The following is a 144179-nucleotide window of genomic DNA, read 5'->3' as shown; positions in this document are numbered from 1 at the left end:
ACCCTCTCATGAGCACCAAGCTCTTCGGTCCTGAGTCACCGAGAGTCCTTGAAGACGAGCTATCAAAGCTCTCTTCAACCGCCTACGAACACCAATCTCCCTGCTATCACAGTCTCGAGCCTCCTAGGCTTCTTATCTCTTAGCCAAGGGCAACACCTTCCCTGCTTCTCCTGATCAGATAGATCAGATAATCACTTTCCCGGACAATATCTCATATCTCCCGGGCAAGATCTCACTTCTCCGATTAAGACACTCTTCTCCAGACAGAATTCAGGCTATCCAATCATTCTCCCGTCTAAGCTTCTCTCGTCTTTGTTTCTCCTGGCCTGCCAAACATTTCTTCACCCGGCCAAATGTCTCTCGACGAAGTTAATATCCTTGCCGGGTAAACTCTTACTTCTCCCGGGCAAGACCTTTTTCCTCCCGGTCTAATTCTCGGGCTTTCCAGTCTTCCAGAAACGAAGGTAACAAAGGGGGTGATCGACCAACTGGTCGATCACCAAGGCTGATCGACCAGCTGGTCGATCAGCCCGTGGTGATCGATCGGCTGGTCGATCAGCCCATGCTGATCGACCAGTGAGTCGATCAGCCTTTTTGTCTCCCGGATCCTCTCCTTTCTGTCTCCCGATCCTCTCCTTTCTGTCTCCCGGATCTTCTCTGTTTTCTTCCGTTCTCCCGGCCGTTGTCGTCATTTCCCCGGCCTTGTTGATTCCTATCATGATAACCTTTTTCCCGGACAGATTTATGTCCATGGGATTTATTTACGGATAATTTTACATCATGTATTCTTTATCTCCCGGGACCCCCTCACCCTTGACTCATCCTTCTCGGTCGCCTTTGCTAAATCCGGACAACACTCTCTTTTACCTTGATTGATCATAGTCAATATGAACCTTACTCGACCGTGTCAGGGAGAACTATTTCCTACTTCTGTCGGTCGAAGTAACCTCAACACTATATGTCTGGCTCCATCTCCCGGCCAAACCCGAATACGTCTTATATTACCAGGGTAATCTCTCCTTGTTACTTACCTGGCCAGATCTTTCCTGGTTAAGTTTATTTCCTTCCCGGGCAAGGACTTGTCAGTGGAACCTATTTCCGGGCAACCTCTTTTCTCTTGGTCAAAATAATGTTCTCCCGGGAACCTCATCAATTAACCCAGGAGTTAGGAAATCTATCTGGTAATCAGATATCCCGGGCAAGTTGTCAATTTCCCGGGCAATCTTCACCTTAAACTTCCCTAAAACAAATTCAACAGGTAGAGCTAAACTTAAATCATGATTAGTTGATCTAATTAATCTTTGTCAAACATCAAAATAGACTCAGGTCTGACTCGAGTCAGACTCGGGTCTGACTAGGGTTAGACTGCATCAACATAGATGATTATAATATGTACAGTTTTCCCATAGTTTCAGTGTGTATTTCTTACTGTACTGACATGATTATTACTGCTAGATAGCTTATTATACATATCTGCTAGATATCCGCTGAGTTCTTTGAACTCATTCCGTTGGTTTCATTCTTTTCAGGTTGACGTCTATCTGGAGAGTCGCTGCTAGTCCCCTATCGAGATGACCTCGACCATTTTGGTTTTTGCTATGTTTTCAGTATTTGTGTCAGAACTTGTTCTATGTCGTATGGATTTTCTTATACATTTTGATTTTTAGTGTGCATGTTATATTTACTGGTTGTGGCCATGTGGGCTTTATTTACATAGTTTTTGTATTTGTGATGTATTTTTGATATGTATGGATTGTGGTCGTGTAGGCCTTCTTGTAGTCATGTAGGTAGGAAATAGTAATTGTTACAGGGGAGATGCTGTCAAATTTTCAGACAGCCATCTCCCGGGGCGTGATAAAAATATAACTAGTTTAATATTTACTATATTACCCTTGATTCAAATAAATTAAATTAAATTAATAATATTAATAATGATAATAAATTGATAATATATTAAAAAATAAATATAATTTATTTATAATTTTTCCTTATGTGTGTTATAGGGTATCTTAAATGGTCCATATTGCAGAGGTAGTGTGTTATAGGATATCTTAAATGGGTCATATTGCAAAGGGAAAGGATGTAGTGAACCAAAAAAGATTCCAACATCTTAACTTTTAATGCTATGAGTTGAGCCACTATATTTCTCATGTGCATAATATACTCACGCACACCCTTTATTCTGGTGAGCTTAGGGTGGGAACTGCATTATTAAAGTGTTAGCCATTGCCTTATCCGAAGTCACAAACTAATTATTATAATATACTCACGCACACCCTTAATTCTGGTGAGCTTTAGGGTGAGAACTGTATTATTAGGGTGTTAGCCATTGCCTTATCTGAAGTCACAAACTGATTATCAATAGTCTTAAGCAAAGCTTGGACATTGTCAAATTACTAGATCGAACCCCTTATTCCAATAGATATTATAGTCTTTATGAACATGACAGAGAGACATTAAATCGCTCTCACTTTTCATAAAGATCAATCGCATCTCGAGAGCTAGTTTTGATTATAGTAGGGGGATTGTCCTTCCTAATGGCATAGCCATGTCCATCCATGCACCCCAAATGTAGGAGAATCATTTCCTTTCAAATCTTAACTTGTCTCCTTTGAGCTCAAGAACATCACATAATTAACATGTTGATTTGCTACATTAATTTAAATAAATATGCTCGTCACAAAAAATTGAAGCTAACAAACCATATAACATGTTTCTACCAATGTAAAATCATGTAAAATATGAATCTAGTGATATAAAACTTATCTATCGGCTAAAATTATGATACAATTGGATTCATTTTAACTTTACGATAAAATTATCAAATCATGTTACCTTTTCTAATTCCGGTGGATAAATTAGAAAATATAATTTGATATTTTATCCTAATTAATTATATAAAATATAATAGAAATTCCTGGGCGATAAGATCTATTGTATTACATATGATCAATTACAATTAATGTTTATTTTCTATATGTAATTTTAAATAAACTTTATTATATAATTTTAATCAATTAAGGATGTAAACATTAATTATTTCTTAAGTTCATATTATTACATAAAACCTTAAACAATATAAATTTAATTCAGAATGTGCTCATATTATTTAATTAAACATTGCAGGTATAAAATAAATAAATAATAGAAGCACATTATATTCCATATTAAGCTTACAATAATTACTGAAGAATTAATTTCATTATGTTTAAATTATTTAATTCAATAAAATTCACATATAAAAATGTAAATAGTAAATTCTAAATACAATTAAATAAAACTAAAACATGCAAAACAGAGGTAAATATTTGCTCTGATACCAAACATTAAAATATTAAACATGTTTAGTATGATTAATAACATCTTCAAATTGAAAAGCAAATGAAATCTGTTATTTCCGGCTCTACACGTTCGATTTCATAATCATCTGTAAGGAGGTAAATTAAAAAATTACAACTGGCCACTACGATGAGGGCATTATCTTGGTTTCATCAAGATTCGACTTTTACCCAGCCCACTGCAGTAAATCTGCATCGTAATAACCAACTTAATCATGTCCTGGAAAAAATAAACTATGTTCAGCAAAAGGTGGAATCGCCACCCAGCGGGCCCACACGGTAGGTCCCACGATCATCTGTGAGAAGGTAAATCAGGAAACTACAGTTGGCCACTACGAAGAAAGCATTGTTTCGGTTTCGCCGAGATTCAACCCTTATCCACTTTAACAAGTCGGTCCCGTAATAACCAATTCAATCATGTCTTAAAAGAAAAATAAATTATCTTTTTCTGTAAAAGGTAGAATCTACCACCCAACGGCCCCACACGGTCGGTCACATGACCATATGTGAAAAGGTAAATTGAGAAACTGTAGTTGGTCATGACGGATGAGGGTATTGTCTCAGCTTCATCAAGATTTAAATCTTTATTCAATTTTACTCCATCGTAATCAACTCAATTATATACCGAGAGATATGGATCATAAAGCATGGACCACTTCAAGTATTTAATTAATTACTTACTTTACAAGAAATAACCAACATTTCAAAGTTTCAACATTGAAGTCTATTCATTCTCCTTCTAAAAAGATAACTATATATTTAAGCAAAATAACTGGTCTTTGAGGACGAAGAGGAGGAGAAAGGACTTGCTGTAAGGATATTTCCTTGCGGAGCAGAGGATTAGGTGGCGAGAAGGACCTTGAGGACGAAAGAGCTTCAACGTCATCTGGCAACGAGGAAGAACTCAAGGAGGAGATGGTTTCGCAGTCTCTTAGCAACCCGGAGCTTGAATAAGGAGGGAGAGCTTCGTGTTGCCCATGGTTGCAGCACTGCGGATCACGACGAAGCACAGGTTGCCGAAGGAGAAGGCAGTTAACTTGCAGGCATCGAGCAAAGATCATTTCGTTCGATAAGGATTCTTGCCCAAGCTTTTCAAAGCTGCAAACTTTTTCCACGCTTCGCCTCCAGATCGAAGATGGAACAATTGAAGGAAGCTACAGTCGGCAATCCATCAGTCCCGTCGAATTGTATGATGTTGCAGAATTGTTTCTGCGAGGAAGCGTCCTGCAATTAGTCCACGGAGAGATCGCAAAGCTCAAGCGCGGAAGGCACATGGGCTCTTCGATATCGAACCGCTCATTGAGCGGGTGGATCGGCTTGCTAAACGAGGAATGGAGGATCAAATCCGAGTCGCGGGGCGGCATACCCGGGCTTTGCGTGCCGATCATGGCAGCGCGGGAAGCGGGCGACCGACGATCCCATTTCTCTTCTTGCCCTCTTTAGAGGCCGTGGGCACACAGTGAGTGAGTGAGTGAGAGAGAGAGAGCGAGAGATCCCACAAGCGAATCGATCGATCGACGATTTCAGGTTACCCTGACTCTCCATTTCCAATTCGGTGTTCATCTCGAAGTTTTCATCGCATTTCTCTGTCGGTTGCCCTAAATCGCTTCATTCTTGTTCCAAGATGTCGTCTTGAATTTGGATTTCGTTTTGATTTCTCCATCTGTTGCTCTTGTTTCTTCTTGTCCACTTCGTCATCGTCGAAGGAACCTTAGCACCTCGAATCTCGAACCCTAGATGGTAAAATCTAGGTTTCGTTGGATGCTCATTTAATTCAGTCTCAAGGACATTCATTCGTGTTGAAGAAAATTTATGATCTGCTCGATTTTGTTATTCATTGTTGCTTCATCGTTTTCTGTGATTGAAGAATGATTCTAATCTCAAACTGGCTTCTTGTTTCCTATCAGATATAGAAGATGGCAGAAGGTGAAGATATCCAGCCTCTTGTCTGCGACAATGGAACTGGAATGGTCAAGGTACAATTTCATAGAAATCTGATCTCACCACATTTCATAGAAGCCTGAAACTTGCTGCTGTATTTAAATTTCTCAGGCTGGATTTGCTGGAGATGATGCTCCGAGGGCTGTGTTCCCCAGCATTGTAGGTCGGCCTCGTCATACTGGTGTGATGGTAGGGATGGGTCAGAAAGATGCATATGTAGGTGATGAAGCTCAATCAAAAAGAGGTATCTTGACATTGAAATATCCAATCGAACATGGAATTGTCAACAATTGGGATGACATGGAGAAGATTTGGCACCACACCTTCTACAATGAGCTCCGTGTGGCACCTGAAGAACATCCTATTCTTCTCACTGAAGCCCCACTGAATCCCAAGGCTAATCGCGAGAAGATGACTCAGATAATGTTTGAGACCTTCAATGCTCCGGCCATGTATGTGGCCATTCAGGCTGTTCTTTCTCTCTATGCTAGTGGTCGAACAACAGGTAGGTAAATAATCAAACATATATCGATCGATCATGCCAATGCATCAGTGTCACTAATTCTCACAATGAATGCTCGCAGGCATTGTGCTGGACTCCGGTGATGGTGTGAGCCACACCGTGCCCATCTACGAGGGCTATGCTCTTCCCCATGCCATCCTCCGCCTTGACCTTGCTGGCCGTGACCTCACCGACGCACTCATGAAGATCCTGACGGAGCGTGGTTACTCCTTCACCACCACGGCTGAGCGTGAAATCGTGCGTGACATCAAGGAGAAGCTGGCCTACATTGCCCTTGACTTCCAGCAAGAGCTGGAGACTGCCAAGACCAGCTCCTCCATAGAGAAGAACTACGAGCTGCCCGATGGCCAGGTCATTACCATCGGCTCTGAGCGCTTCCGGTGCCCGGAGGTGCTTTTCCAACCATCCATGATAGGCATGGAAGCTGCCGGCATCCATGAGACCACCTACAATTCGATCATGAAGTGTGATGTGGACATAAGGAAGGATTTGTATGGAAATATTGTGCTCAGTGGCGGGACGACCATGTTCACAGGAATCGCTGATAGGATGAGCAAGGAGATCACGGCGTTGGCACCGAGCAGCATGAAGATTAAGGTGGTGGCGCCGCCGGAGAGGAAGTACAGTGTGTGGATTGGAGGCTCCATCTTAGCTTCCCTCAGCACTTTCCAACAGGTAACTGCATGCGTTTTTCAATATTATTCCATTGTTGTTCATGAATATAATTGAGTTTGCAATCGATATCCATTGTTGTGCTTCGCAGATGTGGATTGCCAAGGCAGAGTATGATGAGTCTGGCCCATCCATTGTGCACAGGAAGTGTTTCTAGATCTTCTCGAAGCCAAATAATAAGATCATCCACAAGAAGATCGAATTCATTGAATTGAAAACATTATTTCAATTTTCGTTTCTCTCATTGAGTTTTACTTCAAGATAATCAGGTGGTCTGACTGTACTGCCAACTGATCACCATGCAGTTGTTTTGCTTCACTTACTTTAATTTTTTTATTCTTTTATTGAATCTGAATCCCAGTGGATGGATATTTAATAATTATGACGAGATAAATATGATTTTGTTGAACCGTAACCTTATTGTTTTTTAGTTTGACATCATTATCAATTTTCCTCGACCATCTTAATTACGTTGGCTATTTAGAGCATCCAATGCTCATTCGTTATAACACCTAAAGTTAATAATTAAAAAATGCTGGCCCCTGGCTGGCCCACCCCACTATCACATGAACGTGTTCAAAACATTGAACGCGTTCAGTTGTGATAACACTCCTCCACATTGCTTATTAATACTCAAGGGGTGTTATTAGCACCCTATTAACATAGCGTTGTTGATGCTCTTACCATAAGTACGATCATAGTTGAAGATGAAGTTTTTAATAATATTTTTTTAAAAAAATTCTTAAAGGATTAGTTTAGCGGGTTTTGTTATGTTGTGTGTTTTTTTATGCATGTAGCGTCTGTAATTGAGTGTGCATCTGGATGAATTGAGGCACTCTACGTACTCAATCGCAAATGGATATCGCCCACGGAAAGACGCATAGACTATTAATATTCTTAATTTAGCTTAGAATTATTTCCTACATCAATATTATACTAGACCAGGTACTTTACTAAATTATACTTTCATATTTATCAAATTAAACACGTCGTTCTTAAAAATTCCTCCATCTATATGTGCATTTGTTTGACCACAGTGTTTTTCGATCGCTAATCGTTATTTTTCTTATAGTGCAAGTCATTGAAAAACATTTAAAATATTCTTAAATCACCCAAGTATATTTAAAATTTTAAAATATAAATTATATTTTATAAGGGTTTCAAGCTACTGTGTCTCATTCAAAAAAAATTATTTTTTTCTTAAAACTCATGACGATTTAAATAGGCGGTAGGATTAATATTAAAGAGCATGATTATATTAAAAAAAATCTCTAAAATACATTCATTCTGATTTAGATTAAATCTGACAAACTTAACTCCGTTAAAACTTACTGATAACAGTAGAAATTCATATTTATAAATTTTAATTATGATTTGACTCACAAGAGTTCCAGAAATACATAGGTATCTATTGAGTAACATGATAAGTCTAAATTGATTAGCAAATTTATAATAAAATTACATAATATTGATTTTTTTTAAAAAAACATAGTGCTAGCTAAATAGAGAGGAGGTTGGAGGACATGGTTATATTCAAAAGACTCCTAAGAATGTATTGGCCCCGGTTTAAATTGATTTGGATGTGTCTAAAATCATCAATGACTTTTAGTCAAAACTCATTGATGTGATTCATTAGTGAATTTTTATTCAAACTCATTGTCTGAAATTTTTAATATGGTAGATTTAAGGGAGTCTTGTGAACACATTGATATTATTGTTGAGTAAATTTGATAAGTCTAAGTCAATCGATGAATTTTTATTAAAAATGGCTAATGGTCATTCAATATCTAAAATTTAAAAATTTTAACATAGTCAAAGTCAATGGAATATCAAGAACAAAGTAGTATTATTGTTAAGTAAATATAATATATTTAAGTCTAACAGTGAATTTGTGTCAAATTTATCCGAAGTTGTATAAATTTTAAAAATTCACAACAACCTATATCTAGGGTGTGACACCAATATTAGAAAGCATAGTTATACTTAGGAGACTGATAGAAATGTATGGATCCCGTTTTAAATTGAATATGATAAATCTAAGTCTATCAATAAATTTTGAGCAAAAATCATAAATAATCATATAATAAAATTTTCAATATAGTTAGAGTCACAAGAGTTCAAAAACACATTGGTGGATTGTTGAGTGAATATAAGTCTAAGCCCAATAATAAATTTGTGTCAAATTTATACTTAATGTTGTATAAATTTTAAAAACTCACAATAAACTATCTAGGATGTAAAACCAAAGTTGAAGGGCATAGTTAGATTCAAAAGACTCATAAAAATGCATTGGTCCTAGTTTAGATTGAATCTGATAAGTCTAAGTTTGTTAATGAATTTTGGCCAAAAGTCAGATGATTTTACAACATTCTTAGAGTCAGTATTGATTAATTGATATGCATGAAACACAATATATAAAATGGAAATAAATACTTACAATTGATGCCTTGCAATTGATGTTTGTGCTTGACATCAAAGGAACAATTACCATGAATGGTCCCTTGTATTCCACGAGTTAAATCCCTTTCACTTTGGATATTCTTCTTCTTCTCAAGAACTAATGCTCTTCTTGTTCCCAAGAACTGATCTCACATCACTCTTCATTTTATGCACTTGGACACTCTTAATAAAGAAAAGGATTCCAACTACACATAGCAGTTGTCATTTACCATTGTAACTGTAGCACTATCAATATCTCTCACTCACCTAAGTCAAGTCACAAAAATCAAATAAGAATATTCAATTTATACATAAGAAAAATTGATTCATGTGACAATAAGCATACTAAGTGATTAATAATAAGAAAGTTGTCACACCTTACATAGTCGCTCTTCAAAATAAATTAGAGACATCAATATCTTGCATTTACTCTAAATTAAATAATTACATCAATATGAATATCTTTAATCCCTCATAATGATTATTATGTCAAAAAAATATTCAATATCTCTAATTATTAAAATTATTCACAATCATACTTTTTAGTACTAAATAAAAAATATAATTGGTCGATCAATGAATAAACGTAATAGATGTAAAACAATTTTAATCTTTTTTTTTAGTTAGAATCCATTCATTTTAATTAGTTGTTTTCTTAGTTATGCTCCATAAATCGAATCAACCGTAGTTATTAGGATATATACTAAAGTAGTAAACACTGATTAAAATTTCAAGTAAACAACTATAAAAAGTCATTGAGGATAAAATTGAGATTATTTTATAATCTCAAGGGTCTCACATATTAGAGAAGCAGGAATTCATTCTCCTATTACTTTTATTGTTACTATTTCACATATAGTATGAATCACATGCTACAATACTATTCTCTTTACTAATAAAGAATGCATATTTTTCACAAATTTAACATCGTACAGATTTTGATATAGACATACTCAATGTCTAATCTTGAATTCAACTTATGAATTATAATATGACTTCCAATAGATTTTGTAAATGGTGGGGTTCATTTACTCCGATCATTATCAATTTATAAATGATCTCATCTTGATGTTACTATCAAGGCGATCTTAGCTTACAGGTATGTCTCCATTCACAACTTCATTAGCTGTCCCCTAAGTAATGATCTTACCTCTATTTATACTTAACAAATAGAGATGATTGTCTATGTAAGATGACCAATCTCAACTTGCCAACATCTCACCAAGACTTATCTAAATGTAACAATGACATATACATTGAATAGATCATGACATTCCACAATTAAACATCTTATAGTATTCGTTTATCTTTATAATGTATTACATTCTACGAAGTCCTAAAGGTTTCACGTGTTCTTGAAATGACTCTTTAGTCAATGACTTAGTAAAAGAATCAGCAAGCATAACACGTATAGGGGTATACTCAAAAATAATCTTTTTCTTAGCAATTATGTCCCTTATAAAATTATACTTCATAGATATGTGATTACCCTTGCTATTGATGGGAAATACTAGGAAACCCGTTCTGGTAAATTCTTGCAGAACAAAAAGTTTTTCTGGAAACGGATTTAAGTTGCCCTCATAGTCGATCAAACAAAGTTTGATCGACGCATTTAGATCATTGGGATCTTGTGTTTGGTTTACAGGATCCAAGATGAAAGGAACAATTTATTTAAAGCGAAAATAATAAATTTGTACCTTTTCTTTGGGTTGTCCTTGAAGAAGAGATAACCCCTCGATTTTCTGCTGTATATCCTCTCCTCTTCTCGAACGTTGTGTGGGCAACGGTCCTTCGAGAATACTCCACCAAAAACTCAACGAACCAAGCCTTCTCCTTTCCTTTTCTCTTCTCCTTCTTCTTGCCTGTGGCCGCCGACCCTAGGGGAAGGGAAGCTGGGAACTTTCGGCCACCAAGAAGCCAAGAGAAAGCAAGGAGTTGCTGGCCCAAAAGGAGGAAGAAAAGAAGCTGGACGGTGGGAGAAAGAAAGGAAGGGAAGGGAGGTGTTTCACCGCCGGCCCTAGGGGAGGAGGAGATCTAAGAATTGTGTGTTCTATTGCCTCCCCTAAACCCCTCCTTATATAGTTATTCCATCTAGGAAATTTAGGAAAAAGTCTAACAAATTTTATAAGATTTTAATTAGAACAAATCTAATAAAATCTTATATATAAGATTTGTTATCTTTTTAATAAGTTTCCATTATATTAATTTTATTCTTATTTTAACAAAATCTTTTAATTATATCTCGCTAAATTTTTAACGAGATTCCATAATTAATATTTTGTTAATTTAACAAAATTAGTTTGAATCGATTACCAACCGATTCCAGATGGCTTAATCGATCAACTGATCGATTAAGGCTCCATGTAATCGATCGGACGATTGATTAAATGTCGTAACTTTTTTCTCAGAAAGCCTCGTAATCGATCAAGAGATCGATTATGCTTCTCCGTAATCGATCAAGTGATCGATCACCATTCTCCATAATCGATCAAGAGATTGATTACCATTCTCCGTAATCGATCAAGTGATCGATTACGGTGGGTTCGAACGTCTTCAAGAATTCTTCCGAAGGTCTCCAAGAATTATTCACGAATTCTTCCGAAGATCTCTAAGAATTCTTTCTGAGGCGGATTTGAGGATTTCCAGAAGCTACAGTAGGGACCTAGAGGAGGAATTGGTTTTGGTCTCCTGATGGACTTAAGCTTCCCATGCTCTTCATCGAACACACAGCTTAAGTCCATCAATAATAACTCATTCCACTAGAGAGTTAGTATTGCACTACCGCACCAATCCCATATTACAATATGGGCTCCTTCTTACTATAAGTACATTAATCTCCCTGTGTTTAAGATATCGTATGTCTGTTAATTAAATGAGTTACTAACAACTCGAATTTAATTAACTTCTGATTCCGAGAGTAGTACCACTCAACCTTTGTTATCATGCGGAACTAAGTCCACCTGCAGGGTTTACATGATAATCCTTTATGAGCTCCTCAAGGGGATATCATCAGCCTAGATTATAGGACACAGTTTCCTTCTATAATCAACAACACACCATGTACATAATACTACTTCCCAACTCATCGGGCCTTTTGATCTATCGCACTAAATCTCACTCTTTGATGAATCAAAAAAATATATATTAAGTACATGTGTTTGTTATTATATAGGGATTAAGAGCATGTACATCTATAGTAACAGAGGTTTAGTTCGATTATATAATCAGTATAAATCGATCAATTCTCAGATGATCTTGCTTAATACACACTGAGTGTACTAGTGTAATTTTATAGTCAAGATAGACTAAGACCAAATTACACTACAACCAGTCCAATAGTTTGTCCAATCCATCTTGGTTATGAACATTGTTTATAATCTATAAGGAACTGATAACACAGTCTTCTGTGTGTGACTCCGCACACCATGTTTATCTATAATATAAATTAAATGGACACTTGCATAAAAACTAAATGCAAATATTGACCAAAAGTAATTCTCATTTCAAAATGTTTATTTATATAGATAGTTAGGATTCTTGTATACATCCCAACAGCTATGATATTTGAGATCCTTAGAAAAGTTATAGCAGCTTGATTGTCAAGTAAACTATAATGGACTATCATTATCCTTAGCAATCTTTAGATGTTTCAGGAACCTTTATAACCAGACAACTTCTTGCACAACCGTTGAATAAACCACATATTCAGCTTTCATTGTTGATAATGTTACACAAGTTTATTTCTTGTTATTCCATGAGATGGCTCCACCATTTAAAAAGAAGTCATAACTAGATGTGGATTTTCTATCATCAATGTCTCCAGCCTAATCTTTATCCGTGTAGGTTTTCAAGCTCATGTCAGATCTTTAAAAATAGAGACAATAATTCATTGTGCATTTAAGATATTTGAATATCCTCTTCATCAATTTCAGTATCTCGATCCTGAGATTGATTGAAAATTGCTAACTAAGCCAACAACATAGTTGATATCAGGATGTATACACAACATAGTATACATTAAACTACCAATGACACTGCCATATAATCTTTTCTTCATCTGGGTTATTTCCTCAGGAATCTTGGGGCACATACTTTTGTTCAAAACAGTATCTTTTGCCATAGGTGTTTGTTCAATGTTGTAATTTGACATATTGAAGTGTTGTAGGATCTTAGTAATATAAACCTCTTGGGGCAAATCCAAAAATTTTTTTGATCGATCTCTTATAATATTTACTCCTAAGATGTACTCAATTTCTTCTATATCTTTTATGTCAAATTGTGATGAAAGTCATGCTTCGAATTCTATTACAAACTTTATATCACTTCCAACTATTAGCATTCAATATATAATGACAAGATAATAAACTTTCCTTTTGTCTTTTTAAATAGACACAATGATTTCATTGATCATTTTAAAATCATAAGATAAAATAATTTTATTAAATCTTATGTTTCATTGTCTTAACACTTGATTTATACCATAAATAGACTTTTTAAGTCTACACATTTTATTCTCTTGGTCTTCAACAATGTAACCTTCTGACTGTGTCATTGCCTCGTTAAGCTCACTATTTAAGAAAGTTGTCTTTACATCTATATGATATAATTCTAAATCAAAATGTACTACTATAGCCAAAATGATATGAATTAACATAAATTTTATGACAAGATAATGTCTCTTCAAAATCAATACCATCTGTTGGGTATATCCTTTTGTAACTAAATGAGACTTTTATCGATCAATTGATCCATCCACTTTTCCCTTAATTTTGACAATCCATTTATTTTCAATGGCCTTTCAGCCTGGAGAAAGATTGATTACTTTTTAATCTTGACTTTTCATTGACTTTATTTCCTCATCCATTGCAAATTTTCACTTTTCTCTAACTGAGCATCTCAATGCTTCTTCAACAGTTTAAGGTTCTTCATCGTCAACTGGAAGAATCATTAAGGTCTCATTCTCAATGTCAAACCTTTTTCGAAGAATAATCTTATGACTACTTCTTCTTATGTTGGATTGTTAAGAAATCAACTCATTAATTAATAAATCACTCCCATTAAGTTGACTAGATTCAGACATCTCTTGTAATACCTTGTTCATTGATAAAATATTATCCTCCTCATCTATTGCAAATAGCGGAATAGTCTTATCAATATCACCTCTCATTGGGAACTCAATTTCAAGAAAGGTTGCATCTCTCGATTCTACTTCGGGGATGGTTCCATCTAGTTGCTCATTAATGAAAACATAATCTTTGGAGGTATCAAAATATTTTACAAAGATACAGTTTTTACCCATAGATCCTAATTTTTCATATTTATGAGTCTTATCATGAACACAGACAACTGACCCTAAGGTCTCAGATGACTTAAATCTGATTTTCTATCTGCCCATTATTCATATGGGATAGATGAAATAAATTTAGAAGACACTTGATTAAGTATTTAGGTTATTGTTATAATATATCTCTCCAATAAGAAATCGATAAATTCTCTTGAGTCATCATAGATCTAATCATATCTAAAAGAGTTTGATTTCTTCTTTTAGCAACTCAATTTTGCTTTGAAGTTCTTGAGAATGTTAGTTGTCTAATAATCTCTTTCTCATTATATATTGTCTTAAAATGATTAGACAAATATTCAACCCTCATGGCCAATGAGTAAGATTTTAACCTTATAATCTAAGGAGGCGCTTGGTAGGCGAGTTTAGGAGAGGGGAATGGGAATGAAATCTATTTCATTCCCATTCTTAATGCTTGGTAGACGGGAATGGAAATCAAAATAAGGATTTGATATCCCTGATTTCATAACCTACCCTTCCCCTGGTTATCGTTAAACTCATTCCCATCGCGGCGCAGCTTTTTTTCCCGTGGATAGCGGTACCCCACGCCCATCTCCTAGGACGCGATTTCTTCCCTGCGATTTCTTCCCTGCTGCGATTCTTCCTTCCTTCTTCCCCACCCGCGAGCCTCCCTTCCTCTTGGCCGCCCCCCTTTTCTTCTCCCCCGTTCATCTAAGCTCCCCCCCATCTTCCTCCTCTTCTTCTTTTCTCTGCCGGCTCCTAGGTTGCGAGAAGCTTCCACGGCTCGCTATATTGCTTTTTAGGGCTCGCTTGACCGCCACCATTTCAATCCTCTTTTTGGTTATAATCAGAAGGTCGGAAAGAGTAGATATTTGTCGAACATGTCCGACGACGGCATGGTCATGGTCTACGACAACGGCGCCGCCCTGGAGCCTAAGAAGTCCTCCACCTTCTCCGTCAAGGTGGGACTGGCCCAGATGCTGCGCGGCGGCATCATCATGGACGTCGTCACCCACGACCAGGCCCGCATCGTCGAGGAGGCCCGAGCCTGCGCCGTCATGGCGCTGGAGCGCGTCCCCGCCGACATCCGCGCCCAGGGCGGCGTCGCCCGCATGTCCGATCCCGGCCTCATCAAGGAGATCAAGCACGCCGTCACCATCCCTGTCATGGCCAAGGCACGCATCGAACACTTTGTCGAGGCGCAGATCCTGGAAGCCATCGGCGTCGACTATGTGGACGAGAGCGAGGTGCTGACCCCTGCCGATGACCAGAACCACATCAACAAGCACAACTTCCGCGTACCCTTCGTGTGTGGCTGTCGTGACCTCGGCGAGGCCCTCCACCGCATCCGCGAGGGCGCTGCCATGATACTCACCAAGGGCGAGGTTGGCACCGGCAACATCATCGAGGCCGTTCGCCACGTCCGTTCCGTCATGGGCGACATTCGCGCCCTGCGCAACATGGACGACGACGAGGTCTTCACCTTTGCCAAGCGCATCGCCGCCCCTTATGACCTTGTCATGCAGACCAAACAGTTGGGAAGGCTCCCCGTCGTCCACTTCGCTGCCGAAGGAGTGGCCACCCGGCCGACGCCACCCTTATGATGCAGCTCGGTTGTGATGGCGTGTTCGTTGGCTCTGGCATCTTCAAGAGTGGCGATCCAGCACAAAGGGCGAGAGCCATCGTGCAGGCGGTAACCCATTACAGCGACCCAGAGATCCTTGCGGAAGTGAGCTCCGGCCTTGGGGAGGCCATGGTGGGGATTAATCTCAGCGACGCCAAGGTCGGGAGATTTGTAAGTCGGTCGGAGTAGAAGACAAGCTTAAAAAATCGCTCGATTTCGTAGGTGAAGATTCTGTGAAAGTTGAGTTATTGTTCAGTTTGAATTCATCTGAAATTGAAGATTTTGTGCTCAGTTGTTTAGAATAGTATGCTTGTGATGTTGTGTTTGATGACTACAGTTTTGCTTCTCTTACTTTTGGTATTGTGGTAGTTGTTTTGATCATGTAAGACAATTGTTTAGAAGATTTTGTGAAGGTTGAGTTATTGTTCAGTTTGGATTCATCTGAAATTGAAGATTTTGTACTTAGTTGTTTAGAATAGTATGCTTGTGATGTTGTGTTTGATGAAAATTTTCAAGTGTGCGGAACATGAAGCAAGATTTTTTATCGGTTCGGTCGATTCAGATTTTATAAAGAAATCGATGGGTTCTTTATAATAAACCTTGGAATTGCTCAGTTGCTTATGTTTGTGATGTTGGGTTTGATGAATACATTTTTACTTCTTTCACTTTTGATATTGTGGTAGTTATTTTGATTATATAAGACGATTGTATTTTGGACGATGATTATTGTGGACAATTATGCCTTTTGTATGTTGGGATGAAATAAAAATATTCATCATATTGTATTTTTTTAAAAAATAAAATGGTTTTGTCTATGACTCTATATGATTACTTTTGTCTTTTACATATAAGGGTAAAATGAGAATTTTGACTGATTCTCATTCCATAATTTAAGTTAAACCAAACAACATTAATGGGAATAATACTCATTCCAGTATCTATACCAAGCACTAAAAATCCGGTAATCATTCCCATTGCCATTAACCCCTCAATCAAAATCATTACCATTCCCATTACCGAATGTATACCAAGCGCCCCCTAATTGATTCTCAACTTCGTTCATATAACATTTAAAGCAATCTAATTACTTCAAATTTATGAGAAATCAAACACACATAACTAAAACGTGTAAAGTTATCAATAAATGTAATGAAATAGGAAGCTCCATGTCTAGCCTTCACATTCATTGGATCATAAATATTTGAATGGATAAATTGCAATGGTGATTCAACTCTTATAGCCTTCACATTCATTGAACCATCTGAAACATCCTCTCTATATTGGGCACATCACCCTCAAATTGACATCTATTGTGTGCTTGCCAAAGTAAAAAAAAACATACATGACATTGCTAAGCGTCAAGCCTTATTAAGTGTGTTATTATTGTGGAACCATCGATGGAAGATCTTCAACATCAGCTTGAACATGCTCAACTCTTGCCGAATGTGCAACCAGGTTCAACCTTGTCCTAAAGAGGTTTGCTTAGTGCTTATAGTGCAGCCAAAAAAAGAGGTGGCCTATAGACTTATCCGCTCTTCGACAAAGCAGACAAGTTTTGCAAGCTTCATATAAAATCTTATCCTTGGCACGTAGTCTTTCATTTGCAAATTGTCAAATTGTGAATTGGTGCTTTGACATGAGGTATGACTTCCATACAACTGATAACCACACCTTGACATCACTTCGTGGCTTGAAAAAATCATAAGCGACAGCTTAACCTTACTGCTATGCACCACCGAATTAGGATTCCAGAGTGATCGCCCCTTGCTGGGCAGTGCTGACTTTGACTTGGATGACTACTCTAATATGGATGAGTCACTTGATGAGAGGTGAGTCTGATGCCTTAGCTTGTTAAAAAATTTAAATTTTTTGAGATAGTAAAAAATGTTGTTGTTGTTGTATGAATATGACTCAATAGTGAATTTATGTCAAATTTATTCAAAATTATATAAATTTCAAAAATTTACAGTAATTTATCTAAGGTATGAACTCAAAATTAAAATATATAGTTACACGGAGACTTGAATGCATTGGTTTTGATTTAAATTGATTTGGGTATGTTTAAGGTTTAGTGAATTTTGACCAAAATTGACTAATAAGTTCCATTAGTGAGTTTTAGTTAAAATTCATTATTGGTGTTAAAATATCTAAATTAATTAAATCAAGACTAATGCATTTATAGAAGTCTTTTGTGTTAGGACCTTGTGAGCTAAAAGGGGGGTTGAATAGTTTTACTCGATCAAACTTGAACCTTCGTCGCTGAAGAAATTCCTCTCTACACACCCTCACAACTCAACCAATACTAACACAAGAGGATTTTACTTGGTATCCGCCTCCTTAGGTGACTAATCCAAGGGTCTTCACTCGGCTCACTCTTCCACTATAACTTCTCCTTCTCGGACAAACACCGAAGGCGGAGAAACCTTCTTACAACAGATTACAAGTTGTATACAAACAACCAAACAATACAAGGAAGAAGAAGAGTAAAAGATGTTACACAAAAGTGATGAGAATGCTTCTTCTTCTTCAAGAGGTTGCTCTAAGCTTTGTAGATGAATACCAACAGGTTTCTTGATCACTAGAGCACAAGCACTTGGAGCATAAACAGTGTTGAGTTCTTCCTCCACGAGTAGCTCTTCACCATTTAAACAGGTTCAGTTTTATTGTCATCAGTCGACTGATACCATTACAGTCGACTGATTTAGTCAAATAGCTACTGAATTACTGAAATCACATCTGATTTTTATCAGAATTTAAAATCCAGTCGACTGGTTTTCCCATCGGTCGACTGGTTTTATTTCAGTCGACTAATGTGAAGATCCAGTTGAGTCATTTTACCTTCTGTTCGCTCCCAGTCGACTGAAGTATAATCACAGTTGACTGAAGTGTAAACCCAGTCGACTGAAGTATAAACTCAGTCGACTGATGTGTAAAATCAGTCAACTGAATTTTAAAACCAATTGACTGACACCAGGATTAAATGGCTGAAATGAAGTCTTACCGAGTTCTTTCCTCACTTGATCAAGAGTTTGGTCGTCGACCTTCTTGATCTTCATTTGCCTTACCCTATAAGGACTTTCTCATGCCAAGAGCTCGCCTCTTGGACTTCCTCGCTTGATCAAGAGTTTAATCGTCGACCTTCTTGATCTTCATTTGCCTTACCCTGTAAGGACTTTCTCATGCCAAGAGCTCGCCTCTTGAACTTCCCTTTTATCTCACGTCCGATCTTCTCACCCGCAAGAACTTTCCTCCATTTGTCTTACCCTTGTAAGGACTTTCCCGTGCCAAGAGCTCGCTCCTTGACCCTCTTGGACTTCCCTTTTACCTTACGTCCGATCTTCTCACCCGCAAGGACTTTCCTCCATTTGCCTTACCCTTGTAAGAACTTTCCCGTGCCAAGAGCTCGCCTCTTCGACCCTCTCGGACTTCCCTTTTGCCTTATGTTCGGTCTTCTCACTCGCAAGGACTTTCCTCCATTTGCCTTACCTTGTAAGGACTTTCGCTCACCAAGTGTTCGGTCAACCTTGATCCACTTGGACTTTCCTCTTGCCAACTTTCATATTGGACTTTCCATCTCGTGCCAAGTGTCTGGTCCTCCATGACCCACTTGGATTTCTCACCATCAAGTATTCAATCAACCTAGACTTACTTGACATCTTATCAACATATTGATCAAACATCAAAATCTAACTCGAGTCAAATCGAGCTTGGCCAACTTGGTCAACAATGACCTGAGGTTGATTGCACCAACATCTTGAGTATAAATATGCCCTTTAATCTTTATTTCACACTCTATTTAGTATCCTATAAACTTAAAAATAAAAAAAATCCAACCTTATAATTTTATTATAAAACTACTAATGACTTTAGACTTTTCATATTCATTCAACACCACCTATATATTTTTAGGCGATTCTGATAATATTTAAAAAAGAATTTAATTTAAACCTTGTATATGTTGATGCAGTTTTGTCCCGATTGTTGTTTTGATGTTGACACAGATTTAAGTTCAGTTTAATTGGATAAGAATTAAGTTCAATATATTCAGATTAATCAATGACGGATTGAGTCAGAGAGGGCTCGGTAGCTCGTTCTCTAGACCGGATTGAGTCGGAGAGGGCTCGGTAGCTCGTTCTCTGGATTAGGTCAGAGAGGGCTCGGTAGCTCGTTCTCTGGACCGGTTTGAGTCGGAGAGGGCTCGGTAGCTCGTTCTCCGGACTAGGTCAGAGAGGGCTCGGTAGCTCGTTCTCTGGATCGGATGGAGTCGGAGAGGGCTCGGTAGCTCGTTCTCCGGACTAGGTCAGAGAGAGCTCGGTAGCTCGTTCTCTATACCGGACTATGGTCGGAGAAGGCATGGTAACCTGTCTTCGGACTGGATCATTATCAGAGGAGGCTTGGGAGCTTGTTCTATGATTATGTGATCCAATGCGGTTGGCTCGGGTGAGACCCAAGTTAATCTGATCGAGTCTTGATTTAGGGTTTAAATGCTTTGCTTGGTTTAATCGATCAGTGAATTGATTAACTAAGGGGAAGTTGGTTAATCGATCTGGTGATCGATTACAGAGCTTTAATCGATCTGGTGATCGATTACAGAGCTTTCTGTGAGACCAGAGTTAGTTTGTTAATCGATCTGATGATCGATTACAGAGCATTCTGTAAGAATTCGTAAAACCCACAGAATGTACCATAATCGATTAGGAAATCGATTATGGTGAACTGTAATCGATCAGGTGATCGATTACAAGTCTAATGAGAAACCGGGTTAGCGTGTGGTAATCGATCACCTGATCGATTACCATGCCTTAATCGATCAGGTGATCGATTAAGGGCATGGGTAATCGACTGGTTGATCGATTACACTCTTTACTGAGGAGAGAATTACGACGTTTAATCGATTGTTTAATCGATTAAGATATCTCTGATCATGTTCAGGTTTCTGCTCTGATTTCTGATTGTTCTGATATGCTGTGCTAATCCTCTCTGAAGCTTGCAGATGGAATTTGAATGGAATTTGAATTCAAGTTAGGAAAAGGAAGAGTCAAGGGCTGCCTTTTAGCCATGTCAGCTTATCGAGCTTGGGTTTTGAGGTAAACGACATGGCGAGACCTGAGCTGCACGGGAGGTTGGTCAGTGAGTGAGCTGAGAGGAGCTTGGTGCTGGTAAGCTCAGGTGGCTCAGACTGATCATGGTGCAATGGACTCAGAGTCCGTTTGAACAAGCAAGTTAAAAGGAAGAGAGGAAGGAGAAGAGAAGCTCTCGGAAAACCCTAATAGCTGTGTGTGTGCTAGTGCTGGTTGAGCTCTCTTGCTTGCTTACGATCTTCCTTGAAGCTTTCTCCTGAGATGGTGCAAGGAGTAGTGCCTTGCTCTCGGGAAGCCTTGCTGGAGCTTGTGATCCATCTTTTGAGGCTATGCTGTAAGCTTGTATTGTTTTGCCTCAATCTTTAGTTCCTTCTATAATCTCTGTATTTAACTTCTATCCTTGAGATTGGTTGTGGAGAGGTCACTCCACCGAGAAGGAGACTTATCTAGCCGGTTTCATCCGGGGTTCGATCTACCGAAGATCAAGGGATCGTCCACCTTACGGACACGCCGAGTAGGGGCAAGTTATCCCCGAACCTCGTACATCTTCGTGTCTTCCTTAATTTTTGTCTTGTTAGCTATATTTTCCGCTGCGCACTAACGATTTTGTAGGCAAAAATCGATTTTTGAAAGGAGGCTATTCACTCCCCCCCTCTCTAGCCATCTCCCATCTTCAACAATATAATCATTAATAACTTTTGACTAAAATTCATTAACAAATTTAAGTTTGTCGGATTCAATTCAAATCATGATCGATATAGTATGAGGACTCTTTTGAGTATAATTATACTTTTCAATCTTAATTTCTCATCTTATTTAATCGTAGTTTTAAATAGTAATTTTAAAATCATCATTTTTTTAGATCTTAAATATGTTTCGTTGACTCAGATAGGTTGGGCAAGTCCATGCATGGAGAGTATTTTGAAAATGAGATGTGTGCCTTAATAACTGATCGTCTCAACCATTGTTGAGGCCCTAAGCAAAACAAAATTTTTTAAATATTTAATTTTTTAAATTAATATTTAATTTTTAAAAATAATTTTTTATATAAAATGTAATTTTCATTTTTATTTAAATTTTCAATTGATTTTTTTGAATTTTGATTTTTACTGTTAGTAACAAATCTATCCAAGTACCTTAAATAAATTTATACATTTTGAATATCTATAATTATATATATTTTTAAATAGATATATTCATATTCAAATAATAAAGGAGACATATTTATTTTCAAATAATAAAAGAACAATCTCTAAATATCAAATTTTATTACGAATCATACTAAACTAAATATTGATTCATAAAAATTCATGAAATAAGTATTTTTTTTCATTTAAAAAATAAAGAGAATATGAAGATGGTCCTTTTTTTATTTATGTAATAAAAAAATCATTTGATGCTTATAAACAATAGCTTATTATTTTGCATATAATAGATGAGGGGAGAAAGAAAGAGCGGAAAAAAAAAATTCACTCAAGAAGGAGAAGGAGGAGAAGAAAGTCCTTTGAGAATACAATTGACAAGAAAAGGGGAGAGTACATATCATTGACAAGAGAAGAAAAGAGTATGGAAATATTGATGAAAAAGAAGAAGATACGGATCACTTGTGAAAGAGGAAAAATGTGCGAAAACATCAACAAGAAAAGAGAAGGACTAGAGTGCAAGAGAGAAAAAAAAGCATAGGAATATCAACAAGAGAGGAGAAAGGCTAGAGATCATTAACGACTACAAGAACAAACATTTTTGAGAGATTGATATGAAAAAGAAATAATTAATTAGATTTTAAAAAAATAAAATATACAATTAAATTTTTTATAAAAAAATCTAAATGTGAACTTTTTTTAAAAAAATTGAACATAAACAAAATTTAAAATATTAAAAATATCTATCTCTTCTTTTTTTTCAATTATCCACAAAAAAAAAAAGAGAAACCCATAAAAACACAAAGTATATTATCAAAACATAGTGGGGGTAATAATTATAAAGTATGAATAAACAAAAAAATAATAATGGTCGCTTTTACCATCAGGACAGAAAGCATGGAGGAATAAACATCAATCTGCTTCAAACATCTCACTGTCCTGCATGTTAAAATGATAGTTAAGCATCAATATCACACCATGAAATCTCATATACTTTAAGTCCACGCTTAATAAATATGAATGTGTGATGTGTGAATGTGATTTAAGTAAAATATTATTTCTATAAATTATTTGAAAATTAAAAGAACTGTTTTGGTCCGTATATCGTGAATGGTTCAAACGTTGGTTTAAGACTCATCGACATACATGCTTCTGTGATGAGGCTGTGGAAAGAGAAGAAGAGGCCTGCAAAAGTACTGAAAAAGAGGATTAAAATAGCATCGGAAGTTGATCCCGATAAGTCATCTGACGCTCAAGTTAGGGTTCGCCATAAAGAAGGAGTTTAATGACTTAGGGAAGTTGGTATTTATGTGTGCGTACCTATACCCATGGACATGAGTTACCTTTTTATAGCAGTTAATTTCTGAAATAATAACAACTGTTTGTGAAATATTCTGACATACTGGTTCTGTTTGGAAAGATTCAGTCCGTTGTTATATATTCGAGAGTGCGTTTTTGTTTCCTTGGAAGAATCAATTCTGTTCTCCTTGATTTAGGTGGAACTACCATGTCTCCAAAAAAGTATCACGTGCCGAAGGTTGACCCTGGATGTAGAAAGTGTGCCAAGACTGAGCCATGAGGTCGACATATGATGCAGGGAACGTGTAGAGACTGAATCATGAGGTCGCGCATGATGCAAGGAGCGTGCCAAGATCGAAGAGAAAGGTTGACACATGCTTAAGGAGGCATACCTAGACCAGAGCAGAAGGTCGGCATATGCTTAAGGAAGCATACCGAGACCAGAGCAAGAGATCAGCATATGCTTAAAGAAGTATACCGAGGTCGGAGCGGGAGGTTGGTATATGCTTAAGGAAGCATACCAAAACCAAAGCAGGAGGTTGGTATATGTTTAAAGAAGCATATCGAGACCAGAGCGAGAGGTCGGCCTATGCTTAAGGGAGCATATCAAAACCGGAGCTCGACTTATGCTTAAGGAAGCATACCGAGACGAGAGTAGGATGTGGGTATATACTTAAGGAAGCATACCAAGACCAGAGCAGGAGATCGACATATGCTTAAGAAAGCATACCGTGACCGGAGGTCGGCATTTACTTAAAGAAGCATATCGAAATCAAAATAGGAGGTCTGCACATGCTTAAAGAAGCATACTGAGACTAAAACAGGAGATCAACATATGCTTAAGAAAGTATATCAAAACGGAACAAAAGGTCGACATATACTTAAAGAAGCGTATTGTGATCAAAACAGGAGATCGGCATATGCTTAAGGAAGCATCAGAGATTTAATAGAAGGTCGGAGATTTATGAAATAACCTCTCCACAAATAACTGATACTTATATTCATCTTATTTTCCTCGTACTTCTTCCAACATCCACATAATCAACACTCCATATAGGCCATTAATAAATAATCCTATTGGATCAAGAACCAATCTGAAATTATCTCTCCGGCGAAGCCTCGTTGAGGTGGCGCTTGACAGCGAGTGGTCGATCCTGCAGGTTGCGACGAAGACGACGAAGGCTTGTATGCAAGTTGATTCGAGCCACAGAATCCCTCTTCCTCCGCCCGCGGACTTTGACGACGACTTTGGGTTCGGTGGCGGCTCAGCTGGATCGGTTCGATGGCGGCGGCGGAGTGACGTGGTGGGACAACGACCCAAACAGAGACGCAAGAGAGCCATCTATTGATAGACCCATTCTATGCCACGTCAACAAGACTGGGTCAAAGTCAAACAATACCAAAAAAAAAGCCGACGTACCTAAAATATAAATTCCATTTAGAAAAAAAAAATCCATTTTATCACTCTATAAAATTCAGAAGAATAATAAAAAAATTTTAAATATAAAATTTAAATATGGTCCACTCGATTTAAATTTTTAATTTATTAAAAAAATTATATCATAGTTGTTATAGTAATATCGAGGAAAAAAATATTTTAACATAAAAAAATATAATTTTGCGTTGACTCCAAGTCGTCTTCAACTGCTTTTGGTCAAGATGGGAAGCTTCGCTGCGGAGTTCCTAGTTCCTACTCAACGCCTATGTCTACCCGCCCACGGTGAGCTGATCGCGCCTACCGATCCTCAGCACGCCTTCCCTTGTCCATCGCATTGAACCCGAACTGGTTGGGGGACGGAGTTCCGGCTTCCTTCTTTGCTGCTCGGGGACGCAAGGTTGGTTCAAGGGAAACGGCTGATTAGCCTTCTTTTTTTTTTTTTTTTTTGTGTATGTGTTTTCTTGCGTTTTCTGTTGCTTGTTGGGGGTTCAAGAAGATGATTTTTGGTAGAAAGAATGGATTTTTTTAGGGCTACTAGCGTGTTTAAGATGTGTTATTGGTGAATCGGACGAGGGCCCTTTCTGTGGATTTTAATTGGTTCGGCGAGCAAGGTGATTTGGGGATTCCGAACAAAATTTTAAAAATATTTTATAGTTATTTTCTTTTGCTTTTATTTTGTCATGATTATTGGGGCTTAGTTGATAGAAGCATCACTAAATTCCGGTGGTGCTCATTCATATTGGAGACAACTTGGTATAAACTTGCTAAATACTGAACAACAATCTCAGCTTGAGTTAACTGGCTCATTATATTCATTTTTCTTTATTTATTTATTCAGGACGTGTAGCTAAGCATTCAAACTGTATGTTTGCAACATGAATCATTCTGCCTATTTTTTCCTTTTTTCCTTTTAAGTTTGTCTTCAAATAGTATAAGAGTGGAAGTGCAACAAGAACCCTATGGTTCAGTGGGAAGATAAATGATTTGCAGGAAAATTTAGATTTAATTTTCAAGTACTTTTATAGTATTATGACTGCTTAAATATCTATGGTTAGTTGTTGCATGCCTACATACTTGGATGTTGAATCTGGGTCTCCTACTTGGAGAAAATGCCTATATTACTAGACAACCGAGAGGACATTACACAGCCAATCCTTTTACATGGTTTTAGAAAGAATGGGATCCAACAACTTAATAGTTTTAGCTAGGGATGGCAGGTATGGGTATGGGGTGAGTCTAGTAACCCAACCTGAATATATACCCACTAACTATGCTTTTTCTTTCATTTCACCGACAACCAATTAAAAGAAAAATAAGAAAATAAATCTGATCTTCTCCTTCTTCTCGGCTTCTCTCATCATAGCCTATAGATTTTTCTTCTGTTTTTGTTTAATTATGATTTTTTATATGATATTAATTCTAATATACTTTTGTTGGATGATAGTAGTTTGATTGTAGGATCGGAAATACGCTAGAGGGGGGGGTGAATAGCGTATTTTAACGCTTTTCGAAGTTCGATGAAATTCTGCGTGCGGAAGCGTAAGCAAAAATCTCGATTTGCAAGTATAAGAAATTGTGCAGAAAATAAACGACTCGGTTGTTTTTTACTTGGTTCACAGCGATACGCTGCTACTCCAAGGCCCACGGTCTTTGACCGTTTACTTTGGGCAATCCACTAGAATACTTGCTCCTTGCGGTGGCAAGTATGTCGAAAACCGATTACAGAAAGCTCGATTACAATAATATGATCAAAATGACAATACAATCTTTGTTTACCACTTTTCGCGCTTCCCGGAGTATGATTACGGCGTCTTGGTGCTTGTTGAAGTTGCTTGATGTAGTCTTGGCACCAACGTCGAAGATCGGATGCTAAATGGACACGAGGAAAGCGTTTGAGCGTGAAAACAATTGATGTCTCGAGAGCTGCTCGCGTCTGCCTTATATAGGCGTCCTGAGTCGACTCAGATAGGCATCTGGGTCGACTCCAGCTGACGTGGCAGATAAAGTTCTATCGGCTCCGCGGCTTATCCTTCCTGAGTCGACTCCAGCCTGGTTCTGAGTCGACTCCAGTCGCGGTGGCGGCGGAGACGATAAGGCCTTGACCTGAGTCGACTCAGATCGCCGTCTGAGTCGACTCCAGCATCGCTGGCGGCGACTTTTGTCTCGCTGACTTCCGGTTCTGTGCTGATTGGGCTGGAGTCGACTCCAGTACTCATCTGAGTCGACTCCAGACCCGAAAACTTGAATTTTCGGCCGGAGTTTCACTTTTTCAAGCTCTTCTTTCCTGCAAATTAAGTTAGCTCGAAATACATAGTAATTTACCAAACCGGTCAGCTTACCGAACCGATTTCGCGTCTTAACTTCGGATCTCCGGTGAGATCCTGGGTTAGACCGGCGCCTACTGTCCCTCGTAGGAACGCGTTCTCACCCACTCCCCTCGGGAGAATTTACCTGATGCCAACTCAGTCCTCCTGACCTGTTGGACTTTTGCTCGGCTCTGTCGTTGCCCCCCAGGACTTTGAACGCAACTGATCCTCCTGATCAGTCCATTCTTCTCTGCAACTTGGTCCTCCTGACCCAAGTCCATTTCATCCGCAACTACCCAAGTCCGGATCTTGCCTGGTGCACGTTGACTCTGCCAAGTCTTCTTGCCTAGACTTACTAGGACTTAACCTGTTGCCTAGACTTACTAGGACTTAACCTGTTTCTCTGCAATCTCATTTCAACGTAGTTAGTCAAACTTCATACTTAACTTGATCCTAGTTCCATAATCAAAACACAGGTTTGACCCGCTAGTGCTTCCTGCACTAACATCTTGGATCCGACGGAAGATCAATTATATTTGAACTAATATGAAGTTTATCAGAAGATTCTTGAGACTTTTTTCAACACAAGTTTCATAATTCCTTTTTTCAGCAGACTGATTAATACCCTTTTTTTCAAAAGATGATGATTTTTGAACATTTGATTTTATCTTAACATATTACATAGTTTTAAAAAAAATCAAGGCATATGTCAAGAAAAAAGAATACTTAGAATCAATCCTAAATGATAAAACTAACAAAAATGCAATAATCAACACTCCAAAAGACCAAAACAATAGAAAAGATTTAAGATTCCTACTATCAAAATAGATGGAAACTCAAAAGCACCAAACTAATAATTAACACATAAAGAACAACAAATAAATATAATATATGTTTCCAAAATGCCAAACTCGAAAGGCCAAAAGGGGAGGGAAGTAAGGGAAAATGTGATACCTTCACAAATCACAAGCTAAAGGAGGAGAAAAAAATTTTGATAAGAGGGCAAGAGGTTGTCGGATGAGAAGGATTGAAAAGAGGGTTTTGTAACTTTTTATTTTTGTAAAATAAATTTATTTTATTAATTAAAATTTTAAGGGTATACTAGTAATTTTATAAAAAAAAATGAGGGGGGGGGGGGGGGGGGGGGGGGGGGGGGGCCCATGACTCCCCTTGCCCCTTTGTGAGTCCGCTGCTGGGGGTACAGACATTCCTACAACATGTTAGAGCATAAATCTCCACAGCTCCCCAAAATATGTATCAAATGAATGAGATGAAGCATTTGAATCATCTAGATAATCATCTCCACATCATCTGTCATATTTGTGCAGTATTCCTTGAAGTGTTATTGGAGTATAGAATGATTATATATTTCAGAAGCTAAGAAGTAACTTAGAATTTCGTTTGATCTTACTATATAGCTTTTTTTAGTTCCATGAAAAAAAATGAAAGAATTAGTAGAGAATATATATATATATATATATATATATATAGTTAAATTTTGTGAATATTCTTTTGCAAACCCTTCTTTTCATCGATTAGGCAGGCATGAAATAGGTTTTTTTTTATGAATTTAAACAACTGCAGAGGCTGATTGAAATGATATTGAAGACCTAACATTAGTATTAAGTCAAGAGTTCTCTTTTACACTAAAATCTTGGACAAACTCTAAATGTGGATGATACAGAAAAAAATTATACTCTTTGTACTCTTCTTTAGTTTCTTGGTGATGATGCTTGCTATAATTTTAAATGAGAACCATGACTTTCTTATGCACTTACTGTTTACCAGTAGTTTCTTGTCAACATAGTTAACCATTATGATAATACCTAGTCAAAGTGGGTTGGAGAATGCTATGATGTAAGAAGACTAATAATCTTGGAAGGAGGGAAAATTCTGCATATTAACGTTTAAAGAAGATGCTTTTCACTAAATGCTTTCACTCAAAACAATCTTTTTTCAGGCTTGGATCTTGAGAAATGACTGATCGTGAGGATGATCATGCCCCTATGCTGTCGGGAAACATTGAATTGCCAAGATTTACGGCCAGGAGCGCATCAATGTCTATGCCAGCCTCCTTTGCCATTGAAGATACCTTTATATCTCATACTGGTCCTCTGCGTATCCAGAGGGCTCCTGAGAATAGTACTGTAAGTGGCCCTTTGAATAGGAATAGGAGGAATGGAGTTACCAGAATGCAAAGTAGATTAAATGCTGTTACACCTGAAGTATTTGGCGTTGATGATTCCTCTTATGGTCGTGATGTCATGAGAAATGAACATTTGCTGATGTCTGGGCCTTTGGGACTGTGCAACAATCCTGATTGCACTGAGTGCCCTGCAGCTTATAAAACCAAACAGGCATTTCCAAGAAGCTCTATATCTCAGGATAAAAAGGTTCGTTTCGCCATTTGTTCAATTCCTTTAATTCTCTTGTGGTTATTTTTGGTTGCGGAGTTTAATATGGTCACTATGATCCTTAAAATCAGCTACTTGTCTACTTTTTTACTTAGAATTTAAGTGAGCTAATGAACATTATTGTAGACAAGATGCATTTGGAAATTGATGCATGACAAGGTATCATCAAGATCAAACCTATAAGTTTGATCTCACATGTTTCTTCTCTAAATTGACCAACAAATAATTTTGATGTGTAAAAACAATCACCTTGATTTAATCTATAATTAAAATTTCTACGTAGCAATAACATGTGCCTTATGATAAGGACTCACCATTTGTTGTTTGGTATCCAAATAACATCAGCAGTAGTATAGCACCTTCAACTTGTACAAATAAAAACTACATCAGATGAGTTTACCCTGGATTGCTGGATGCAAATGAATGTGGGCACAACAGATCGGATTTACTCAAACCAATTTACAACTTGAATTCCTGTATTATCACTACTTTGGTCAAGAAAGAATTCTACCATCCCTGAATTGCATAACTGCCAACATCACCACTTTTCTCCTTCTCAATTTGATATGCCAGTTTATGGTTGCCTTCTTTGTCTCTATAACAAAAATACAAACTTATAGGAAACTGAAAAAATTACATTCTGGGTGGGATGAGACAATAGTATAGCAGTGTGGTTTGGGATCGAGGCTCTTGAGGATTAATGCATTGCCCTTGGTCTTTGCCAATCTAACTTTGAACTTATTCCTCAACTTGCCCTGTGCCTAGTCAAAGTTTGTCAACCTGACCCAATCAGTTTGGATCAGTCTAGTACAGTGCATGGATGATGATTATCCCTTCTGGCATATAATAAAAGGAAACACTCACTCGACGCCCAGGTGCCCAAGCTTCATTCTCTTGCATGTAAAAGTAACTATTGTTATAGATATAATGCTATAATAAGGTGACCTCAAATAGTTGAGACTAACTAAGACCTGATGGCATCAATTATGGTTGATGAGGGCAAAACTAAAGGTTAACTAGTTAAGGAGCAAAATTAAACTCTTAACCATTTTCTTTATGATGTGATGATTTGAGATGTAAGTTGAGTGATAATGTTAACATAGATCTTGCGTTCCAACGAAATAAAATATAACAAAAATAGGAATTTTTATAAGACAATTTTGATGCTTAAAGCTGGAAGACATTCATCTATTGATTGGTGCATGGCGGTTGATAAAACTGGAATCCCTTCAGTTGCGATGACCATATTCCTGCATATGTGCAACCTGTTAAACTTATTTCCTTCTTAGTTTCAAAAGAGAAAATTATCTATAATACAAATAATTTTTGTTCTTTTGCCCCAAAAGACAAAAGGTATTACATCTTATTACAAAATCGCCATTCAACTCAACCTTTATAAGATTAAAAAGAGGTCGTTTTAATCAGAACACTGTAGAAAATCATGATTGCTGTTTCAACAACCTTAGCCTTCCCCTACACATTTGTGCTTCGAGTGTTGCTTGTCATTTGAAGATTGTCTTGAAGTCAATCTCTCTAGTCACTAAAATCTCTTTATCAGCAGATAAGAATTTTCCATATTTGGAGGATATTCACATAAGGAGAAAGACAGAATAGACAATTATATATTTGAAGTCTGATGCATTGTAGCATCTCATTTTGTCTTAATAGAATTTTCAATATGTGCATCAGAACTTTTTTGTTTCTATGAGTGGCTTTTGTAGCAAAATTTGCTGCTTGTCAATTCTCGATAACTTTACTAATTTTGTTTCATGAATATGGATGTATTAGACATATGTGAAATCACTTAACAAAATGTTTAAATGTTCTAGATATAATTCACCTGCAATGCTCAATACTGTTTATTCATTTCAAGGACCTTTTTTACACCTCCCTCTCTGTCTTCTGTCATGCAGCTTCGTGACATTCTATATGGGGATAATCATAGCTGGGCTGAAAAATGGGTTTCACGGCTGAATTCATATTTCCCGATTATGAATCATCATAATAAATATGTTCAGCAGTGGAACCAGTTCTTTGTAATATCTTGCTTGGTTGCAATCTTCATCGACCCACTGTTTTTTTTCTTATTATCTGTAAAGGAGGTATGCTTTACCTATTTTATCGATGGGTAGTTTTTTCTGTATTATAATTTGCCATGGATAGAGTAGAAAAAATTTGTTTATGTATCATATCCTTGTATCAAACGCTACCAAGTCAGTCTCAGGTCCAGATGAAAAAAATCAACACAGAATTATGTTAACAAACTCACGAATATGACCTTAACTATAGTATTCAATGTTGGAATAGAATTCATATACTGACTCTAATTAATTGAGACTCAAAAGTTGTTTGTTGTATTAAAATATTACATCGATTATTTCAAGCAAACACCATCCAGCAGAAGTGACATTTAACCACAGGATGGGATTTTCTTTTGCAACTACCATTATTCTTTGATTTACACAACTAAACTACATCAACTTTCATGGTGTGTTTGGTTCACAGAATGGAATAAATTGATAAAGAATAGAATAGGAATATTTGTTTCTTAGTTTGGTTCATGTAATCGAGTAGATGCTTTATTTAATTTTTTATATTTCACATGTTGGAATGCTTTTTTAAGAAATAATTTTCACAATGAGATAATATTCCTGCATAAAATAAATTGGTTCATCCTACTCACACGACCTGCTCAATCTGGCCTAGCTTGACTTGGCCTGACCCAATCAATTTGGTCTGATTGATCCAGCTAAACCTGTCCGTACAACCGAATTGGCCTGATGATCAATCTGATTTGAACGACCCATTTGGCATGACCTGTTTAACTGGCCTACTCAACTTGATCAACCAAACTAGTTTGACCCACCTAGTCGATCCAATTAGTTTGGCTTGCCCAACCAGCCAAACTGTTTGACTTGATTGCATGATAGACTTACCGATCCAAGTGTCTCATCTGATTGAAACAACCCATTGAACACAACTAATCAGATCTTCTCCCCAAGCCAAACATATCCAACCCAACTCGTTTGGCTCACTTGCATGAACCTACCCATCTAACCCAACTTGCAATTTGCTGAGGGGAAAATTAGAGATTTATGAAAATTTTGTTTGTGTGTTGGAGTGGGGATGGGGGGTGTGGGGAAGACATGCACTTAGAACTATGAGGACGACCACTTCATCATATCAAACTCTTGGCTAATTTGATACCAATTTGAGAAATGAGTTGGATGAAATAATGTAATATTATCATTAAAGAGAATTATAGCATCATACATATAGGACTCAACATAAGTCCTTATAACTAAATCATCCAATATGGGAATAAATCCATAATACATATAACTAACAACTCTAGTAACTAATAACTCTAACAATGATAAAGAATTGCATTGAGCTCTTTTCCTAATGAGGAAACCTAGTAGATTTGAACTTTGGACTGACCCTTCTTAGATTAAATTTGAGTCAAACCTGCAATACAGTTGCGTGAAAGACTTCCTCTACCACAGACTCTCTTTTCTTTTTAATTATGTAAAATAAAAAAATGGATTTTCTTTATCATTAGCAAGAAACTCAATCTCTAAAACTCATATTATGTGTTTGCAGTTCCTTAGAAAATTGTGGATGCATTATTTCTCTTTCTTTATTTTCTTTTGAAAATAGTAGCCAAGAGTGTAATAGTCAAAGGGATGTGCACCACCAAGTAAAAATTTTTGATGGTGGAATAAGAAAGTACAAGAACAAGTGAAGGAAAAACGAATAGTGTATAAGGTATTATATACTTATAAGAACGAGGAAAATTTTAAAAAATATACAGCAGCCAAGAAAAGGTCAAGAAAGCAGTGAATGAAGCTAAGAATGAAACTTTTGAACATATAGAAAATTGAATACAAAAAAAAGAGAAAGAGATATTTACAAAATAACTAAAGCGAGAGAGAGGAAGACAAGAGATCTTATCTAAATAAGATGTATTAAAAATGAATGCAATAGAGTATTAGTAAATGATGAGGAAATAAAAGAGTGATGAAAGAGATATTTTTTATCAATTTTTTAATGAAGGTTTAAGTATCAACTTAACTTAAGTATCAACTTAACTTAAGTAATTTAAATAGGTCAAATGAGTATAAAAATTTAAATTTTATCATAAAATTCAAACTTCAGAAGTAGAAAAAACTTTAAATGAGATGCAAAATAGAAAATAGTTGGATATTCCGATAGAGGTATGGAAGTGCTTAGGGAAACAAAGTTATTAAATGGTTTATAAAGTTATTCAATTTGATATTGAAAACTAAAATAATATCTGAGCAGTGTAAGGTAAGTATTCTAGTTACCTTATATAAGAATAAAAGAGGCGTATAAAATTATGCAAAGTATAGGGGTATTAAACTAATGAGTCATACTATAAACTTTGAGGAAGAGTAATACAAAAAACACTAAGGAAGGAGACTACGATGATCAAAAATCAATTTAAATTTATACCTAGAAGGTTGACAACAGAAGTTATATATCTTCTTAGGCGACTAATTGAAAAGTATCAGAAATAAAAGCAAGATTTATATATAATATTCGCCGACTTAGAAAAAATTTATGATAAAGTCCCAAGAGCAATTATATGAAGAATTTTAGAAAAGAGATGTGTTAGCATGCATATATTGAATTAATTAAGAATATGCATGAGGATATAATAACAAAAGTAAAGACTTTAAGCGAATTAATTGAACCATTCCCCATAAAGATAGGATTATATCAAGGATCAATTCTAAGTCTATTTTTTTACACTAAACGAACTCACTTGACACATCCAAAATATAGTACTGTGGTGCATGTTGTTTGTAGATGATATTATTTTGGTAGATGATACATGTGAAAAAGTAAATGCTAAAAGTAAAAGGTTTTAGATTTAGTAGAGAATATATGGAATTTAAGTTTAGCAATATTAGACATAATGAGATAATTGTTAAGATAAGAGATGACGAGTTGTCTGTAATTGAGAATTTAAATATTTAGGATCATTTTTGCAAAAGAATGGAGATATTGAAAGAGATGTCTTCAGTAGAATATAAGTGGGATGGTTGAAATGAAAGAGATCATCAGGTGTTCTTTATGATAGTAAAGTACCTCTAAGACTTAAAAGAAAGTTTTATAAAACGGTGGTTAGACTTGCTATATCATATGGAGTTGAATGTTGGACTATAACTCGAGCACATAAGCAAAAGATGAGAGTTGCAGAGATGAGGATGTTAAGGTGGATATGCGGATATACAAGGATGGACAGGATAAAAAATGAAAATATTAGAGAGAAAGTCAGAGTTACATTTATTAAGGGAAAACTTCGGAAGACACGTTTAAGATGATACGGATATGTACTTAGACGATCAATAAATGTTTCAGTTAGACGATGTGAAACTATGACAAATGTGTATATCAAATATGGAAGAGGAAGACCAAAAAAGACTTAGTTAACAACAATAAAACAAGATAAAATTTATTTAAATAGAAATGATGATATAGTAAGGGATAGAGTCCAATGACGTAGAAGGATCTATATAGCCGACCCCACCTAGTGGGATAAGGCTTGGTTGTTATTGTACTTTCTTTTGAAATTTCAATGTGTAGGTCCTATATCAATTTCTTTTGATGCAGGAAGAAAAATGCATACTTTTCAACTGGTCTTTGGCAACTGGAATTGCTGTTATACGGAGTGTGACTGATTTCATTTACTTGTTACACATGCTTCTTCAGGTATGTATCTGGGTTTGTCAACATGTGATATGAACTAAAAGAGTTTTCATGAAAAACATTTTATTTTCTTGTCATCTGAATCAGTAGGATATATTAGCTTCATTACTATTGTATTGGCTGAGCAACTTGTTTAAGATGCCCATCTGAACCAGCTATTGAAGACAGTGATTGGCAATGCTTGGTTGTTAGATTGCTTTATGTTAAGATGCATATGTACTTTTTTAAGTGCATTGACTTTGCCTTTTAACTGCTGCAAAAATTACAAAAAATTGTAGTTTGATGATGTTAAGTTTTAGAAGTTCCAAATTCCTTATATTTCAAACAGATTATTGTGCAACTTATATTTTTTAAATTTCTGAAATATAGTCTGGGTCACGTGTGTGAAGTATAAACATTTTGTTACTTCTTTTTTACTTAAACCATATTTGTAATTTGTATATATGTTGATATTTTATCTGTCTGTTCTGTACAGTTTAGACTTGCATATGTTGCTCCTGAATCTAGAGTGGTCGGTGCTGGGGATCTAGTTGATCAACCTAAGAAAATTGCTCTTAATTATCTTAGTGGATACTTTTTATTGGACTTGTTTGTTGTATTGCCACTTCCCCAGGTAAGGATTGATTTCTTTCTAGTCTTACCTTTTAGTTTTCTTCCTTCCTTTTGTTTTGATTTGATGAAACTTTTTCTGAATGTGAGCATATGAAAATGCAAATATAGGAGAAGATTACTTGTTTGATACTTGACTAAGAATTAAGACCCTATGGACAGTAATAGCGATATCAGAGCAGAAGAGTAAAGGTTATAGCTCATACAACATAGGTCTGGAAACAGATAAGGCATCAATTATCTAGTTGGAGACAACTCCAGATGCAGAGACCAGGCATTCTAAAGATCATTTTCTTAGTTTCTCTTTTTTTTCTTGGGATGTTAGTCATTTGGATCTCTTCATATGTGTACGATCACCTAACTGATAAATGGAGATTGGTTTGTGGGGTATACTACATATTTGTGAGCAATTTTTAGCTGAATATCTCTTCCAGATTAACACGTCAGTCCATCTAAAAAATTGACAAAGCACTTTGAATTTTACCTTTTTTCCTAATGTTGAAAGAGAAATTCAAAATCTTTTGACTTATTAATGTATACTTATTTCTTCTGTTTCACAAATGAAGGTAATGATATTGGTAGTGATACCTGCTTATGTGGGGCCATCAGCAGCAAATTTTGCCAAAAATCTTTTACGTGTAACTGTTCTCCTCCAATATATCCCTCGGATAATCAGATTTGTTCCATTGCTTGGTGGGCAATCTGCAAGTGGTTTCATATTTGAGTCCGCATGGGCAAACTTTGTCATTAATCTTCTTATGTTTGTATTGGCTGGACATGTGGTTGGTTCATGTTGGTACCTTTTTGGCTTACAGGTAAGGTTTCGATTTATTGCAAGGATATTATTCTATTATTTTTCTGAAGCTTCTTAAATTTCTTTTTATGCAAAATATTATCATATCATCTTAAAATTTTTACTTTAGAAACTATGATCATATCATATCAAGATTCTATCAAGAACCATTCTCTTCCAGTCAGCTTCAGCTTCATATTAACATGAGGATGCTATAGTTTGCATATTAATTGGATTCTGGCCTTGTCCTTTTTTTTCTTAATTGTGTCATGGAAATGTCACAAACATAGTCTCACAATTTATAGTATATACAAAAACTACCTTGTCCCTATATAATTACAACACATAAGGTTTCTCCATTAGCATTGGCGGCATTCTTTTAGAAAAAATAACAAAATAATTTCAGTTTTCTAAATTATTAACATAACTAAGTGGCAGAAAATTTCTCTATGGAATTTGTAAAATAAATTACTCTTTCTCTGACATTATGAATTGCTTACACTTACAAATTTTTTGGTTTCTTTGTTGTTTCTATCATCCTTTGACTAATCAAAAAGTTGGTCATGGTATGTGCTTGTTTTACTAAGTTCTTTTTGAATAATTGATGAGTGATAGTCTATGAATGGAAGAGTATTTATGTAAATCATCATGCTTTCCAAGGATGCTATGAATTTATCGGCATCTTCTATCAAGCACTCATGCCAATTGTTTTGTCAGTAGTGTTTTTGATAACCTAAGGGATCAATTAAAGTATTATTAATCTTTTGCATTTAGATTTTTTTTATGAAATAATTGCTAAATTGTTTCCTTTAGTTCTTAATTTACTTGAGTTCTCTTCTAACTAGTAGTTTATAAATCTCGGCCTTAAGTTGTCATTCAAGCTGCAATCTAATATTTGAATCTTCTTTATACCCTACTGTAATTTTATTTTCAGCTAGAGTTCTTTGACAGTTTTTTTTGTTATTCCCTGCCTAGGATCAATCTAACTAAACAACTGAACATAGATAACTATATTAACAATAATATATCTGTAGTGGTGTAGTAATGAAGAGTATGAAATAAAATAATAAATAAAACACAACTCTATCTGGAGTTACCGTGTCAAATAAATAATGTGTAAACAAAACTATAGCATGCGTGTTGTTCATTTATCGAAATACACTCATGTTAATTATAAGTGAAAAATTCTACTTGTAAATTATTGGTTACAACCATGGTTTGTAAAATTGCAATCCAGATCATAGGATCGCACGATCCTACGATCCGGAAGTAGCAAATCGATCCTGAATCGATTGGGGTTGTTTTTTGTGGCTAAATTGTAGCAGGATCATTGAGATCATACAGAATTGGTGGAATCAATACGATTCTATGTTACAAACGATTCTACATACGGTTTAAAATTTACGGCACCGGAAGCATAGAGTCGGCGGTAGCAGGCAACAACAATGGAAGGGGCATGCAAGCTTGTATGAGGAGGGCAGCACCGGCCACTTGCGGAGGGGGACGCGTGAACTTGCGTATCGCTAGTTTCTTGTAGAGACAGTCTCTGACGACCCGTGGAGGATGGGGAAGAGAAGAAGGTGTCGGCTGGCAGCTAGCAACAGCAATAACAACACCAGCATGCAGGTAAGGGGAGCAGACGCGAGTGAGGGTTGAGGGGAGTAGACATAGGTGAGGGCTGAGGGGAACAGTGGCACTATGGCAGCATTAAAAACTTTAGAATTTTAATTAAACCCTTAGTTAATTGATTCAATTAATGCCTAACTTAAATAAAATAATTTAAATAAACTTCCTCAAAGCCTAATCAAATTATCTTATTAAAATATATATAAATTTATTTAAATTTTAAAATATAAATAAATTATATTTATTATTATATATATTATCAACCTATTATTATCATTAATATTATTATTAATTTGATTTAATTTATTCTAATATAAATTTTAATCAAATATCAAATTGATTTAGTCCCTATCGATCATCTTATCAAATACTAAATTAAATTTAAAGGCTTTTGGGAGGATCGTATGATTTTACGATCCAATCCCAATCGATCCGATTCTGACCCCAAATCGATCCTGCATAGAATCACGATCGTACGAACATGGTTACAACTATATATCATCGTAGTTGACCCATTACAATTATAGCCATTGAAGGGTGGTTCAATGCATTTGGAAACTCACCTATCCCAAGTATAAAAATTTCTAACATTTTTACCAATTAAATTGAATAATGACACTACTTGATATCACTAGTGACATCTTTAGTTTATGTTGTTTCTTTTGTGCCATTAGATACTTCACTTACATCTCATATTCTTTAGTGGTGCAATGATGAAGTTCAAGACATAGTTTAAAATTTTGTCATATTGGAGTTTCGATTTATAATTGGAATGATACAGTTTCAGTACCTTATCGTGCACCGTGTCGATACAATTTCAGTATTTTTTTATATAAAATATATTAATTAAAAATATTTTTATAATATTTGATTATTATAAATACTGATTATTAGATTAAATTAATATTTTAAAAATTAAGATTCAATAAAAGTCAATTTAGGATTAACTAAAATCTAGAATTAGGATTAAGTAGGTTTAAATCAAATTTAATTTAATTTATTTTAATCAGTTTAATGGGATTTTTTCCTTCATATATTTAAGGAACAAAGAATTTTTTCTCTGTACGTTTGAGATGATAAGAATAAATAAAATAAAATATGGGGAGAAAGGAGAAAGAATTAAATGGGGCAAAAAATTAACTAATAAAAAAATTAATAGTTAAAAAATAAAGAAAAATTTTAAAATTAGAAAATAAACCTAGCCCATGGTCTAGCATGGTCTTGGGGCTCGCGCGAGGTCTCCTCGCAGCCTTAATGTTGGCGTTCTGGATCTCCGTCCTATGTTCCGGATTCTATCTGCTCCGAAAAGCATACAACCCCACAGGACAAAAATTTTATCCCGCCAGGATCAATTGACAAAGTCTACAAAAGACTAAGTCAATCGATCCTTCAGGATCGCCGATTCCTAAATTACTATCTACGGTTTCTACTACTAATTCTATGTACGAAAGTTACTGCGGAAATTAAATTCATACCAGAACCTTGTAGATGACCTCGGAGCCTTCCGCTGTATTCCTAACTTCTTCCTGGACGTTGGGTGGACAACGAACCTCCAGAAATAAAGGAAGTTCAATCTCCGGATGATGCTTTGGATCGCCTTGCTTCCTTTTGCAGCAACTTCGCCTTCTCTTGTCTCCCTTCTAGGATCCGGCCACAACCTTGAGGAGAAGGTTCGGCCACTTCAAGAACAAAAGGGAAGGAGGCGGAGGAAGAAGAAAAAGAGGAAGAATAGAGGGAAGGGGCGGCGGCAACAAGAAGGAGAAAGAAGAAGAGAAGTTTCTGAAATCGTTTCGATATCTATTCTCTTCTCTTGAATGCTCTTGCCGCCCACCCCCTCCCCTCCTTTTATAGCCTCACGCCCAAGACCAAGCTCTCTTTGCCAATTCAAAATTTTTCTTTAATTTTGATTGATTCCGCGAACCAATTCTAAATTATAGAAACTTCTTAAATCCGGGCCTTTAGATTGACTTGCTTGGTTTCTAGCCGTTAGATCTTTTCGGAATTATTTAAAAAATAATTCCAAACCTTATCTATAAGTGGCCGGCCACCTTGGATGAGTTTGGTTCAATCCGTGAACCAACTTTATATTAAAGAAGAAAATAAAACCGAACCGAAGAGATCTCATCCGTCGGATGCAACTTAATCTCATCTAACGGTTACGATATAATCTTCTTTAATATAACTTAATCTCTTTGATCCAATGGCCCTGATTAACTCCCTTGGGCGTGTGGTTCATTGAACCATACCTGGTTCACCTCGTGAACCGGTTCTTCCTTCCAAAGAGAATTAAAACCGAACCGGAGAGATCTCGTCCATCGGACGCGACTTAATCTCATCCAACGGTTCTAATCTATTCTCTTTCAATCTTCTTTATTTATTTCGATCCAATGGATGCAACTTGATCTAATCCCACGGATACAAGCTGATCTCATCCATTAACTCATCCTACGGTCGAGAACTAATCTCATCCAACGGTTGAGATTAAATCTCATCCGACGGCTGAGAACTAATCTCATCCGTTTGATTGCATCCTTTTGAAGATGTCTTTAGGCTACAGTGGGGACCTCGAGGAGGTATTGGATCTGGCCTTCTGATGGGTTTCGGATCCCGTATTCAACCCCGAATACACACCTACATCCATCAACAACGATCCATTCCACTAGAGGATCATTATTGCACTACCAATCCAATCCCCAAATTACGTTATGGGTTCCTTCTTATTATTTTATGCATTGCTCCCCGTGTTTAAGATATCGTATGTCCGTCAATTATCTGAGTTCACTGACAACTCAATAATCGACATCTAAGACCTTGAATAGTACCACTCATCCTTATTGTCAGCCGGACTAAGTCCACTTGCAAGATTTGACTTGACAATCCTTATGAGCTCTCCAAGGGGACATCATCAGCCCTACTGGGACACAGATTCCTTCTATAATTAATGGCACACCGTATAAATAGTAACATCACCCAACTTACCGAGAATATTTGATCTGACGGAAAGATCTCACCCTTTGGTAAATCAAAGCAATAATTACTAAGTATAGGTGCCCATTTATTACATCGGGATTAAGAGTGCATAATTATAATAACAGAGGTCTTGTTCAATTTGCGAGTCAGTGTAAATCGAACAACCTCAATGGTCCTACTCAATACACACAAAGTGCACTAGTGTAATTCTACAGTCAAGACAGACAGTCACCGAATTACACTACAACCGTTCCCGATGGTTTGTCCAAAGCCATCTTGGTTGTGAGCCTTAGTTTATAATTCACAAGGGACCGATAATCATGGTCTTCTGTGTCTCACAGACACCAAGTTATCTACAATGTAAATTAAGAGGACTTTATTGCAAAATATACTATTGCAATCATTTGACCAAAACATGATACTTTATTTCATAAATGTTTATATACAAAAGAGCTAGTCTTTTCAGTATACTTCCTAACACTTAAGGGTCATGTTAGACATGCTGATACACTTGGTTGGAGGCACCGAAGAGGAGGAAGAGAGGAGAAGATAAAGAAGATTTGAGAGAAGAGGGAGACACCTAGCTTCAAAAACCTAGTCGGGTGCCTCTATGATTGGGAAGTCAAAGTCCAAAACCGGAGCCATCAATTGTAGAACAAATCAAGACAAATGGATGAGAGAATCACAATGGTTATTGTTGTCGTAGCTCATAGATAGAGCAAGAAATCATTGTAGTCGGCAAATGCATTTGTTGCTCGTTGCACCATCAGTTGTGAAAGAGCAATTTAGGAGAACAAGAGGAAAGAGTTGTGGAGTTTGTTGTTGTTGTTGCTCCTAAAGGGAGGAAAAAATTGTTGTGTTCATTGGCCACCTTCATCGCTTGCGGAGGAAGAAACTAGATTGGGAGCACCAAGGAGTGAATGCATTGAATAGGCGTAGTATAAATGTTTCATTGGCTATTCAGTTGTTAGTCTTGTCAATCACTTTACGCTTGTCGGTCAACTGACAGACTAGTAAGCTTCGCTATGTTGATTGATGCAAAATAAATTTTTTAAACTATGGTTTAGGTACCTATGATGTACTCTTAACTACTAGTCGTATTTATAAGCATGAACAACAACCATTTTCCTCTATCATCATTATTGTATTTGATGGCAATTTATGTTTTGCAATGTTAATGTCTTCTCTTTCATCTTCTTCATTTGACTTCTTAATTTTGGTGGGGTCTAGTTGCACCTCTTATTTTTCCTAGATAACAACACTAATTTTGTACGGTCCATTTGAAGAAATTGAAAATGAAGATATTATCAAGGTTTAAAATATCGAGCCGTGCCGGAGTTTCGGTCCCGGACCGGAACGATACAGTTTCGGTACTGTATCGTACTGTGTCGGTATAGTTTCGGTATTTTTAAAATATAAAATATATTAATTAAAATAAAAAATTTAATCTAAATATTTAAAAATAAAAAATAATTTTTTTTGATAATTTTATAGATTTTAATAAAGCCTATTTAAATTATCCTAAATTATAATTTTGAATTATAGCTAGGAGTTAATTATTAAAATCTGATTAATCCTAAAGTTTTAAAAAGAAAAAAAAATCGCGCGGACCGCGCGATCGCTGTGCGCGGCCTGCGCGGGGCGTCACCGGGCCCCGGCGGCGTCGCCGAGGCCTCGCGACGCCTCCGGAGGTGTCGCCGAGGCCGTGCGACGCCTCCAGAGGCGTCGTCGAGCCCGGGCGATGCCTCCGGACGCGTTCCCGGTCGGATTTCCTGTGCCGGCGCTGTGCCGGTGCCGCGGCGGAACGAAAAATTTAGTGCGTATTGTCCGATACGGCACGAGATGTTAATCCTTGGATATTATACTTGTACCAAATAATGGTAAGAGTGGCAATGCAAAAGAGCTAGTGCTTGTTAGTGAGGTAAACGAGTCATGTCAAATCAAACTTTTTGTTGTTTAGGCTTGTTTGATAAGGCAACCGAGCTAGGCTAACCTGAGCTTAAGATAAACCAAGATATTGAAAAATTCAAGCCAAGCTTGGCTTGGTTTCTCTTTCAAACATGAGCTTAGTTCGAGCTTGGTTCATTTTTATCAAGCTCTTAATTCGATCTTGTTTTATTATTTGAAACTTTTACATTAAGATTGTTTGGTTGGTTAATGAACTTATATTCAAAACTTGTTTATTTGTTTTGAGAGATTCTTTGTTTATTTACATTTTTAATAACATATTTGTTAATGAACATGGTTCACAACCTTTGTCGTCGACATTGTTCATGAATTCATAAACAATTTACAATCTTTATTCAATATTAACAAGTTGAACACATATGAATTCAAACTTATTATTTAGTTTAATTAGTTGTTCAAGCTTGGATCTGTTAAGTGACTTGTTTGTCAAGTCGATACTGTCAAAATAATCAACAATCACATCTAAAGTAGCATAGCTAGGGTTGTAAGCGAACCAAACATTTATGAGTATGCTTGATTGGTAAGGTTAATTAGAGGTACAAACTTGAATAACTTATTAAAGTAAATGAACAAGCTTGAATACGTACGTATTCAATTCATTAATATTTGTAAAAGAGATTGTAAACTGTTTGTGAACACTGCCCGTCAACAAAACTTATAAACTATATCCATCAACGAAGCTCTTATCAAACTTGTAATTAAACAAAAGTTTTAAAATGAACAAACAAACTTGTAATAACAAACTTATTAATCAACTAAACAAATTTAAAAATATAAAAACTTCATAAAATCAAACAAACTCAAATTAAGAGCTCGATAACATCTAAACAAACTAATCTCAAAACAAAATTAAACCAAAGTCGAGCTAAAAAAAATGCCACGCTTGAACAATCATTATAGCAGCTTGGCTTAGATTAGCTAGGTTACCTTACCAAACAATCTCAAAACTTGGCTTGTTTGCATACCTAAGCACAGTTGCTCAAACTAAAAGTGGATGACTCAAGTAGACTCATCACTCGTTTGTCAAGTTAACACAAAAGTTCTTAGTTGGTCAAATTGGTGTAGCAGGAGCATCAATACAACTATTCATCAACTAGGGTGAGGAGGTTGTAGAAAAGGTTAGAGAAAAAAAATTAGAGATGGTAATTTTGTACTTGGCTTTGTACGAACTTTTGTGGGGATGTTTGATGTAAAATGAACTATCCAATTTCATGGATGAAACAACCAAAATTAAAAATGGGGTGACATCAAAGAAACATCATTTAGTGTGAGAGTTGTCAAAACACTAAAAATAGCTAAGCTTGATGATGCAACTTCTTCCTTGAAACAGGACCATGGAAAAAAGTAGATTGAAAACAAAATAAGTAAACTTGATAATGTGTCTCATTTGAACTAAACATTAGTTTAAAATAACACCAAATAAATCAGTTGCCTAGACTACCACTAAAGTTAAAGTTAGTTTTTAGGCATTTTACATAAGGGCACAAGCAAAGTTTGATAAATACCAAATCATGCTCATAATTTCAGATTTAATAGAGGGTGCACCTTCCCATTTTGACATTCTCAAAATATCCCTGTAGTTCTCTAAATGCCTTCAAAACTTTTTAAAATATTTTGATGATTTTCTAGTGGTCAAATTCAATAAAAGCACCAATTGATTCAGTAAAATCCAATAGTTGTTAAATTGTCATTTTGACCCATCAATTTGGTTGATCTTTCCATAAGGAGATGAATGGACTCATGAGAGCACCATGAATAAAATTGTAGTTTCGTATTGTTATTTTGAACATCGGAAAAACTTTTGGACAAAACACTTTGATGGGATTTAAATCAAAAAGTAAGGACATGAATAAACTTCTAGGAGCATTATGAGCACAATGGTAGTGGCATATTACTATTTTGACCACTAGATGAACTCCTAAACGACCATGAATGCAATGGGTCTCATATTGTCATTTTGACCATTGAATATGTAATTATGATGATTTGGTCAAAACACTGATTAGTTTTCTCTACAAGAATATACTAATGGTGTTCAAAATAATAACATGAGACCACCATTGCATTCATTGTGCTTCCAAGAGTCCATTCACGCTTTACTTTTTTATTCTAACCACTTGAAAGACATGTAAGTGTGTTGCCCAAATCACTTTTTAATGGTAAAAGAAAATACAGCATGAGACAACCATTGTATCTATAGTGCTTCTAGGAGTTCATTCATAACTCAAAATCACTTTTTGATTTTGGCCATTGGAAAAAAGAGCATTTTGACATGATTTGGCCCAAAAAATTACTTTGATAACTTTTTAGTTGGTCAAAATAACAATATGGGATCATTATGGCATTCATGTGCTCTTATGAGTATTTGTGCCCCTACTTTTTTTTAAAAAAATTGATCATTGAAAATGACAATATGTGACTATTGACCTAGAAAAAGTTGGTGATAGAATTTTGAGAAAAATTATATAGAGAATTCTAGAAAAGAAAGATATTAGAAAAATGTATATTGAAATAATTAAGAATATGTATAAGGTTTTAATGGCGAGAGTGAAGACTCCAAGCGGATTAATCGAAACATTTCCTATCTTTTTATAACAATCAATTTTAAGTCTATATCTTTTTATACTAGTCATGGATAAACTCATTAGACACGTCCAAAACACATTACCATAATGCATCTTGTTTGCAGATGATATTATTTTAGTAGATGAGATACAAGAAAGAGTAAATGCTAAGCTCAAATCTTAGTAGAAAACACGGACTAAAAGGTTTTAGGCTCAATAAAGACAGAATATATGAAATTTAAGTTTAATAATATTAGATATAGTAAGACAATGGTTAAGATAAAAGGTAATAAGTTTTCTTATAACCGAGAGTTTTAAGTATCTAAGGTCGTTTTTGTAAAACAGATGAAGGGGTTAATAGAGATGTGTTATATAAGATACAAGGAGCATAGTTGAAATTATAGTCGTCAATTTGAGTTAGGCTTGCTAGGTTGGCCCGCCCCGCCAAGTAATTTAGGTAGGTTGGGTTGAAATTTTATCAACCCATTTTAAGGTGGGTTTAGATGGGTTGGCCCACCTAGGCCCGCGACCCGCGTGGGTTGGCCCGTGGCGAGCTTGGGTTGACTCGCGGATTGAGAAAGTTTATTTATTTATTTTAAAATTTAAAATTAAATTAGAAAACTCAATAAATTAGTGGGTTTGATCCATTTAAATTACAATTCAAACTTAAAAATTATAATTCAAATTTAAAAATTTCAACTTAATCAATATAAATTATAATTCAAATTTAAAATTTTTAATATTTTTTTATTTTTTAACAGGCCCGTGGGTTGGCCCGCCTAACCCACGGCCTGCCTTGAGTTGGGTTGGGTTGGAGATTTCCGAACCCGCCAAGTTGGTGGGTTGGCCCGCCCCGCCCCGCAATATGATGAGCTCGCCATGAGTTGGCCCGCTTCGCCATAGGTTGGCTCGTTTGACAGCTCTAGTTGAAATTAAGGAGGGCGTGAGGGCATCAATTGTTCTTTGTGATCGTAAGGTACCTCTAAATTTTTTTAAAAAAAATTTATAAAATGGCGGTTAAACTTGCTATATTATATAAAATTGAATTTTGGGTTATGAATCGAGCACATGTGCTTGATGAGAGTTGCAGAGATGAGAATATTAAATTGGATGTACGGACATACAAGGATGAACATAAGAAATGGAAACATTAGAAGGAAAATTAGGTTGCGTCTGATTGATGGAAAATTTCAAGATATGCATTTAAGATAGTATGGATATTTTACTTAGGCGAGCAATAAATATCTTAGTTAGGCAATATGAGATCATGACAAATATGTACATTAATCGTGGAAGCAAGACCAAAGAAGACTTGGTTAAAAACAATAAAATAGAATAAAATTTATTTAAATATAAATGAAGATATAGTAAGGTAGTAAGCTCAATCGATAGGAGGATTCATATAGCCGACTCTAGTTAATTGTATAAAAACTTGGTTGTTGTTGTCATTATTCATTGGAAATGTTATCTAGATGCTTTAGTTAAACCACTTTGATGAGTCACATGATAAAAGGAGATAAAAACTGAAATCACCATGATCTCAAGAATCGATTTGTGGCCTTGCTGATTTTGAGCACTAGAAGGATATCAGAATATTTTTAAAAGTTTGAAAAAGTGTTAGGACAAGTGTAGGATATTTTGGGGATGTCAAAAATGGAAAGCTGCGCCCTTTAGTAAATTTGACCCTATTGTGCATGGTTTGCTAATTATCAAACTTTAAGTGCATGCTTTTGGAAAATACCATTTTTTTCTCTCATAACGTCTGAAGGATTCCATTATGCATAAAGAAGCAAAGAAAATTAAACAAATACTGGTGATCTCCAACTAAGCAGACTAAAAGAACCAACTGGCTAGTGACAGTGAAAATACATGCACAAAATCTAACAAGAAGAGGGCAAATTAGACAATACCAGTGTGGTAAACAAATTTATTAGGCACTGAAGAAATCAACTAAACTTTAAAAAATGATACATCTAGAATTCGAAAGGAATATATGCTGAATTTTACAAGAATTTATAGGGGTGTGTTTGAACTGCTTGGAAAACTAGACTAATTTATTTGATAAACTGTGTACTTTTTTCTAGTTATTAGTACTCTGGAGTTTGGATTGCAAATTTTTATCACAATATTTTTGATGCTTCATTAGAGTTGATGTTTCCCATGGATGCATCAACTCTTTGAGGCAAGAGGTTATTGAGTCATCGAAAATCCTTGTTTGTCACAGAAATTCACTCAAAATTCTTCTTCTTTTTTTTTTTTTTTTGCACTAACAAGAATTGCTATGCATATTCTTTTAGATCCTGAAAGCCCATGTTTTGTGTAGTCTGTGGATTAAATATGATGTTTGGTGTGCCTTTTTGTCATGGCTCCACTATATTTGGTTTTTAAAGATTTTGATGCAAGAAATTTTGGGTGATGATCACATTTACCCATTAAGATTTTGATATATATTTACCCTTAAGATAAATTGGAACTAAAACAACTACTCAAGGTTGATTTGAGTAAGATATGATGGTTTCCTGGTAGCATTGCTCAATGACTATCTTGTACTCTTTGAGAACCTGCCAAATGACTATCCTGTAATACTTGAGAACTTGTCACCTATCATATGGCTAGATTCTCTTTTCCCTCACCGGTGATCTTTCCCATCTACTATTTTCTATGTAAATTTTGTGTTAGAATTGTCTTCATTTTCATTTGTGTTGGTTGTTTGCAGGTATTTTGTTCTCACACACTATTCCTTTACAACTATTAACCAATTTAATTTTTGAGAGACGTAATTAAAGCCTTTTGAATTAACAAAGCCTTGTGCAAGATCTATCTAGAGAAGCATTTTCTATTTTATAGGTGAAAATCAAATTTGGTACCTTGGACACTTATTTTTAGGTACCTTTTATCATGGAACTTAGAGGCATATTAGCAAATCAATTGTTAGAGAAACTTGCTACTTGTTTTTAAAAGAAAAAAAATTCCCCTTTTCATAATTTCATAGTATAATCCATTTATTTCTTTTCCTAGCAATTTTTTCAGCATCAAAGTCACTGGATGTCTATTATAACGCTAAAGAAACCAGTTAAGACTTTCTTGCGTCTTTTATATCTATAAGATTCTTTACATTTAAATATACTAACTAATTTGATCTCTATGAAGTCCTACATATTATTGGATAAAAAATAAATCATGTGGCACATTTTGTCTTTTTTCACAGCTTTATTAAGCATTATTAAAAAAAAAATCCCGAATAGAATTTGTTGGTTAAACCAAAATGATAATATCCCAATCTTTGCCCACGTGATCTCTCTACAGCTACACTAGTGTCATTTAGCTGCTTAATTAACCTGTATTTTTGCATAATTTAACACTTTCTTCTTTTTTTAAAAAATTTGCTGCATAAACTTCTGCGCTATAATTGCATTTAAACCCCTCCTGCAGACTACCACCATTTGGTGACCATTATCAGAATGAAATGTTTACATTTTTTCCTCATTGTTTTTTTCAGAGAGTCAATCAATGTCTGCAGGATGCCTGTACTTTGTCACAGTTTTCAAATTGTAGAACTTTGATAGATTGTGGTACTGATGATGCTGCTGGACGTGTTGATGGAACGTGGGTTAATCATTCCAATTCTACTTCTTGCTTTGACACTGATAACGGAAACTTTCGTTATGGGATCTACGAACAAGCTGTTTTGCTAACCACTCGACCTAGCGTTGTACAAAGATATATTTATGCTCTATTTTGGGGTTTTCAGGTAATATTACATATGTTGTACTTAAATTGAAATTCTCTGCCAGTTTCTAGTAGTTATACGGTTGTGGTAATATTACATTTCTTGTTAAACCCCTAGATTGACTATTAACTTGCGAGCTTGAAATTCTAATAATCTTGTTAAACCCAGGAGTCTAAATTCTGGTTTTCTTACTGTTCTGTTGTCTACTTGTTTTATCACCCCTCATGGACTTTTTGTGCAGTCATCGAGGACTATAAAGAAATGCAATTGGAAATTCTAATTTGGGATTAGATAGAATTCCGAGCATGGAATAAATTCTTTGTTAAGAAAGAAGTCGTAAACTACAATATTTCCTATAGAGTTTATTTTGTCTCTGTGTGTGGTGTGAGTGTAGACATACAAAACATCAAACTATATATGAGAAGCCAAGCCAGTTGCATCTTGCTGTGATGAGCCCCACTCATGCTTAAAGCTTGGTTGCTCGTGGGTGCTTAGCTCAACTTGGTGCTTTTTAGGTCAAATTGTATTTTTTCCCTACAATAGTTGAGAATATTTTTTTGTTGTCTTTTCGTATATTGGATATGAATAACTACAAGGCACTTTGTGTCTGGGTATTGATCCTCAATAGAAATGAGATGTGCCAACTGTGCTGAGCTTGGTGTCCATCCCATGCCAAGGCCATACAGCTGCAAGAGAGGACCTAGTAAGCCCTACTCGGAGGTAATATAAGTGTTGTTGAGAAGGAGCCAATGGTCTCGTGCTGAAGAGCTCATCTTAGTGGTCTCCTCTAGTCTCAACATAGTTGAGAAAAGTGTCAGTCTCAACACAGAGGAAGACACACTAGTCTTGATCTGAACAAGTAGCAAAGAAGGGACATGGGGAAGATGAGGGTGGTAGTATCATAGGTTTTTTTAGTGTCGGTGGACTAGGAAATGATAGGTTTTGCTTATGTTTACTGGTACAAATGGTTTTCAAAACCATGTATAACTAATTAATTTAAATAGTATTTACTCCTTTTATGAAGTCAAAATCTCCTTTGCCTGGGTAATAAGTAAATTTAAGCCTTGTGTTCTTGTTTCTTTTTTCTTCATGGAAAAATATTATATCAATTCTTTTCTCGAATCACCCATATAATAATGTTGAATTAACTTGTTGCCACATTAAATAAGTTGGAAATCCATAATAGAGTCCGACCAAAACGACCGAATTTATTATCTTCATGCATTAAGATAATAAATTACCTAGTAGAAAAGATTTAAAAATCATTACAAACCCTCCTTTTTCTTTTCTATTGCAGTTTTTTGCTTATTATATGATAATTATGATAATTTCTTAACTTTTCATATATAGAAACAGATAGACTATAAATGACATCTCTTATGTCAATGACACCAAAGGGATATTAAATGAATGGAATTGGGATATAGATGGAATATAATGAAATAGAACCACTTTGAGAGGTTCCCTATGAAATGAGGCATGGAACGGAGCCACTACGAAGAAGTTCCGGGAGTTACGAAGGAAGCTTCGGAATCATAACTGTGAGTGTTTCAAATCAATCTTTTGCCATAGTACGAAGAAACTGATAGAGAGATTCAAATGTTTGATAAGTCCCCATCTCTTTCTTTTCTTCTCCATGGGCGCCGAATTACTGAGCATGAAGGTAAGCTATTGATGCCATCTGTGATCCTTGATGTGGTGCTGCTTACATGAAGTGAAGGCAAGTTGCTTGTGCCAACAAAAGTGCTATTTGTTAGTGCCCACATGGTGCCAACAGCATTGCTAATGGTAGCGCATGTCTTTGCTGGTGTTGCCCAAAAGTAGAGCTCCATGGTGCACCAAGTGAAGTGGAAAAGAGGTGGGAAGAATAGGTAAAATCATAGTTGCATAGTTTAGGATTATAATCTCCCTATTTTATATTATACAAGCTAACATCTTTATGATGGTTTCCATCCTCTCTTTCTTATATCTCCTCCTTTCTTTTTGATCTTTTTGATTTCTTTCTTCCCTCCTAAGTAAACATAGCTTAAGTCCTAGATGCAAAATAAGAAACACCTACTTTTTAATAATATAGAAGTTCTCCCAAATGTAAAACCTGAGAAAAAAATGGAATTTTCAGCTTCTATGCAAAATTTAACATGCTTATTAATTTTATTCCTAATCCAAATTTATATTACCAAATACCAAGTTGTTCATAGATCCTTTCCAAATGTAGTAAGTTCTGGTTATTAGAGGATTTGTCCTTTTTCATTGTTAAAATTTATGATCTTCACTATCTTGTTTCACTGTTCCCGTTTACACTAATGATTAGTTTTTATTTGCTTAATTAACTGCTGCCATCTTTATATATGATTCATTTGGAAATTTGAATTTTTATGAGCCCTTTGTTATCTAACATGTTTAAATTTTTATTTGTTTTCCTAGCAAATAAGTACCTTAGCAGGTAATCTAGTTCCAAGTTATTTTGTGTGGGAAGTTTTGTTCACTATGGCGATCATTGGTGCGGGGCTGCTTCTTTTTGCCTTGCTTATTGGGAATATGCAAAATTTTCTCCAGTCTCTTGGTAGAAGGTAAAAAGCCACCAATACTCCTGCTATTTTAATCAGTTCCAGAGTCTCTTGAGGTTATTATTTTTAAGAGGAAAGTGTTTTCTAATTAACCTATTAATCTGCTTCTGTCTAGGGATATTTTTGGAGTAGATGATCATAATGTTTTTTGATCTTGTCCAATCATTGCAACAGTAGGTGTTTCATTATGTGTGTGTGTGTGTATAATAATGCCTTTTACATCTTCCCTATGATCTGTTGCACTATTCTCATTGATATTTCGCATCAAGATGTCTAAGTTTATGCATCCCATTTGTTCAATAATAAGGTCAGACTATTTATGGTATTAATTGCCAATGTCAAGATGTTCCTCTTTTAGTATAATAACTTTTTCAGTCTTCATGTAGCTTGTGTTGGATGATATATCACAAGATTTATTAGAAGGGAAAATTAAATTGTTCTAGTGGAAGTTTTTGAGAATGGATTGCCGCCTAGTGAATGTGCAAACGCCATGTAGAAATCTTGCCTGTTAGCTGTGGATTGTCACCTACTCTCGACAACAGCTACCCCATTTATTATTAGCTTCTTTATGTCTTTGTTAAGTTTTGGAGGGGAACTTCAATTATGTCTAGTCCTTGTGGATGATGATGTCTTGCAACTTTCACATTTCAGAGACAGTAATGAAATGGTTGAGTCATTACCAGATGGATGAATGTTTGAACAATCAACGAGATCAGTGACTAGATTAGCTCTCTTCTATTTTGGGGAAATATCTAGGAAAAGTTTTTGTGGCTGATAGTCAATTTTTTAATATTAGAGAAGCCAAAGTAATTGGTTTACAGAATCATAGATTTTAAACGAAAAACCAAGCAATATCTGTACTTTTTATACAAAAGCTTACATCTTTCCCTTTTGCTAATCAAGGAGACTAGAAATGCAACTTCGACGACGTGATGTTGAACGATGGATGAGCCATCGGCGATTACCTGAAGCATTAAGAAGGTTTGGAACTTAAATTCCTATGTTGTTACTAACTCTCAAATTTTATGCTTCTTTTTTACCAATATGTATTAACTTAGTTGTAATCTTTTGCTTAATTTCTGTAATAAAGTAGATTCCTATCTTGTCTTTATGGTTGCATGGAGTTTATCTCCTTTCACTCAAATCTCTTGCCAGCTTTAAGAATACTACTAAGGATTCCTGATATGCTTTTTCCAAATAAGATTATGGTTTATAGGAGTGACTGATCCATGCTGAGTGACCAAGTCTGATCCTTAAATTCCCTGATTGTCAGGGACTAATGGTTTGATGGTTGTTTTCTATCTGGTTCTTATTGTCTTCTTAATAAAACCAATTCCAGTCAATCCTAACAATGGTGCTCAACAAATATATAAATTAAATGGAATCAGATCCTGTGATTTGATTTGTCGATGAAGCTTTGTCTGAACTGATCCTGACCGAAAGTTCATGTGCCCACTTGTGAACTTGATCTTCGTCGACATAATGCAACCATCCAACAATGTTGTAGTGTCATCATTAACAATATGGTGTTTCTTTGATACTAAGAGCACAGATGCATTATCACTAGATTCAGAGCACTTGACAATTATGACTTTTCGTGGAATATGAGATATGAGAAAGACCTAATGACGTGTGGGTGTGTGAGAAAGAGATAGATTCCTCACGAGTTACAATTGCTTCCGCATTCCATTGAATTGTTTAAACAGGCAAACACTGATGCATCATCACTAGTTAGAGCACTTGAAAATGGCTTCTTGTGTAAGATGAGATAAAGGAAAGACCTAAAGATGTCTGTGTGTGTGGTGGTGTCCACAAAACTAGGCTACTGTGAAACTAGGATTGGTTTCCATAGTGATGCTTTCCACTTCCGGACTTGTATCGCTTTCCAACTCCCGTAGACGAGCATCATCAAAACCTAATTATCATGTTCTTAAAGCACTTCCTAGATGGCTTCTTGAAAAACATTATAACTTTAATCATGAATTTATAGATGGATCTCTTTCCTAACAACTCACACTGTAGGAACAAGTAATTAGCCATTTGTTTAATAAATAGCACTATACTCGACCATTTGAGATAACTTTGAGAAGCTTTGCTATTTTTTCCTTCGAATATTCTTTTGTCAATTAATTGCTTTTTATTCCACCAGTATTGAATCTTTGGCTTGACAGTTCTATTTCACTGAATATTTCAGGAAAGTAATACGAGCTGAACGATTTACATGGGCAGCTACTCGGGGCATTAATGAAGAAGAGTTGATAGAAAATCTGCCAGAGGACATACAAAGAGAGATACGCCGCCATTTCTTTGGGTTTCTCAGCAAAGTTAGTCAATAAAACATTACATATCTAATAGTTTGTCTCTCAAAGTATAGTTTTTCTATCTCAAAAATTTGTCAAAATTAAAGAAAAGGGTGCTATTAGAAGTAGCCTAAACGTTAGCAAAACTAAAGTTGGTTAGATTGCAACTAAAGAAAGTAGATGCTACTTTAACTTTTATCTTCATGTAGATGCCTAAAAAAATTCTTTTAAATGATTCTCTACATTTAAATCTGTAAGCTGACTTATTTTCACTTTATATTTTCATCATGAATCAAATTGCCATAACTTATTGCTCCAGAACGACCAATGATTTGATTTCAGGTTGGCATTTTCACCCTAATGGATGAACCAATGCTAGATGCCATGTACGAGAAGTTAAAGCAAAAGGTGTACATTAAAGAAAGTAACATCTTTTACAAGGGAGGACCATTTGACAAGATGGTTTTCATAGTCCGCGGTAGATTGGAAAGTATTGGAGCAGATGGAAACATAGCTCCCTTAACAGAGGGTGATGTATGTGGCGAGGAGCTCCTTACGTGGTATCTTGAGCACACTTCAGTAAATAGAGGTATGACCACTTCAAATATTTATGATGTTGCAATCAGGTATTATACTTTCGATATGATGTGGTTTAATGGGTGGCATAGAAGGGCCTTATCATGTTCTAAATTTTAACATTTTTAGTAATAAACTTTATAGATTGTGATTTCAAGTAGCCCTTTCTACCTAAACGGGACTGGCATGAAAGATCAAGAACAGAGGAACATGAGTGAGGAGGCAGCTCTAATACTATGGATATTGTTGAGGGGAAAACATTAGGTTTCATCCTCAAAGAATCTTTAGTAGTCCTCTCTACCAATGGATATTGTTGATAAATAAGAATACTATAAATAATCACTTACCTGCTATATTGCATAATACTCCAGAAGTGCGTAATAGACGCGTCTCGTGTTTAGTAGAGCACCAAATCTCAAGAAAGCTTTCCCTGGCAAATAGTTCCTGAGAATGAAAGATCCAAATCCAACAAAAAAAATATGTATTCAAAGTCATACATGGAGACATTGGTTTCCACAATTGTAATGCTTTCACGCAGTTACTTTAGCACCCCTATTCGTTTCTCGAATTGTAATATCTTCTAATGGCTGTCTGATGGATAATCCTGTTCCATTTGGAATTAGTATTGCAAAGTCTTTTCCCCCCTCTTTTATTATTTCTGTGTATAGGTTCACTGAAATCATCATGTTCTTGGATTGTGCTTTGTTGCAGAGGGAGGGAGAATCCGATTCCCAGGATCGCGGTTGTTATCAACTAGAACTGTTAGATGTCTAACTAATGTTGAAGCTTTTGCACTCCATGCTGCTGATCTAGAAGAAGTCACTACATTGTTCTTCCGGTTCTTGAAAAACCCTCGCGTACAAGGAGCTATTAGGTAATGTGCAATCTTTCTGAACTGTGCATTTGATTTTGTAACATCATTCTGCATATTTGAGTCTACAAGACATCATGGTTCAAAAATGTTTCTTGTTCCACTTGTTTCTTGGTGCTTTGAGGGTCATAAAAGCTGATTTACCAGATAAAAGTGCTAGGATGAAGAACCACATTTGGTAATCTTTGGCGAGTGATAGCGAATATAAGAATGTGTGATTCCATTCGATTCCAGTTTCAATAACTTCCATTTGTCTTCGAGAATATTAGATTTTGTGCGAGTATAGCTTCTAAGATTGCTCAATGCCTCACTATTTCAATTTCAGGTATGAATCACCCTATTGGAGAAACTTGGCTGCGACACGCATTCAAGTGGCTTGGAGATACCGGCAGAAGCGTTTGAAGCGCGCTAGCATGGCAAACAATTTGTCTGCTAATCGTACAGCTTGACGCAGCGCTGAACATGGATGACCTTCAGCTGCAAATGCTATAGCTGTCGGTTACACCCATAATTATGCAAGGCTTTTTGAAGCATGGTCTTTTACCTCCACAATTTCCCTAGGGATTTCTGTATCGATCCGGATTCAAGATAACATGAAAATCCTGATGCATCTCTCTCACATGATGCCTGCCATTGTTTTTATGAATCCAGTTGTTGTTAGACTAGTAGTTTGTTGTGCTATCTGCCTCGTGGTTGATGTATTTATGTGCCTCAATTAGGTTTAAATTTCCTGGTGGATCTAAACCAGCAGAGAAATATTGAGATGTAGCAATTCTAAGGATCACTACGAGATTAATGTGTATACATGGGACATTCATTTAAATCTCAGATCCAATAAGATGTAGCAGTTTCATCCTTCACCTCGATATCACTCAATTCTGTTTTTTGGGAAGAAAATTTGATCTGGACGAACCGAATTGAATTATCTTCATTCAAGAAAATCATAGATTTACACATTGATAATCCAACAAGTTAGAACTCTAACAACACAGACATACTTACCTATGACTTGCAGAAGAACAACACCTGAAAGCAATCCCCTGCCAATGGAGCAACTCCCTCTTCGGACTGTTATTGGGCTATATTCTTGTTTTAATGGAAACCTTCAGAATGCACACAATTTCTTTGACCAAGAACAAAAACTAATCTATCTAGATCTGGAAAAAAAAAAAAAAGGAAAACTAGAGATGTACCATGATCCCAAAATATACATGGAGAGCATGATTTCAGGAAATAAAGATTAAATGCAAATGGACCACCAAAGAAATCACTAGTTTGGAAGATGACAGTCAGCAAAAAAGAACAGGCTTAAACAAGGATAAATAGCCCTTACTGGTTTACTACATCCACATATGTTCTGTGAAAATCATAACAAAGGCAACTCTTCGAGTAAAATTCATGTGAAGCAAACACTCGTCATCATGCAATGGGTATCTCCGTGGGCACCAAAACAGCAGGTCTTATGTATTCCTCTTCATCCTTTGGTGGATGGATAGTGACAAGATCTGGAAGTGGAGTGGTTGGCCCTTGCTTCCCCTTTGGATCCCAGTCCAACATAATTTTAACCTTGATTCCAAGAACACCCTAACCATTTGGGGGAAACACGATTTGATTAGGTGGACCAAATTGCATGTTATTTGCCACTTGGATTCGATGTTGAAACTAAAAATCCTAGTAGTTTTTGTGGCGTGTAGAATAGATTATAGTGTATTTCAGATACTAACCTGTCTAAGGAGAACATGCCTCACTGCAGAGTCAATGTATTCCTTTACTGGCTGACCAGAAGAAATCATGTATCCATCCTTGAACTTCATGGATTTAGCTCGCTGGGCCCTGAGCTTTCCACTTACTATTACCTGAAAGAAAATCAGGGATCAAAATACCACATTCATTGAAAGGTCAATGGATCTCTAGAATAAATTTGTGTACCTCGCATCCCTTTGCACCACTCTCCATGACAAACCTCAAAACACCATAACAGGCCCTGAAAGAAAGCAAAGTGAATAACACATTACTTTTATGCTAAAACACTATCAATGAGATGCATCAATTTTTGAAAGAGCAGTGAAAACTATTGACTAAAAATTATTTATCAACTAGAAAAAGAGATGGATTCAACTGCCTCTGAAACCAGCATAGGCAAGGCGAAAGAACTAAATGAAGTCTCAACACTCAACAGGATTCATAAAAGATTATGTCAAAATCTTGGACAACAGCAGAAGTCATATTGCCCATGAATCATCTCTTCAGATAATACAAAAATATTATTGGACAAGAAACCAACTCGGAGCACCATGTAGGTGCCATTAGACTTCCTGTATGTTGCCTAAAATACAAGCAATGCACTACTAGCAGTCTTACTAAATTCTAACTTTCTAAGCTATCAAAGAATGTATTGCAGAATGACATAACAAGGAATACTTCAGAACTAATCATAAAAACTAATATAAGAATGATCAGTAGACATACAGGGAACAGGATCTGATTGATGTATAATTAGAGATCGAGTCATAAAAACTAATATAAGAATGATACATCATAAAATTGAAGTACCAAAAAAAACAAGAACAAATCATGTAAATCATGAGACATATGAATACTCAAACAGTATCATAGGAAGTGTAAAAGATAATCATAAAAATAATTCTTAAAATACACAATCCTACATAAAAAAACATACTATCACAATTCTACATAAAAAAACATACTATATGCTTAATCAAGTAGAAACTACTTTTTTGCTAAGTGAATCATATTAAATGTTTCATAATAAATGATTAAATTATTTGCATTATATGGAAAGCAGATAGAAGCTAAGCAAGGACCATATTTAACAAAAGATAAAAACATTCAAGATGGCAAACTAGTTGGAAAGTCAACATATGATTATAGAAGTACAAAATAATATCCAACACATAATGAAGCATTAATATGTTGCCAATTGCTTTAGTCATGAGATCAAGAGATAGCATGACTACATATGCATCAATGGCAATATCAATGTTGTCATCTTCCGACACAAAGTTGGCACAAAACAACCTATTTGCTGTAAGGATGACATACATCACCTAACAAAACCAAACTAAGATAAAAGCAATTTCTTACTCAAACTGGAAAAAAAATTCAGGACACCAAACAATTTACAAAGTACACAAAATATGATTATAGGAGAAATTGAAACAACATTTGATTACTTTGTAGATCCATGGACATGTTGCCAGGAGCTTTAATAATGAGATCAAGACCTTCACAACATGATATCATAAACAGTAGTCTCAAAATTGTCACCTTCTGATACTAAGTTGGTACTGAATAGCCATCTCTTTATAGATCATACAAGAGAGTTTTCTATGGGCATTTAAGGGCGTACAGACACATATCAAAATAAAAATAAACATTGAAGTGTTTAAAAAAATAGTGCCTTGTGGTTTACACAAAAGAAACAGCATTTAATTGCAACTTAAATAACCTAGGGCGAACGGAGTCGATCAGACTGAATATAAACGTGAATAGTTTGGACAAACTCTCAGGAAGAGGAAATGCCTTCGGACTAGAGTTTCCCGTAATAATCAAATCTTGAAGACTAATTAGGCACACAATGTAGAATAGGGGAAATATTACCATCGTCAAACATGGATTGGAAACAAACGGCAAATCAAATACCAACCTGCGAACTGCGAGGCCACCAAGAAGTTTGTAACGCAGTGATTCAGCTTGAGCAATGGCACAGAGCCCCCTATTGTTCACCTTCTCTGCGTAGAGCTCCACGCCGTTCTCAGGAAATTTGAATCTTTTCTGGACCACCGACGTCAACTCCCTAATTCTTCTGCCCTTCTCACCTGAAGCACCAATCAAGAGGCAATAAAAAATTTCTTCCTCTATAAACCGGAACAAACTCCAAAATCAGGAAGGCAACTCACCAAGGACGTTCTGAGTGCGAGTCGCCCGGATAATGATCTCCGTTCGCATGGGCGTAACCCTAACCTCGACACCAGAATAGCCATCCTCCGCGAGTTCTCTCGTCAGGACCTCGTTCAACTCGGCAAAGAACACTCCGTCCGCTACGAACTGTAAGACGATAGAGAATCCACCAAAACAAGCGATTGAAGCGTGAAGGACAGGAACGAAGTGGCGGAAAAAGACCACTCAGATTGGAGAAGGGCCAACCTTTCGCTTCTTACTCATTTGGGTCGCCATGGCTTTCGCACTCGCGCCGCGCGTACTCCCTTCGCTGAATGCGACGCTCGTCTGGAAATCAAACCCTAGCAATGGGCACGGATGACATTAAATACGAATTGGGCGGAAGGATCGAACGGCTAGAAAGCGTCGACAATAAGATAGACGGTTCAAGTAGATGATGGGAACTAAAGAAAAACAGAACCGTCAGATGAACGAAATGCGCCATCCTAAATGAATCAGAGCCGTTATTTCGTACAATACTGCTTAGTGTATTGTATTAAGAGCATCCGCAACGCTCGTGGTGTTATAACACCTTTAACCAGTGGTCGATTGGATCCACTAACACGTGGTTGAGTGGTGATCGACCAGTGGTCGATCACCATATAGTGGTCGACCACGTGGTCGACCACCACTCACACTATGCAGCCTCTACAAACGCGTTAACAATAAAAAAATAAAAATAAAAAGCACGGGCCCACCTATTAACGCGTTCAGAACTCTGAACGCGTTCAATACCTCACTCTCTCACTCTTCCCTCACTTTTCCACGTCCTTCCTTCGCTCCTCCACATCTGCTATTAACGTTCGATTAACAGCGCGTTACGGATGCTCTTAAATAAATTTCATTTTGCCCCCACAGTTTGTGATTCTGTCCAAAATGTCCCTATGGTTTTTGAATTGGTGTTTTACTCCAATTTTTTTTATAACCGAGATCCAATTCTTGCGAATTGACGGTCTGATCTCACAACAAATTTCATCGATCCCATAAAAAATCATCATATCTCAAACTTTGTTTAACTTTTATGATTCAAAATGATCGTTCTAATTCCAAAAAAAAATTCATCGATCGAACACAAATTTAAACTCTCATTATTAAAAAAATTTGAACTCTCATTATTAAAAAATTCATCTTAGCATCGTGCCATAGCATCAGAGGTACTTTGATATGCTCTCGGGATAATAGAGTTGATTACAACGGGATAGATAGATCGAATCTCAATGAAATCGAAATAATACACTCTCCATCGTGACTAACTATAATTTTTTAATTTACCTCCTTATAGATAATCATGAGTTCGATCACATTTTACTAAAGGAGTCAGTTTTAGCATACTTACAACCAGTATAATATAAAGTTCTAAAACATAAATTGTTTATAAATCAAAGAACAAATATTTAATAGTTTAGATATTCTCAAAGCCAACAAATCAATAATACAAGTTTTTTTAATCTAAAAAAACACTTAAAGTTTGCCTAAAAGCATTTCCAATCATAAGCATGAATTCAATATTTCATGAAAAGAAAAACAAAAAACACTCACAATGCGGACACAAAAATACAAAGTGATCAATGATTAAATATGAGCTTCATACAAACTTAAAAGATTTGAAGAGAAAACAATGTCATACTTTCTTAACCAGGTTTTGAACAATTATAAAATCTACGAATAGTTCCTATCAGACTTGTAAGATTTCGTCAGTAACATAGCCACCAGCATCACCGAGGAGGACAAAGATGAATTATTTCTGGCGACAGGCTCCAAAGCTCAATGCCTCAATCATCACCGCGCTGTTTCCTTGAATAACCTACAAAAGGATTTCTGATATATATCTTTGAACAGGGCATGGCTAGCGGTATAATCGAGTCAAGCCACTCACTCACAAGCTATTCGGATCTTAAAAAAAGTTCGTTTGATTAAGTTAACGAGCCGAGCTCGAATTTAATTTCAAGTTCGAAAACATTATCGAGCCAAGCTCGAGCTTAACAGTATTTTATTCGTGAGCTCACAAATGTGCTCGTTAGGCTGCTCACGAATGAATTCGTTAAGAATATTATTTATATAAAATTATCATCTTGTTTGATTTAGATTATGATCAATTCCCAAATAATACAATATCATCGCCATATCAGCAAAAGAGCTATAAGTCAAAAATGCTATTACCTAGGCGACCTAAAATTTTTTATAATTCTGGAGGTTAACAAAAAAATTTTCCATGATTACCCATTAATTTTAAAACTCAGTTAATTGAATTGTATTATGAAATATAATTGAAACCCAGTTAATTAATTTAATAAATTTTAATTTAAAAATTTATAAATTCAAAAGAGATAATTTATTTTAAATTTTAAAAAATAAAATTAATAAATTATATATATTAATTTAATGATTTATTTTATTAGAATAATTATTTTAATGATTTATTTTATTAAAATATATATAAATTTATGTTAAATTTTAAAAAATAAAATTAATAAATGATGTTTATTAATTTAATAAATTATTTTATTAAAATAAAATTAATGAATAATATTTATTAATTTAATAAATTATTTTATAAAAATAATTATTTTAATGAATTATTTTTTAAAATATATATAAATGTATTTTAAATTTTAAAAAATAAAATTAATAAATTATATTTATTAATTTACTGAATTATTTTATTAAAATAATTATTTTAATGAATTATTTTATTAAAAATATATAAATTTATGTTAAATTTTAAAAAATAAAATTAAATGATGTTTATTAATTTAATTATTTATTAAAATAATTATTTTAATAACTTATTTTATTAAAATAAAATTAATGAATTATATTTATTAATTTAATGAATAATTTTATTAAAATAATTTTTTTAATGAAGTATTTTTTAAAAAATATATAAATTTATGTTAAATTTTAAAAAATAAAATTAATAAATGATGTTGATTAATTTAATGAATTATTTTATTAAAATAATTATTTTAATAAATTATTTTATTTTAAAAATATAAATTTATGTTAAATTTTAAAAAATAAATTTAATAAATAATATTTATCAATTTAATAATTTATTTTATTAAAATAATTATTTTAATGAATTACGTTATTAAAAAAAATTATGAATTATATTTATTAATTTAACAAACTATTTTATTAAAATAATTATTTTAATAAATTATTTTTTAAATATATATAAATTTATTTTAAATTTTAAAAAATAAAATTAATGAATTATATTTATTAATTTAATGAATTATTTTATTAAAAATATATAAATTTATTTTAAATTTTAAAAATTATAAATAAATTATATTTATTTTTAATATATTATCAATTTATTATCATTATTAATATTAATAATTTAATTTAATTAAATCAAATTAAGGTAATATAGTAAATATTAAATTGGTTATATTTTATTCCCTCCAAATAAATAAGTTGAACTAAACAATATTAGATTATATTTTATACTCTATACCCTTGGTTATGGTAATCACATAACCAAAGTTATATATGATAACTTGAACCAAACACACCCTAAAAGTAAAATCCTAGTCGATTACCATCTGCCTCGCTGCCTCAATGCCTCTGTGAATCATCGACTCCCATCCACCTGGCCGCCTCAACGCCTTCGGGAATCACCTACAGAGAATGCCTCTCTGTGAATCGCACAGAGAGAACGATAATCCGATAAATGATCGTCCCTGTCTTTGATCTTCAAACTCAAATCCTATTAATCCAACAATCCCTAATCTCCAAGCTCGAACCCATCAGTCCCAGCAGTCCTTCAACCTTGATCTTCATTCTTCAAGCTCCTATTTGAGATGAGAAATTTTGCTTCCTTTCCTAATTTCATTCTATTTCGTTTGTGGTTTCTATAGCCTTTTGCTCCTTATCCTCAACCCATGTCCTGCATAATCTGTGTCTGTGTGCAACTGTCGAGCATGGCAAGACAAATAACCAAGCTTATTGTTTCTTTCTCTGCCCATGCACGCTGAACACACAAATGACACTTAGGATGTGATTTCTATTTACTTGATTATCAAGCATGGAATCTCTACAATTAAATTAACATCAACCTTGTCCCTACTGGCAAGTAAAACTTATTTGCTTGTAGAGTGATTAATTGATTCGATACTTAAAATTTGTTTGTTTGTAGACTTTTTTTTATACAACTTTTATGCAGGACTTTTGTATTCAATGTAGACTCCGTATTTATCAACTGAAGATTCTACCATAAGTCCTACTTTAGGAGAAATTCAACCTTTAGCAAATAATACCAGTAAAGTAATTCAAACCAATAATGTGCAGCATCTCGAGACAATTGAAGAAGAGGAAGAAAATTTATATGCTCCAAAGAAAAGAAAACGGGCATCCAAAGCGTGGGATGACTTTAAAGAGGTTTCTCTTCCAAATGGGACAATAAAGGCTAGCCTCATTTACTGGTTGAACATCTTTATTTCGTTCTGGTCTGGTAAATCTTGTCTCAATTTACTGGTTGAACATCTTTATTTCATTCTGGTCTGATAAATCTTGTCTCAATTTGACTCATATATAAAGAACTAAAAGTCAATGCCTCATTTACAATATACCCCTCTGCAATAGATCCTTCAGGTCTTGCTTTATTACGAACATATTTTTTAAGTCTGCCCAAATATCATTCAAAGGGATACATCCATCGTGAGGAAACAGGTCCAGCTAACATAGCTTCACGAGGTAAATGAACTGCCAAATGAACCATAATGTCAAAAAAAACTGGGGGAAATATTCGTTCCATCTTACATAATATGAGAACTATTTCCTCCTCCATTTTACTTAAGTCCGCTATGTGTAAAGATCTTGCTGTTATCTTTTTGAAAAACTCACATAACTCAATCAGTGTGCCGCATATGTCTTTTGGGAAGAATTTACGTATAACCACTGGAAGTATTCTTTGCAACAAGACATGACAGTCATGGGATTTGAGTCCATATAACTTTCCATCATTTGCATTCACATTTTTAGATATATTAGCAGCATATCCATCAGGAAACTTCACAGACTTTAAAAATTGATAAAATTCACGTCTTTCTTCCAATGTCAATGTGTAACTTGCATATGGTTTACTAAACTTGTCTCCTACTTTCTTCAAATGCAATTCACTTCTAATCCCCATATCCTGCAAGTCTAATCTTGCTTTCAATGTGTCTTTCGACTTTCCATCTATATTTAATAATGTACCAATCAAAGCATCACAGATGTTTTTTTCAATATGCATCACATCTAGATTGTGTCTCAACTTTAAATCTGGCCAATACTCTAACTCAAAAAATATAGACTTCTTTACCCAATTTGTATCATCAGAAGATCTCTGCCTTTTTTTACTTAATGTAGGATGCTTACTGAATGTCACCTGAGGTAATGCATCCAATTGTGCTAAAATATCATAACCACTAAATTGTTGTGGTGGTCTTTCTTGTTCAACCTTTCCATTGAAATACTTATTTTTACGCCATGGATGATGCACATTCAAGAATCGACGGTGACATGTGTAGCATATTTTACTCCGTAATCTTTGAGATTTAGTTTCATGCAGACATACTGGACATGCTTTATAACCCTTTGTGCTCCATCCGGATATTGTTCCATATGCTGGAAAGTCATGAATAGTCCACATCACAGCAGCATGTAATTGAAATACTTGTTCAGTCGATGCATCATATGCTTCCACCCCATCATCCCATAGCTCTTTCAGGTCATTGATCAAAGGTCGCAAGTATACATCTATCTCTTTTCCAGGTGATTTAGGTCCAGGAATTAAAAGAGACATGATAAAGTATGATGGCTTCATCATTTTCCATGGTGGTAAATTATAATTCACAAGTATAACCGGCCACATACTATAAGCATTTGACATGTTTCCAAATGGATTAAAACCATCAGTAGCCAACCCTAACCGAATATTTCGTGGATCACTTGCAAATATTTCATGCGACATGTCAAATTCTTTCCATGATTCACTATCAGCTGGATGTCGTAATACACCATCTGTTTCAACCCGCTTTTCTTTATGCCATCTCATATCTTTTGCTGTATGTTCTGAAATAAACAACCGTTTCAATCTGGGCTTTATAGGAAAATATCGGAGAATTTTTTGAGCATTCTTTTTCTTATTCATCCCATCATACTTGTATCTAGACTCCTTGCATACTGGACAGATATCCTTATTCTCGTGCTCACCCCAAAATAATATACAATCATTCTTACATACATGTATCTTCTCATAAGTCAATCCCAACTCTTTTAACAATTTTTTTGCTTCATAATGAGAGTTTGGAATTGCATTTGGTTTGGGAAATGCCTCTTGCAATAACTGAAGTAGCATATCAAAAGATTTGTTGCTCCAGCCATTTAACACCTTCACATGCATTAACTTCACCAAAAAATTGAATATAGAAAAATTTGTGCAATTGTGGTACAACTCTTTTTTTGCTGCTTCAAACATTGAAGTATAACTTCCTCTCATATCATTTGGATTCATATTTGCAGGGATATCATCGAATTGAGGTCCGCTGATGTTGATATTTTGTGCATTTCTTAAATCAGTAAACATGTCTTCAAAATCATCGTCTTCAAAATCACAATCGTTTGCAGTTTCATTATCAATACTTATATTACCAGATGATGTAGCAGCTTCTCCATGAAAATTCCAGACTTTATATAATTTGTCAAATCCCCACCTATAAAGATGTCCTCGAACATAATCCAATTCATATTTAAACAAATTGCCACACCGCCGACATGGACAATGAATTTTTGATAAATTCAAACTTATCATATAATTCTCCGCCATCTTTAAGAACTCATTTAACCCTTTTATATATTCATGGCTAATCCGATTCTCAATCATTATCCAACTTTTATCCATATTTAAATAACCTGGTGAAATACATGAAAAATTTCATACCCTAAAATAACTCATAAAAAATCATAATAAGAGAATAAGAAAATCTACGAAAAGTTAAGGAAAAAAGAATAAGAAAACTATATCCTAAACAAATATCAATCCAACAACTATAATCTAAAAATAGAACATGATCATATGTTAAACCTAGGATGTTAAAGCTATGGTAGACATGTTCTTAATTATAGAACAAAGGTCTCAAATAGAACATGATCAATACATAACAACTATAATCTAAAAATATAACATGATCAATCTAATAGAGATAACATATCCATTTAATAAATTCTTACCGAATTCAACCAGTGAACAGTAGTAATCCCAATCTGATCACAGCCCTAGTTTAGCCACCGGTTCCACTCCCTTCTCCTTCTACTTCCCTTGTAAAGATGGTTGCCAATGTGGAAAGCTCCTAGGCAGCTCTCCAACCTCTCGCTGTAGCCGGCGAGCAGACACGCGAAGAAGAGTGGAGGAAGAAGAGGGAAGATCGCGATGAGGAGAAAGAGATGTTGGCTTCGGCGCGATTGGGAGAAGAAACTCGCGGCTTCGCAAACTTGGGAAGAAGCTTAGGGCGCAGCGACGAGGAGAAAGGGAGAAAGGAGGAGATTAGGGCGCAGCCACGAGGAGAAAAGGAGAAAGCAGGAGGGCGCAGCGACGAGGAGAAAAGAGAAAGGAGGAGATTAGGGCAGCAGCGACGAGGAGAAAGGAGAAAGGCAGCCGATCGGGGGTTTAGACGAATCTTAGCGACGAAACATGGTTTTTCGCCGCAAATAATTAAAGTTTAGCGACGACATTAGTTTTTTCGCCGCAAACAATTATGGGTTAGCGACGAATTAATATTTTCGCCGCTAACAATAAGAAGTTAGCGACAAATATTTCCTGTTTCGCCGCAAACAACGTTGTCGGAAAATATTAGCAACGTTTTTTTCATTTCGTTGCTAATGTTTAGCGACGAAATTTTATATTTCGTCGCTAAAAATTTAGTTTAGCGACGAAATAATTTTTTCGTCGTAAATACTTCTTAGTAAGTACATCATCTAACTCACAAAAACCATAGAAAACTTCGTCATAACATATGCTATTATATGAAAAGAAAATGCTGGTAAATGATGGGGGAAAACTTATACTATATATAAGTGAAAATAAATAAACATCCTTCTTTGGGCCCAGCGAAGGATCAATGCAGACATCTCTTATATAGGCGAACCTTGTGCCTTGAATTCCTTTCTTATTGGGCGAACCTTGTGCCCGGAATTCATTATGGGCGAACCTTGTGCCCTGGATTCCTTCCTTGTGGGCGAACCTTGTGCCCGGTACTTTATGCCTTGCATTTCTTATGGGCGAACCTTGTGCCCGATACCCGCCTCTTAAAAGTAAAATACCTTTCTTATACTTCTTATATCATGCAATTCTACCATTTGCTTTAACAAAATCATGCATATGCTTTAACAAAAATCATGTTTATGAAAAAACACAGAAAACAACGGAGCTACTCATACTGCAGGTGAGAGATGCACTTACCTTCTGCGCTAATTTCCTTATAATTCTTCCATTAGAGAAGAAGATCTTCTCGGCGATCTTCCTATATCTACGCGTTCTTGTCGCAGAGAGGAGCGTCTTTGTGAGAAGAAGATCTGGAATCCTTTCCTTGTAATCCTAGGGGGCGGACTCCTCGTTCTTTCGGGTTTGGGGCGCTGAGAGGGAGGAGAAAAGAGGGCGACGGCGTTCTGGGCGAGAGGTGAGGGAAGGGTTTTCGAAGATAATCAAAACCCTTTCCTAAGCCTCCTATTTATATTAAGTGATTCCTAGACCTAACTCGCCGATAAATAAAATTCGGTTCCTTTTTTCGGAACAGATCTGTTGGTTTTTTGGTTATTGGAGATATTTTAAGAGTTACAGATTCCTATAGGTTACAGGTTCAAATCTCGCCTCGGACACTTTCTTTCTATTTATTTTTGCTATTTTCGCTAATCCAAAAATTCTAGAAAAAATATTCTAAAATTCTAGAAAAATCATAGAATATTTCTAAACTAATTTTTGGGATATTCTAAACTAATTTTCGGGATATTCTAAACTAATTTTTTGGGAAATCCCGCCTCAGACTTAAGTAATTCCAAGACCTAATCTTGCCTATAATTAAAATTCAGTTCCTTTTTATTTGAAATAAACCTAATTAAAACCTAATCCCTTACTGTAGCGAACTGGATTCAATTTTGGTTCGCTTGGTTCGGCCATCAAACGACCTCCGAATTGATCAAAACTGGTCTTGTCGGATTCGTCTTTGCAAGACGAATCTTTTTACCTATTTTTATTTTATCAAAACCTCTTCCAGTATGAACCAAATCAACTTGGTTCAGTTTGGTTCAATCTTGGTTCGTTTGGTTCACTAACCAAACGGTTTCTGATTTGACCTAAACCAATTTTGTTTAATTCGTCTTCACGAGATGAATCTCTCATTCCCTTTAAAACCCCCTTTTATCACGAACTAAGTAAATATAAAATTTATCATATTCAAAACCTTAAGTGTGGAAAATACAGGTGTTACATCTCAAAAGTTGTATGAGGAAGCAGATTAGTGGAAAAGTCAAAACAATCTTATCGTTTCTACAACTATTGTTGAATTAGAAACTATCAATATTGTTCAGAATTTCAAATATGATCATGGGAAGATAAGAGAGATTCTTTCTCACATGATCATTGTTCATGAGCTGCCATTCCTTTCTCAGAATATGAAATATTCAATTTATTGATGAAGACTGTGATTCCATATTATCAGAAGATTAGTCGTGCTATTGTAAAAAAAGATTGCACAACTTCTTATGAAATTGAGAAGAAAAAAATAATGACATTATTAAAAGATGTGAATAGGGTTAGTGTGATTATTGATTTATAAAAGTCAGATTAAAAGATTTCATATATGGTTGTCACTTGTCATTATGTGGACTCTAGTTGGAATTTACAGAAGCGGAATCTGAATTTTTTAGATGTTCCTCCATCTCATAATGGTGTTTCCATTTGTGATGTATTAAATAAGTGCTTGGTTGAATGGGGAATTGAAAATAAAGTATGGTCAGTTATAGTTGATAATGCTAGCTATAATGATGTAGCTGTGAGGATGTTGAAGGATAATCTCTTCTATAAAAATAATCTTCCTCTTGGTGGTAAATTATTTCATGTAAGATGTTGTACACACATTTTGAATCTTTTGGTGCAAGATGGGTTATTTGAGATCCAAGATATTATTTTCAATGTGCATGAAAGTGTGAAGCAATAACTGTCTCAGAAACTTGTGTTACTATATTTAGTGAAATTTCAAAGCAATTGAAACTATCTTCAAAGAAACTTGTTTTGAATTGTTGCACGAGGTGGAATGCAACGTTTTATATGTTATCGGGTGCTTTAGAGTTCAAAGATGTTTTTCCTAGATATGCAACAAGAGATGCAACTTTTTTTTTTTGCCAAGTGACGAGGATTGGAAGAAAATTAGTATTGTTAGTTCATTTCTTAAGGAATTTACATACTACTCAACATAATCAAATTTTACGAAACGAAAACATCGTAAATCCAACAAAACGAATAACTATAACGTAAATCCAACACGACTACTGTAATATGATAAATCCAACCAAGACTGCAATTCAAACCACAAATACATGTCCTCGAAGTACGAAACATAACTGAAAGAAAACAACTATACTACTACCAACAACCTTCTGATGTGAGACAGCAGCAGTCGACCGAAACTCCAAGCTCCAAGTAACCTATCTGCTACCTGGGGAGAAAACAAAACAATCCCCAGGGTCTGGGTAGTGAGCATTGAATGCTCAGTGGATACAGGAATATCGAAGTGCATGAAAAGATAAACAGGAGAGTAAACACTAATCAACAGGTATGAGTATCAACAGATAACAGGGATCATGGTGATCAAGCATGGTATCTCAACGAGAATAATAAGGAAAGAATAATACTACACAACAGATATAGGTATCAGTACATGTGAGCATGTAAATAATGGAAGTCGAGCATGGTATATCAACTGAACGATAAAGAAGAAGAATACATGGCAACAGGTATATATATGATCATGTATGTAATGTCATACAAATGCAACAATCATAGCAAACAAGTGCAACAGTCGTAAATCATATGATTAAAATAAACTATATAGTAATCCTACCAACGAATGCATGAAAAACACACAGCAACCAACGCAAACAAATGCAAGTCTCTGTCCGCACTCTGCATTCCCCAGTCACCCTCCTAGAGCACAGTGAACTGAGGGGCCAGACAAGACATACTGCACAGACTCCAACAACAAACCACCGTAATCTGGTGGGGAGCGGCAGTGTAACAGGAGGGCTATATAGCCAGTCCTGGTTGCACCCAACAATAGTGCAAGTAGGCTCTTTCCACTGATCACACCACTACACGGTGCAGGGCCAGAGCCAACAAGAACAGCCAACAATGCTGTCTGCAACATCTACAACTATCATGAATGCATGATGATCATTCCAACATGTAATAGCTACAGATAATTAGCATGTTCAACAGATATCAAGGGGAGTCAATTTGAGTCAATGGTACGACAGTTAAAACTGTTCTAACAGCGGAAAATTCAACAGGAGGTCATTCAACAGGTATCAAGCAACGAAAGGTGTAAGGTATCATTTAATTACTAGCATGGATAGCAGGAGTAGCAACAAAATAGCAACAGATCACAATAAAGGTCAACAGTAAGTCTCAAGAAATGAAACAAGTAACGAAATAGGCAACAATGCAATAAGGATAGTAAAAAGGTAATCATGCACTACGAAAAGGAGAGCCTGTGTTGACCAAGCACAGGAGTACCCACCTGAATCAGATGATAGTGAAACTAGAACCCCCAACGTGAGCTCCGAGTATACTAGGACCAATCAACTCAAGGTCCTGAAATTAAATAACAAAACAATACTTACTAAACTGATACTGTATTAAATCTACAGCATTTAAACTCCCCAATTTACTCTAACTAATCTCCTTAGTTCACACCCGAGTTCAACACCTCCAGCATTAACTAAAACCCTAAAATAGATCAAGTCACTCCATTAACTAATCAACTAATGTTATCCGATTTTAACTAATCAACTCCATGATCCTTCTTCCAATAAATTCAACAGTAACTAAATAATGAACCAACCAATACCGTAACTCCATCCATAGTACCCGAGACCAACACACTCGGCAACACCCCAAAATTAAACTACTTGAACTCAAGAGCTTACCTCTAAGATCAGTTCCAATCAAGCTTTGTTCAAGATCATGAAATCAAATGGGAACAAGATGAAGCACAGCTCGGCAGAAACGGGGTCACGGCAGGGAAGAAAAGGGGGAGGGTGTCGTCGGCTGCTTGTGTCTTCTCGACGCGGGTAGCACTCAGAGGAAGGAGACGGCGGCGACATCGGGCGAAGATGAAGAGGAGGAGCAGAGAACGCGTCGGCGAAACAGGGGCGGCTTCGGCGGGTGAGGAAGAGGCAAGAATCACGATTGTTTTCTAGGTTTATTGTAGGTTTCTCAACGAACCGGTTTTTAACTTGCTCTTAACAGGTCTGCCGGTTCCACTAACCTGTAATCCAATAACCACCTTAAACTACTAACCCATTAACCTATATTAAATGGGTTGGGCTTTAATCTAACATATGAGCTTTTAAATTGTGTTCTAATTTGGCTTCATCCAATTAGCTTAGGAATTAATTGTAATTATTATTAATTTATTTACTAATAACCCCTCTAATTTCCGGTATTTTACAAATGCAAATGAAGGAAGTTTCATAGCAGGAATGACAAACAAAATGAAGACTAAATTTGATAAATATTAGGGTAATAGCAACTTATTAATCTCTATAGTAGCAGTGTTAGATCCAAAGAATAAGATGAAGTTGATTGAATGATATTTTTCGGAAATCTATTCTGTTAGTGATTCTATGATTCGTGAGACATTACACATGTTGTACAATGAGTATGTTGAAACTCATAAAGCTAGTGTTGGTAGTAGTAATGATGTTCAAGGTGAAACTCAAAGAGAAAGTTCTATTGGTCATAGTAATTTGAATGGAAGAGGAAAATGTAAAGTAAGGGCATAATTTTCTAGTTACATTAAGAATATTGACAGTGTTGAGCAAGTAAAATCTAAACTAAATGTGTACTTGGATGAAAGATGTGTTATTTGTGAAGATGAAACTGGCTTTGATGCATTATCATGGTAGAAAATTAACAACTTAAAGTTTAGGATCTATCAAAAATGGCTTGTGATGTACTATCAATTTTGATAACTACAGTGGCTTCTGAATCAGCTTTTAGTGCCAGTGGTAGGGTAATTGATCCTCATCTCTTTAGGAACAGATACAATCCAAGTATTACTTTGCATATTAAATTGGTTGCGTGCTCATTATGGAATCAAGAGAAAATTAAAAGTGAATACATAAACATCATATTTAATTAGTTGTTTACTTACTACCATATGTTTTGTATATTATTTTGCTCATGTTTAATTTTTTGATGCTATGCATTTGTATGTAAAAGGGAAAAAACAGAGATTAAAGAAATTCGATTGACTTAGATGCTGCATTTATTATCACCTTTCAAGAGGTATTTGACAAAGTCATAATTTTATCTTGTGATTTTCCTTTGTAGTTTCATGTAAGACATTGAAAATTTTCACCCACTTATCATTTAAAAATTTTTCTTATAATTCAAATATCATGTATTTACCTATTTTAACTTTTGATTATTTGACAGCAAAAAAATGAAAAGCAAGATTGATTGAGTTAGGAGTTTCAATTGGCTAATCAATATATTGTAAGGTAGTTTCAATTGTAAGTAGTTTTTCATTGTTTAGTACATAGGTGATAATGCATAGTCATAAATTCTCAATTTGACTAGCAGTTTAGTATTTCCTTTTTACATGACTTTATTAATTCTGATTTTGTCTGATTTTATTTGCAGTTCTATTTTGTTAAAAAAAAAGCTGACATTGTTGATTTTCCTTGGCCAGTTACATATCATTGTTAACACGTGGAAAATTATATGTGTCATGCCCCGCACGAACTAGGCTTACCGCTACGCTAGCTTCATTCACTGCGCGTGAACTGTAACAATGTCAGAGCAAAATATAAAGTAAAACTAAATAACCTAACTACATACATATCTCTGGAATAACTCCATTAGTGTTATATATGTATCTCAATAACATGCTCCAAATAATCTATTATTTTACTATGAGTTTGTTAGATGCATAACAATAACTTGTATTTTGTAGGTTTACTAGTCTGAAAAAATAAATTGTAGGGCATTGGACCAATTCACTTGAATGTACAAGTTAAATTTTTCGGTACTGTCTAAATCTGCATAAACTTGATTCCTTTATGTTTGGGTGTGAACTTGTAATATAACTTGTCAATTTTATTATTTGTTGTGAAGAATGATTTATGATGATTTTATGTATTTTAGAAACCTTTATATTGGGATTTCCTTGCTTGTAATGTTCATGTTATGTAAAATTAAGAACTATTAAGTGTTAACGATTTATGTGGCATGTGTTGACACTTTAAGTTGAATGTTTTATTAATTTGATTATTGTAGTTTTGATTTTGATTTGTATGTTATGTATTTATTTTTACAAGTGATTTTCATGTTCTGTATGTAGTTGATTTTCATATATTATAAGGGATTTCACGAGCTCAAACTCGAGCTCGATTTGTGTTTAACGAGCTCGAACTCAAGCTTGTTTAACGATCTCAAAATAATATGTTAACAAGCCGAGCTCAAACTAAGTTTGTTTCATTGGATCGAGTGCACGTGAGAAGGGGGTGAATCACATGACTTTTAGAAATTTTAAGTATGTCAAAAATCGTGCACAGCGGAAAAATAAAATACGAAAAATCACAACACAAGCCAACACGAAGGTTTTACTTCGTTCGGAGTCTCTAGCAACTCCTACTCGAAGGCCCAGGTCCCTTGGACCTTTTCTGTCGACAATCTACTAAATCTCTCTACCAGAAAAAAATCTCTGGTAGGGTAGGTGAATACAATGTATTGAAAGTGTGACAACCACACACTTTCAAATTTTAAATAAGTGCAGAAAAATAAAAAATAAAAATTACTTCATTACCCAACACGTAGAAATTTCTAGATGAGCTCGGATGTTAGGGATGATCTTCCGGCAGAAGCTGAACGTGGTCGTGTCGAAGCTCCAGCCGCCGCAGAAGGAGGACGTTAGTCGAAGCTATATAATTCATGCATTGATCGAAGCTTTATATAGACACTATTGAGTTTATCTAGATCCGCAAATGTTCGCCACATTTCTCATCCTAAAAACGCAAACTTGATCTACGCCTTGGCCGTGATCTTATCCAAGAACAAAGAATAATTCAAATAAAACTTTATTATAAGTAGGAATAATTTTTTCGTCGAAGAGTAACACAGCTTTAATTAGTAAACAAAGAATAGTTCAAATAAAACTTTATTATAGGTAGGAATAATTTTGTCCTCCTTAAAACTTTATTATAGGTAGGAATAATTTTATCCTCCAATAAAATTTCAGATTAGCAAAATGAAGAATAATGAGGAGTAATTTTACAGAATTCACCTGCAAAATTAACTTAGTCCATATACCAAATAAACCCTGCAAAATAGAGTTAGTATAATAAAATGGACTAAAATGTGAAATATTCAAAGTTAATTGGATCATGTCAATCCAGACCAGGATCTAATCAGACCTCAACTTAGACCACCCAAATGGGTCTAAGTTGGACCGCGCCTAAAGTTTCAAAATGGAACTCGTCCTCACTGATTCGCTCCTCCAATGACTTACCTTACTTACCTTAGCGCAGCTTTACTAGACTTCTCTAACTCACCAGGTCTTTTGAAGGCTCAACCATCCTGGTCTTCCTGCCAAGTCTTCACCAACTGGGTCTTCAGCTAGTTTTCAGACCCTACGGATCCAATTGGACTTCATGCTAGGACTCAAGCATCCTGGACTTCAACCTGGTGTATGGTTCTAAGTCTTTCAACCCTACATACTTAGCAAAAAGGTTAAATCCACAACAACCCTAACTTTAACTTATTTGTCATTCATCAAAACTTGAATTTGACCGTTAGTACAAACTACACCAACACGTTTAACTTATAAGCAAGTTATTTTTGAATCAAACTCAAACCATTCACGAATTATTTAATTTCGTTACGAACCAAACTCGAGCTTAAGCATTAAAGTTCGAATCGAACTCAAGCCGAACTTGAGCTTAAGGAAAAATCAAACGAGTCGAGCTCGAGCCTCATATTATTCGGCTCGGCTTGGCTCGGTTCGGTTCGATTACACCCTTAGGCATGACTCAAAAATTTAACAGAATAATTTTGGCAATAGGAACTCACCACCATGCCCATGGCATTCTTCTCATTGCCATTCATCTCCACTGTGTTTTCAATGACAAGGTTCATAAATTGGTCGAACCCACGAAGAGTGCTAACCACAACGCGATTTGCATTCAGTTTTACTGAAACAGGAGTTCCAAGTTGAGTGATATCAATGCATTCTTGATAGATAAAACGAAGAATGAGACTACTGAGGATTATAACAGTGCATCACAAATGTCATACTACAGTAATGAACAGCCTAAAAAGAATAATATTATTTACAAGTAGTCTATTTAATACACATGCCAAATAGTCATACTGTTGGCAAACAATTTTTCAGATCTTCAAGAAATTTTGAGATGGATCACCTTCTGATTTCAATCTTCACTCCAGGAAATTGTGTAAGTAATACAATATAACATTAGAAATTTGCTATCCACTACCCAATTCAAATAAACAAGTTTCACGTGTCAATTGTCAGTCTTACAATTTGTGAGTGAGGAAATCTTCTGCACCTTCCAACGCTTGAGCATTTACATATGGACTGTTGGCAATTTTCTTTTTCTTTTCATTCTGCCAATTTCTTGAGATTAGATGATATTTCCAATAAAGATATGGAAATGTCTAGGAAAGTAGAATATTGAATGACTTACAAAGTTATTTAACCTGATATTAAAAATAAAAATACTTGAAGAGTTTATCTGTGGAGGATAAGTACTCTAGTCTCCTATATAAAAATAAAGGAGAGTTCAAAATTATATGAATTATAGCGGCATTAAGTTAATGAAACATACCATGAAATTTTGAGAAAAATGAAAGAAAAAAAAAAGAAGATCCAGTAGCTGAAAATCAATTTGGATTCATACTTGATAAGTCAACAATAAATTATATATCTTCTCAAAGAACTAGTTGAAAGTATCGAGAAAAAAAGCAAAAGTAAGACTTACACATGTTATTCGACGAGTTAGAAAAAACTTATGACAAAATCTTGAGAGAAATTTATCAAAAATTCTAGAAATGTGTATCAATTAATTAGAGATTTATAAATTCATTTACTTAAAAATTTATAAATTATTTTTTTATTTTAATTAATTTGATTTATTCGATTTAATCGAATAAGAAATTTTAAAACTAAAATTGAACCAAGTTAACCGAATTAACTGATTTTTTTAAAAAAATAAATTTTTAAAATAACCGAACTAAATTTTTAAATTCGGTCGGTTCAGTCGGTTTGTCCGGTTTAATCGAACTTTTGCTCACCCCTAGGTTTAATAGAATAAAAAAGAATATAAAAAATTTAAATTTATCAATATTAGACGTAGTAAAATAACTGTTAAGATAAGAGATGACAAATTACTTGTAACTGAGAGCATTAAATATTTAGAATCATTTTTGCAAAAGGATAGAGGGGTTGAGATAAATGTCTTACATAAAATAGTAAGATAATTGATATGGAGGAAAACGTCAATTGTTCTTTCTAAACCTTAAAAAGAGTTCTACAAAATAACAATTAAACCTGTTATGTTATATGAAATTAAATATTAGGCACAAGTAAAAGATAAAAGTCGCAGAGATAAGAATGTTAAAATTAATGTGCGGGCATACGATGATGGATAAAATAAGAAATGAGAATATTAAAGAAAAAGTTAACTATTGACGAAAAACTTTGAGAGACACCTTTCAGATAGTACAGATATGTACTTAAACAATCAATAAATACTCCAATTAAATGATATGAAACTATGAAAAATACACACATTAAACAAGGAAGAAAAAAATCAAAAAAACTTGATTAGCAATGATAAAATAGGATAAATTTTTTTAAAATATAGATAATGATATAATAGGGGGATAGAGCTCAATGATGGAAAAGGACCCATATAGCCGACCCTACCTAGTGGGATAAGACTTGATTGGTGTTATTGTTGTTGTTCAATTCCTTGATGGCAATAAAGAGAGGAGTATTATCATTCATTACTTCTTTTTTTGTTGATAGAAAAAAAAGTTATACTATCATAGTCTAAAATCGCAGAATCTTTATCATCGCTCATACATTTATATTGCACCTAACCTAAGATGTTAGAGAATCTCCAACCGATACCCCTTTACACCAATTTGGTGTAAAAGGGGCACCAATTATTTCTAACCGATACCCATAATTTTGCACTAAAATGGTGCAAGTGAACAGTGCAGCACCATCTTAGTGCTGCACTGTTCACTTGCACCAAAATGGTGCAAGTACCAATTTGAAGCCCTTTAAATAAATTAATTTAATTTATAAATTTTATATATTATAAATTTATATTAGTTATTAATTTAAATAAGTAATATTTAAAATATTTGTTATATTACTAAGATTATAAATATTTTAAAATTTATAATATTGATAATTTCATCACAAACACACAATTAAATATTCTAAGGAATATTTAATAAATTAATATATATGTTAAAATTAATATGTATGTTGAATAATAAATTATAAGATGAAAAAATAGAATATTCTAAGGAATATTCCTTTTAGTGTAGGAAATGGTGTGTATTAGTTGGAGTTGAAAAAAAATTTGGTGTTGAAATGACACCAAATTGATGTTGAAAATGCACCAAAATAGGTTTTGTGGTTGGAGATGGTCTTATGTTTTTTTTCTACAGTGTCATAGGTATTTTTTGTTGTTATGATACAGAAACTATATGGTTTTGCTTCTATTGCCACTATTATTCTTTATTCATGACATTCTTACTAACAAATACATGTTCTTAATGCATTTAACACATCAGGAATTTCTCAAAATATTAGATTTCTCATGCCCATTTTATCCAATCATTTTAACCATTTATTAACTGATGCATCCCGGACTTCTCCCATGCATTTCTATTTCTAAGCAAACACTCAACTATTCTCATTTGAATGGCTAGATGAGTCAAAACCCATAAAAATATTGAAAAGAAATCGTAATCCTTCATGTATCCATGATAAAAACAAAACAAAATATTACATGAGCAACAACTACGGGCTACATTAACTAGAGAGGCCATACATTTGGTATGAAGATAATCATGCTTTGTCATGCAGAGTCACTGCAACACAATAGACGTATTTTTTTATCATCAAAATGTGATTCAAAACTCAATGACACAGTAAAGGCAGCTGAACTTGAACCTATTATAAGCATATAGTAAATAAAGACAACCGGAAGCATATTGATAGTATCAAGCACTCGTATGAAATGTTTAATGAGCAAAATAAGCAAGAAGTTGTTCGGTATCTACTTTCTACTTGAGCGGATGCTCAAAACCAGAAACAAGGTTATAGTGTTTCTCCTATCTCCTAGTTGTTCATCCATTTAGACTGCCAACAATATTACTTTCCAGCAGTAATGTGCCTATAAACGAACTGTTTGAACTCGTTTAATTAACAAAAGCAACTCGAGAGTTCGAAATCTCGTAAAAACGCCATGAAATCAAATCCCAAAAGTTATGATTTCTCGTAAGAAAGGAGCATTATAGAACTAAAACCAGAGTATTATGCCATAAAATAACTCACTTTGAAGCTTCTTGTCCATGTACCTGAAGAGGCACGCGGGAATCGGTAGTTAGAATCAAACTTAGCTCAAAATGAAGAAACGATTGGAAAGAAACGAAGAAATAGAAAATCTACGAAAAAGATCAACTCACTTCTTAAGAACCGGAGGTTGGCCCGATCGGCTCACGCTGACGAGGAGCCAGAAGCAATCGACGAAGCAAAACCCTAGCTGTTGTCTGTAGCGTGGTTGGCAGCGACAGAATAACGCTCTGTTTGGATTGTGGATTGGGTGAGAGAAGGTCAAGGTGAAGGGAGGGAAAAAGAGGAGAAGATAAATATTTATATTTTTTTATTTGGAAAGTAGAAAGATTTATTAATGTAATACGTATTATTTTATTTAAAAAAGTAAAAATTAAATATATAAAATTATAAAAATATTTTTATTTTTTAAAATAAATTTATATGTAATATATATTATATATATATATATATATATAATTTTTGAAATCAATAAAAATTAATATTTTTTATTTAAATAAATAAAAAATTAAAGAAATAATGAATAGATATATAATAAATATGTGAAATATAGAATTTATACATTTTAATACGATAAAAGATAAATCAATATTTATATATATATATATATATTTTTAAAAATTTATTGATGAAATTTGCGATGAAGGTTGACGTCGAGGAGTGCGAGCGAATAGATCCTGTGACGACTGTGTTATGTGATAAGGAACGACGGTGCAAAAACCTAATAGATGAGTCATTTTAATAATTAATATTTTAACATAAGGATAAAATTAGAATAAATATTTTTTAAATTTTCCTTCTCCTTTTTTACATCTTAAATCGGGATGTAAGAAATTATGTCGATTCGTGAGCATACAAAGAGAAAGCTTATCCTTGTTTTCCCTTCTGCTCCTTAACTCACTTCATCCCAAACAAGAATTAAGATTCTTTTTCCCTTTCCTTACCTTTCCCTCCCTTTCCCTCACCTCTTCCCAAACAAAATGTAAAGAGAAGGTATTTTATAATTTGCCCCTAAATTTAACCTGATTTTAAAAAAGTGTAAAGAGAAGGTATTTTATGATTTGCCCCTAAATTTAACCTGATTTTCAATTTAGCGACAATTTGTCTCATTTTCTCTTTTTTTTACTATTTTTAAAATTACAAGATAACATCTAAACCTAAACCATCAATTAAACAAAAAAATTAAATGCTCGATCAGTTTAAAATATTATTTATTTAAATTTATAAGATTAAAAATCAACTCTTCTTCCAGATCTGTTGATTGAAACTTACCAACGGTATAAAAGTTGAAAGAAAAAAAAATTCAAATTGATTTGTTTGTTTGTGATGATTCAATAAAAAATAAAAGCATGTGGAATATTGGCAATAGATTTATTTAAACCTAAAATAAGCTGATCATGAGGCACATGGATTGTTCATACAAAGTCCAAAACCATGGTGGAAAACTCCACCTACTGTGTTCAGGGAATCCTCCAAGCATCAAATAGTGACAGGGATCCATCAAGCCAGAAAAATTCTTGATTGATACATATACTTTAACAGAGAGGTGGAATCCGTCACTACAACGGTTCAACACGGTCGGTTTCACGACCATCTATAAGGAGGCAAATCGAAAAGTTACAGTTGGTCATTACGAGGAGGGCATTGTCTCAGTTTCATCGAGATTCGACTCTTGTCCACTTCAGTAAATCTGTCACGCAATAACCATGCATACACATATTCTTAGGAAAATGAGTTCCAACTTGAAACGAAGCATGCTAAAAAAGAAAAAGGCAGCACAATCAACTCATTTGAGTCTCAAGAAATAGTACCTAATGATGTATATATGGCATGGAGTTGAATGTGACTTAAAGTTGAGCCCTACTACCACCAATACATCCAAAAGGTTTCCTAAGTTTATGCTTTTGCAATTATTCGCTATAGGAACCATAATGCGATTGAGATGGACAGGTAGAGAAGACGACAATGAATAGAACAGGGTCCCCAGAAAACAGAGCTGTATCTTAAAGATCTTGCTACGGAGATGGCAAGATCTCTCTCTCTCTCTCTCTCAGCAAAAGCAATTTCAGAGTAGTATAATGCACGCGTCAAACTCTTTGTTAGCTCTGGAATTGTTACCATCTTACTGTTCTCTTTGTTTAAGAGAGAATGATCTCTTCATTTAGCAGTGACATTAGCATTGAAGGACCAGTGAGAATGGCAGGTGCAAAGCCACATGGTGGTGATTATGATCCGTCTCATTATGTGGAGCATTATGGTGACCTAACACTCGTATATAATATCAACCTTTGTGGTGCTAAACGAGGTGATGAGTTTTCTATTGAAGTAGCCGCCTCTAAAGGTGCTCTTATTTTAGCACAGTTGCAGGGCCACATTAGGCACGGGTCCTCACACAATTCTCATCAGCCATCATACGTACCTCTGTTGAGGCCCCCCCTTAAATGTGTAGGGCACATGATGTGCATTTGCATGCTGCTCTATAAGAATGCTTACTGACTGCTCAGAGTGTGTGCACTCGGATTAACTTCGAGCATGGGCACCAAAAACCCCAAGCAAGGTTTTAACAAAGTGTCCTGGAGTGCTGATGAAGATAAGATCCTAGCAGAGCATGTCAGAACTCATGGAGAAGGAAGGTGGGGGAGGGTTCCCAAAAGAACAGGTCAGATGAAAGCTTGTTGTGAATGCTACTTGAAATCAAAGTTCACTCCTGCAATAATTAAGCTCAGTTGGGTGTTGCTTTAGGCCTGAATCGATGCCCGAGGAGTTGCCGGCTTCGCTGGCTGAATTATCTACGGCCAGACATCAAGAGGGGAAACATATCCAAAGAAGAAGAGGATCTCATCATCAGGCTCCATAATCTCTTGGGAAACAGGTTGTTTAAACTCCTTGTTCAGAATGAGGAAGAGTTTTGATTTCATGCATACTGATGTTTGCTCGTGCTGAACTTGCAGGTGGTCTCTGATAGCTGGAAGATTACCTGGTCGAACAGACAACGAAATCAAGAATTACTGGAACACAGTCCTGAAGAAGAAGAAGAAGCAGCTAAAGGTTCACTCAGTTGAATCCATGCGTTCAAATGGAGAGGGAGATCAGAAGTGCGAGAGTAAAAAGGAGATTGGAAGCCCAGAATTTGAGCGTCCGACTGTCTTCAACAAGTCTTCTGCATGTAATGAGCATGACAACAGAACTAGCAAAAGGGAGTACAAAGAAGCATGGCCAAATGCAGGACAGATGCTTGATGCTTCTTTCTTCCCACTCGAAGATAGTTATACATTTGACCAATTGATGGGTTCAGATATCGAGAAGATCGGCTCAAGTTGTGTTCTAGACATTGATGGCTTGGAGAAAGACCAAAGAATTTGGGGAAGTGCTTATTCTCCTGTGTCTTTCGATGATAGTTGGTTATTTGACAAGGGAATATCAGACAATTGGTTTGCCGAGAACCGCATGGAGTCATACATTCTTCCTCTCTGAGACAAGAGATGCTTAAAATTGTCAGATTTGAAGTTGTTCAATGCGTATAATTTCCTTAGATTCAGTTTCTAATAAAAGTGTCCTCCCTCAAATCACATGAACTGCGCTGTGCATGCATTTGTTGTTCATGGACATGTAACGTTGTATCATCTCCATTTTCTTGAACTGAAAATTACAGTCATAGAGTATACTACAGGTATTGAACCATGATTTCATGCTTTTCCAACCTGAAGAATATGCCTGAGTAATCAATCCAGGATCCTACAAAGAGAATTTGATACATATCAGGAAGTAGCAGTGTGTGCCATTGGCCGAAGTCGGATTAAACTCACCTTTAGAGGTGAAATTCTGTCGGAGTTTCACACGGTCGGTCCTACGCCATAGGAGGTAATCCCTAATGTTACCTCGGCTTAGAGACAAAAACTCTATTCCGTCGTAATCATATGTCCACTTGCCACCCTTGATGTCAGAACAAAAAGAATATTGTCCGCCCTCCTATAAAAACAACACAAAAGAAAGGAATATTGCATGACCTTGAAAACTTCCAATGTACACAAAATCAATATCAGTCAGAACAAGAAGCTATGCTTGCTGAAGCAATAAAACAAAAAGTCTTAGCTATAGCAAAAATATAGGTTTCACTATCAAGCACCAAATTATTTGCTCCTTTATCTCAGATAGATCGTTCCAGATAATCAACTGATAAAATTTTTTCATATAATCATTGATTGATGTTGCACCCTATCTCAATACATGAAGTCATTGGAACAAAGTTTGAGTGTGAACGAATGAAAGAAAGTGACTCTTTATCTTCTTTTTTTTATCTTCTCTCAATTAGTGATTTTGACTTTGTCATGCCTATCTCGTGAGCGTCGCAATTGCTTACACCACATTGATGCTTGATCTTTGAGTTTGATAGCAATCAATCTCACCTTCACACGATCGAACACTTTCTTATATTCAAAAATTCTCTCTGCTTCGTTGATCCAATCAATGAATCTCTCTACTTGTAATGTACTAAAAATTCGAGTAAATCAATTTGAAAATTGAAATCTCCATATCATTCCTCCCAATCACAGCGTTCTTGAAATTTAACATGATCATGACATGAGTTTTCGAAAGTACACTCATGCGGCTAGACACTGGGTTAATTCTTTAACTTGCCTCTATAAAATCTCAATCATCACATCCTGAATATTTTATTAACAATGTTGAACTTCCTCAATCGGAACCTACCTATTGTGACCGTGATTGCAACCACGATGACCCTCCATCTTATAGTGAGTCAAGAAAAATACTTCACTTCCATTTCATACTTAACGATTGACTGCGAAGCAATCCACCTATTCTATTCATTTGGTTAGTTATATATCTTTTGTATCACTATGTTATATTCAGTCACAAGCCAAAATTCCAAAGACATTTTCAATTAATAAAGACCAACTAATTTGGTTTGACATAGTGAAAACAAATTCTAAATATATTTCATATGGTACCAATTAATCTCTTAACCTGATAAATTAATATGAAACTCAAATTCACAATTCATTAATCAACAATGGGGTGCATTCAAAATATATGAATGAATATAAACAAAAGAAAGCTTTTCCTATAATGTAATTGACGCTAAATAGAATAGCAATTATTCTAGAGGTAAAATTTCATAGATGACATGAAAAATCGTCAAACGCGCCATCTCTAGGTTTAATCAAATAAAATTTAATCTAAAATAAAAGATAATATCCTAACCTCAAATAAACAAAAAGTTTAAATAGTCTCTTAAACCCCCTAAATTATGTCAAAGACGAAAATAACTCTAAAATAATAATAAAATTTATTCAGAGTCTCCAAAAAAACTTCAAACGATATTTTTTGGGCTCAGCACTAGGCTATTACGGGTTACACATAATAACAAAATGTAGATCTCTAAATGAGCTTCGATTTGATATCTTAAAGGTCTCGTGATTCAACCAGAGTCAAAAATTATACATCTTAAAGGTCATGTGATTCAACCCAAGTCAAAAAGAATTCGTCTTCGAGTCTAAGATAGTGTCATCAAAATTCACAAAGTAGGGACTTAAGTATTTCACATTGAAGACATCAAAAATCTTCAAGTGACTTGGAAGACGCAACACGTAATATTATCATTCATCTTCTTGAATATCTCACAAAATCCAATCTTTCAACATTTAAGTTTGTTATACTTGCCAATAGAAAAACACTCACGGGTTAATACAGCCCAAACAAAATCATCAACATCAAAAAGTACCTTACAACGATGACTGTCAACCCAAGTCTTGTACTTGATATTATTCTCAAGAATAACATGTTTTACCTGCTCATGAATACCCCGAAGATGCTTTGTCATCTCATCTGCTTTAGAACTAGATCATCCTATATGTGGGATAGGGACTAAATCCAGTACCCCGGCCCGAATGGGTTTCACCCATAGATACCTCAAAAGGACTTAAATATATGATTTTGTTTCTTGATCTTTTATAAGCACATCCTGCTTGAAGTAATGTCAAATCTCACTGCTTCAGTTTAGTTCTTGTTAAACACCTCAAAAAAACTATACAAACTTTGATTCACCATCTCAGTCTGACCATCTGTCTAGCGGTGGTAGGCACTACTAAAGTTTAAATGTGTTCTCAATTTCTCCCATAAGCTCTTCCAAAAATGACTGATGAACTTGGTATCATGATCTGAAGTCATGGATCGAGTAATGTCATATAAACGCACGATATCCTTGAAATAAAGATGGACAATCCATACAACATCTATAGTCTTTCTGCAAGCTACAAATGGGTTATCTTGAAAAACCCTATCAACCACAACTAGAATAGAATCCGAGTCTCATTGGATGCAGGGTAAGCCCAACACAAAATACATGCTAGCATTGAACCAAAGAGCTTCAGAAATGAGTAAGGGAGTGTACATGTTGGGTTTTGGTATACGCATTTTAAAATTTTATATTTCTCTAAACAAGTAGCAGAAGCGTAATAAATCATTTATTATTATTTATGCATAAAACCCACATGATGATACGCACACATGCAAACATAATCATAGATAACAAGCATAAATAATTTATACCTTTTAGAAGATATGAAGTGGAAACAATATCAACTAGTAACATTGAGAAAGATTGTCTCTACTCGTATCCACACCGAGATCTCCTTGAGATGACTTTCCTATGTCATGTGTCATGTCTCTGTTTCAACACTAGTCAAAGGAAGGAGACAAGCGATCTAAGAGAGGACCTACAATCTAATTTCGTATCTGGTGGCTCAAGGTAACTTGACTATACGGATCAGATTTAACCAAAGTGATAGCACCACTGTTGGAAGGTCAGATGGTTCATTATCAACAAGGGGCAGTGAATTTAATGGCATGGTAGTTTCGGCAATAATAATTTCCCATTAGAACAATGGCCAAAGAGGAAGGAAGAACGGATATCTCACGACGGCGAAACAACCGTTGCTTCTCCTCTTACTTCTTGCTTTCACAACCGGAATTGGCTCCTTTGGCTCGGTGGATGGCCGACCTTGGGAAGTTGCTAACCTATGATAGGATGCTTGGCTGAAGGTGAGTTTGGAGAGATCACCTTTGGCCGGTGGCAATAACTCCACCAAACTTGGTGGGCGGCGATAATGGAGAGGAAGAGAGGTGGGCAGCAATGGGAGGTGGCTGATTTTTAAAATCTAATCTTTAGGTTTTGTTAATCCGCTAAATAACTCTTCTTTAAAGATGTATTTATAAATCTCTAAGGGGTTTGATTCGTTAACCAAAAAATCATATCCATTAACTCAAAGTTCAAACCATTAACATTAAGTTTGGTTCAAAATCAAACCGAGTTAATTCAAAATCAAACCACATTTTAATTAAAATTAAATCAAAGATGGTCCACTTTATCTTCAAAAGATGTGGTTTATCTGCACTTCCATTCCGATAAAATATCTTCTATATTTGCCTTTCATTTGGTCCAACCAGACTCTATCTTTCTCTATTTGAGAATCTAATTCTCAAACTTGTTTATGTCTCTGGAAGAAACTTGTAATGTGTGTGATCTTATAGGTTCCCGATTTATATTGGTTGTCCATAATTAACCATTAATTATAGATCGATCATGAGTGACACCTAGTAATACATCATAACATCTAATTAATTGAAAAATCACAGTTGATTTCAAAACCACTTCTGAATCCTTCAGTAGCTATAGTTGTTCATGCGTCTATTCCTTTCACATATCTTATACCCACTTAGTTAAAGATATGGTCTATATATCAATCTCTACTAGAAAGGCTACGTTACACCTAGCCCAAGCAGTAGTTCCTTATCCTATAGATTTAAGTTACTCAACGCATCTTCCTAAGAGAACCATCCTCTTGACATGTTTCTGCTTTGGCCAAAAAATTACGAGTAACAATCCTAAAAAGTGGTTATAGGTTATATGTCTCCTAATAAAAAGAGTTATGAATCCTCTGTTGGCTACTTAATTACCTTTGAACTCTTTAACTTATACACAATCATCCTGGGTCCACACCTCTATAGAGACGCTTACTTAAGATACCAAAGTATAAGTCTTCATGACCATGATGATTTGAATACCTTAAGTCGAAAGAACCATGCATGCACTCAAACTACAATGAGATCTTTATAGACATGTATAAAATCACATGAAGTCTCATAGCAGGTCACTTCCGATGAACTAATTACTCTTAACCAACATTCATATGTTAACTCTCAACATCCCAATATTTCCAACTAGTTAGGATCGGCTGCTTAGTAAAACCAAGGAATCTAAATATGTTAATCTTACATAATCAATGATGTCCAAACTCATCAATTCATCGATTAGGAAATATTTCAATATGTACATAATTACACATATAGAGATATCCACTAATTGTGATCTAATCACAATTTCTTTCATGCTATGTATTATATTGTGGACCTCATTATTTGAGTTTAAGATTAAATCAAATACATAGAAAATATACACTGAAATAGTGATTTTATTTATCCAATAAATAATACATTATCTAAGGTGATTGCCTTATGACATCTCTCAATATAACAGTACAAGCCTGCATTAGTGAGAATTCCCTTAGATAGCTGGAATACATAATATCGATCCACAAAGTGAGTTACATCACTTATCAACTTGGGTTAATAAAAGTTAGTAGAGATAAGGGACAGTGTCTTATCACGATCAAAGTGCCCCTCATTATGAAGTTCACTTATAATCTATTGCTTCAATAAATAGTCTAAAATGCACAACTATAATCCACGAAATAAATAACCATTATGCAAATAAAATCATAGCGGTGACCATCTGTACCTCCTAGAATATCTTTTCGAATGAAGGGTCAGCTACATACATGTCTGCAAAAACCTCAAAGTCTACAGCTTTGGTACTCCTATTAAGTAATGAAGAACGATGACTAAGGGCATCTACGATATGATTCAAACTCCCTGCTTGGTGCCTCAACATAAAGATGAATTCCTACAAATAAGCCACCCCCACTTGGCATGTCATCACAACTTGTGTTGGCCATTGATATACTTCTAGGTCTCAAGATCAGTAAACAAAATGAACTCTTTTTATACTAGGTAGTGACGGCAATGCTTCAAGTACTGAACTATGGCATAGACTCCAAATTGAAAGTAGAATAATTTTTCTTAAATCTGAATAGTTTCTTACTAAAGAAAGCAATTGGATGCTTTAACTGACTCAGAACATCACCAATGCTAATATCAGATGCATCACAATTAACCTCGAACACTTTATCAAAATTATGGAGTGTCAAATCTGGTACCTCGATCATCTTCTACTTGACCAATTGAAAATTGACCTCTACTTCTTCAAACCACTTAAAATAATTGCCCCTTGAGATACTCAGTGATAGGAGCAATCAAAGTGCCAAAATTTCTGATGAACCGATGGTGAAAGAAATCAATCCATGGAAACTTCTGACATCGTGCAAGGTTTATGGTTTAGGTCACTCCAAAACTGAATCTATCTTTGATTGATTCATGTGAACACTATCAGTAGACACAACAAAATCAAGAAAAGTTACCCATGTAGTATAAAAAACACTTCTTCTTGATGATAAAGAGGCACTCCACCTTCAGCCTTTCAAAAATAGAACAGAAGTTATCAAAGTGTGAAGCCCATGTTGGACTATAAATAAGAATGTCATCGAAGTAAACCACCACAAATCTTTCCATAAAAGGTCACAAAATCTGATGCATAAACCTCATAAATATGTAGGAGCATTTGACAACCCAAAAGACACCATTCACTCATATAACCTATGTTGCGTCTTAAATGTTATCTTCCACTCGTTTTGATACCTTATTCTGATCTGGTGGTATCTGTTTTAAATTTTTGAGAATACCTTAGAACCGAATAACTAGCTAATCCAACATATCATCCAAGAGGAGAATTAAAACCCTGTACTTCACAGTAATTCTGTTAATGGCTTAACCTCCTTAGGACTGAGACAATATGTTGGTCGATTAGGCAAACTTGATCCTAGAACAAGGTCAATTTGATGTTGGATATCTCTCATAGGTGGTAGCTAGGAGGAAGATCCTCTAGCATCAACTTGACAAAATCTCCTAATCGTTGTTATATTTCTGTTGGTAAATCAGGGTCTATGGCTATTGCATTGCTCTTGCACGACAACAAAGTATAGACTACGTCTCCATGCTCCATCTCATCCAAAACATGGAGATAAAAAGTAGGTTGGTGTTATGGGCTATCGGGATAAGAGTGGTCCCTTCTCGCTGGGGCGCCAACACAATCTTCTTTCCCTTGATGTTAAGGGTATATGTATTCTTCCATCCATCATGAATAACACTGCGATCATATTGCCAAGGTCGATCCGACAATACATGAAATGCATCCATAGCCACAACATCACACCAAGCATTATCATAATATTTATTGTCAATTGAAAAAAAGATATGAGACATCGCCTATCTACTATTATCGCACTACCTTTATTCAGCCACGATAACTTGTGTAACTTAGGATGGCAGTATGTCTTCAACTGGACAACCTCCTCAGATACAACATTCTCACAACTGCCATTGTCAATAATCATGTTATAGACTTTATCTGCAACTGTATAGGTCATGTGAAAAATATTAGTTTTCAACTAATCATCCACGAATCACCTTTGGGAGTCAGTAGACTCTTGCGAACGACTAAAATCTCATGGGCATCATAATAAAGCACCTCATCAACTTCATCATCATCATACATTGGCTCGCTAAATGCCTCTGCCTAGTCTTCCATGTCTTCCTCAATCAATAAATTTTTATCATTTTGATTAGACAAGTTTCTTGCAATCAATTGCTCTATGCTCCTGTTCACCATAACGAAAACACTTGATAAGCTTAGAATTAACCTGCAGTGACTATTAAATAGGATGTGAATCCTGAGGACAAACTAGTTGACTATTTTAGTCGCCTCTTACCACTAGTTCCATTATGTTGTTTTCCAACAGTTAGTGCATGTTGGTAGGTCTCTGAAATCGTCCACAACGAATGAAGACTAAGGACATCTTGCAAGGGCTAGTGTAACCCCCTAAGTATCGTGTCACCATCTGCTCTTCTATCTTAAATAGATCGTTCCGAACAATCAACTATAGTAAAACTTCTCTGTATAATCATTGATTGATCTCGCACTCTGTCTCAATGTAGGAAGTCGTTGGAACAAAGTTTGAATGTAACCGAAGGGAAGAAAGTGATTCTTCATCTTTTTTTTCATCTTCTCCCAATCATTGATCTTGGTTTTGCCCTGTCTGTCTTGTGAGCATTGCAACTGCTCCCACCATATTGATGCTTAACCTTTGAGTTTGATGACAATCAATTTCACTTTCACACAATTAGACACTTCCTTATATTCAAAAATTCTCTCCACTTCGTTGATCCAATCAATGAATCTCTCTACTTGTAACATACCAAAAAATTCAGGCAAATCAACTCAAAAACCAAGATCTCCATATCATTCCTCTCAACCATAGCGTTCTCGAAATTTAGTACGATCATGATATGAGTTTTCAAAAGTGGACTTACAATCTTCAAAATCTCACATTGTCAAACACTAGACTAATTCTACAACTTACTTCTATAAATCTTTAATCATCACATCATGAATGTTACGTTCACAGTGTTGAGCTTCCTCAATCGAAACCTGTCTATTGCTATTGTGACGACTCTCCATCGGATATGATGGGCTTTGATACCAACTACCATCGAATAAGACATAAGAAATCACCAAACATAGAGAAACTATTGTTTCTAGATTTAATTGAATAAAATTTGATTCAAAACAAAAGATAATATCCTAACATCAACTAAATAAAATTTTAAATAGTCTCTCAAGATGACAAAAAATAATTCTAAAACAATGATAAATTATTGCCTCCATAAAGATTTTATAATATTTTTTGAGTTTAAAACAATTATACTCGATAACCAATTATAAATATCTGAACAACTCCAATTTGATATCTTATAAGTTTCGTGGTTCAACTTAAAAAAATAATTATGACCTCGAAGCTCGAGCAAATCCTTTACATCAATGATTCACATGCAATAAATATATTTCACAGCAACTAACTCAATCATGTCTCCAAAAATAATTCACATGGTATTCATGTAGTATAATCATGAGTACTGATATTTGATTCCAAGCATAAAACAAATTCGACAGTGATATGCATATGCCACATATGTCCAAAGTCAGTTCTATCAGACTACACATTCATCCCACGATGGCGCAATCTTATAACACGAAAGATTTGTGTATGTTTCTGCGTGCAATATTCATATGAAACTCTGCCGAGTCTCAAAATGAAGACTAGATTTGTATTAATAAAGGAAGAATTGTTTCGCTGAACACGGATTCAGAAAAGATGAAGCAGAAGCATATATCTACATATATATCTTCTATTTAGGCCAGTTAATCCTTGCAAAGCAAATACTATAAAGATAAGTGATCCAACACAGGCATTCGCACACATCTATTGCTACACATACATCAATTGCTTCATGATTCTAACCCCAGCGAGTCATGATCTCAACAAACAATAAATGGTAGGGTTACTTCAGTGGTTTCAACCCAAGAGAAGCTCGTAATCTATTAGCTTCAGCAATTTCTGGATCTGGGTGATCAGTTCCATCACTTTTCTTCTCTTTCTTTTCCTTTTTCTTCTTGGGCTCCTCCCTAGGATTGTCATCATCCACTTGCCATCTGCGAGGGCTGGCACTGCCTCGAGCACGCCTCTTCCGATAGTCACCTTCTTCAAGATCCCTGTCTCGTCGATCTCTGCTTCGGCTCCTCGAGTGGCTCCTACGCCTTCCACGGTCCCTATCTCTTCTTTCTCGGTCGCGGCCTTCCCTTTCCCGTTCACGGTCTCTATCACGACCATAGTCCTTGTCGTCTCTTGCTCGGTGACGATCTCGGTCCCTTTCCCTTTCTCTATCTCTATCTCTATCACGGTCTCTTTCACGATCACGATCTCTTTCACGTCCTCTACCATAATCCCGATCATAATCCCTGTCCCTGTTGAAAAATAAGACATCATGCATTATACTTATGAACAATAAATAACCCAGAATAAACAAAACCACTGTCATATATTGGCCATGAGTACCAGGCCTATATTGTAAAAAATTATTTTAAAACAGCTCTGAGACGATGTATGAGTAACAATTATCCTATCAGAAGAAGCTTTATAGAAAGTATGAATGTAACAATCAATTTAGAACTAAACTACACAATTTAATAGTAGTGGAGACAATAAAATAACCAGCTTACAAAATAAAGACTGGTTACAATCATAATAACAATAATATTCTCAATAGCAAATCTCGATTAGGTAATTAGGCTTTACCAAATATTAGTTCGACTGGCTAACACAAGCAAAAATTGCACAAACTTACATTTCTATGAAACAAAATTGTGCACTGGGCGTGAATATTCAGCACAGAAGGTGCTTTTCGTGATATCAACCTAGTGGCTAGCACAGAGACTTATGCATCCACCACCATGTCGGTGGTAAATTGATACATTGTACAAACAAATACTGAAGAGAAGCTAAACAAAAATTGCACAGGAGAGTAACACTGTTTTCCCTGTTCTGTAATCTGTGATTCCTGTGAAACGGTTCGAGAAAGTAAAAACAATTCTAGCCCAAGAATATAACATATTGACCAAAACAAACAAAAAGTTAACAGACAAAATAGATTTGATTTAATTTTCCAACATCAAAGGGGAATAACTTTCCGAAAAGTTCTGATTTATATACTTGTTTGACCCATCATACTTCTCACTGCACACTATCAGTGCAGAGAAACCTGGCAGAGTCATTACAAATCACTTTAGGAAGCATCTTGTCCTGGCAATGGCTCTGAATCTAAAAGCCATGACAGTGAATCCATGGCACTGAAGTGCAATGCCATGATCTTTGATTAGTTGAGCAAGAAATGCAAGATGGAAAGCTTCCACTACCATTGAAAGAATTTTCTTCCAAGAGCTAAAGAAGGGAAGGAAAACATAGCTCACAAAATGAGCCTCTTTATTCACTCGATGCATTTAGTAAATGAAGTAGATGCTCATTTAAAACTGAAATTCAACTTTCACATTTCAACCATTATCTAGTTTACCATATAAACTGTAAATAATAGATCATAGGTTATTTATTCACTCATCTAAACCAATATGAATAGCAAATATAATCTATAACAAGTTTCAGCAAACACTGGCATCAAAATTGAAAGGAAATATAGTGAAATATGTCGCAATAAAAATTGGAAGAGAATATCACCTATCAAGAGCATATATATGAATAAAGCTGCCATCTCCATACACCAAACATAGTCAAGAATTGAGATATAACATAAAATATTATGCAGTAAAGAGTACCTATGTTGTCTGTCACGTTTTCTATCTCTGTCCCTCTCCCGTGTAGGACTACGTCCACGATAATAACTCTGTCAGAAGCCACAGCAAAAGAATGAGGAAAATCAGAGATATGATGAGTCACTAAGAATAAAACAAAACAGCTCGTACAATGCTTGCCTTTTCATGGACACCATTCTCTACAGGCTCCATAGCCTGATCCTCTTCCTCTTTTTCTTCTTCCTCTTCAAAATCATCTTCTAGTGCACTTCTTCTAGGTTCAAGCAAGCCACATGCTTCAAGGGTCCATCTGAATGCACATTTACAGAGCAAGACATTAACAGTTAGATATGATAATTACAAATTACATAGAGAGAGAGAGAGAGAGAGAGAGAGAGAGAGAGAGAGAGAGAGAGATGGTATTGAAGAAAATGCACCAAAAACATGCAAAACTGTAAGATCCTATGTGCAGATTATATTCAAATATTTTCCAGTAGATAATTTTCAGATTTCAACAAAAAACAAGGTGGTTGGCTATTTATTTTTTCCATCTAAATATCACCATTATAGTAAATACCCTAAAGAGAGCAAAATGAAAGCATCAGACGACAGCAAAAACCCATCCAATCATCAATTCTATGTACTCAGAAAGCACAAATCTTCCATCAAATTGATATTCTCAAGATTATAACAAAGAATATAAGGTAGCACTATTGTAAATCATCAATCAACCATCTGCACAAAAATCTTCAATTGCTTCGGTAATCGGTAGTACAATGACAGAATTGGAACCTGGCAGTATAGATAAATCCAAACTAAATTCTGACAGATAAACCGTACAGTCCAATGTAAATTTCCAAAAAGATGGGCATGTCCACTTAATCCATATGAATTGCAATCATGGAAAAGAATGGACAGACGCACACACATAAAGAATTTTATCAGCAAAATACTTACTACAATTCTGATACTGGTGATTATGATTACTTTTACAAAAACAATTAAGTATTTTGAACAGAAAAATGGAACCATTGGAAAAAAAAATGGTTCAAATTAACTGAAATGATGAGCACAGAAGGAGCCTTTGTTTCAAGATTGATGTTGTTAACATGACTCATGGAAGGAAAATTAGCTTACAGATGTAGATCTTCCATTTATTTAATAGGTCAATAAGACTGCTTTGGGATCATAATATAAATAGGTAAGTTTTAGATTAATTAAACTAGCAATTATAAATCATTAAAATTACAAACACAATGAACTAGTCTGTGAATTAACCTTTTCTGAACACGAGGGAGGGCAACGTCGCAGGAGTAATCCTTTGTAAGGAGCTCATCAATGACTTCGTCCACATGAGTCAAGGAAAACTCTGAAACCAGACGCCAATGAATAACAATAGAAGCGTCGTATAACCCATCAGAAGATCTAAACAACAAGCTCATTTAAAACAATCAAATTTAATTCTTACTTCCGTCGGGCGACTTCATTCTAAGTTTTCTATAATCGTTATAGAGGGGCTCCAAATAGCGATACACATCCGTGACGGTGCCTGTGAGCCGCATGTAGAAAGCCCCGAGAATTCGAACATACCTAACCAAAGAATCCAAGCAAAGATAGAATCTCGAGAGGCCGGCACAAAGAGGAGACAACCTAAAGAATCAACGTGTGAGGGTCGATTACTTGTATTCGTCGTTTTTGATGAACTCGACGACGATCTCCTTGTCGGGCTGGATCTGAAGCATCTTCAGGATGAGGCACATGAAGGGGGTTGGCTTACGGCTACCACCGAAGGTGCCGCCGAGGTGGTCGAGCTCCATGGCCTTGTCGACGAGCGTCTCCGCGGTGAGGCCGAAGCACTGCTCTTTCCAGTAGGTGTGCTGATAGATCTTGGAGCGAAGGATCTTCTCCACCAGGTTCTGGGGGTTCGTCCCGTGGATGCTCTTCGCCGCCGGATCCGTTCGGTTCGCCATCACGGCGCCCCCTTTCGCTTCCACAAACCCTAGTCCCACGCCAGAAAGGGCAATTAAAGAAATATTCAAAATGCACGTTCCCTAAAATACCCCTCTATTCGTTTTTCAAATCAAAGCATTACTCAAACCGAAACCATGTGAGCTCCTCAGTCATTCATGCATAATGCAACAAGATATCAGATATTTTAAATATTTATTATTTAAATCTTAATTAATTTTTTTAATAAAATAAAAAATTTAAGAGGATGATTATTGGATGAGAAATTATTCGTAATTTTAAATTTACCTGATTGACAAATTAAAAAAATAAATTAAGTATATACAATTTGAATCTTAATTACAGTATATTATGAGATATTTTTTTTAATGGAATGAAAATTGAAAATGTTGACTGTTGGATGAAAAATCATTCATATTTTTGAATTTATCTGACAAATAAAGCAAGAAAAGATCGCTCGTCTTCAGGACTAATTGAGCTCAAAATGTAAATATCTAAATTATTAAAGAATAAAATAAATAATAATTTCACAGTCAAATAGTAATATTTTCAATCGTGATTGTCTAATAGTAATTTATCATGAATTTATAACCTAATGGCTCTGAATATTATCTGGCTATGAAATTGTGATGATCGCAATTTCACAATTATAAAAGGGTATATTTTTTAACATAATTCAAAGCTCTAGGATAAAAGTGCTTTTGTAATTAATCAAGTAGTCATAAGTCAATTTTTAACTGTGGCAATGTGAATTAATTTCCTTCGATAGGAAAATAACTTTTGAACACTGATAATTGCAGAGCGATGCATCATTCATATTTTTAAATTTAATATGATGATTGAAAGAAAATTTTTTATAGATCGAGTCGTACTTTAGAATTAATTGACCACTTTTACTTAAATTGAAAAATATGGGGGAAAAAACAGAAAGGGGAAAAAGGTGATCTTCTTGGATTTAAGTTAAGGTAATGGTTTAGGCAAGAAAAAATTAATTAATAATTTGATTTAAAGATATAATAGATGCGGGAGGAATTTAGAAAATAATTGCACTGTTTGGTGAATAACTAAAATATTTAAGCGAGATCCAGATTTTTAGTATTTCTAATTTAACTGCTGATCTCGTAAATTGTCGAACCAAAAAAGACACTCCTAATTATTAAATTTATAAAAAAAAAATACCTTTTAAAAAGAATAAAAAAGGTTCTATCATATTTCTGGTATAAAAATATCAATGTTCAAAAGAGATGTACAAAATTTATCTGGAACCATCTGAATATGTTCAAAGTTTTATACACATAAAATTGAATTTTCTTATAAATACTATGTGCATTCATTCTCTTTCTGTCAAAAATAATTATATTGAATTATACCTGTCATAATTCGGTGTCTCATCCTTGTCAAAATTTTAAGATCTAGATAAACTCTAAACATTCTCTTATAGATATATCCTGTTGCATGTGAAGTTAGTTTTTAATCTTCCTCTATAATAAGCATACGGTGAGGCGCCTAAAAAATAGATGATCTCGTGTCTCCTCTATATTGGCGCCAAAAAAAAAAAAAGTTCTTATTCTCTATAAATGATAAGTGATCTCTGGTAGAGCTATCAAACGGATCAACCTATGGCGGGACGGGCCAACTTATGATAGACCCATCATATGGTGGGGCGGGACGGACCGACCCACCAACTTAGCGGGTTGAGAAATCTCTAATCCAACTCACCTCAAGGTGGGCCGCGGGTTAGACGGGGCCAACCCACGGGTCTGTTAAAAAATATATAAAATATTAAAAATTTTAAATTTGAATTATAATTTAAATTGATTAAGTTAAAATTTTTAAGTTTGAATTGTAATTTTTAAGTTTGAATTGTAATTTAAATTGATCAAACTCACTAATTCATTGAGTTTTTTACTTTAATTTTAAATTTTAAAATAAATAAATAAATTTTCTCAACCCGCGAGCCAACCTAAGTCCGCCGCGGGCCAATCCACGTGGGTCGTGGGCCTAGACGGGCCAATCCATTTGAACTCATCTTAAAATGGATTGATAAAATTGTAACCCAATCCGTCTAAATTATTTAGTGGGATAGGCCAATCCGACGGATCTAACCCAAATTGACAGCTATAATATCTGATGATTGTCCATGAGCAAGCAATCAAAGTGTGAAAGCATGACTAAATTGGACATATGACTTCCACACAGTGTTGATCTATGGTTGTCTGGTCCTTGTCATTTTGACATACTCATAAGTTCTATTAACCCTTTTACTTGTTGGGTGAACTAGATTGTAAGTATGCTACATATTATTGTTGTCGGTTCCTCTGTTATCAATATCTCATCTTTGATGTGTAAAAGCTTCTTAATCTGGTGAGTCAATACATTTTCACCTGCCAAGTTCATAGAGTCATATGCCTTAGGTATGTGTGATGAATCCACTTAATCCATAATGAATTTTGTTTGTTCTGGATATGTCATAAGATCTTAGATAGTAGAGCTTTGTTCCATACCTTTAAGTCTTGAAGTCCATAGCCTCCTTCCTCCTTTGGCATGCAAATGTTTGTCTAAGATATTGAAGCATGTCTAGCTATTCATACAAACCCTCTACACAATGCATAGATTCTATCAATAATATCATTCGATAGTCGGAGGATAGAGAGTCAGAAATACTCAAACTTCCTACAATATTGATGCTATCAACTGGAGTTTGCCTACATACGACAATATATGTCATGGCTAGGAGTTGATTTCTTACCAATGGTGGTATCTATCAGTGTGTTGTAATTTGAAATCCTGATTTGCATTGATGCTATGGGATACCCAAATATCTAAATGATAAGGTGTCTATCTAAAAAGCCTAAAAGTTACACTAAAGCATCTCTGACTCTCTCATCCAGTCCAACTAGGAATATCTTGGATTTCAATAGATTTGCATGCAAGCCTGTCATATCGTAATACTGTTTCAAATTGTTCACTATAATGTTCACAAATGATGTATCCCCTTTAGCAAACAAAAGTAGGTCATCAACATATGCTAGATTGGTGATCTATGGTGCCACACATTTTAGGCGATAGTGAAAGGCTGAATTTGATGTGGCTTAATGGAGGAGACGTTAGAATATCTCCAAGATCAAGCCAAATAAGTAGGGTGACAATAGACCACCCTACCTCAAGCCACGAGCTCCCCTGAAAAGATAAAATGTAGTGACAAGACCCAAATAAGAGTCCTCCATTGATAGCCACTAAAAAGGTCGTGGTACTGACACACTTCATGATCCATGCAACAAATTGTCATGGGAATCCTAAGCCCTGCAATGCATCTTGCAAGAAGCTCCAACTAACTGAGTCAAAAGCTTTTTGAAGATCAACTTTCAAAATGCACTTGGAGGAGATCATCTTTCTTGTGTAGTTTCTCAATAATTCTTATACCAAATGGATGTTATCTATTATGGAGGGCCCCTTGGCAAAAACTGTGTATTGGATGAAGCATCTGTCTCACAACTTCTATCATTCTACTGACAATTATCTTGGATATGCAGGGCCGTCTCAAGGTTTTATGGGGCCCTAGGCTAAAATTATTTTTAGACCTTTAATATATTTTTTAAATATAAAATTTTTCCTCGTCTTTTTTCATTCAGATTTGGGACCGACAACCAGGGGCGGCTCAAGCTTATAGGGGGTCCTAGGTAATTTTTTTTTAAAATAATTGTTATTATTTAAAAAAATTTCTCTTACCCTTTTTTATTCGGACTTGAGATCGACAATGGTGGGTTTAAATTTTTTTTAAATAAATTAAAATATTGATTTTAAAAATAAATTTTTTATATAAAATTAAATTTTCTTGCTTTTTTAGAAGTAAAATTATTAATTAAATTTTCATATTCAAGTTTTAATAATAAATTTTTTTCAATTGATAACATTGCTAAATTATTTAATCTTTCTTGAGACATAGTTGAACGTAAATTAGACTTTATTAATTTTAATTTTGAAAAATAAGCCCTCAAGACTTTCAACTTTCTAAAAACTTTTCACCCTGAAGAAACACATACATTAATCATTAATCAGATACATTAATTTTTACACTAAAAAATTATTTAATATGCAGAAGAAAGATCAATTTATAATATTTTATTTACATATTCTATCAATATATATTTATTTCTTAATTCAATTCGTTCATGAACATGAAAATTATATTTTCATTCCATTTTTCAATCAGAATTATCTCGTCATTGATCAAATTAAATGAAGTAATTAGTCTGATTGTTGAATCACCAAAACATGTCAGCAATTTAATGATGAAATAAATCATAATAATAAAAGTCATTTTATAAAATAATAAAGATCATTTAATAAAAAAAATCATTGCTCACCGACAAAGGCGAGAAGGCTGAAGGGTTAGGGCGCGAAAGCGAAGGCGTAGGCCGTAGGCGAAGGCGCACTGGCACAGGGTTGGGGCCGTCGGGCGAAGGGTGCACAGGGTCGGGCGAAGCTGCGAAGTCGCGAAGGCGCAGGGCCGGCCGGCGGGGCGAAAGGTGCGCAGGGCCGGGTGAAGGCAAAGGCGACGGCGCAGGGCCGGGCGAAGGGCTCGTAGGGCAGGGCTGGGCGAAGGCGCAGCCGCGCAGGCCACAGGGCGGGGCGAAGGCGAAGGCGAAGGCGAACGGCGACTTGGAAATTTCGGTTCAAATCGGGGATTCATATTTCAGAGCAGAAGGAAGGTGAACGATTTTTAGAATTTTTTGAGAATTTTAAGAGGTTTTCGGGACTCTAATCGATTAAACCAATTAATAAATTTATTTTAATAATTTTTATTTTTTAATATATATATTGATATATTGAAAGTTGGGCCCCAATTAAAAGGGGGCCCTCGGCCCTGTGGATATGACTTTATTAAAAAATAGTACAATATCAGATAGGTCTATAATCTTCTACTCTGGCAGCATGAGAGGACTTAGACACTAGGATGATGAGGGTATGATTCCACTGTCGAAGAAGATTGCCAATTTGAAAGAATGTAGTGATCTATTTTATGCTTGCTTATAGAACTTAGTGCCATAATCATCTGGTTCTAAGGCTCGTTGATCTCCAATACTAAAAAAGATTTTTTATTTCTTCTTGATTGACTAGCTGGGTAACTTACTCTCCTTGCTCTGCTATAATAAGTTGACCATGAGCAAAAAGTCTAGGATCTATTGCTCATCTAGGAGCTTTAGTACCAAGAAGGTTTGCCAAATAAGTTGTGAATCCTTGAGGTATATTTCTGTCACACTCCTTGAGGTATTTGATTTTGGCACGCTAAGAGTAAAATCAGAGTTCAGTTTCAGCCAATCTAGTTGTTTGTTGTAGTTTTTCTTTATAATCTTCTCCCATGATCCCTGTGTGCAATCTAATATTTTGCATCTCCTTTAATTCCATTTTCTTTTGCTGTGTTCGCTTTGATTTATGCTAGTAATGCAATTGGTTCAAGGTTTCCATATTAAAAATTCTTTATCAACCTAATAAAAATTATTTAAATTTGATTAAAATTATTTCAAGTTAGTTTAAATTATTTTCAAACTATTGTATTAGTTAGTTAGATAGAGACTACGACATTGTTCGAAGAATAATTGTTAAACTCTTATAGAAATGATTAAATAATTGTTAAAATAATTTTAAAGTGATTTTAGCCCAATTAAAATAATTTTGATTAAGTTAAATATTTTTTACCAAATTGATAAATACTTTTTGACATAAAAATTCTGCTTGTATATTATTTGTGGCAATTTATCAAAGGACAAATGTAGATTTAAAAAATTCTCAAAGCATACACTATATTTTGAGAATGATCAAAGTGTGTACTGATTTGCAATGGTTTTCCCGTTCTATTTCTTCACCAATATTAGCTTTCCATGTGCCAATTTCTAAAGCATCCAATCTGATTTAATATAAAAGTTATTTTTGTAGTTTGGATGCATACAACCTCAATATCTCTCTCTCCCTCTCTCTTTTCACTCGTGGAAAGCAAATCTCTTTCTCCCTTCCTCTCACTTATTGATTTATATGACTCGAATTTATTTATTTTTAATTTAATTACTAAAATCAGAATCAAGATTTGATATCAAATCTACCTTCTTCAAACTATACTCTTTTATGTGGTTGCAAATTCACAAAAATTCAAATAGTCTAGGTCCATCAGTGGATTTCAATTAAAACTCACGATCGACCTAGAAAGCTTCGATTGCACTCATTTCAAGTCTTGTGAATTTTTGAAGTGCATAGAAGTCCAAATGTGCCCTCCTTTATTATTTTTAGACTTTCCTAGTGGTGTCAAGAAAAAAAAAGTCTCAAACATTCTAGTTGAAAGTTAGCATAAACTAGAGCACCTCTGGGGAGTCTGAAATAAGTAATGAAGAACACCTTTAAACTCTTTACAAGATTAGAAATTTACAGAATTTGAAATGGATATAATCTGAGCTCTAAAGGACGCATGCAGATTTAGAAAATTCTCAAATCACACACTATACTTTGAGAATGACTAAAAGACCCACTTATTTACGATGACCTTCCCGTTTTACCCCTCCCGCCAACATTAGCTTTTCACATGTCGATTTCCAAAGCATCTGAGCCTTATTTAAAAGATTAAATATAAAAATTATTTCTGTAATTTGGATGCATGCAATATCAACATCTCTCTCCCTCTCTCTCTCCCAATTGTGGAAAGTAATATCTCTCCCTTTCCTCTCATATGTCGATTTATACGATTTAAATTTATTTATTTTTTAATTACTACTAAATTCAGAATCAAGATTTGATATCAAATCTATCTTCTCTAAACTCTACTCTTACATGTGGTTGCAATTTGTAGAAATCTAAATAGTCTAGGTCCATCAATGGATTTCGATCAAAATTCACTAATTGACCTAGAGAGCTTCGATTGCACCCATTCCAAATTATGTGAGTTTCTAAAGTGCCTATGAGTTCAAATGTGTCCTCCTTTACTATTTTCGGGCTTTCTAAGTAATGTCAAGGAGAAAAAAGTCCCAACCGTTATAGTTAAAAGTTAGCATAATATTAGAGCACATCTGGATAGCTCGAAATAAGTAACGGAGGGCACCTTTGGACTCCTTACAATCTTAGAAACCCATAGGATATGAAAATGGGTGCAATTTGAGCTTTCTAGGTCGATCAATGGGTTTTGACCGAAACCCGCTAATGGATCTACGCTATTTGGATTTCTGCAAACTTGCACTCATCCAATAGAATTGAGTGAGAAAAGGTGGATATGATATCAAATCTTGATTCTGATTAAGAAATACTATGAGCTTGGTCTCCCCACACCATGCCCAATATATGGTCTTGCCCTTTAAGCAAACCAGGACCACATTGGGATTGGTGTCCTAGTCTCTAAGCAGACCAGGACCACGTTGGGCCTGGTCTCCCCATATCAGATCCAACATGATTCTGGTCTATAAGCAGACCAGGACCACATTGGGTATGATCTCCCCACGCAAGCTCATAATGCTCCTTGATCAGAACCAAAACTTGGCATCATATTTAGCTTCCTCTCACTCAACCCTACCGGATGGATGCAAGTTTGCAGAAATCCAAATAACCTAGGTCCATCAGTTTTGGTCAAAATCCACTAATCGAGCGTTCTAGCTGAAAGTTAGTATAATATTGGAGCACCTTTAGGGAGTCCGAAATAAGTAATGGAGGACACCTTTAGACTCCTTGTGACCTTAGAAACTCATAGAACCTGAAATAGGTGCAATCTAAGCTCTCTAGGTTGATCAGTGAGTTTTAACTGAAACTCACTAATGGATTTAGGCTATTTGAATTTCTACAAACTTCTACAAAATGTGGAATTCACCACCCTAGCGGCCCCACACAGTCGGCCCCACGACCATCTATGAGGAGGTAAATCGAGAAATTGCAGTTGGCCACGACGGAGGAGAGTATTGTCTCGGCTTCGCTAAGATTCGAACCCTTGCCCTCTTCTGCAAGTCTGCTCCATCGTAACCAACTCAGTTATATCCCGGGGGCTTGAATTTCTATAAACTTGCACCCATTCGATATGGTTGAGTAAGAGTAAAGTATATGTGATATCAAACCTTAATTCTGATTAAGAAATATTATGGGTTTGGTGTAGGAAGACCAGACCCAATATGGTCCTGGTTTGCTTTGAGGCCAGGATCACATTGGGCCTAATGTGGGGAGACCGAACCCAATGTGGTCCTGGTTTGCTTTGAGGCCAGGATCACATTGGGCCTAATGTGGGGAGACCGAACCCAATGTGGTCCTGGTCTACTTAGAGACCAAGACTATGTTGGGCTTGGTCTTCCAACACTATGCTCATAGTATTCCTTGATCAGAATTAAAGTTTGATATTATATATCTTCCTCTTACTCTTCTGTAAAAGGTGGAATCCGCTATCCCAGCGGGCTCACGACCATCTGTGAGGAGGTAAATCAAGAAACTGCAGTTGATTACGACGGAGGAGGGTATTGCTCAGTTTCGTCGAGATTCGAATCCTTGTCCTCTTCTGCAAGTCTGCTCTGTCGTAACCAACTCAGCTATGCCCTGAGGGCTTATCTTCCTCTTACTCAACTCTATTGAATAAGTAAATCTATTAATCGACCTAGAGAACTCATATTGTACTCATTTTAGATGCTATGAGTTTATAAGGTTGTAAGGAATTCAAGGTGTCATACATCCATTACTTATTTCGGGCTTCTCAGATGTGCTCTAGTATTTCACTAACTTTCAGCTATAACGTTTGAGATTTTTTCTCTTTGACATTATTAGTTAAAGATGACACATTTAGACTCTTAGGCACTTTAGAACCTCATAGGACTTAGAATGAGTGTAATTGAAATTCTCTAGGTCGATAAATGAATTTTAATCGAAATTCATCGATAGACCTAGACTATTTAAAGTTTTACCAATTTGCTATTACATAAAACAGTAAAGTTAAAAAAAAAGAAGATAGATTTTCTTGATTCTGATTTTAATAATTAAATTAAAAATTTAAGAGTCGTATAAATCGACAGTGAGAAGAAATGAGAGATTATTTTTGAAGATGTTAAAATTGCATGCATTCAAATTATATAAAATAATTTTTATATTTAATATTTTAAGTATAATGGATGATTTGAAATTTTTTAAAATCCAGGTGCGTCTTTGATAAATCATCATGAGCAAAATGAATTAAAAATTATATATATATATATATATATATATATATATATATATATATATATATATATATATAGGATTGATATCCTGCGCGAGTGATTTGCGCGATCCGTCCGCGACATCTGACGTGGCGAGAAGTTTCACTGTGCATCGTCCACCGCATCGTCCACCGTGGCCGCCGAAACGAAGGAAACCCTATAAAATCCCGCCTCTCCCAAATCGCGCGGCCAAACCTTAAAATCGCCACGCTTCCCTCTCCCTTGTCTGCTCTCCACGGCGATTCTGAGATCCCAAAATCGGCCTCCTACGCTCGAAAGCCTTCCCGATTCTGCTCTGCTTCCTTTGTGGCCTGCGGAGTTTGTATCCCCGTCACCGTCGGCCCTCCTGCACGTCGTCCGTCGCTCAAACCCTAGCAGCCATCTCGAGCGACGACGCCATCCTCTCTCCATCGCAGCCGGCGTATAGATGTTATGCTGGTGATGAGGAATGCACGACCCGTGCACGACATCCACGATCCATCGCCGCTGCCCCCCGCCTTCACCGTACCGTTCGGCCACCACCGGCTTCTTCCTAGGGTGCGATCGACGTGTAGCTCGCCGACGCTCCATCCGACGTCGGATTCTGCCTGGATAGTGGTCAGAATCTGACGTAATTTGATCGGAAACAGTCGCCTCCACTGCGCGGCCACTGTCGACGGCGATCAAGCCGGATTCCGACCGAGGAAGGACCGGCATCAGACACCGGTCCTTCATCGGCCGATCTCCGACCGCGATTCGGTCAGAATCCGGCCCAATCGCCGTCGACAGTGGTCGCGCAATGGGGGACTATTATTTTCGACCAAATTACATCAGATTCTGGTTACTATCCGGCCAAAATCCGACACCGGACGGAACATCGACGAGTGGCGCATCGATCGCGCCCGAGACGGCGGTCAGCGGTAGTCGGACGGCGCGGCAAGGGCGGTGGATCGCGGCCGTCGCGCACGGGCGGCACAGCATAGTAATTTCGTGTGTATATATATATATATATATATATATATATATATATATATACGAGTTTGATATCCTGTGCGAACGAAAAAATGCGACCCGTGCGCACGCGATCCCGGCCGTTCATCGCGAAAAATCCAGGTCGTTCATCGCGAAAAATCACTGAAGCTTCTCTGCGTCGTCGGCGTTCTCGCCGCTGCCGCTCCCCCGTCCGGCCACCGCCGGCCACCGGACCGGCGGTGATGGATGCGCAACTCACCGGCGCCGGACTGGTGGCCGGATTCCGATCGGATTCGGCCGGAATCCGACCGAATTTCGGCTGGAATCGACCAACAGCTACTGTTGGCCGATTCCGGCCGAAATCGGCCAACAGCGTCTGTTCGCCGATTTCGGCCAAAATCAGTCGGATTCCGGCCGAATCGCGGACGGAGACCGACCGCGGCCGGTCTCCGGCTGCGATTCGGCCGGAATCCTGCTGATTTCCGGCCGACAGTGGCCGTTGGGCACTGTCCTGTTTCCGGCCGGATTCCGACCGTAATCCGGCCGGAATCCGATGCCGGAATGTGCGCCGGCGAGTTGCGCATCCAACGGTCCGGGTCCAGTGGCCGCATCCAACGGTCCGGGTCCAGTGGCCTCAGATATATATAGATTTGATATACTGCGCGACGGTATCCTGCCCGACTCGTGCGCGATCGATCCCCGCCGTCCACGGCCGAATCGCGTGAAACCGCAGCCGTCCGTTTATCGCGATTGCACAGTGTTTCTCCTCGGACCTTCGCCGCTTCTCCGCCACTGTTCACCGCCGTCCGGCCACCTCCGGCCGCCGGACCGGGCCCGTTGGAACCGCAACTCGACGGCGGTCCGGAGGTGGCCGGAGTCCGGCCCTGATTCGGCCGGAATCCGACCGAATTCCGGCCGAAACCGGCCAACAGACACTGTTGGTCGATTTCGACCAGAATTCGGCCGTTCCGGCCGAATCGGGGCCCGGCCGCGATCGACGCGCCCGGCCGGCGCATCGACTCCGGCCGCTATCGACGCGCCCGGCGCCGGCGCGTCGACCGCGGCCGGAGTCCGGCCCCGATTCGGCCGGAATCCGATCGAATTCCGACGCCGCCAGAACCGTCTGCTCTGTTTCGGACGGAATTCCGGCCGGATTCCGGCCGAATCGGGGCCGGACTCCGGCCGCGGTCGATGCGCCGGCGCCGAGCGTGTCGACCGCAGCCGGAGTCCGGCCCCGATTCGAATCCGGCCGGATCGCGCCGCCAGAACCGTCTGCTCTGTTTCGGTCGGAATTCCGGCCGGATTCCGACCCAATCCGGCCGGAATCCGATGCCGGTGTGTGCGCCATCGAGTTGCGCTTCCAACGAGCCCGGGATGGCGGCCGGCGGTGACCGGACGGCGATTAACGGCGGCGATGAACGGCGAAAGGTCGGCTGATCGCGCAGCGGGGTCGCGCGGGGGCGTCGGGCAGCTTTAATAATTAGGGCGATTTTTTCCCAGTAATTTCCACGTGGAAAAAGGCAGAATTAATTAAATTAAGACATGGTAGAAAAAAGGATCCTTATCCTTTGCCTCCCCAAACACTCCACGCTACACGATCGCTCTCCTCTGCTCTGCTTCGGACTCCTCCCCTGTTTCTCCATGGGCACCTTCGCCAAGCACATAATCCTCTGCCACATCCCCACCTCCGACCACCAGCCGCACCGCCCGCCACCGTCCTTCGCCCCTCCACCTCCCCCCGCCGCAGAGGACCGACTCCATTCGACACGGCGCCGGTGGACGGTGCTCTCCACCGTCCTCACGGCCTCGTCGGCGCTGGGCCTGCGGCCGCCGGCGGCGACAGCGGAGGTGGAGCAGAGGTGGGGTACCAGGTCGTTCTTCAGGGAAAAGTACTTCGAGCCGTCGCTGTCGCCGGAGGAAGCGGCAGCGCGGATCCGGCAGACGGCGGAGGGGATGCGCAACATGCGGCACATGCTGGACACCATGTCCTGGCGCTACGTGCTGTTCTACGTGCGGCTGACGTCGGCGTACCTGGACGCCGACCTCAAGAACGCCATGGCCACCGTCCCTCAGGCGCGCCGCCAGTCCTACGTCAAGACGGCCAACGAGCTCGTCGACAGCATGAGCGAGGTTCGCCGTTCATCCATTCATCATCACCATTTCTAACTACCGATCGATAATTGTTCTTGAATGATTGATTGATTATGTAGTTGGATCGCCATATCCGGAGCCCGAAGGTGTATGAATCATACCTCTACTACGAGAAGACACTGAAGTCGTTGGATGATCTCGTGTCGATTCTTGCCTAATTAAATCGGTGAATTATTTGACTTTGTAAAAATAACGATGGACTCAAGTTTTGAGTTATTAAGTTTGTTTGGTAGATTAATCAAGTTAAATCTAAAATAAATAATTACTTGAATTGATTTCTTTTTTATTATGATCTTGAGTTTATTCGTTTAAATGTTAAATTCGAGTTTGAGTTTATTTGATGGTTTAAAATTTTTTAAGTTTATTTTATTAATTATTAAGTTTGATATTATAAATTTATTTGTTTATTTTAAGAAATTTTTTATTTGTTTATAAGTTTGATAATAATTTTTATCATAAATTTTGTTTGTGGATGATATTATTCATGAATAATTTATAAATTTTATTTATGAATATTAACTAGTTGAATATGTACCTAGGTTTTTAAATTTATTTATTTAATTTAATAAATTATTTAAATTTATTTATTTAATTAACTTTATGTATATTATATGAAAAATAAATTGAAATTAATATGAATCTTATAAATGGATACGCTATCCTCAGGGTATAATATATTGGGATGTAATTGAATCCAATCGAACCGAACATTAAGATGTTCGAGCTTGTGTTTGATTCATTTTCCTAAGGCTCGAGTTTCGCTCAAGTTCGATTCAAGCTTTAATTCTTAAGTTCAAATTTGGCTCGTAATGGAATTAAATAGTTCATGAACGACGACTCGAGTTCTATTCGAAAATTACTCGTAGAGCGCTAGAGGGGAGTAAATAATGCTTTATCACTTTTTCACTCTTTGAATAATTCGTGCATAAAACGAAAGTATATGAAAACAGAAAGTGTAGTTGAAAAAATAAATAGGAATATTTTTGTTTTTACTTGGTTCACAACCACATACTGCTACTCTAAGACTACTTGGTTCACAACTACAAACTGCTACTCCAAGACTCACGATTCATAATTGTTTTTGATGGATATATAATTCACTATAAAAACTCTTCTCTCACGAGAAGGAATTTGTCGCTTTACAAAATATGTTACGATTGATAAACTTATATTGTCCTAATCTCTTAAGTACAAAAAGCAACAAAGAAATACTGACTGAGATAATTAGGCTTGTATAGGTGCAGCTCCTCGACGTTACGACAGTGTATTGGATTAAGTGTTTGCGTGCAGGAGATCGTCGTAGAAGCGTATAAAATTTTTGTTAGGGTTCTCCCTCACAACTACTTATAAAGCTTAATCCGAGCACCTGGAAGTCCTTCTGAGTGTCTTCATGTCATCCCGTCAATCCACTTTCGACGCTGACTCGACATCTTCTGGGCGCTTGTATCCCTTCCGAACATTTGGATGCTGACGTGAAGGTTGTCGGATCAAATTTGACTCCGTAACACCTTATCTAGATCCGGGCGCTTGGAACCTCTCCAGGCGTCTGGAGGATGAGTTGTCCCAACCACTCGGACTCTGCCGCCTCATCCGCCTCGCTGGCCCGTTCCACTGATGTCCGATCCCCTAGATCTCTTCCGAGCGCCTGGACCATCCGACCGCTTGGATCCAGATAAGAGCACCTGTAACACAAAATTTCAACTCCTCCTTTCTTGCATTACAAATTAGTTCAAAAATATAATAACATGAAGAAAAATAATTTTTGCAAACTGTTTGGTCTTGACTTTAGGTTTCCAGTGAACCCCTAGGTCAGACCAACGCTTATTGTTCCCCTTATCGGGAACGCATCCTCACCCACTCCACTCGGGAGAAATTACCTTTTGCTAACTAGGTCCTCCAGGCCGTTGGACTTTTACTCAGCCTTGATTCTCGGTCCCAGGTCTTCCACTGCTAGACGTCCGATCCTCCAACCCTGCCTAAACTTTCTGCTCGATGTTCTAATCTGCCAAGTCTTCCTGTCTAATCCTCCAGATCAGGACTTCCTTGCCTAATCCTCCATATAAGATCTTCCTTGCCCAGTCCTCCAAACCAGGTCTTCCTTGTCCAATACTCCAGATCAAGCCTTCCTTTGCCTAGCCGTAATTAGGACTTCCCTGTACTACTTGCACATTCAATTCAGCTCATTAGCTCACTTCTCAAACTTAACTTGAACTCTTTGTCATTATCAAAACTCAAGTTCGATCATCTGGTGCTTCCTACACCAACATAAACGAGCCTCTTAATGAACAAGTTTGCGAGCCTCTAAACAAATATGTTTGTGAAATCACAAATCAAATACTGTTAAGATCGAGCTCAGCTTGGTAATATTTTCGAGCTCGAAATCAGGCTCAAACTTGGCTCATTAACTTAATTGAACGAACTCAAATAGATTTTTTTTGAATCGACACTCAAATAGCTCACGAGCAATTTGACTCATTTACACCCCTAACAATACGATAGTGTTTATGTTGAGATCGCCTCGTAGACCCGTCACCAGCCACGCAACACCAAGGTTGTCCGAACGAAGAAGATGATGTGTTGAGATCGCCTAGTGGACCCGTCACTAGCTACGCAGGCACCAAGGTTGTCCTCGTGAGGAAGAAGATGATGATGAGCTCTGAGACCTACAAGCACCAACACAATGAGAAGGAAGGTCAGAGGTGTCCCTGCCTCGACCACTTCAGCGCTCAAGTCAATCATTAAGAAGCAGGTTCAGATTATGTTATTACGTACCTGTGTATGTAATATCAGGGAGTTATATAGACGGAGACTGCGCTGCTGGAAACGGCAAATATACTGCCGTCCCCATTTCCGAAACTTTAGGAAACGTTTCCATCCATGGAAACTTACCAGAAACAGCCAGATTTGGGAGAAAACTGTGTCGAAACGCTGGGAAACGTCCGCCGCTCCATCTACCACCGCTTCCTCCCCATTTTGGAAGAGGTCGCCGCTGCCGGGCCCGCCGGTGCCGTCGATCTCCAGGACCTACTGCTCCGGCTCAACATCTGCGGGCTGGACTTTGGCAGGGACCCCGAGACGCTCGCGCTGGGCCTGCCTGAGAACGCCTTCGCCACAGCCTTCGACCGCGCTACCAAGGCCAGCCTGCAACGATTCATCTTCCCCGAACCGGTGTGGCGGTTCAAGAAGTGGCTGCAGGTGGGGATGGAGGCGACGCTCACCAGCAGCGTGGCGCACGTCGATCGCTACCTGTCGACAATCATCAAGTCTCGGAAGCTCGAGTTGAGCGACGGGCGACGAGACTGCGACGACCTTCTCTCGCGGTTCATGAAGAAGGGAGCGTACACCGACGCATTCCTCCAGCACGTGGTGCTGGACTTAGCCAGGTCGTCAGCCAATGAGTAGTTCCTACTCATCTCCCTTACCGAAAATTCAGTTGGATAAGCAGAGATAGGTAGGCACATACGCAAACAGGGGCGGATCCAGGATTTCATAGTTGGGGGGGCCATATAATGAAAACGATCTACTCATTGTGACATAGCAATCAATAAATCTCCCAAAACATAATAACTAACCATCATAATTTAGAACAAGAACAAAACAGAACAAAGCAAAATTAATCAAAGAGGGAGAATCCCATGTCCTCATCACTCTCCTCTTTCTCTTCATTCTTTTCCTCAGCAGGAGGTGCCTCTAGAGCAGCAGCACCACCACCACCAGTGTTACGCCCCGGGAGACGGCTTTTCGAGAAATTTCGACAGCATCTCCCCTGTAACAATTGACATTCCCTGAATACATACACATATATAAGGCCCACACGGCCAATCCATAACAGGCTATGGATTTATACAAGTAAAATAGAAATAATTGTGACCCACACGGTCACTCAACACATTCTACTATAGTATCACAACCACGCAAGTATATCAAATCTGTCAGAATCCGATAACAACTCGATTATGGAAACAAATATCGACTCAGCGGAAAACAGATACCAAAAGGGAAAACATGACAAGAAGTCTAATAAGTCCGAATACACGAATGCAGTAAAGTAAATAAACAAAAACACCAAGGTTCGGGACTAGCAGTGCAGCTCTCCAGACGGCATCAACCTGAAAACGGATACAGGTAAACGGGGTGAGTTCCAAAAGAAACTCAGCGGGTATCTAGCAGATATGTGTATAAAATGCTATCAACAGTAATAACATGCTGTACAGTCCACTGGAAGGTAAATAAGATAGAAACTGAATAACAGTAGATCTGTACCTACCAGAGTCCGGTAAACAATAGTAAGGTGAAAGGAAATCCCCAAACCAACACATAGGTATCCTGTGCATGCATGTCATCCAAGTGCATCAAACAAGTGCAGCGATCACAAACAAATGCAATAGTGCAGTATGCACATGGTGCAATGCATGTCCTGGTCACCCCTGACGCCAGTCGGATCAGTCACCCCTCTAGTGGTGAGGTCGCGTGGGAGCCAAAACCTGTCAGAGTACTCATCCACAGTGGTGAAGTCGTCGAGTGGGTAGGGCTGTGACCTCTGTGCACTCTGCCGTCACTGCTCCTGCGTGACCGAGTGGACAGGATGTCCTCGAGGTGTACACCTATCCTGGTACCCAAATCATAAGTGGGCGAGCAAGCTCTCATCTCCTGGTCACAATGACAGAGGAGGGATCCCTGTATGCTACCACACTACGAAACCACTATCCTGGGTGGCCTAGCGGAGCTCCTGTCAGGGCAAGTATGCACCAACCTAAAGGTTTCCACTAACCCATGAGTGGAGTGTGTGTGTAAATCATATACGAGTGACGGGCTCAAACTGTGCTACAACTATAATAGGAGCGACTCGACTAAAATAGGAGCAGGAGCCGATGATCACAAGACATGCAATTATACACACCCTTTGGTTGGTAGCCCGCATGTAACTGACGCCGGACTCGACAACAATGGAATCCCGCACGTCAGTATGCAATATATGCAAGCATGATGTATGACACTAGTCCATGCAGCATATATCCAACTACAAATCCATAAATATAGTTCATGCACCACCTATCCAACTACCAGTCCATGTCCTATGCTCCAATAACCATAATGAGGTAAAGTCTCAGGTCGATCACAAACACCGGTACAGAATAAAATAAACCAAGCTAAGACATATGAACAGGTATCAGGTGGTATCAAACTCAATAAGTATCAGATAATCAAACATGGCAAGGGTATCAGATGATAACAGGATAAATAACTACTGATATCCACAATATGAATAAGTATCCGATACTATCAAATAGCAATAAGGACTGATGTAAAAAAAACAGATCAGGGTATCCAGTGAAATAAACACAAACAGAAGCATGAATTACTGATAGCTAGCAATTACACATATCGTAAAGACCTATCTATAAGGATAAGTCAAGGTACCCGCCTGCCAAGATAGGTTGCGTGTAATCTCAGAGGAATCCGATATCCGTAACCAATCAAGGTCCTGTAAAAAGAATAATCACCTTTACTATACTTACTAATTAATACTGTGTTAAATTAACAGTAATTAAATCCCCTAAAAAATCCACATCATCTCTAAGAAACAATCTTTATCAGTTTTAAGGCTTACCCTCAAATTGAAGCCCAACCAGCTCTAAATCCTCTTTCTAATCTCCTTCCTCTTGCTGCCGAGATCACAAGTTAGATTCAATTTTTCCTTTGCTGCCATCCCAAACCAAATTCCAGTAGAATTAATTCACATAATCCACCAATAATCCAAACAACACAGATTTATTTAAGGAGCAGCTTACCTCTATAAGTCCATGCCCTATCTCCCTTCTTCTTCTTCCTCTGCTCTACAGCCGAAACCCAATGGGATCCCACCGTCGGCCAAAACTCCAATCCAAACTTTGGAAGCCAATCAACACTTAGATCCAAGCCCATAAACCCTAGATCTAAGCTCAACCGAAATCCATATCAAACAATACTCACCGATTAATTCCTTCTTCCGGATCGCTACTTGAACCACTACCGCCGGCCAATACAAAGCTGCCGATCCAACCAAGCTCCAAAATCCTTCCAACAGAATCAAAGAAACCAAGGAAATCTGAGATTTATGCTACATCAAGCTATAGATCCAATAAAGCCTAATTAATCCTCACTTACCGATTCTTTTCCCTCTTCTCCGTCGCCAATCGCCAACAACCCCCTTTCGGCGTAGACTCAACCCCGAATCCAGCTCCGGTCGCCGCTGGTCCTTCCTTGGCTCCCAGCTCCGGCTAAGGCGGCGAGCTCTCGTGCAGCGGTGAAATCCCAGTGGCGGCGTCGCGCGCGATCGGGAGAAGGGAGAAGCAGCGATCGGGATCTCGGAGGCTACTGTGGTGTTCTTAAAGGGTGGTTTTTGGCTTAACGGGTAGTGGATGGATCCAAGATCCATTAAACCTTAAACCATTAATCCAAACAGTTGAACCCAAGTTAAACTCAGGTTAAACCGGCTGACCCTGACTGAACCCAAACCCCTAAATCAGCCAAACCACAATCGAACCAAACCCAAACTAAACCGGTACTGTAGCAAACCGGGTTTGACTTTGGTTCACTTGGTTCAGGAGTCAAACGATCTCCGATTTGGTCCAAACAAGTTTCTTTTGGTTCGTCTTCGCGAGACGAATCTTTTCGTATTTATTTTGAAATTTTTCGATATCTTACAACCAGAACCAGCAACTGTGCCTCCTGACGGTGCACCACCGCCGATGAATGCACCACCACCTCCGCCGCCGATAATTACCTGTTCCATATAAAATACACACGAAGCAATAAAATGATTAGTGCAAAGAGTTCAAAATGCACAACGGTGTTAAATACATCAAATAGTCCGAGGATGTAAAAATAATGTTCTTCATTTACCTCTAACTAAAAGGAATTCGATGTTCTTTTAAATTTTTAAAGTCTTCAATGATAGCTTCTATGCTCACATTTTTAGCAATTTCCCTCTCAATATATACCATTAACGTATCTGAGAGAAAAGCATCCTCCATTTTGCTCCGAAGTCTTGTTTTCACGATATTCATCGCAGAAAATGATCGTTCAGTAGTAGCAGTGGAAACCGGAAGAGTAAGCACAAGTATGATCACTCTAAAAACAAGGTTATATGTAACTGACTTGTTAGTCTTCACCAACCATTGACATAATTCTGGAATTGTTGATAAATTTTTGTAATCGGGCCCTTTGACTACATTATACTCATAATGCTTCAATTGTATCTCCAATTGCTCTTTTTCATCACTTGTAAAATCTTGGACATAAAATTTTTCAACTAATTTACATATATCCTCAATTCTGAAAGACTCCACTGCATTTTTAGGATTCAAGGCATTACTAAGAATGAGCAATTCCATAGCATCATCATTAAAGCGCCCATTAATTTCTTGCAATTGTGAATCTATTGAAGCATAAAAGAGGTCCACCTGATAATGATGCTCAATGGTGAAATTATCTTGACGAGCACGAGCTCGACCTCGTCTGTTAATATACGGAGCATTGAAATCAGGAATATCAATATTTCGAAGTTCACAAAAAGATTTCACTTTTGCAAGTAAATCATTCCACTTGTTATCCCTCATTTGTTGAAGTAAATTCTTGGTAGATAATACAAGCTCCATTGCATTTATAATATCCTGAGACTTACTTTGTAAAGCCTGACAAAGAATATCTGTGATCTCCATAATCTCTTTCATAAGATGCAAGATGAATACAAAATCAAAAGTAGTCATTTCATCATAAACAGATGTTGCATCTGCTCGTTGAGAAGGAAGCCCATCATCCATAACCTTAAGCAATACCATGCATGATGCACTAAACATTTTAATTAGGCCTTTCAACGATCTTAAATGAGAACTCCAACGTGTATCGGCAGCTCGTTGTAAAGTACCTATCTGATTAAGTCCACGTCCTGTATCAAGTTCATTAATAGCAATCAAATGTGCAATATCATCAGCATGAGCATTCCTTAATTCATCATTACGCTTACATGAAGAACCAACAATATTAACTATAAAAGTTAATTTGTCAAAAAATTGATGAATAGGTATCACATTTTTTGATGCTGCTACTAATGCCAATTGTAACCGATGAGCAAAACAATGAACATAATAAGCACTTCTACAATCATTTGTAATCAAAGCTTGCAATCCATTAAACTCACCCCTCATATTACTAGCGCCATCATAGCCTTGACCTCTAATATTTTGAACATCCAAATTGTAGTGAGCCAAAGCAGAATATATAGCATCCTTTAAAGTCAAAGCCGTGGTATCAGATACATGAACAAGCCCAAAAAAACGTTCTTGAATGAATCCATTAGTATCCACGAACCTCAATACTATAGACATTTGCTCTCTTTTTGACTCATCTCGGGCTTCATCAACAATTATACAATACTTGGCAACTCCAATTTCTTCACGAATTGCATTTTTCACTCTCACCGAAAGCACATGAAGTATTTGTTTCTGAATATCGTGACTTGTATATTTGGCATTTTTTGGAGCTTTCTCAATTGCCAGTGAGAGTTCGTCATTGTACTTGGTTAACACATCCAAAAATTCAAGAAAATTACCACGATTAGATGAACTTGCTTTCTCATCATGCCCTCTAAATGGAATTCCTTGAAGTGCAAGAAACAACACCACATGTATGTGAGCCTTTAACCGAAGACGATTAGTTGCTACTTGTTCATCATTAAAATTATCGAATCTCCTTGATATATGTTGTGGTTGATTCATCAGATCCTCACATGCCTTTTCAGCATTACGATGGGGTGAAGATACATTATCTTTCCCTATATGGCCTAGGAAAGCACAAGCTTTTCCATTTCGAACTTTCTTCCAATTATCAAATCCATCAACAGTAAATGCAGTTTGATTTGAGCATCCTGATGGCTTGTTGAAGATAAAACATGGAAAACAATATGCTTTATCTTTAGCTGGTGAATACTCCAACCAAGGGAATTGTTCATACCAAGTAGATTGAAATCTTCGAGGGTGCTTGATATTTTTATTTAAGGGATATTCTCGAAGAATAGGTTGATATGCCTTCATATTCAAATATGCTCGACGAATTTCCTCATGTTGGTTAGGATGATATTCCCATATTTGTTGACGCAATCCTGGATCACGCTCTAAAGAATTGAGATCAACCACTTCAACTTCTGTATTTTTGAATCTTTTAGGAAGAATTTCAGGTGGAAGATTATTGTTATTTGATCTTGTTGATGAAGTTATAAGAGCCGCTGGATCAAGTTCATTTGCTCTCTTCCTTTGAAAAAATTTATCAATCGTTTTGGTTTTCCCCATTTGAAACCTTTAATACTGAAAAGCTGAAATTATTTCAAATAGGTGAATAATAATTAATAACAATAATATTAAATCAAATATCAAGTTAGTGAATAATAACAACATTAAAAAAATAATTTTAATGGCAAAAATGCAAAATAATTGGTCATGTTTAGTCATGTTCCTATGGTTATTATATGTGTATGTATGTAAAAGAATCAATTTCAGACATTAAAGTTAAGTATGTATGAAGAGAACCAATTCCCAAATGTAAAAACAACCACTTCCAAATTCTACCAATTCGCCCTCCTCTTCAAGATGTGTCTCCCAACTATATATCTTGCCTTTTTGAGTTCTATGCAACACTATATTCCTGGTGATCCAATTCTACATGAACTCTTTATTTTTCCCGAGAGTAAATTGAAGATGCAGAACTACTGTCTGCCACAAAGAAACCACAGAGCAAACTAAAACAACAAAAGGGGATTGATTTTTGCTATTCTGAACAAAGGTCTTAACTAGACTCGGGCTAAGAACAAAGATCCTATTTTAAATCACCAATTCACTAAGCAGTCAACATATTCATCAAAATCTATCTATTCGAGTAAGGTTATGCCAAGGCAAACTTTTTCTAATTCAACTTTCATCAAAATCGTACAAAGCAACATCTATTGGCAACTGGATCGCAGATACCTCAAACTATGGTGTGGCAATCTTACCTCCAACAGCGGCGCCGACACAAACCACACGATCGACCTCTGTAAAGTTGGGAGGGAGCTTGCGGTAGTCTAATATAAACAAAAAACATAGAGATTATTTAACCTAATCTTCTTGTAATCACCAAATATCACTTGCTTCTTACCTGTTCGATTTCAGTAGAGTGAAGACTTTGCTGCAAATCAAGTAGATGCGGCGGTGACGGAGAGAAGGAGGAAAGTAGATGCGGCGGCGGCAGTCGCAGAAGAGCAGGAAGGAAGATACGGCGGGCGGCGGCGGTCACAGAGTGGAGATGCGGCGCAGAGGAGGAGGAAGAAGGAAGATGCGGCGGCGGCGGCGGTCACATAGGCTGAGGAAGGAAGATGCGGCGGTGGCCGGCGGGGGCCGCAAAGGAGGAGGAAGAAGGAAGATGCGGCGGCGGCGGTCGCACAGGAGGAGGAAGGAATTGAAGATGCGGCGGAGAGGTTGAGAAAGGTAGATGCGGTGCAGAGGAGAAGGAAGAAGGAAGATGCGGCGGCGGCAGTGCAAAAGAGGAGGAAGAACGTGGCCGGCGGGCGGCGGGCGCAGAGGAGGAAGAAGGAAAAGGTTTCGGTCTTTCGGAGATGGAAAAAGTTCGGCGGACGGGCGAGCGAGGGAGGAAGCCAGGAAGGGTTTAGGTTTTTTTTTTCGTCCTAATCGGCAACGGCAAAAAAAAAAAAAAACTACTAAGCCGTACGTGGGCCGGGGGGGCCATGGCCCCCCCCCCCCCCCCCCCCCCCCCCCCCCCGGCCCCTCAATACATTCGCCTCTGTACGCAAAGGAGAAAGAATGAAAGAACTAAGGTTTGTCTATATGCGCTCCGGAACCCGTAAGTATTTTTTTGTTATCCCTTAGGAATACTAGCAAATCCAATGTAACATGTATTAAAGGCAAGGGTTATATTTACTCTTTAGCCTGAGCCAGAATTATCCGCTGCAAGCAAAAAACAAACCTGGCTCAGTCTCTTCAAGAAGTCGCACAGCCTTCTCCCATGGCGGTGCAGTGATTTGGTTTTGCCGTTTCCAAAATCTGGAAACTTCCACTGTTGCCGTTTTCCATTTCCGTTTCCGCGTTTCCCGTTTCTCGTCTCCAAGTTTCCAGACAGCATAGGACGGAGAGGGGAGAGAATTATACTCGCTTGTCTTATCGTTAATTAAGAAAAATATCTGCGCAGTAGATTTTATTAGATGAGCTGTCTTTCGTTATTAAAGAGAATATTATCGTATCAGAGGAGATATCGTGTCAAGGTATGGAGAATATCCTACCGTGATCATCCGCGATCATTTCACAATAGTAGACTACCATGTCTCATAACTGTTTGGCGGTGGTGGTGTGACAGATTGGATTTGATTGTGATCGTCAAATAAAATGGATCAAGGTTAAACAGACAAGTGCCCGAGTAGGGATTATAAATGAGTTGATCATGTCTGATTCAGTCCAGTCAACTAGTCAAGTCAACCGTAACAATCGGGTCTCCCTCTACCTGTATCACGTGTTTGGACGAGTCACCTTCCTCTGTCTGACGTGTCTCGATTTAAGATTGATTTTTACGGACCAGATCATAATACCCATAACAGATAGGGAAAGGCAAGAATGATTTCCATGGATTCGAATCTCACACTGGAAATTTCTAAATACCCACGGAGTTAGAATCATTGATTTAGGCAATAGGCATATACATTTTCAGTAGCAGACGTTGCACGTCCTAAGAAGACGCGCAACATATCAATCCTATATTTTAGTCATGTTATCCTGCGCTCCTCTTGGTGCACACATCCGTTCGTTCGTGATCGAGGAGGCCGCTCGGATTTAAATAGACACATTCAGTCCGCAATTGAGGAAGTGGGGAGCCTTATATTGACTGGCTGCTGGGCTGGGCTGGGCTGGACCGGGCCGCAGGTTGTACAAAGCTTCGAGTGGAAGTAAAATAATAGGATAAGGCGAGTGGTGGTTCTCTCCCACCTGCCGTCGCCGGCCGTCATGCTTCTCCGCCTCCACCTTTCCCTTTCTCAGCCGCCGCCGGTGCCGCCTATTCTGGATCCTTCTCCCCCAATCTTATCGTTCGCAGACTTTGCCCTCATCCCAGGGCCAACCCCGTCCTCCGCACCACCGGTTCCTCCCCCCTTCCCCCGCTCCCCCCTACCCTCCTCGACTTCCCGGGATCCTCCTCCGACGCCGGCCTTCGTTTCAGAGAAAAACTCCTCTTTATCGAACACGACCTCGGCCTCGACTCCTCCCGCGCCCTCCACCTCAACCCTTATCTCCGCTCCGCCCCCCTCTCCGCTATCCGCTCCGCCGTCGATGCCCTCCTATCCTTCGGCCTCCTCCACGCTGATGCTTCCCGCGTATTCGCCATGTACCCGTCCCTCCTCACCTGCGAGACAAGCGCAGACCTCGTCCCCGTCTTCCGTTTCCTCCTCGGTCCCGTGGGAATTCCCTTCCCCGACATTCGCAAGGTCGTCGCTCGTTGCCCCCGCCTTCTCGTCTCCAGCGTTCACGACCGGCTCCTCCCCGCATTCAACTTCCTCCGCCGTCTCGGTTTCGTCGGCCGCCACCGCATCACCTGTCGCACCACCGTCCTCCTCGTCTCTAGCGTCGAGGACACCTTCATCCCCAAGCTTGAATACCTCCGTGGCCTTGGATTCTCCCAACGGGAAACCCGCAGCATGGTGCTTCGCTCGCCCGGTTTGCTTACCTTCAGCATCGAGAACAATTTCAAGCCCAAGGTTGAGTTTTTGCGCCACGAAATGGGCAGAGATCTCTCCGAACTCAAGGACTTTCCGCAGTACTTCTCCTTTAATCTGGAGCGAAAGATCAAGCCCCGACATCGTTTGTTGACGGAGAGCCGGTTGTGGATGCCACTTTCCGAGATGCTCAAGGTCAGCGATGGGGATTTCTTGGCTCGGTTGCTGGAGATGAGATTAAGTTCTATTGACGACAAGCTGTAACTTTCGCTATGTAAGTTGTCATGCACTGTGTTATTAGATGAATGTAGAAATGCCTAAATTGATTGTACAACTGAAGTGTGTGGAAGAAAATTAGAAATCTTTCTCTGCATTCCTTTTTTTTTTTTTAACTTTGTCTTTAGTTTGTTGTGTTAGACGGAGTTTACTGACCTTGATGATCCAAAAGTCAAATGGAAAGACAGCTTTCTCTACCTTTCTGTAGGAAAGTATTGCATGTTTAAAATTGTCCCCTTTGAAATTCGTATTTCATGTTGTAGAGCATTGTTTAATTTATCTTGCATATGCTGGTGTTGTTAGAAGATGCATCAATTTAATAGGCACACATTATGCATGAAGCTAGCTCACATATCTTGCAATTTCCATGCTTCTTATGTTACATAAGTCAAGTACTAATATTGAGAGATTTCAGTGGTTTGTCATGTGGAATAGTTTGAATTTAGTGTCAGTCTTTTCTCTTTATTAACATTCTTTTATGGCTATCTGGAGTTATGGTTGCAATTTTTATGATGAGACCTGAATAGCCACGTTTGCACGCATGAAGGGACCATATCCAACAACTGGTTCTCATTCTTTTAATCCATGACAGTCCGCTTGCTAAATGTAAGGTCAGGGATTAAATGATGTAGGGTTCGGAAGCTGGATTGGGAGCCTTCACATAGATTTGAGTGAAGGGTTCCTTCACTCCAGCATAATTCAGACAACCATATGATATGAGGCAGTGCATTAAGTGGTCTTTCAGTATCTTCACCTTTCACTAATTTTTAGTTTTACTTGGAGATTAAAGGTTATGTTCTTTGGTAAGTTGGTTGTCTATTAACTTTCATTTGTGAATAAAGTTTAGCGATCCATCTTTCAAATAAATGGTTAATTTTTGCATCACTAGTTTGTTTATAATCTCAAATAACAAATAGGATATGATTTCTTTCTCACCTTGCTTGTGTTGTTGGACTTATCTAGTTGGCTGATAATTCGTTTGTATTGCAGTGTTTAATTAGCAATTAGTTTTGTGGTACCTTGAGGGACTATGATACATTATGTACGCCACAAGCTTGATTGACAGAGAGCTGAAGAACTCCATCAGACACTTTTAACTCTTCTTGCAGTTAATTTTACAGGGTTTGAATACTTCATAAGGCAATTGAGGGATCCTATCTGGCCCTTTGGTTCCTTGTGCATTAGCAACTTGGTAATTCATTTTTTTCTCCCTCCAAGTGTTGGTTCATCGTTCAACTAGAATAATATATGTTTCAGATGGAAGTAGCTCTTTCATTTGTGGGGAAGCAATCTTAATCATATGCCTTCGTCTAAAATTTTAATTCAAAGGGACCAAACTTAAGAAACTAGTTTATTATAAGTCAAACTTCACATCAAATGGAGTTCATTACTCAATGCAGATCCCAAAAAATAGCATTAAACGTAATCTAGCATCTGCATATAATAGATCCACACTGTATGATTACTCAGTAGCTGCAAATTAAACTGCTCAAATCTTGCTTAAGCTACTATATTTTGCACTTCGGTGGATCTCAGATTCTCAGAGAAACTACCTAGAAGAATTGATAGGTCAGAGGTAAAGAATAGCCAAATTACAATCAAAATAGGCATCTGATGGTTTTCAAAATTAGATTCCATCTTTGTGAAAAAGGAAAAGAAAAATCAAGACACTGAGTTTAAGAATTACAGTATGGATTTTGGTTCTTATATAGCTTTCTTCTAAATGGTGAGATCAGAGATATAGCTGCCATATTGGTTTTATTTGTTTTTGGATTGTAGTTGAAGAAGTGAGTTGGTCTGACAACTATTTTTCTGCTCTTCCGGATGAATATGGTTTTGCCTTTTTACTGAAATTACTTACAAGTTGCTTTTTCTTTCCTTTTTACTGAAATTACTGTTGTAATTAGTTCCGGGTGTTCCAGTTAATAATGTGAAAGATGTATGACTCTATCCTGTTGAAGAGATGTGGAACCTTGAACTATCCATTTTCAAACTGCATTATTCAGATAGATACGTGCACAGAATAGCAGACAGCTACTGGTAAAATGTTCCTTTTTTCTATTGGTTAATTACCATTTAATTTCAGATATTACCAAATCTAATCCTATTTGACACAGATTCTATGACATCTATACCTGTTTGCCTTTACATCCACTTACTTTTCTCAACTGTGGTGTCATCATCTAATGTATCTTTCAACAGTGGTTGGAGAATAATAAAGGATTATTTGTTGCAAAATTAAATATAATATGATAGATTCGTTAAAAATTCAAAAGGTATAGATATTCTTACATAGACTATATGAGTCCAGTGCTTCTTGCTGCCATGGGCATTTTACAGTAGTACCACATGCATTGTAGTTTTGAGTCTAAATGATTTGCTATGGTTTCACTCCAGAAGTCCTTGGCAATTGCATTAATTTTGATACATAGAACTTGGATATTATGTTGGACGTGCACTTATTAAAACTGTTAAAAAAATTTTGCTGATAAACTGTCAGTTAGGATGTTGCAATGTTTAATAATTCCCTTTAGTGTGGGAATGAGTACAGATCAAAAGTCTGTGCAATGTCTAATAATCCCTTTAGTCAACTAGCTGAACTCAAGTAGAGTACCTCTGTGGATTGGTGATCTAACTTCCAGGGTTTAGAATATTTCAGAGTTGTGATGTGCCCTATAAAACTGAAAATGTCTTCTCGATATTGCAAATATCCATGGAGAGAGATTAAAGTGTTACAGTTTGGAGAGAAACTTGAATGAGAAATTTAAGAGTGGTACTCAGGACTGTATTTGTTGAACTTTGGAATGAGTTGCGAAGCTGGACACAAATAGTTCTACCATAATTATATTCATGAAGCTGGCACTTTGTATGACAATTTGATTCTTGGCTACTGCTTCAGGTCCCCACCTTTTCTGGAGAATTGGTGCATCTTCTTTTCAAGAACAACTCCAAATTTGGCTCATTTTTATTTGCTGGTGAGTGCCTGAAGGTCACTCAAGAGCAATAATATAATATCTCATCTCTCACCTACTCAAATCTTTGTCCGTGTACAGATTGTTTTTACTCCAGGAAGACATGATTCATGGTCTAGCGATAAGCGCACTATGATTGCAGCTGGAGAGTGGGCGGAAGCAGCAAAGATAATAGCTGAAATCTTTGGCGGGCAGTCGCTCAGGTGTCTGACACAAACTATGAGCCTGTCTCCTTTCACACTGAAAGCCAAACACAAATGGGTAAGTTAGGTTGATACAACGGACGGTTCGTGGATCCCTAGACAGTTCAGGAGTGGATTGGATTCATAGAGGAAAGGAGTGAATAACGTTTTATAAAAATATTCTCGATTTTTTTTATTAATATTTTAATAAAGACATACACTAAGTTGAATGAAAATATAAATCGGGTGTGTATTTTCTTTTTCGAGTTTCAATCTATTTATTTCGTTATGTTGATGTAGTATCTTCGGACGCCTAAAACACTTTTGGACATTTGGATTTGTCGAACCCAATCAGATTTGACAATGGTCGGCTAACGACTCTAGATGATCCTTTGCGATCTGGGCGTCTAGAAACGATCTAAGCGTTTGGATTCTATTGGCGTGGATTCCATCCTGATCTGCCTTGACAACGATTGTTTTGATCAGATTGGGTATCTAGGTGTTAGGAATGGATCTGTGCACCTGGAGTCTAGGCACCCAGAATGGATCCGAGCGTCTGGAATCCGAGCATCTAGAACAACTCTAAGCGTCTGGAATGGCCATCTTTGAGTTGATTATTTTCCTCCTCCGTTTTGTCTTGATCATCTTGGATAATTTTTTTCGATTTCTCATTCTTCGAATGCACTGAGCCCTTTTAGCTCGTTCTCATGCATCTTTCTCGCTCTTCGTACCTTTGATGTATCAAGTCCATCGGCTCCTTTCCTGTACCATCCTCGCTCTTTTGTGCCTTCTGTCAAGATTCTCCATTTAGATATGTGTGTTCTCATAAATTCCTGTACACTTAGATATACGTATTAACCATAACTCTGATCTAATTTCAGATTTATTTGATCATACATTAAAATTTCATTCAGGCATTAACAATCTTTTTCTTTTGATGGTTCAACTAGTTTGAAATTATGATAAATAAATAAACAAAAATAAAACAAGCATAATGCAAATAAGTTAAGCATTAAATATTCTCACTATCTCAATTTTCTATTTCTCTCCCTTTGATCATAACAAAACAAACTTAGGTTATAAAAAAATTAATATTAATTATTTGAACTATAAAAATTTCTAAAATTTTTACCATATATGAAGCACAATAATTTAATCATGAAAAATTATTCTCATCAAAAATTTATTTTAATTAACTTTTTAATTTTAAAAAACATGATTTTCTTTTGATAATTATTAAAAATATTCAAACATTCAAAAATTTTAAAATTTTAGATATTGACAGAGACCATGTCATACTTTCACACTTTCACAGACAAATAATTATCATAAAAATTTCATATAGAATATATTAAGAAATCATTTTTGCATATCAATTCAACCAATAATAATAATTTCCTTGGTGGACAATCCTATAAATTTTTTTAAGCTGTTAATTGATTTTGGAGTCCAAAATCAATTAAAACCTACTAGATTTATTAAATATTTTTCTAAAATAAATAAATTTGATACTCTTTAAATTTGACCCTTGAAATTTTTATAATTATATTTTAGTCCTTTATACAACTTACCTAAACTAGTAAAGAATTTTCTTAAGGATGACTTTAAAGAATCTACCTATTTCTTTAGTCTTAAATTTTTAATTGTTAATTTTTTATTTTTTTTTCTTACAACATGTACTAGCTAATTTATTTTCTAGCTCAAATTCATTTGTTTTAATTTCATGCATTTCTTCCTAATTTTATATAATGACCTAGATAACATTTTAATTGTGTCGTAAAGTTGATCGGAAAGCGGGTTGCATACCTCACTTACAGTTTCGAATTCATCAGTTGAGGCTCCCCTTGCACTATTGCTTTCGATGCTTGATGTCGAACTTTCTGACTCTTCTTCTTAATGTGTTGTCATCAGTGCAAGTCTCGTTATTTGTTCTGACTTTGAATCTTTTGAGAAGTCGTCTCAGATTGCTTTTAGATTCTTATATTTAAGTTTCATCTTTTCTTTCTCATTTTCTTTTGTTATCTTCTTGAGTTTGGGACAGTGATCTTCTTCGTCACAATTGAAGCACCTTACTTTTGTTTTCTCCTTTCTTAGCAATCTTGAATCTTGTTTCTTATTAAACTTGTTAAATTTAAAAAAAAAATATTTTTCTTACCAGATAAGTTTGTTCATCTATCTCCGAGAATGTATCCAAATCTAATTCGCCCTTCTTAACTTGTAGAGCGATATTATTGTTGGTTTTTTTGTCTTTAAATCTTGCACATCGAGATTCATGTAATTTTAAAGTCAAAAATAATTCTTCTAACGTACTTACCTTTAAGTTTTTCAAGATATAATACGAGTCCACTATTGATGTCCACTCTTGGATTCTTGAAAATATATTCAATACATATCTGAGAGTATCTCGATTTGTAACTATATCTGTGAGGTTGTTGAGATCGGTGATTATCTCTTTTAGCTTCGCATTTAGTTGCGTCACCACTTCTCCCTTCTCTAGTGGAAGATGAGTCAATTGATTCCCTAGCAAAATCCCTTCTGACTAGCTTTATTTTTGAGGTCTCCTTGTGAAGTTCTAAGAACTTTTCCTAGAGGCCTTTGGCCAAGTCGTAGTGGCCTATCCGGTTGAGCTCCAGTACTAGTAACACATTAAGAAGATGGAACTCTATCTTATCATTAGCCGTGAACTCGTCTCGTTGCTTTTTGGTTCATCGTTATTCATCGATTTCTTCTCCATCTTCATTTTTGGGTATTTCAAAATTATGTTTAATATAAATCATTATTTCAAAATCTATTTTAAAAATAGCTCTATTTTCTTTTTCTAAATTGTGAATTCATCCTCGAACTTCAATGGGTTGATGTTTGATCGGCCATTCCTCCTGATCTGGTTGCTGAGTTGACGATTAGTCATTCTGATCGATTCGACTCTGATATCAATTGTTGGTGCGGCAGAAGTGGTTCATGGATCGTTAGAGGGGAGGGATGAATAACGACTTGCAAAAAATAATCTCGATTTCTCTAGTTAACATTTTAGCAAGGGCACACACTAATTAAAATGACAAATATAACATAAAAATAATACGAGGCATGAATTACTTAGTTATAACCCTTGAGTTGTTAGTCCAAGAGCTATGAAAGCTCCATTGAGAATCTTCTCGTCGGAAACGATTTGGAGGCTGAGAAACCTCCAAGGACGGATCCAGAAATTAGAGATGGACTGTGCTGATTTTAGGTATAAAAAAAGATGAATTAAAAATTCAAAATACAATGAATAAAAAAAATTTATTACTTTTTTTATACTAAATTATAGATTACAAATATGAATTTGTAGAAAAGGAAATTGGAACCTTTTTTTAATTAAAGAAAAGGGAATTGGAATTTTTTTAATTAAATTAAGACTAAAATAGAAACTTTATCAAATAATAGGAGCTAAAGAGGTTCGAAATCTCAATCTCTCGTCAGATTAAACCTACTGTTAGCCAACTGCGCCATCAATTGATTTAAAAATTTTTGTTAATAATAATTTATTATAACAATCATAGGGCTGGGTTACAGCCCAGGACAGCCCCAACGTAGATCCGTCTCTGGAAACCTCGTACAATGATTGAGCGTAAAACAATAAAAATAGACTTGAACGAAAATGTAAATCAAGTGTGTATATTTTTATTCGAGCTTCAATCCATTTATAGTTATTTTCTTCGATCTGACCATTATGTTGACGTGACATTTTTGGATGCCTAAAACACTTCCGAGTGTCTGGATTCATCGAATCCAATTTGCTTTAGCAATGATCAACTAACGGCTCTGGATGATCCTTTGCAATCCGAGCGCCCAAAAATGATCCGAGCGCCTAGATGCTGCTGATGTGGATTCCATCCTGATTCGCCTCGGCAACAGTCACTTTGACTTGGACTGAGTATCCGGGCACCTAAAGTCTGAACATCTGGAACAACTTTAGGCGCCTTAGGTTGACCATTTTCCTCTTCAGTTTTGCCTTAGTTGCCTTGCGCAATCTTTTATAGCTCCTCGTTCTTCAGATGCACTGAGCCCTTTTGGCTCGCTCTCGTGTGTCTCTAGCTTCATCGGAGTACTCTTCCACAGCTTCTTGTACCTCGGATGTATCAGCCTATCAATTCCTTTCTCATATCATGCTTCTTATTCACTTACGTCTTTTATTAAGATTCATCATCTAAAACATATATATTCTACTAAATCTCTATACATTTAGACATATACATTAAATATAATTCTAATATAGTTTTAAATTTATTTAATTATATATTAAAATTTCACTAGCACTCTCAAGTGAAAATCATTGGCTTCCTAGGAATTCATGTACTGTTAAATACCCGATGATGAATCACTTGCAACTAACCTAGTCACGCAAGCTGGACTTTTGGCAATGCTTTTAAATTGGTATTTCATGAAAAGCAACGGCGGAGTTAGAAATTTTATAGTATCTAAATTAATCAAAGTTTTTAGATTATCTTCCTCTTTCACACATAATTTAAATTATAAATTCCTCTTTAACTCTGTGAGACTTCGAGCTACTTTGTGACTCATTCCTTGCTTGCTATTGTTTGAAACCCACGTAGGTGATTATTCTTCTCTTACCCTTTCATCCATGAGGATGGTTTTTATTATGGGTGTCTTTAATTTACTTAGGTTCAAAAAGTCAAATTTGGTCCCACAGAGAAGGATGACATGTTGGATTGAGGAGGATGACACGTTGGATTGAGAAGGTGAAATAAAATCTTTTGATTCTTCATGGAAGTCTGACTCGTCGACTTGCCGACTCCTCATGGAAGCCTGACTCGCCCAACTCCTCATGAGGAAGCCCAACTCGCTCGACTCCTCATGGAAGCCTGAAACCCTTGGCCCCCTCGACTTGATTTGCCTCGCTTTAGTCGTCTGAACCCTTTTGACACTCGGGAGTTATAAGAGAGACACGGGTGTTGACATAGCATAGGTGGACCACATGCTACTTGGAATGATGTTGTACCATGATCTATAATTAATACAGTATGGTCTGTTACAGTACAAAGTGTAGGAGTAGAACATTTTCTTTACCGCAGACGTGACATCCTCAACCTACTACACCCTATAAAGAGGAGCCCTGTCTCACAAGAAGGAGGTAAGTGGAAACATTTTTTGAATGTTACCCTTCCTCTAGCCTTAGTCTCATCTCCTCTTCAATTAATTTTTGGTCGAAAATCTAATTTGGACGTTGGAGTGGCTGGATCAAAGCATCCCCTAGTCTAAACCCCTTCCTTTTGAGATTCACAAGCCCTTCAAATGACCGCTTGCCCTGCATTCTTTGGAAGCTTTGCCACACTAGCAGCTACATGTCTAATGGTCCATCTGCATTTTTTGGAATCGTGGTTGTCGGGAGTTCTTCTAGTGTTAACCATCATGACATCTTAGCTCAGTATTTTCACAGACGACATCAATTTGTTTCGGCTAGATACCGCGGATGGTCAAACCACTAGTCAACAAAGATTCGACGAGCGTGACTTCCTAGCGGAGCTCGAAGGAAAAGATGATGAAAACCAGAAATACACTTCAGTAGGAGGTGAGAATGATATCGATCCCAACAGGCTACTTCGACACTCAAATTAGAATTGATTCCAAAGGAGAAAATTACAGAAGAAGAAGTCAAAAGAGTTTTTAGAGTCCAACCTCATAGAGCAGCAGAAAAAACATTGAAAATCTTTTTTAGGATACCACTTGGTATTATTGGACCGCCACATGTCCATGAGAAGATTCATATTCCCGCTTAGAAGGTTCAATAAGACAGTGGTTCATAAAAGATGTAAAAGTGAATCCTTCGACGGAGCCAGCTGAGGTGATGTGGCCGAGATGAGATGGTCGAAACCGAGATGACTGAGATGAAACTTTGGGGCCTGATGAGATTGCTTTGGAGGCCCAAATAAGGTCTAGGACTGAGCATAAAGTATAGCTCGAGTCGAAGATGATAGCTATCTCACCCTCATGGTTTTATTTTTGAACTTTCTCCAAAAGGTCTTTTACCAATGAAATATCTTTTATCTTATAACTTTAAAATTTTTTTCATGTATTTTTAATATGAAATTTTGATTGTATCCCAACAAGCGACCTACACTTCATCGATTGAAATTGATAATTGTTTTAAGTTTTGGAGCACTTGATGAGCTCCCAAACAGCCTTTTACCAGTTAGTTTGAGGAAGAAAAGCAGACAACGTTTTAGTAAACCATGGGAATGAATAATCGAACTGTTCATGTCTCCACAGAGCGCTACCTCAGCTTGCAGGAGAGAATCTCTCAGCGGAAAAGTGAGGGGGGAAATTGCAAAAGTGTGATTGGTTATGGTTTGTCGAAGATAAGTGGCAGAGGACACTGGAAGGCCGGCGGAGGACTCCAAGCTCAAAGAGCTGGTGGAGCTCTACGGCCCACAGAATTTGAGCCTCATTGCAGAGGAATTGGAAGGTCGATCTGTTAGATTTGATAGAATTCATATATATCTCTACAATGATATTGTCTATTTTAAATCCATGCTCTCATGATTTTATTGTTTATTTTTGGATTTATCCTAATCATCTACCCCTCAAATAAAACCTTTTGGGTAAATCCCATATAGACCTGCTCTGATACCAGAGTTAGATCTAATGAAATCCATATATATCTCTATAATGATATGATATTATCAACTTTAGATCTACGTCCTCATGATTTTATTTTTTAGTTTTACCCAAATGACCTCATACTAATGAAATATCTTTCATTTTATAATTTCAGGATCTTTTCTATGTATTTTCAATATGAAACTTTGATTATATCTAACGCGATCAGGTAATAATGTTTAATTAGTCAAAACAAGTTCTATTAGAAATTTTCAACTTTCTGTTCTTGTGCTGTTGTATGTTCATGAAGGCAAGAGTTGCAGGTTGAGATGGTTCAACCAGTTGGATCAACAGGTGGCTATTCAGTGAGGAAGAAGAGGAGGAGAGGCTGCTGGATGCTCACAGAATGCATGGCATGGCAACAAGTGGGTGATGATTGCGAGGCTCTTCCTCGGAAGAACAGAACAGAACAGACAACCAATAGGTGTAATTTGTTTGTATCGAAATTAATTGAACCACAATAAAATAAAACATATTTGGACTTGAATTCTGGCAGAAAGTTCGATACAAAACACTATTTGGACGTGAATCTTTTACCAGCAAGAATCCAAATAGCATTAGTTTACTGAAAGGAAGAATGAAAGAAAGAAGAAAAAAGCAATACAATGAGGTGCTATTTCATATGAACAAACTGAAGGAATTATATATAGTCAATTTGTATCTCATAGGAAGGCACCATTCTTCTTAAATATTATATGAGAATTCCATGATATATAACTAAAATTATGTTAATTTCCTAAACTGAAATCAGACTGTCTGGGATTGATCTTTTACCTCATGGTCTTCTCCTCCGTCATGATCAACTGTAATTTCTTGATTTACTTTCTCACAGATGATCGTGAAACCGATCGTGTGGGACCGCTTAAGTGGCAAATTCCATCTTTTACAGAAAAGAAGAGGATAACTCATGGTCATGATGCAAGATTCCCCTTGTGAAGCTACCCCTTATATTGAACATGTTGGAATTCTTCTTCTTTTTCTTCTTTTTCTTCTTTTTCTTCTTCTTCTTGGCCTGCAACCCTCCTCCATTCGAATCAGAGATCCATAACTACTAACATTAAAAATCTGAACATATATGACTGGCTGTTGCTTCTCAGTGAATGAATCACACACACCCAGATGGAACCTGTCTGATGCCCTCCTCCATCAAAATGATATATCGATCGATACTGGTGGATCCACAAATGCCTGAAAGATTTAGCTTTCGGTTCTGATGGCTACATTGTTTGTCTTTAGCAACTGCATGTGAGTGATTCCTCCACACTGTAAAAGTTTGATATATAGCATCTCTGTTGACAAGGATACCATCAACCTAAGCAAGCCGCCCCACTGTTCTGTGCATGTGGACTCAGTTAATTATGAACATCAGTGTAGACAAGTGATGATGGATGGCAGGAAGGTATCTGAAATGAAACTCAGCATCATCCACGTAAATAGAAACTCAACATCGTTCTTCGCCAAACTGCACAACCACTGATGCATAGTGAACAATAAAAAAAAATCTGAGGAGTTGTCATCTTCAGATTTATTTATTTGGATGGTTAACGAAAATTTTGGATCGGATCGATCACTTTAAGAATTAATAAGATCGTAAGAAGAATAGAATGATTGAATTATATATATATATATATATAAAACATCTATGCATAGTGAACATGATTTTGATAGACCTCTCAGAGGGCCCAAACTAATTATGTTTTGATAATTTTCTTCGGAGGTGAAAATACTAAGCACTTCGCTGACACTAATAACATTCTATAATTAGTTCAATTAGCATGAAATAAATCCGCACGCACACATACACATATCGCTTGGAACACGATTCTACTCTACTCATAAATAATAGTATGGAATTCTCCTTAAATAAAAATTTTAAAACTTGAATTTTGATCGGAAGTGAAAGGTTGTAGATTTAGTAGAATAAAGATAGAATATTTAAAATTTTTAATTTAATAATATTAAATGTAATAAGATAATTATTAAGATAAAAAGATGATGAATTATAATTTAAATAGTTATGATCAGTTATATAAAAGAATGAAGGAATTACAGTGAGAAATATTTTAAATAGAATACAAATAAGATGTTAAAATAGATGAAAATGTTAAATGTTCTTTTTTAGTGTAAAGTACTTTTAAAATTTAAAAAAAAAATTTACAAAATAGTTATTAGATCTGCTATGTTATATATAACTGAATGTTGGACTATGGCTCTCAGGGCATAGCTGAGTTGGTTAAGACGGAGCAGACTTGCAGAAGAAGGTAAGGGTTGATTTACCTCCTCATAGATGATCGTGGAGCTGACTGTGTGGGGTCGCTAGGGTGGCAAATTCCACCTTTACAGAAGAGAACATATGACTTGAACATATGAGTAAAAGATAAGAGTTACAAAGATGAAGATATCCCTAAAAAGGATATTCAAAATAAGAAATAAAAATATTAGAGAAAAAGTCAAAGTTACACTTATTGAGAGAAAAACTACGGGAGACATGATTAATATAATATGAATATGTACTTACACGACTAATAAATATTCTAATTAAACAATATAAAATTATGATAAGTATACATCTCAAACAAAAAAGAATAATTAAGATCACTTGATTAACAATAATAAATAAGATAAAATTTATTTAAATATGGATCCAATGACGTAGAAGGATCCATATCGATTAGACTTACTTATTATTGTTGTTGTATAAATTTATTTTGTAATTAAAATAAAATTAGTAGACTTAATTTTTTTTAAGTGTTTATGTTGAGCTTCAAAAAAAAATAAGGAAAAGTTTCAGATGACTAATTAATCAGGACTATAGTGTGATTAACAATAATCATATAACTTTTTTTAAGTGTGGGGAAGTAATATAAAATTAAGTTTTCATTAAGATTCAGTATAAATTTTTTTAAAAAAAGTTTTTTATTGCCAAATTTAGTGCTATTTTTTTTAAAACAATTGAGTGTCAAAACATTCTTTTAATTTTTATATTTCTTGAAATTCATTTTTAAATTTTCTATTTTTTTACACTCAACTAGTTTTCCCCCCATTTTATAGTGTTTTTATTTTATAAGAGGTGCTTGAAGGCATTTTGAAAAGGTTAGTGGGGTTTTTAAAAGAATTACCCTATTTTTCTATAACATATATTTTTAAATAAACTAAATGGAGCTTTATTATGTCCTTATTTCAATTAAATAACTAAATTGAAATAATAAGCTAAGATTGCTTAAGAGGAATTTTGACAATTTTAAAATCCAATTAAATTATTTACCTGAAAGGGGCAAATCGAAATTATTTCTTACATATAACTCCAATTAAATTGACAAATTCTAATTTAACCCATTGATCTCTCGACCACATAGAAAATTCTAGTGCGACCCATTGCCAAACCACTGCCTCAACTATCCATCTATAAATACACCACCTCCCTAAAGAGAAGAGAAATATAATGAGCTCTTAGAGCTAAAGCTTCGCCATGGCCTCCCGCAATGAGATCCATGACATCGACATCGCCACTTCGGCCCAATCCTCCCCCTCCCCCTCTCCCTACCTCAACCTGCCCCCCTTCCTCGCAAGAAAGGTTCGTTAATCTCGTGTACACCTAGTGTTAATTTTTTTTTCAATTTTTTATAAATTATTTATCTCTCTTTAGGTGGTTTCGGAGATGATTGCCACTTTCATGCTTGTGTTTGTCACTTGTGGCTCGGCTGCCCTGAGCAAGAGCAACCCGAGCTTGGTGCCACAGCTCGGGGCCTCGGTCGCCGGAGGACTTATTGTCACCGTGATGATCTATGCCGTCGGACACATCTCCGGGGCACACATGAACCCCGCCGTCACCCTTGCCTTCGCCGTCTCTAGGCATTTCCCATGGACACAAGTATGTTGCTACTCCCATATGCAAATAACCTTAGTTGTTCGATCAATTCTTTTGATTTGCTTTTAATTTCTATTAATTAATTAACTTCGACTTTAAAACTCATGTCCAAGCATATCGATCCACAATTAAGGATATTGAAATTATTTTTGAGTGTTTGATTTCTTCTTTTTGGTCCGGTATCACATCCATCACCGATCAAACATTCGATCTCTTCGCAACCTTGACCGGTGAAACTAAATAATTTTTGTTCAACCCTAGAGAACGACATGGGGTAGAAGGAGACAAGTTAGGGCGGTCCCAATGAAAATAGAGATGTATCAACCATATATAAAAGACAAGGGAGATCTTTTTGCTATATAATTTCAAATAATATATATATAAATAACGTAATTAGGCCTAATTACTTTTTCTTAATTCACTAATGACATTGCTTTTAATGGAGTCATGCAGGTCTAAATCATATCATGCTACTTACATAGTTTTTAAGAAATCATATTTGTAAAAAAAATCCAGTAATTACTTTAAAAATAATTATATATTTTTCTTTATTTGACTCGAACGATATATATATATATATATATATATATATATATATATATATATATATATATATATATATATATATATATATATATAACGAATACATATATTCATAATTTCCCTTAATTTCTTCCTTTATTATTTTTTTAAAAAATGCATTAGAGGATATAGTTTTTACTCATCAATCAACTTCAATCTATATTTCAATACATACATAGTAACTTTGTTTGTTCGATCATGAATACCGATTGTTAGGTTCCCTTCTACATGGTAGGCCAAATCTCCGGTGCCATGGTCGCATCCTTTGCTCTCCAAGTAGTGCTATATCCGATACGAAACCTTGGAACAACAACACCCGGTGACACCGCTACGAAAGCATTGGTCATGGAAATCATCATCACGTTTTGTATGATGTTTGTAACATCTGCGGTAGCAACCGATACCAGAGCTGTAAGTCCTTAATTTTGCAATCATCATTAAGCCACAATTAATCATTATCTACATTTAATTATATGATCAACTGAATAACACTAATGACAAACATAATTAGAATAACAACAATAATCCTTAATTAAATCTTCGATTGTTATTATTATTATTCTAATTAATAAACGGTGTTGTTGACATCGGCAGGTGGGCGAGTTAGCGGGATTAGCTGTTGGTTCCTCAGTATGCATAGCATCCATTTTAGCTGGGTAATTAATTATTTTTTTGAAAAAAAATTAAATATATCTTAAATTTTTACTAATTAAGATGAAATAGGAGTTTATGATAAGGAAACAAAAATGGGTATGTGCAGACCAATCTCAGGCGGTTCGATGAACCCAGCGCGGACGATCGGACCAGCGATCGCGAGCAGGAGATTCGATTCGATCTGGGTTTACATTATCGGCCCGGTTTTGGGCACCTTGTTGGGCTCCGTGTCCTACAGCTTCATAAGGCTAAATGAGCGGCCCACAGAGGCCCAATTTAATAGCGACAACAGGCTGCATTCCTTTTCCTTGAGGCTTCGCCGCTTGCAGAGCTCAGAAAAGGCCGACAATACTTATTGTGATAATATTTAGATTGCTAAATTAATAATTTATCTATAAGCATTTGGAAGAAATGGCATGTCCTTATTCTTGTGTTTTGCTTATGAGCAAATTAAGGTGATTTGATGCGACTGTAAGCAAATATATTAGATGAACGCAACAGATTAAAGATAATTAATCACACTAGGAAATTCTTCTAAAAATTTAGAAAGGTAATTAAGAAGAAACTGAGACATTTAAGTTAGCCCAACATAAAAAAGCATGCGTTGTTAAATGCATGGGTTGTTAAACGACTTACAATGCATGTTTCACACATTCATGAAACAAAGCAAAATATCTAAATTATTGATTTGTATCTGCTGATTGATCGTCATTGACAATGTTGCCAATGAAAAAGACTTGAATTGCATTTTACATCTCTATGCTATTTCTTTGCCATTCATTGTGATATTAATCTGTTCATGATGCGTACTGTGCTTCCTTCATAAATTATGTAAAGCAGATAAATTGCAATAAAAAAATTATTCAATAGCAAAAAGGCCAAAACCGTAAGCAGCTTGAATTCTCCAAAAGGGAGATTTGCTCCCATTTGTTTGATTAAAAACCCCTAAATTCCGATTATTTTGTCAATAATGCTACAAACGCCGAAACTCTATAAGCACTATAAAAAAAAACTGCCAGAAGTTAAAAGAGCCACCAAGAGACACCACCCAATCAAAACCTAAAAAGTCTAGGAACCTAATTGATTGGAGAAAGGGTAGAGAACTCATAAGGAAACAAGAATAAAAAAGAAAAAAAATATCGCATTCTGTGATGAGTCTAATTATTTCACTTCACATCTCAAACCTTTTTATACCTCCCTCACCGTAGTTACTTAGGTCAAAATTTGTCACTGCATGTGTCCCTCGTAGTTCAATGGCGGCAATGTCGTATGCCTCAGCAGCCTCTTCTTCAGTATCTGTTTTTGAACATGATCAACAATTGATATTCCATAAGAAATCACATGCTGATGAGATGAAAGCTAAAAGATTCCTCACCAAAAGTTCCAAGGTAGATGTCTTTGGCATCCTTGAGGTCTCCAACCCGACCTATTCGGGCTTGCCACTTGCCGTCTTTCCGCCTTAGGGTCAGAAGTGATGTTTTGGTCAGTAATCAATGCTATCTTTGCAGTATTGAGAGGGTATCACATGGCATGAATGAAAAAAGGTAACCTTGTCACTCCTCTGTAGATGGATGCTCCTCTAGAGAAACAGCTACTTTTTCTGCAGCACAAGTTCTAATATAACAAAACAAAAAAGATAGGAGATGCAGTAATATTCAGCTGACTAGAAATCTTTCAGCTTGTTTAGCCTACCTCCTCACATAAGCAACAAATTCATCTTGAGACATGGTGTTCATCACTTCGAGTTCTTTTTCATAGTCAGAGACCTTGAAATTCAAGATAGGAGCATCAAAGTAAAAAAATCTGATAACTTCAGCAAGCATTTTGGCAAGAAAAATAGCAGGAAAAAAAAATATCATACAGGGAAGTTGAGCTTAGTGGATGGTCCAGGACCCCAATATTTAAGAGCAGCAAGATCATGTGCACGTGCTGCCATTTCCTCAGAAACATAGCTGCCTGCATGAGCTTCTCAGAACCATTAAACATATATGTATTATATGAAATCTTGGTATACTGGAGAAGTTTCAATATTCACAATACTGACCTAGATACACTGAACCACAGTGGTAGCAGCAGCCATAAGCAACAATAATGCGTGTCAGAATTTCAATGGAAACAAAAAAGACAGAATAAGTATCCCTAGCGAATGAATATGTATTCAACTATTTATGATGGCACTAATAACTAGAGTACAGAGTGAAACGGTGAAGAAATGCTGCATCCTACAACAGCAACTGTGAGTTCTAGTAACTATTGCAGCTGCTTTAATAAAACACACAAGCAACTTGTAAAGATCAGAGAAAAGAAACTAGAAAGAACAAATAGATTGATGGAGAAAAAACAAACCCTGATACCCAGGAAAAGACATGAATCAGAATCATTGAAATGGTGGTGAAAGAAGCAGCAAGTTGTATTTGGATTATATAAAGCAGATAAAATCATAAGAGAAGGTACTCTCTGATTATCGTATATTAGTGAATCCTTTATTTCCATATCTGGATCAATCATTAACCACAAGAGAAACAGAGTTCTGTTGAGCAAAAAGGTTTATGAGATACATGCTTGAAACAAAAAAGATGTTTTCTAAACCACATATTCAAACCTGGTATCTGAATACTAACCGTATCGAGAAACAAAAGTATAGGAAAAGGGATCTAAACTCAACTCAGGTACTGGAATTTCACAGAGCAAAAACACGGATGGGATGCTAAAGCCTGACTAGAATAGGAAAATCTAATCAGCAGCATTAAAACTGAAGATTTTGGAAGCAAACAATTCAACTTGGTCTAAAACATGATTTCATCTGGACTAAATGATAGAATTTTTGTTTAAATAGATATGCTCCTGAATCCTTCACCTACCCACACCACAAGTCAATAATATCCCTGGACAATGGTGCATTCCCAAGTAAGAAATCAATTCAAGCTTATCAAATTACTAAAAAGAACATATTTTTACCACGTGGATTTTTTTTTTAATATGTACTGAACAAAACGAGATGTAGATGATAAGTTGAATGGAATTTGTAATATTGGATTACTGGAATAGAAGGGAACAGAGAAAACAACTCAGTTCACATAATACCAGGTATACATGGGAGCAAATGAGAAAAAAAGTATTAGAGATGTTTTAGTTCTATCATAATGCTGGTAAAAGAAACATGTGGCATCTCTTATGTAAATCATACAGTTGTGCTTCATGGTAGAATATTAAGGAAAAGTAAAATATCAACATATCTTCTAAGGCTATGTTTGGTAGGAGGAAATGAAATGGATTGTTCCACTTAGCAATCCATTCAACTTCATTCTTGTTCCATTCCTTTCTTAGGTGAATTAAGAAATGGTATGAAAATTGTGCTTTGGTCCATCTGATCAACAGACACATATGACACGTTCGACCATTCCAATCCACCAAGTTCATCTGACACTCAGTTTGCCCAACCAGCAGGTCCATCCATCATGCTCAATCCACCAAGCCACTGTGGTTTGTTTGCCATCTCATTATTCCCAGATGGCTTAGTCCAGCTAGCCTGCCTAGTATTAAAGGGCAGCCCGGTGCACGAAGCTCCCGCCATGCGGGGTCCGGGGAAAGGATCCATTGTACGCAGCCTTACCTTGCCTTTGGCAAGAGGCTGTTTCCAGGATTTGAACCCGTGACCTCTAGGTCACATGGCAGCAACCTTACCGTTGCGCCAAGGCTCTGCCTAGTATTGCCAATCAAAATTTTCTGATCTTCCAACCTTATTTGTCTATATTTTATATTTGAAATAATACATATTATTAAATTTAGCAGAGGTTGAATGCTTCATTCCACCTCTTACACTATAGAATGGATGGGATGGAAGGTATGTTGCTTGGAATGGTCATGCCATCTTTACATATTGGAATGAAATCTTGGAGGAATGAACCATTCCCAATTCCACCCTACAAAGATTGCCTAGATTGACTATATTAGATCACATTATAATATAGATAATATCAAGATGTTTATCTATTACACATCACGTGACTGTGTGCATGGCTTCATATCCAATAAAGTCCAAATTGATAACATTGATCAACTCAAGGAGGTAAGTATCCAATAATATAAGGTTAGATAAAAAAAAGGGATTCTCTTAATTTCAACTCCAAGATTTAGCAGTTTCGTCTAGTTGTCAACTATTAATCTTTATCACCAATATTCATGAATAATAAACAATCTAGAAACTAGAACATACGAGGTGCATTACTCTATCCACTAAAGTAATTCTAAATACAAAACCATCTAATGTGCCAATAACTTTGGCAAAAAACCCAAAGTAATTATAGGAAGGAATATTCTCCTGGGAAAAAATAGGCACGCAATTAAGCTGATCCACAAGGCAGCCCATACATAGGTCAACAGAGTCCCTAAATATGTGAACTGTAGGATAAGGTTCAGCCCATACAGTATTGTTGCCTAAGCAACATAATCAAGTACAGGCACTTGAGAGATCTACAAAGGACAGACACTTGGTTGAAGACTTAATTTAGGACAAAAAACGGAGAGGCATGAATTGTCTACACACCTTGGATCGGAAGGAGACATTGTGTTATTTCAATGTATATATCACCTAGCACCTAGTTAACATTATTTTTTTTGTCTTTTAAGTCCACTAGAATACTAAATATAATCTGCATGATTGTGGCACACGCTATTTCTCTAGTTAGCCATCATACTGGCTCCGAGCCATTAAAGTTAAAGGACTTGTATCCAACCAAAATGTAGTGTAAGAGACTTGTATGAGAGATGGCAATGCTTGAGGTAAAAAATGTAGATGCCATTACAAGACATGGGCCTGACATGGTGCTACAATGAACACAACTTTGGGCATGAATCCAGAAAATGGACACCACAAAACACATATAAATAGGAAGGCAATGACAGGAATTTTCAATACTAATTAAGATAATGGTGGGCAAGGACCAGCGAAGATAAGAACAGAATGCATTATACTACAAGCTTGCACAATAAATAAAAGAACTCATAGCTCCAAAATAGTAGCCCAGTGGTTGGAAACATTTTCTTGTCAATAAAAGACAGTTTGGAATAACGGAAGGAGAGATTGTGTTATTTCAATGTATATATCGCCTCGCACCTAGTTAAGATTTTTTTTTTTTTTTGTCTTTTGAGTCCACTAGAATACTAACTATAATCTGCATGGTTGTGGCACACGCTATTTCTCCAGTTAGCCATCATACTAGTTCCAAGCCATTAAAGTTAAAGGACTTATATCCAACCAAAATGTGGTGTAAGAGACTTGTATGAGAGATGGCAGTGCTTGAGGTAAAAAATGTAGATGTCATTACAAGACATGGGCACTGACATGGTGCTACAATGAACACAACTTTAGGAATGAATTCAGAAAATGGACACCACAAAACACATATAAATAGGAAGGCAATGACAAGAATTTTCAATCACTAATTAAGATAACGGTGGGCAAGGACCAGTGAAGATAAGAACAAAATGCATTAGACTACAACCTTGCCCCATAAATAAAAGATCTCATTGCACAATAAATAAAAGAACACATTGCTCCAAAATAGTAGCTCAGTGGTTGGAAACATTTTCTTGTCAATAAAAGACAGTTTGGAATAACAATTTGTTAGCACAGTTATTGTGAATAGCTACAGAACATTAGTAAGTGCCTATTTTAGGTACTGTGAGTCCTGGATTTGGTGGCAGACAGCCACCACCATGTCAAAGTTTAATTGACAAGACCAATTCTTGCACCATATTGGAGACCCAAACAAGTATCTAATTTATATTCTAATTTTCTTAAAAAATACAATCAATTTCCTAAAATCTTATAAGAAAAAGGTATTTCACATTTCTTTCTCGATTAGGATTTAAGAAAACGATAACCTAGAAGGAGCTACTTCAATTTGTTTGCTTCTGCAACATTCATGAACAACATACAATGGAATCAACAAGGTATGTGAAGACGTACCATGTTTGCCTTTCCGCTTCCTTCCTTCAACTCTGCTTGTGTTGTCCCAAAGGTGTGCTTCAAATTTTCCGCTCCATTTTAATCTGTAATCATGGTACCATCGAATCATCATGCAGTTTCAAAAATCAAAAACATTAGTCAGGATGGAAACCTCTCTTTGACTATCTTGCCCATAGACTCACTTAGTAACTCCATGAAAACTGGATGATCTGGGTGCGGCGTATTTCTTCATTGCTGCAGCCACAAGATTACTAACCTTTTTTGTGGTGACATTCTCAGGTAAAGAACCTATGGAGCAACCATCAGTTACTTCTTGCGCAATCTCGTTCTCTGCAAAATGATCAGTTGGCTTGGCTGTCCCATAACTAGTAGACGGTGTGTGAGTATTGTCAGATTCCTTTCCAGAAACAATGTTAATATGATCAACATTTTCAATAGCGTCTACACCAACATAGCACCCTGATAGGATTTCCGAACCATTGCATTCCCCAGGAACACCAACAGTGCCACTAACATCCGCAGTAGCGATTGGTTCCACTTCTGAACCATTAAAATACAAGGCACTTACAGACGCCCCTTCCAGGCCATTGCATTCCTTTTGAACAGTGGTTCCCTCGTGAAGTACACCACTGGAAGCATTGAAGTATCCAGTGCTCATTGGAGCCACTTCTGAGCGATAGCAATCCTTACTCAAAGCATTTTCCTCTGAATCATGTTTCTTCCCGATGCTTGCCGTATCTACAAAGGGATCAGATCTATTAGCATCAGAAAAACTAACTTCCAGTGCTGCAGTTTCTAAGCTTCCGTCTTCATCTGTGCCGTGATTTCCCTGGGACAAGGCCACCAATCCAGAACACTGGTGAAGGGACGGCAGCAGAGGGTTGTGATCGCTGGAAAGTTCATCACTTTCCACTGGGACCGATGGTTTTCCCAATCCGTTCATTCGTGCCCAAAAAAGCTGCCTCCTCTCTCTTCCTCGACTCGTCGTCAAACCCTAGTTCCCCTCTATTGCAGCAAATGCTACGGCTATGCGAAATTCAACACCCTGTGCACCAAAAAAACACAGATTCGCACACCAAGAGAGACTGCGAAAACAGTGACGAAAAGCAAGAAAATCGAAATTTCACGTACTATACAAGATGCGTAGATCTGTACCGAAATGTATCGAAATGCTTAAAGATTTGCGTCTATCCCCAGATTTCCCGTAAAAGAAGCGCGATCGCATGCGTGAGCAGAGCGGTGGAAATCAAAGCACCCGCGCCTTCGATCCACTGAGGAGAGCGCGGCGGCACGCCTTAGGATTTGTGCTTGATCCGTGGGAGAAGGGAAGGGGATGGATAAGTTTCGATTGGGAAACCGCGTCGGTGAGTCTAAAGTTACCCTCACGTTGAGGTGAACCCATTTAACGAGGCGCTGGTTCCGTGGTTCGTGTGCGGCGGAGGACGAGACGCTCGTGCAGGCCGTGCGATCTTCACCGCCCGATGCAATCGTACTACGGTGATGAACGGTGATGAACGAGTCACGACGGATGAATCATGAACGCATTATTGTTTGTAATCCGTTACGCTTTGACCCGTGAAGAGATCGATGCATATAATTACTAGTGTCTATCACATTGACGCGTGTCCTTTATGATTTGTGTAAGGTCCGATATTGTTTACTTCACCGTCACCGACACTTGAATTCTTCGTTTTACAGCTCTGTTGTTTACAATGAGAGATGTCTAATTATTATTTGGACTTCCAAATTAATTCAGATGTGGTCAAATATGATTTATATTGTAGATATTTCTCATACCTAACTGATCTAGATTTGAAATTTTACAATGAGTTATTATCCACAAGTTAATTAAGATGAGAATATTTTATTATTTTATAAATTTTATATTTATAAATTTTCTCATATATATATATATATATATATATATATATAGAAATGCTATCCTGAGCA

The 144179-nt window shown here is 36.6% G+C and overlaps 12 protein-coding genes, 4 long non-coding RNA genes and 1 pseudogene across 16 annotated transcripts in view; 10 read left to right on the top strand and 7 right to left on the bottom strand.

Moving 5' to 3' along the window:
• The window catches only part of LOC141842671 (uncharacterized), a 5009-nt gene extending 3281 nt beyond the window's left edge, over positions 1 to 1728 (top strand). The window contains exon 3 of the long non-coding RNA XR_012602954.1: positions 1530 to 1728. This is a non-coding gene — a long non-coding RNA (uncharacterized LOC141842671). The remainder of the gene's footprint in view (positions 1 to 1529) is intronic.
• A 3067-nt stretch (positions 1729 to 4795) lies between these two features.
• LOC141842933 (actin) lies at positions 4796 to 6640 on the top strand. The gene is made up of 5 exons (XM_074730922.1): positions 4796 to 4865; positions 5252 to 5314; positions 5391 to 5784; positions 5864 to 6477; positions 6566 to 6640. Exons 2-5 carry the CDS (start codon positions 5255 to 5257, stop codon positions 6629 to 6631), a joined length of 1134 nt encoding a protein of 377 aa, XP_074587023.1. The 5' UTR covers positions 4796 to 4865; positions 5252 to 5254; the 3' UTR covers positions 6632 to 6640.
• An 8455-nt stretch (positions 6641 to 15095) lies between these two features.
• Positions 15096 to 16028, top strand: LOC141843565 (putative pyridoxal 5'-phosphate synthase subunit PDX1.1; annotated as a pseudogene).
• A 9037-nt stretch (positions 16029 to 25065) lies between these two features.
• On the top strand, positions 25066 to 56697 carry LOC141843509 (putative cyclic nucleotide-gated ion channel 20, chloroplastic). The gene is made up of 13 exons (XM_074731559.1): positions 25066 to 25196; positions 29066 to 29498; positions 31433 to 31621; positions 35160 to 35258; positions 35731 to 35868; positions 36431 to 36679; positions 49285 to 49536; positions 51940 to 52085; positions 52986 to 53063; positions 54277 to 54406; positions 54725 to 54971; positions 55670 to 55832; positions 56155 to 56697. The coding sequence occupies exons 2-13, from the start codon at positions 29082 to 29084 to the stop codon at positions 56276 to 56278; spliced, it is 2232 nt and encodes a 743-aa protein (XP_074587660.1). The 5' UTR covers positions 25066 to 25196; positions 29066 to 29081; the 3' UTR covers positions 56279 to 56697.
• Positions 56698 to 57069: 372 nt separating this feature from the next.
• Positions 57070 to 60080, bottom strand: LOC141842981 (small ribosomal subunit protein uS3x). Its single transcript, XM_074730990.1, has 6 exons — positions 59997 to 60080; positions 59750 to 59897; positions 59497 to 59668; positions 57759 to 57813; positions 57554 to 57685; positions 57070 to 57413 (listed from the first exon to the last, which is right to left on the bottom strand). The coding sequence occupies exons 1-6, from the start codon at positions 60024 to 60026 to the stop codon at positions 57249 to 57251; spliced, it is 702 nt and encodes a 233-aa protein (XP_074587091.1). The 5' UTR covers positions 60027 to 60080; the 3' UTR covers positions 57070 to 57248.
• A 4351-nt stretch (positions 60081 to 64431) lies between these two features.
• On the bottom strand, positions 64432 to 66179 carry LOC141843488 (uncharacterized). The gene has a single exon (XM_074731544.1). It carries the CDS (start codon positions 66136 to 66138, stop codon positions 64432 to 64434), a length of 1707 nt encoding a protein of 568 aa, XP_074587645.1. The 5' UTR covers positions 66139 to 66179.
• Positions 66180 to 76157: 9978 nt separating this feature from the next.
• On the bottom strand, positions 76158 to 79907 carry LOC141843686 (uncharacterized). Its single transcript, XR_012603045.1, has 3 exons — positions 79783 to 79907; positions 79652 to 79674; positions 76158 to 76247 (listed from the first exon to the last, which is right to left on the bottom strand). It is a non-coding gene; the product is annotated as an uncharacterized LOC141843686 (long non-coding RNA).
• A 2291-nt stretch (positions 79908 to 82198) lies between these two features.
• Positions 82199 to 83308, top strand: LOC141843175 (uncharacterized). The gene is made up of 3 exons (XM_074731215.1): positions 82199 to 82328; positions 82412 to 82541; positions 82621 to 83308. The coding sequence occupies exons 1-3, from the start codon at positions 82202 to 82204 to the stop codon at positions 83141 to 83143; spliced, it is 780 nt and encodes a 259-aa protein (XP_074587316.1). The 5' UTR covers positions 82199 to 82201; the 3' UTR covers positions 83144 to 83308.
• An 8738-nt stretch (positions 83309 to 92046) lies between these two features.
• Positions 92047 to 96066, bottom strand: LOC141843705 (uncharacterized). The gene is made up of 6 exons (XM_074731756.1): positions 95745 to 96066; positions 95533 to 95654; positions 95343 to 95433; positions 94245 to 94374; positions 94089 to 94156; positions 92047 to 92726 (listed from the first exon to the last, which is right to left on the bottom strand). The coding sequence occupies exons 1-6, from the start codon at positions 96032 to 96034 to the stop codon at positions 92264 to 92266; spliced, it is 1164 nt and encodes a 387-aa protein (XP_074587857.1). The 5' UTR covers positions 96035 to 96066; the 3' UTR covers positions 92047 to 92263.
• Positions 96067 to 107769: 11703 nt separating this feature from the next.
• LOC141843571 (photosynthetic NDH subunit of lumenal location 2, chloroplastic) lies at positions 107770 to 108576 on the top strand. Its single transcript, XM_074731629.1, has 2 exons — positions 107770 to 108319; positions 108400 to 108576. The coding sequence occupies exons 1-2, from the start codon at positions 107831 to 107833 to the stop codon at positions 108496 to 108498; spliced, it is 588 nt and encodes a 195-aa protein (XP_074587730.1). The 5' UTR covers positions 107770 to 107830; the 3' UTR covers positions 108499 to 108576.
• A 2641-nt stretch (positions 108577 to 111217) lies between these two features.
• On the top strand, positions 111218 to 111742 carry LOC141843487 (cytochrome P450 86A22-like). The gene has a single exon (XM_074731543.1). The coding sequence runs from the start codon at positions 111218 to 111220 to the stop codon at positions 111740 to 111742; it is 525 nt and encodes a 174-aa protein (XP_074587644.1).
• A 453-nt stretch (positions 111743 to 112195) lies between these two features.
• On the bottom strand, positions 112196 to 114662 carry LOC141842735 (uncharacterized). The gene is made up of 6 exons (XR_012602980.1): positions 114488 to 114662; positions 114314 to 114397; positions 114133 to 114229; positions 113952 to 114043; positions 113766 to 113825; positions 112196 to 112449 (listed from the first exon to the last, which is right to left on the bottom strand). It is a non-coding gene; the product is annotated as an uncharacterized LOC141842735 (long non-coding RNA).
• Positions 114663 to 114802: 140 nt separating this feature from the next.
• LOC141843486 (uncharacterized) lies at positions 114803 to 119442 on the bottom strand. Its single transcript, XM_074731542.1, has 6 exons — positions 119364 to 119442; positions 118368 to 118436; positions 116523 to 117248; positions 115324 to 116369; positions 115028 to 115106; positions 114803 to 114840 (listed from the first exon to the last, which is right to left on the bottom strand). Exons 1-6 carry the CDS (start codon positions 119440 to 119442, stop codon positions 114803 to 114805), a joined length of 2037 nt encoding a protein of 678 aa, XP_074587643.1.
• An 860-nt stretch (positions 119443 to 120302) lies between these two features.
• LOC141843555 (transcription termination factor MTEF1, chloroplastic-like) lies at positions 120303 to 121564 on the top strand. The gene is given in 2 exon segments (XM_074731614.1): positions 120303 to 120442; positions 120445 to 121564. Coding segments are annotated over 2 exon segments (966 nt in total). The 5' UTR covers positions 120303 to 120363; the 3' UTR covers positions 121332 to 121564.
• A 2313-nt stretch (positions 121565 to 123877) lies between these two features.
• On the top strand, positions 123878 to 124761 carry LOC141842684 (uncharacterized). The gene is made up of 2 exons (XR_012602956.1): positions 123878 to 124318; positions 124397 to 124761. It is a non-coding gene; the product is annotated as an uncharacterized LOC141842684 (long non-coding RNA).
• Positions 124762 to 134596: 9835 nt separating this feature from the next.
• Positions 134597 to 136694, top strand: LOC141842980 (aquaporin NIP2-1-like). The gene is given in 5 exon segments (XM_074730989.1): positions 134597 to 134728; positions 134801 to 135025; positions 135821 to 136015; positions 136199 to 136260; positions 136365 to 136694. Coding segments are annotated over 5 exon segments (879 nt in total). The 3' UTR covers positions 136630 to 136694.
• A 459-nt stretch (positions 136695 to 137153) lies between these two features.
• Positions 137154 to 143586, bottom strand: LOC141842979 (uncharacterized). The gene is made up of 9 exons (XM_074730988.1): positions 143385 to 143586; positions 142412 to 143274; positions 142230 to 142312; positions 138303 to 138311; positions 138120 to 138214; positions 137951 to 138024; positions 137808 to 137858; positions 137634 to 137716; positions 137154 to 137554 (listed from the first exon to the last, which is right to left on the bottom strand). Exons 2-9 carry the CDS (start codon positions 143170 to 143172, stop codon positions 137430 to 137432), a joined length of 1281 nt encoding a protein of 426 aa, XP_074587089.1. The 5' UTR covers positions 143173 to 143274; positions 143385 to 143586; the 3' UTR covers positions 137154 to 137429.
• Positions 143587 to 144179: the final 593 nt, after the last annotated feature.

The sequence above is a fragment of the Curcuma longa genome, chromosome 12 (assembly GCF_044706935.1).
Source record: "Curcuma longa cultivar G26 ecotype Majalengka, Jawa Barat chromosome 12, ITB_CL_G26_1.1, whole genome shotgun sequence".
In the NCBI taxonomy this organism is placed as follows: domain Eukaryota; kingdom Viridiplantae; phylum Streptophyta; class Magnoliopsida; order Zingiberales; family Zingiberaceae; genus Curcuma; species Curcuma longa.
This window is presented reverse-complemented; position numbering and strand designations above follow the sequence as displayed.

Coding starts and splice junctions, on each gene's coding strand:
- LOC141843486 (XM_074731542.1), bottom strand. CDS start 119,442: ATGGAAAACGGCAACAGTGGAAGTTTCCAGATTTTGGAAACGGCAAAA. Junction 118,437..119,363: donor CACCGCCATGGGAGAAGGCT/GTGCGACTTCTT, acceptor TGTTTATATTAG/ACTACCGCAAGCTCCCTCCC. Junction 115,107..115,323: donor TTCTCTCAGATACGTTAATG/GTATATATTGAG, acceptor TATATGGAACAG/GTAATTATCGGCGGCGGAGG.
- LOC141843509 (XM_074731559.1), top strand. CDS start 29,082: ATGACTGATCGTGAGGATGATCATGCCCCTATGCTGTCGGGAAACATT. Junction 54,972..55,669: donor GCACACTTCAGTAAATAGAG/GTATGACCACTT, acceptor GCTTTGTTGCAG/AGGGAGGGAGAATCCGATTC. Junction 55,833..56,154: donor CGCGTACAAGGAGCTATTAG/GTAATGTGCAAT, acceptor TTTCAATTTCAG/GTATGAATCACCCTATTGGA.
- LOC141842979 (XM_074730988.1), bottom strand. CDS start 143,172: ATGAACGGATTGGGAAAACCATCGGTCCCAGTGGAAAGTGATGAACTT. Junction 138,025..138,119: donor CCACTAAGCTCAACTTCCCT/GTATGATATTTT, acceptor TTGAATTTCAAG/GTCTCTGACTATGAAAAAGA. Junction 137,859..137,950: donor TTTGTTGCTTATGTGAGGAG/GTAGGCTAAACA, acceptor CTTGTGCTGCAG/AAAAAGTAGCTGTTTCTCTA.
- LOC141843571 (XM_074731629.1), top strand. CDS start 107,831: ATGGGCACCTTCGCCAAGCACATAATCCTCTGCCACATCCCCACCTCC. Junction 108,320..108,399: donor TCGTCGACAGCATGAGCGAG/GTTCGCCGTTCA, acceptor TTGATTATGTAG/TTGGATCGCCATATCCGGAG.
- LOC141843175 (XM_074731215.1), top strand. CDS start 82,202: ATGGGCACCAAAAACCCCAAGCAAGGTTTTAACAAAGTGTCCTGGAGT. Junction 82,329..82,411: donor GAGGGTTCCCAAAAGAACAG/GTCAGATGAAAG, acceptor GTGTTGCTTTAG/GCCTGAATCGATGCCCGAGG. Junction 82,542..82,620: donor CATAATCTCTTGGGAAACAG/GTTGTTTAAACT, acceptor CTGAACTTGCAG/GTGGTCTCTGATAGCTGGAA.
- LOC141842933 (XM_074730922.1), top strand. CDS start 5,255: ATGGCAGAAGGTGAAGATATCCAGCCTCTTGTCTGCGACAATGGAACT. Junction 5,315..5,390: donor ATGGAACTGGAATGGTCAAG/GTACAATTTCAT, acceptor TAAATTTCTCAG/GCTGGATTTGCTGGAGATGA. Junction 6,478..6,565: donor CCCTCAGCACTTTCCAACAG/GTAACTGCATGC, acceptor TGTGCTTCGCAG/ATGTGGATTGCCAAGGCAGA.
- LOC141843488 (XM_074731544.1), bottom strand. CDS start 66,138: ATGCTACTTCAGTTATTGCAAGAGGCATTTCCCAAACCAAATGCAATT.
- LOC141843705 (XM_074731756.1), bottom strand. CDS start 96,034: ATGGCGAACCGAACGGATCCGGCGGCGAAGAGCATCCACGGGACGAAC. Junction 95,434..95,532: donor AATGAAGTCGCCCGACGGAA/GTAAGAATTAAA, acceptor GTCTGGTTTCAG/AGTTTTCCTTGACTCATGTG. Junction 92,727..94,088: donor AAACGTGACAGACAACATAG/GTACTCTTTACT, acceptor ATTTTTCAACAG/GGACAGGGATTATGATCGGG.
- LOC141843487 (XM_074731543.1), top strand. CDS start 111,218: ATGGAAACTTACCAGAAACAGCCAGATTTGGGAGAAAACTGTGTCGAA.
- LOC141842981 (XM_074730990.1), bottom strand. CDS start 60,026: ATGGCGACCCAAATGAGTAAGAAGCGAAAG. Junction 59,898..59,996: donor AAATGAGTAAGAAGCGAAAG/GTTGGCCCTTCT, acceptor ATCGTCTTACAG/TTCGTAGCGGACGGAGTGTT. Junction 57,814..59,496: donor GGTGGCCTCGCAGTTCGCAG/GTTGGTATTTGA, acceptor GCTTTCTTTCAG/GGCCTGTTATGGTGTTTTGA.